The 130,529-nt window shown below is 40.0% G+C and overlaps 1 protein-coding gene across 2 annotated transcripts; it reads right to left on the bottom strand.

The window, feature by feature from the left end:
* Window positions 1-32,438: 32,438 nt before the first annotated feature.
* On the bottom strand, window positions 32,439-129,625 carry LOC121509377 (GDNF family receptor alpha-2-like). 2 transcript variants are annotated; one of them, XM_041786692.1, is made up of 8 exons: window positions 129,007-129,625; window positions 127,522-127,911; window positions 108,663-108,749; window positions 81,466-81,844; window positions 54,102-54,214; window positions 53,054-53,194; window positions 45,583-45,713; window positions 32,439-33,592 (listed from the first exon to the last, which is right to left on the bottom strand). In XM_041786692.1, exons 1-8 carry the CDS (start codon window positions 129,056-129,058, stop codon window positions 33,455-33,457), a joined length of 1,431 nt encoding a protein of 476 aa, XP_041642626.1. In that variant the 5' UTR covers window positions 129,059-129,625; the 3' UTR covers window positions 32,439-33,454. The 2 variants fall into 2 exon arrangements, with proteins under 2 accessions (XP_041642626.1, XP_041642627.1); XM_041786693.1 differs by having other exon boundaries at window positions 127,522-127,878.
* Between the last annotated feature and the right edge of the window lie 904 nt (window positions 129,626-130,529).

The raw sequence follows: 130,529 nt of genomic DNA, 5'->3' as shown, positions 1-130,529 counted from the left end.
AGTTAGCATCCTCATTTTATGACAAAAGCAACAGTTCTAACATGCAAACTCACTTCTGCACATGCAGAACGTAATCTAAATGTATTTGGTACTTGTGCATTTATCTCTCACCTGCAAACATGACAAATGGACAGTCTTGTATGAGAATCTTCATCTAGTGCTTCTTTACAGACTGTCTAATGTGATACAACTGAGCTTACTTCCTGCTAAACCGAGAGGCATCTGGCTGCAGCCCTCGGGCAAACCTCTACGCTGGGGCGTTATCTCTCCGCTGGGGCGTGACATATATTGCCCAAGCCGGCGGACCTCTACGCTGGGGCATGACGTATATTACCCGCGACGAAATTTCAGCTCTATCCGCATGCCGACAGGCTGACCCTAAACCTAACCAGTCGGATTTAAACGCCTAAACCGAACCAGTTGGGGTTTAATAGCGTAAACCTGTTATTGCTACTGCACAGTCCAGCGTCTGCATGGTCCAGCATAGACCACTACGCTGGGGTGAAGCCCCAGCGTAGGGGTCGGGGTGTGTTGCTGCACGCCCAAATATAGCCCCGTACGCTTGGGCTAACAAAAGCTAGGTCATGCTAACAACAGCTAACACACTGCACGCCCAAGCGTAGGCTTGGGCAATGACGTCACGCCTCAGCGGAGAGGTTTCGCCCCAGCGTAGAGGTCTCCAACCGAACGCCCCAGCGTAGAGGTTTGCTCGAGGGCTGCAGCCAGACCCTCTTGGCTAAACCAGGAGGGCAGCATCAGTTGATGACATGACTGTGCAACTACTGACATCTACTGGCCAAAATGAATATTGTTCTTCAGGCACTAAGGCTTAAACAGGTGTCACCTGTTTGAAGTTACACAGAATATCTAGTACTAGTAAGTATATCAAATATAACCGTAACATTATAGTGAGGGATGTGGCGTACGCTGTTCTCCATGAACATTTGTTGTTAACAGTGGTAGTAGAGGAGCAGAAGACTTCGCTGGCAAAGCCATAGTACGGTAAGTAGCTTCTGCTGCATGAGCACAATCCTGCAATCTTACTGTTGCTGTTGACAGATGCGAGTTAAGGGAGCTATGACATGATTGTTTCAGTAAAAGATGCACTTGTTTGTGTACACAGATGCAATGGTAGAGTGTATAGATTTGTTCATTCTGGGACCCATTTTCAAAAAGTAGCATTTTCAGGCTCCCAAAAAGCCTGTTCCGTATGGATGAAATGCAGATATGATTAAAAAAAAATAATAATAAAAAAAAAAAACTTTAGCGGATACTCTTAAACTGGTCTCCGGCCCCTAAATAACGTGTGTTTGGCAGGCAGCCACATTTATTATTCAATATTGTTGGAGCCAGCTGGTGAATCAAAGTCATGCTATAACTGACCTAAGAAAACACATTTTTTATCAAGTAAAGTTTCCTGTTTTTTGCTTTGCTTTCTTTTTTAAAAATACGGTCCAGTCCTGATAAAAAAGCTGCTACAGCTACATCCGAGCATTTCACTTCACCTGCAGCCATTGTTTACCAGCTCACAGTACAACTAAACCACACCTGTAGCTACCTTCTTGTCGAATGAAGCTGACTGGATCGTCCATTCTCAGACTGGGTATGAACATTTCAGACAGAAGTGTTGCAAGTTGGATCTGCCTGATGACAGACATGAAAGCTGGCCAATTCATGCAAGGTTAAAAGTGTGGTTTTATTCTAGGAACTTTAAAAGCTAAACTTGGTACATACTAAGGTGAGATGAGTGGCTACATATTTAATGAACAGATGTCAGAGTGGTATCAGTCTAATCTTCTCACTTTCTACGAGATATTTAACTGGCAAACTTTCTTTAAAAAATGGTGCAATTTCTTCAACATGGCTTTTTTAATGGGCAGCACAGCAGTGCAGTGGTTAGCACTGTTGCCTCTTAGCAAGACAGTTGCTGGTTCACTTCCCATTCAGGGCTTTTCTGTGTGGAGTTTGTATGGGTAAAGAAAATGGATGAATGGATGGGCTTTTAACAAGCAGAAACGAAGAGAGATTTCTTTGCAGGTTTCAGTGTAGAAACAGCACTAATTTGTTGATAATAGTTGCTGTAAAATAAACATTGTAGATGTAAATTTTGAGTGCCAGTTTCCTCCATAAAAAGCTGTAAACTTTGGAAAACATTACTGAGAAATAGAATACATTTCCAGATTTAAAACAACAAAAGTCAAGCAAATGAGAGCTGCACTTCTCTTTAGACTGCTGCATGTTAAATTCTGATATATATCGGGTTATATTATAGTATGCCTTTATATGCTTTATTGTGTGGTGTTATGTTAATGAATGCCATATTTTTCTATACTGTACTTAGAAGTAAAGCAGGGACAGGAGCTGGAAATTAGCTCTAAACTGTTGGTGCACCGGATTGGATTCATACTCTGTATTGACTCAATGTGAAATTGCAGTCCCTCTCTACTGACTGCAGCACTTTTATGATAAAACAGTAGTATGACTCATTATTTAGCTCCATCTTCAGAACTTTATTGCCAGTTGTAGCTACAAAGTGCAGCACTTGGTGTGTGTCTGTGCTGCATCAGTATTCATCAGGAAACTGCTGTAGTGGGAGAAAGAGAGCATTGAAAACTGATACAAAAAAAAAAAAAAACTCCAGCCAGGTTTCTGATTTCTCACTTTTTTTGTTTTTTTTTCCTCTTGGTCTTTGCTCCCCTCTTCATATCTATCTCCCCTTTACTCTTTTCTCTCCAATACTCTACTCCACACACACATCATCATTACACACATCCACAAGGTATATACAGGCCTCCCCCTTCCTCTCCCTATCTAAAAGACATCACCCCTCCCCTCCTCTCCTTTCATTTCTCTTCTGTTTCCCAACTCTCTCGTTATTTCTCACTGTCCACATCTCTTCCTGCCCCCCTCCTTTCTCTGTATTTCTCTCTGTGTGTATCTCAGCCCAGTCTGATGTGTGGTTGTAAGAGGAGGTGTGTTGACCTGACATTGGGTTTGTTCAGCACGTCGGTCCACAGCTGCTGGAGGCCGTGTGGGGTCCTCTGGGGTTGGGGTTGTTGGTTGTGGAATGTGGTTCTCCAGCCGATGCGCTCGTTCTGAATGCAAACCTGCATCTCACCTCTGAAGGGAGGGAGAAGATATAGGGACAGGGGTGAAAGGAGGGAGAGAGAGAGGGTCCAACAACATCTCCTTACCCCCTCCTCCCTCTCCTCTGCTCGCCTCTCTCCCTCCCTCTCCATGCCTCAGTGCATACATAAAGCACACGGACTCGGGGTAGTACAACGGCCCTGGGCAAAGACCTAAAAATACAAGCTTCAACACACCCTTTTGTGAGGCTTCGCACACACACAAGCACTTGCGATATCTCACTGAGAATCCCAGAGCTGCTCTCTACCTTTGCACTGAGCTTTCTATGATGTTCACCTTTACTCAGACTTTCTTTCCACTAAATAAATCTCTGTCCGCACCTTCCCTGCAGTTTTTGATCCTAGCTTAACGCTATTGCTTTTTCACCTTCACTACAAATAAGACTTTTCCCCCTCTAAGTTTATTAAAGCAGCATTTAAAAACTGCAGGTCTCCTATTGACTAACTGCTGATACTGGCAGCTCTCATTTTCATTATGTCAAGCATTCTTATTAATCCTTTCTGATTGCTGATGCCAAATAATGACCCCTCCATTCCAGCACTGAGTCAGACCTGCAGATTTTCCCTCTGTTTTTGATTTTGCAGCACATTTACTGTATATATTTACAATTCATTAATATTATTTGCAGCTGCTTTTGATAAGACCGTTAACATCAGAAATAAATAAGACCACCGCCACCGTTGCAGGAGATTTGCTGGAGCAGCGAAATACTCTGTTTTACTGTAATTGATGAAGCACTAGCGCGCTGTATTTCATAGTCTGAGTAATTTTCTAATTGGTGGACGGGGTAAGCAGGTTGATGTGCAGCCCTGCAGCACCCGACTTACTCATCAGAGAGAAAGAAAATAGTAGCGAGAGAAAAAAAATCAGAAGAATTTTGAAACTCCGTGAGATATGCAGCCAGATACGAGCCTCTGAATTTTCAATGAAAAACCTTTGTTTCCGAACACTTTTTGACAGACACATACTGCTGTACTGCTCACTCTACCTCTTTTTTTTTTCTTGCTTTATAATGGCAATGTTTTACCAAGGCTGGCCTTCAAAATCCCTCCCCTGTGGTTTGATTTCATATAGCACTCCTGCAGGAATATATACAGTTCATGTAAATATGATTACAAGTCTGGTAAGAGACAAGCATCAGGTTATATGCAGTGCCTGCATGTCCGCAGAGAATGCACATAGAAGCTCCTTTACTGGCCTACTTCAACTCAAATATATGCACTGAATATATTTGCATAACAGATTTTCACACTGTACGGTATGAATTTAGGTACACAGGTGGTTTGATCTTGGTGATTAGAAATGTGCTGGAAAATGAACCTGACACATCAGATAGACTGTTTCATATATCCATGGCATGGGATATGCATCACATCCATCTGGGCAACAGCCCATACATGGTGTTCGGGAAGAGAAGAACCTTATAAAAACATCTTCAGGAGTGTTTGGACAAAGGTTCTGTCTGCACTGTTCATTTAAGCCCAATCAGAGTGACTGAACACCAGATGTAGAAGGCATTTCACCTCTCTGGGAGATACCTCCATAATGCAACCTGTACAGGTAGCCCTTATTGTTGTTCACTATCAGTGGAGCCAGCTGGTAAATCAAACTCTCAAGCTGGTGGGAGAAGAGAAAAAAACTCTCTTCCTTCAAGAATGGATTGCTAAGTTCTGCCCTCCAACTCCACAAGCTGCACAGACATCTGGCTCCTAGACCTCCATGGAAAAGTATTAGAGATTTAGATTTTCCTGATATTTTACTGAAATGTATTACTATATTTATCATCATAATTACGCAAGTAGGATGCGGTTTATAGTGCTTTTTCATATAACACTCAAAGAAAGACAGAACCAGAGTAGACTAATAAAATTAAAGGAGTAAAGTTTCTGCTGTTCTAGATGTTCACAGTCACACTTCAGACTTTAGGATATAAAAATCTTAATGAGCTCATATTTATCAGAGGTTTTCACATTTCATTTGCTGCACATAACAACACAGAGAACCCACAGAGTCATAAATGTGAATTTTGTAGTCCATCAACGTTAAATTGTAGTTTTTACACAAATGACACACATCACGTCCGTAACACCTGCCTAGGGAAAGTGCGGTTTCCCTAATCACTGCTGTTCTCCATTCCTATCCGCTTACTCCCACCTTTCCTTGACCATGTGATGTTTTTTACCAGGGTTAAGGAAAAGTGAATATGAAAGGACTTAAGAGATCATTTTTTGGATTTTTTGAACGGACCCACAGTTTTTAAAGCAAAGTGTCGGTGCGATGGAGGGAGAGGGGGCGAGAAAGAGAGAGAAGGAAGTAGCAGACGCTGTCTTAAATCATTTGCCACCATCTAAATGACTTGGAACTGCTCTGAAACAAAAAATGGCGGACCAAAGTTTCAGCATCAGTGTGTAAGCAGAATTAAACAACATGAGATCAACTTTATTTCTTAACGTGCGAAAAATTCAGACAAAACATTTTGGACTCAGTGGCCAAAGGCCTTAGAACTGCACAGTCAGCTCAACCAGGATGTCCACATTTGTTCGAAGGTAAGGCAGCATAGTATTAGCAAAGTTTGTGCAAATTGATAAGTATAGCCTTTCTAACCTCATGCGTTACTCTATGTCAGTAACATCATGTAGAACATCACCTTGCAGTAAACTGGGCTACGTTCTGGGGTATGTTTTCAAGGGATTTCTAAATTTGGAAATTAAGAGGGAATTTAGGGGATTTAATGTTTCTCTCATCTCTTATTTTGAAGGATATCTTCTTGTGGTCCATCATCAGAAAAAGAACTACTAACTATTCTCAATACAGAGTAATACAGAACAAAGTTTACTCATTATAGAGCTGTTTTCTACTCTACAGTGTCGTACATAATCCTTTCAGAGCTGTTTTTCATTCCTTATAGAAATGTTTCCTACTCATTACAGAAATAGGTAACACTTGATGTAGAGCTGTGTCTTACTCGAAACAGATTCATGTTCCAAGAGCAAAAGCACGAGACAAGGTAGCAAGGTTAAAGAAGTTTATTTTACAATAACAATAGTGCAAACAGTGAGTGTACTGGCCAGTGGTTGGCAAAGGCACTGGCAGAGAGATGGAGACACTGCAAAAAAGGAGGAAAAAAAAAAATCATTAGATTCAAAGGTAGAAGAGGAGACAGGTTACCTGACTAGAAGCTGTAGCATACATGGTATCTGAAAGTTCAAGATCAGGTGACTGAGGAGATCTTGATTACCAATAATTAGCTAACGAGCTGCAGCCGTGACGGTCCATGAGTGATGGCAGCTGAATCAAAACTGAAGTGGGCGTGGTTTAAGGTTAACCCCAGCAGAATTTCATCTGTGGTTTTATTCCAACTCCGGGGTTGGCCGGTAATAAATACGTTAAAAAAAGAGTAAATTTTACTTTTTTTTTTAATAAAATATTTGTAACTCAGAAAGAATTACTCCCCAGATTTTCCTGTGTACTTCCTGTTCAAAAACAAGGATTAGGTTTTATACTAATCAGCTCCTACTTTTCCCAAATAAGAGGGAGAAATTAAAAATACATTCCAAACAAAAGCTCATGTCTCAGGAGGTAAAATAAATCCAACAGATTCCAACATAAGAGAAATGTTTTATTTTCATAGTTGTCACGGGATGTGTCTTGTATAGAGGGCAGAGCTGCCGTCTTTATCAGTGCAATGGAACAGATGTGGATGTCAAAGGCTGCCACTGCAACCAGAAGCTGACATAATGGACCCCACTTATGATCTGCCATAGGTTTAGAGATCAGTCACCTCGCCCAGGCTCAACTCCGTAGCACGGAACTTGGCAACTTGACAAAACACTACTTGTTTGTCCCTGTAAGATAAGGAGTCGGGGGTTAGAAATAGGTCCGTTGCTTTCAGTGCAGTTCTTTGCTCTTCTTTTAAAAAGGAAATGTCCAGTTATAGCTAGGTCCATGTTAATCTCTTCTCCTGCCGCCATTATTTACAAGCTTGTAGCACAACTGAACCACGTTCACAACTATTGCCTCTTTCTTCTAAAGTGATGGACCCTGACCAACCCATTGCCTAGTGTTGTAGTACTCGAGAACGGGCTTGGTCCTGAGACTGGTCGTATGACCACACTTTGAATGTCTTGGTCTTGTCTCGGTCTTGGACTGGCCAGACTTGAGATTTTCCATCAAGACCGGTCAAGACCAGCACTGATCTGCTATTCTTCGACTTCATGAATGTGATAATAAGAAAACAACAAATAGCTACACCTGCAAAAACTCGGACATCAGTCCATCTTATTCCTAGTCATAAAAAACCTCTGAACACTTATTTAAGGCCTCATTCACCTGACAAATCTAGATAAACATCTCATTTTCAGATATTTGAAATAATTACGGCTTGTCAGTGGCTTTTAAATAAAAACAAGGATGAATTTTTTTTACAAAAAGTTAGTTAAACAAATTTGTTAAGATTTGAGATTTTTGCATGTTGTGCTTTGAAAGAGTTCCAGACACCTTGTTTTTATCTGTCAAATTTATCAAAAAGAAAACTAAAATTAAAGAGAGAATGCTCTTTCACTTTTCAACCTTGTTATTGTTTTTTAAAATGGGTTTTTATGGTCTTGGTCTTGACTCGGTCTTGAGCCCCAAAAGTCTTGGGCTTGTCTTGGTCTCGGTGAACTCTAGTCTCAGACAAGTCTTGGTCCCTGATAATTGGTGGTGTCTTGAGTGGTTTGACAAGTGGTCTTGAGTGAAACTCTAGCTGCGTTTCCATCACCCTTAGAAATGCAAAAAATCTAAACAGAAATAAAAAACTGGTTATGGAAACACCTGAATTTCGAAAAACCTCTCAAATATCCCAAAACAAGTTTTTATGCTCTCATGGGGAGGTTTTTCAGATGTTTCGATATAGCAGTATATCCTAAAAGTGTAATGGAAATACTTTTTCTGCATTTACAAGTCACAGGACTTGACGTACGGTGTCACATGACCAGTCATTTTCGAGACAACATGGCGCAGTATGTGTGGATAGAAGAGAAGAGACCTTTCCTAACATCACACTTATACCAATATACGTGGCTTTTGCCGTACATACGGACTTTGCTTCTGAGCTATCATCTGTTGCCTCCATCTTTTGTTCAAATTATCAAGGCAGCCACCCTAGATGGAACCAAAACATACCAACACGCAACAGGTTTTGAGCTGCTTCCTGCAGCGGATTCGCACAAGATGAGACTTTTTGAGAATTGCAAGGCTCATTCCCAAAACTCCCTTTAATGGAAACGCTTTCAAAGCACAATTGTTCTTAGTTGAAATTTAAGAAATATCGCTTTTGTTTTGCGAAAAACTGTAATGGAAAGTTCGGAAGACCTTTTCAAAAAGCAATCAAAAGAAAAGTAAAAAGGGGAAAATGCAATAAAAAAGGCTCCAAAAGGCTCCAATCAAACATTTTTTCCTCCCCACCTCATGTAGGAGAAGACTGTAATCATGTAATCAAAATCACACCAGAAAGATTCAAAACCTCAAACAAAAAGAAAGAATTGCTCGCATAATCCATCTGTTTTGTTTTTATCTGCAGGTGTCTTGGCGGGTCATCTGCCCTAAATTCAAATCTTCTAGTGGTGAGAAAAAGCAGGGCTTATGTTTTTTTTTTTAAAGCTCTCCTGTAATCCGAAAATCCACCCGTAGCATTTTAAATCACCACAGGCAGCAGGAATAATGAATCTTTCACTATGTGTACGTCATAAACATGTAAACGCGCTGGGCCGGGAGGTGCAAGAGTAATGAGAGGCAGTCTAAACAGTCTGTCATCATCTCTGCCTTTAGAGTGCCTCCTTTACTCGGGCCTCTGCAAAGTATATTGGTAGCATTATAGCATAGCGGCCCTCAATTTATCAATAAAAGAACCAATGTGTCACTCCGGCAAACACACAGCCGGCATTTGCATCCCAGATAACGAGACCTGTCATGTGAATTTTATACTCTGTCTCCTCGCTCTGTTTATGCCGTCCCTCTTTTCTTGCTCTCTCGTTTTTCCACCCTTTGGAAATTCGGATGAAAGCTTCTCCCGTGGCCCTGCGCCTCTTCATGGACCGGAGTCCACTGTAATATTTAGATTCCATTCTAGTGCAACGCTGATAAATTATTCATAATTTTGCTTTGCATTGTATCACTTCCTTTAGTCTATTCTGTTCAAATCTATTCTTGATTTTTCCTTTCCCTGAATGCCACTTGCACAACTCTCCCAACCATACCGCCCATTCTTTTAGGCAGCCTGCAGCAACTGCTGATACTAACTCAGCTTCTAGCTTCCTCCCCTTGTTTTCTTTGGAGCTGTGTCCATTATGTTTGCTGTCTGCCTTCTCCTTTTGCAGGAATAATACATTTTCTGAAAGCGCAAACTAAATTTAACTCCTGATTGAATTGCTGACATTCTTCTGAGAAAGAAAAAACAGTATTAAAATACAGACAAAACACAGAGCAATCCACAGAGGTAAACAATAGCCACAGTAGTGAGCAGCTATGTAATCCCTCCGTGCAGGACTCCATACAGGTCTGTGTATTGTGTGTTTACAGTAAATATGTGTGCCTGCTGCTGCACAATAAAGGACAGACTACAGCTGTGAGAGAGACAGAGATCCCATCGCCAAATCCAATAAGAGCAGTAGAATTTCATTACAGATGTTCAGCCTGGATATGACGGCTCCATCAATAACAACCCCACATGTGAGAGGCAGAGGGATGAGCATGACGCAGTCAAAGTCGCACAGCCATGGCACAATCCATATCGGATTGTTTCACAGTTCCACAAGCCCGACTCCTCCTTTCCCTTCTTCATGCTCTCTCTCTCTCTGACGCCTCTCTGCTCTTGCTGATGCCTCTCTTTCATTCCCTCTGTCCCCACTCTCTTACTTTCACCTTCACTTTTTTTTTTCTTGACAATAGAAATGTCCAGTCTTTCTTCAATGGAGCAAGGAATTACATCTCAAGTGGTGTGGTTCAATACTGCTGTCCACTTCTCTCCTTGCCAGACGGCGAAGATGTTTGCTTAAAAAGATATATGGCCCTTGTTTTGATTTCCAATTACAGCCTCTCTCTCCGTCTCTGTTTCTCTCATCTGCCCTGAAACAATTTTCACTCGTCAGACGGGATGTCATAAGTAACACCATTTCCTTGGCAATAACAAAGACAGTTTAACAATCAAATTAAAAGAACGGCATCATTAAAAGGAAAAAGAAAGTCTTTTTTTCTTCTTGTAAATGGATACATAAAAGTAGACACCATAATTGGCTCCTGTCCAATAGCATAAGAATTTATAAAGGAAGAGGTGTCTTATACAACGTCAGTTTCAATTTTACTGACAAATATGAGTCAGATTTACAATCTTACATAAATACACTAACTCTGCAGCCATTTGGAGCTCCTCAAACTCAAGTGCATGAAGGTCCTGTGAAGGTCAAACTAACTCTGTTGGACTCTGAACAGATAGGGAGGACAAGAGTGTCTGGCTGAGCTGTCATCCTTTGACAAAGTTTTCTTTCAGCACTCACAAAGAGTAATAAAAACGTCTGTAAAACTCTTAATATTTTTTAAAACCTTTCACTTTTTCAAAGAATCAGACATTGGCAGATTTAAAATGTCAGAAGAATTCCAGCCTATCCTTCTAGTATAAAGTCTTGCATCAATCAGTGGACCAGCAGCCTGTTGCCCCAGCTACTGTGCGTCTTAAATTATGAGGTGAAATTCACATTAAGTCCGATGTTGATTGTTGACTTGTATCTTATACTGCTTATTGTTTGGACACGTAACTAGAGCATACTGTCCAGACTAACCAAAATACAGCTGCAGATGTGATGTTTCCACTTAATTTCACTGGTCAGTCATAAGCAAAGTCATAAAGGCATCTACTTTATTGTTATATGTGGGTCTTTGTATAATATTGTACTGTTTATGTTGTTTGGTCTCTGGGTATTGTCTGATTTTATATATATTTTTTATTATGTACATGCTTTATGTACACTTTTATATGTATACCATCAACCTGCCGGAGGCTACGGATGGAAATTAGCCTGTGGCTACAATCTGGCACATTTACATGTCCATGTTCAGTAATGTGCACAAATGAATAAATAAATAATCAAATAAATTTGTCCAGTAAGTGAAAAGCATTTCAGTCAGGAACACTTTTGTCACACGTTGAACCATTTTATTGCAAAATGGATATACAGTTTTACTTGGTGAAGAAGGCTCTGCTCAAAAGATGATCCCTGGGTTAGTCAAGCAGCATGCTTTGACTTTCCAGGAGTGCATGGTTAGAAACCCCCATATGGATACATGCATTTATGAAAATGCATATTGAATGAAAATACAATTAATTCAAAAGCTTTTAATCCATAGCAGAATGAATCTAAATGATGGTGCAACAAGCTTTATGCTATAAAGGAGGTGGTCGGGGTGGAGGAGGCTAAGCTTTGCCAGCAGCAGGGTGGTGCATCAGCATTTTATTCATTTATTTATTTTTATTTAACCAGGAAAACCCTCATTGTTCACGGAGTTACAGACATAAAACATTAAACTTTAAAAGCCCTAAAAACACAGATCAATCAACTTTTGAGTCACAGAGCAGTCAAAAAATCTACAACCTGGTGTATCTTCCTCCAGTGCCTTCAATTTACTTTTGAATCAATTTAAAGAGACAGGCTCCCCAAGACATAAATCTTCCTGCAGGAGATTCCAGGCTGTAGAAGCACCATATCCAAAACCCCTTTAACTCATCTCAAGATGGACTTTAGGCTCAGGTAGCAAAAGTAAATCTTGTGACTGAGTCACAGAGTGAAGACTGTAACTTCCAGAACTTTTCACATGAATGAAATCACGCATGTATGATGGAAGCAGATTAAGAACAGCCTTATAAATGAGGATATACCAATAGAAGAAGAAGTCATCTATACCTTTTTAATATTCTCTAATCTTCTGTGGGTAAGTTCATGTTAAAATCTGCGATCTACCAATAAAAGCAGGTCTGTATCCAAACAGGAGGTCAGTACCCTTAATGTAAGACAGTAGACAGGATGTGAGCAATTGTGATAACAGAAATTCTACAACTAATTGCTAGTAAAAATTTGAATCTTTTGACAACACAAAGTACTTTAACCATTTGGTAACTGATGTTACTATTTGATATGTGAAATAAGGCGTTTAACTGCCTAATTGTACCCTTATAGCATTATTTACAAGCTTAAACATGATTCATTTTCAGGTTTTGAAAAATGCTGGACTGGGTCTTTATGGAACAGGGTGCAGTTCTCTGTCCCTTCAACACAAACAGCTTAACTTTGAATTATTAAGAAAACTAACAACAATCACAACTCATCTGCTCTGGCTTTCAAATAGGAAAGCTTTAATGTCTAATGAACAAGTCTTCCTGGCCAATTAGTGTGACAACCAGATAGAAATTGATCCAAACAAAATCAGAGAGGTTAAGGGCTGAGACTGATTCAGCTTTTTCTAACAACAGAGATCACTGGTTGAATTCTTGAGATTATGTGAATGCATGTACAGTCATACATACAATCATGTATGGTTCAAAAGTTTGAACAACATCAATCTCAGAATGTCTGTAGTTAATTGAAATGAAACCCCCCTGTATTTGGAAGTTTAAACTGTTTTTGTTTCATTGTAGATTTTCATTCTTCTTCTCAAAGTAAGTTTAATTTACTTCCTACTTCCTTTGGATACAGGCCTGCTTGTATTTTGAAAGAAAGTAAGGAACCTTCAGTTTAGCAAAGATTATGGCATAAACTTAGGCAGGAAAAGGAACTTCAGTAAAACAGGTCAATGTTTGATAACACAACATGCAGATGACTTTTGACCTGTCCTCTGAGCTTTCTGTGAGTTTTTAAAAGTGAAATGAGACATATGGGTTCTATTAGGGCTTAAAATATGGATCCCAAGTGGGTTTGATCACAGATTCCATGGTGGTCCCACATGTGATTGCCCATGTGGATTTCTATCTTTATGGGCCCCATCTCTAGAGGTCCCAGATAGATCCCACTTGATGTCCTCATGGGCAATCACAGGTGGGGCCACCACAGACAAACCCTCTCGAGGTGCATGTTTGAATCTCTCATATAACCCATATGAGGACATGCTGGTTGGGGAGGAGAAGTGCACTGATTTTACATTATTGTGCTTGCAGGGAGCTGTTCAGCGGCTTAACCAAAGTTTTGATGAATTAAAGCATGCAACTGAGAAAAATGACTGCACCTATTCTGGACCTTAATAGTATTTTGATTAATGCATTAATGCTGACATCTCTAAATACACCACAATTAAATATGATAGGATAAAATAAGAGGCATTACATCAGGTAAAATCTGATTTAAGTAAGATATACCGCATACTTTAGTGTATGCTTGACTCCAGGTTGCAGACACCCCCATCAGAAGAACAGTAAATACCAAATAGACCTTTTCCTCTCAATTGGGCAGAAAATCCACTGGAGAGGCAGAAATATTTGACATCATCTGAGTTGCATGAATGCAGGGTTTGAAGTTCACATTTTTCAATTACCCCTTGCTGCCATGTGGAACTGCCACCACTTGGACAATGCTTTGGCCAGCCTTTGTTTTATTTAACAGTGTTTGCAAAAATACATTCAATCATTTGTAGCACCTACTGGGATACCAGAATGCTACTCAAATGATCTAAAAGCAAGATTATTTTAATAAGACTTAAATGATTCAGACTGTGTATTTGCTTAATTTTAAGCGCTGCTGTCATCCCTTTTTCTAGACTCAAAATTAACAAACTAAAAAGCTGGTGGAATTACCAACAACACATTCTTGTGATGTGCTAGGTTTAAACCCACATAATCTGCTTCCTCATTTATCTTTCTGCTTCCATCTGCATCTTCTCTGATTCACAAAAAAGCAAAAGTCTCCACGATAGCAACCCTTAAGTCCATGCAGAGAAGGTGAGCTTGCTGTCTTCTTCCTTCCTCTTTACTATTGCTGTTAATATCATCTTGCAAACAGATGAGCCAGAAGGATTTCTAACATTAAAACTGCACATTAGCCCCTTAAGTCAAACAAATGAAAGCACAAAGAAAACAAGCAGGCTTACTGCTCACACGGATTTATACTACACACAACAATATGAGTAATACATTCCTTTGAATTTATTTGTCTGCTGCTTTTTCTTCTCTCATCTTTTTTTCTCCTCTGTGATTTATCTTCACAGAGTATTACAGCGCTCAGGAAACATGCTGTGGCTGGGATTTTTCTGCTCCGGCATTGACAGAACTATCATTCTCAGCTCATATCGCCGCGATTTTGAGAGCCATTAGTGGATGCCATACATATTTATCAAGAATCAACACATCCAGGCTGCATATCTAACTTGATAAACAGGAGTTTGTATCTTACATCCAGCTCTGTCAGGCGTGAAAGTGATGTATTTTCAAGCACATCTTTAACTATTAGCAAATACTTTACTTGCGGATCTTCTTTGGCTGTCAGCACCCTGCTCGCTACACTTTTCTCCTGCATGAAGCCACTTTTACAACTCATTACAAGCATTTACATCACTTCCTTGTGGTAATCTCATAACAAAGACCATGATACACACTGTGAACTCGGCAGTAGCAGATGCATCTCAGACAAAACTTATTGGCACCTAACTTAACACAGGCTAAAGAGTTGTTATTGCATCAGCCTCAAAGTGCTGCAGAAAAGAGAAGAAGACGAGTCCCCCCCCTCTCTGCACAAAAACAGGTGGGTGAGCACAGAAAGGAATGATGGGACGGCAACAGGAGCCGTCTGTGATTGGAGCATTCCTAGCCCCAGTAAACCTTTCTTCTCCCTCGCCATGTGCAGAGTGTTGATAAGAGACATCATCCCACTGACTCATTAATCAACTGTGAAATGTACAGCTACCTGCCGCTTTCTTATTCCCCGTGCCCCCGAAACCCCTCTGCTTCTCCTCTCCTACCCGTCTGAGAAGAGAGGAAAACAAACTGGACTCCACTAGGATTCCTTTTGAAGGAAAAAAAATGCTCTCATAGCAAATTTTCTGTTTCAAGATTGTTGTTTTTTTCCTATTCCATCCTAATCATAACAACATGCACACATCCTTGTGAACACAAGCTTTCACTCACAGAGACAAGCATGAAAACAAAGTCAGTGTTTCAAACACAGGAAGGCAAGGACACAGAGGCAGAAAAGCACAAAAGCCTCCCAAGTTGCTTTAAGTTGTGCAGCTGAGCGATTTGTTCGACACTAAATCTAATGCACTTCTGTCTCTGTAGCTTAAATTATGATCATGCACACAGATAACCGTGTCATTTTGACTTTGCATCAAACATCCAAACCCAGCTGCTACTGTTCACTTTGTTCTACCTCTTCTCAAGCTCTGCCATCACTCCTGCACCAGTAATATCAGCCATAAAATCCCTGAAATATTTCTACAATGTGCTGTTTGTTTGTAACTCTCATGCATGTGTATTTACTCCAGTAGTAAGAGAAGTGTAAAGAAGTGCTGATCTTTTCTACTAAAAAACTCAAAGGAGCCACTCCAGGGAGGGTAAACTGGAGGGAAGGTTTGAATTTTGATGAGTTTATTTGCATTTGCTACATGTCAAAACCCTTAATTTATCTGCCAGTTTTGATTGCCTTTATGGGAAGCTGACTATATAATCACTCAGTGTGAGTCATCAATTTTTCTGAAAAGTAAGCAACAAACTGACCAAATCAAATCTTGATTAATAGGCAGGGTGGTTTACATAGACGGCATTGTTCTGTTGACAGCTGCACGAACTGGAGGCTTGGAGAGCTTTCAGCTGTAACATTTCTCACTGAGCAGACTGTACAGTGCTGGGAAAAGTATTTTCCTTTCCTGATATTAGACGAAGATGACCTGAGTAAACCAGTGCTGGACTGGGAAGTCAATTTGGCCCTGGTATCTTTTGGTGTGAACTGGCCCTCTGCCCTGGTTGAACAAGTCATAACAACACCACCATTACTTCATGCCCTTTAACCCTCTAAGGCCAATAGGTATTTCCTTGTTCTAACCTTTTTAAGGTACTTGCAAATAACACAATACCCAAGTGTTTTATATCAATGTTTTCAGGACAATCTCAGTTTGATGGTTATTGGCCTAGAAGACTGTGCAATGAGATATTTTAACCCAAATGCTGAATTTAGAAATCTGATCATTGAAAATGCTTAACTCTATTGTGAAAAAGAAAACACACCTTCAGTTGAATATATGAACAAAAGAATAGATAAGTGTAGAAAACATGTCTAAAAGGAAATATCGTAATTTTTTTTTAGCTTAAATGTTGTCTGTCCTTCTATTTTCACCCAAATGAAGTTGTGTCATGCTTCCCAGTATTTGTTCCAAGGCTTCTGCAACATTCAAATACTTCGCCAATATTGGAGATCAACAGGTCTAATTCTCTCCTCTCGCTCTTGTCTCGTGCCTTACCTCTCCCGTGAAAACTGTGATAGGGCAGGCCTCAGGGATTTCAGAGTGTCAATTGGTTGGGAAAGGGTGACAGAGAAAGGATTCCTGGAAGTGTCTGAACCACATTTCTACAATGTAAAAAGACATGAATATGAATAAAAAACAGCGAAAATGTACTGGGAAGTGCTTAGACCTTAATAGGTCTTACTAGGTTGATCAACGCCCCAAACTACCAGAAAGCTGAATAATAAATGACATAGATAAATAGAATGATGTGTTTTGTCTTTTTCATTGATTCTCTTGTTGCCAGAGGTGAACATAGTGGAATATAAAAAAAATCAAAAATAAAATAAGATCAAATCAGACAGGCTCCAAAGTGCATCAGCCCACCTGAAAAATGACTTGTATGTCAGATTGCCAGTCCAGCACTGGAGTAAACACAGAATGTAGTTTTTAAAAAACATTTGATTTATTAAAAGAGAGAAAAACCTACCTGGCCCTATGTGAAAAGGCAATATCCCCCTAAACCTAAAACTGGTTGTGCCACCCGTGGTGGCAAAAACTGCAAACAAGTATTTGTCATAACTCGCAATCAGTCTTTAAAATCTCTGTGGAGGCATTTTGGCCTACTCTTCTGATGATTGGCAGCATGTGTGTCTGTCTGTCTGTGTTGATTTGCACTCCACACTGTTGCTCCAATTGTTCTTGATACCTCTCAGAAGACTTCGTGGAAGTACTGGTGTAAAACTGGTGCCATTAAAATCATAAAAAGATTTTTATTAAAATCCTAAAATGTCATAATTCAGGGACTTCCCCTGTGTTATAAGGTGACTGTGGTATGTTATTGCATCTTAGTGCCAACAGAGGGCACCCGAGCAACATGCAAAGTGTGGGTGATTATGTGGCAGAACTGAGAAAGCTGGCGCAGGACTGTTGTGATTGGCTGGCAATGATGCTGAGAGATTGTTTGATCTGTGGCATAAATGAAGACAGGATACAGCAGGTGCTGCTGTTGAAGGACAGACTGACTTTTCAAAAGTACTCTAGTTTGCACAAGTAATGGAGGCAGCAAACAGACATTTTTTATTAACATGGCATGAAAGAACCTGGTAAACAGAACAGAGCCTCCGGGTCAAAGAACAAAGTCAGCAACACATGACCGGATCCCCAGCCAGACAGAAAATGCTACAGATGCAGTGGAGAAAACCACCTGGCCAAGGACTGCAGATTTGCCGATGAAAAATGTCCAAACTGTGGAATTGCTAACCTTGCAAAACAGATGGATACGCCCGTTTCCTTGTTTTTCACTGGCAAATCCATCTTGCAAAGCTCCCATCTGAACCGTTTGGGCCCGTTTTGAAAGTGACAGGACCAATCAGCATCGAAGGGCAGTACTTTCAGGCGCAGCAAAGTCGTGACGTAAACAAGCAGCAGCAAGAGCTGGTGCACTTATGGAGGAAGAAATTAGCGTGGATGCTGCTAAAGCGCCAGTTTTATCAGAACTTGACAAAATTTCTTCATTAAAAGAAGAACAAAGAACAGCAGTGAGTTGTTTTCTTTTCAAAAACGACAAAAGTCGAGTACTTACATGTCTGTAGTTGCCATGTTTTGCGTTATTCCTCACTAGCTGTGCACGCGCAGCTTTATAGCAGCTACGTCATGTGTTTTGTTGCTCTTATTGGCCCGTAGAGATGTGACGGACAGAACATTCATCCTATCACACTCCGAGTTTTTTTCAAATCCTCTGCCTTTTCTAAAATGTTTCATAATGGAAGCTTTCCAAGATGGACGTGTGAAACAAATCCATCTGGTGTGTCAGGTTATGGTAAAGCAGGACACATAAAAGGGCCTGCAGAAACAAAATAATGGGTTGATGAAATACTACACAGTTTAAGGGGGAGAAAAAGAAGTATGAAAGAGAGCTAGTTATTTTAATTCAGCAATAGAGCCGTTAATGCATCTGAGTCAGATTTAAATCCAGACTTGACTAGGACACTCCAAAACCTTCATTTTCAATTTTTTAAACCTTAGAAGTCCATAATCATGCTGGTGGGATGTCATCATGCGCTATCTTTGTCACATGATAGCACCTAAATAAAGCCACATTTTGCATTTCAGTTCATTGATGTCAATACACCAAGTAAAACAGGAAATATGATCATTTGAATTTGATAAATGAGTAAAATGTGTCAAATTAATTTTACACATGCGGTACAGTCTTCCATACTGTCCAGGGCTTGCACTGATAATTTTTTCATAATGTTGACATTTAATGTCTTTTTTTAAAGGAAATACTTCTGCATCTGCTCATCATTAATTCTGCAGTCGATGTAGCCTAATTTAATTTTCCGTGTATTTGTGTTTATACAGTATTCTACAGTAGGACAGTAAAAATAGAAAAAAGCCTATGTAAATGTATTTTTTGGCATTTAACTTGATTTTGCCTCACACATCTTTTTTTTGTATAATTTGCACTGCTTAGGAATCTCTCACAGTCTTTGAATGCAAAGAATGCCATATTGTTGTCTGTAAACTTAAGTACAAAAATTATTTTTAACTTGCTCATTGTTTAGTGGATGGAAAAAAAATATTTAGTATTCTGTGTGGAAAAAAATGGAAGCATTGCCTGATGTGAACCATGCCTGGCACAAAAGAGCTCTCAGAAGACCTACAATCAAGAATTGTTGACTTGCATGAAGCTGAAAAGGTTACAAAAGTATCTCTAAACCCTTGATGTTCATGGGTCCACGGTAAGACAGACTGTCTACAAATGGAGAAAGTTCAGCGCTGTTGCTACTCTCCCTAGGCGTGGTCGTCCTGTAAAGATGACTGCAAGAGCACAGCACAGAATGCTCAATGAGGTGAAGAAGAATCCTAGAGTGTCGGCTAAGGACTTACAGAAATCTCTGGCACATGCTAACATTTGTGTTGACAAATCTACAATAAGTAAAACATTAAACAAGAATGGAGTTCATGGGAGGACACCACGGAGGAAGCCACTGCTGTCCAAAAAACACATTGCTGCACATCTGAAGTTTACAAAAGAGCACCTGGATGTTCCACAGCACTACTGGCAAAATATTCTGTCCATAGATTAAACCAAAATTGAGTTGTTTGGAAGGAACACACATTAGCTATGTGTGAAGAAAAAAAGGCACAGCACACCAACATCAAAACCTCATCCCAACTGTGAAATATTGTGGAGGGGCTATCATGGTTTGGGGCTGCTTTGCTGCCTCAGGGCCTGGATGGATTGCTGTCATTGATGGAAAAATTAATTCCCAATTTTATCAGTACATTTTACAGGAAAACTTAAGACCATCCGTCCGCCAACTGAAGCTCAACAAAGGATGGATGATGCAACAGGACAACGACCCAAAGCATAGACGTAAATCAACAACAGAATGGCTTCAACAGAAGAAAATACGCCTTCTGGAGTGGCCCAGTCTGAGTCCTGACCTCAACTAAATTGAGATGCTGTGGCATGACCTCATGAGAGCGATGCACACCAGACATCCGAATGATATTGTTGAACTGAAACAGTTTTGTAAAGAGGAATGGTCCAAAATTCCTCCTGACCGTTGTGCAGGTCTGATCTGCAACTACAGGAAACGTTTGGTTGAGGTTATTGCTGCTGACGGAGGATCAACCAGTCATTAGCCTAGGGGTTCACATACTTTTTCCACCCTGCGCTGTAAATGTTTACATGTTTTGTTCAATAAAAACATGAAAACGTATCATTTTTTGTGCCGTATTAGTTTAAGCAGACTGTGTTTGTCTGTTGTTGTGAATTAGATGAAGATCGGAACACATTTGATGACCAATTTGTGCAGAAATCCAAGAAATCTCAAAGGGTTCACATACTTTTTCTAGCGACTGTATTTTATACAGCAATTTTTATTTTCATATATATTTTTCTTGTATATTTTAAGGTCCAATATCTGATACAGTTAGTTAAACATAGAATATAGTTGTCATTTCATAAAGTTGAGGTTGTGCTAAAAAATAATACCAAACTTGAGCACAGTAAACATTTTCTCATTGGTTTCTATTGTTAAAAGAAAAGTATTAACAAAACAGAAAAATTGGCCTGTGGCCCTCTGAGTTAAGGTCATTCAGAGGTGGACTTGCTGGTGTGTTTAGGACCATTGTATTCTGATGTGTACTTTGTGGTTCAGGTCTCAGGTTACTTTATTTGTACCCATAGGTAGCAAGGCATGCAGGGCTTACTTCAGCAATGTGTGGGGGGCCTTGGGGTCCTTCCCAGAATATTTGGGCTTCAAAGACTTTATTACCTTTGGGGGCTCTACACCAGTTTTCTCTAAACATGAAGTTAACTAAATTAATTGTGTTTTGAGGCAAAATACTCAAGTGAACTGTTCCCTATATTGGACTCAATAAGGTCAGACTAAATTAGCCTAAAACAAAATCAGACCCTCTTCAAGAGTCTACCAGTGAGCCACATAAAAGTTTTTTTTCTGCAAAAGATCCCAGATAAATGAGAAACCAAATCCAGTCTGACTTTCATAATAGCCAATATTTTAAAGAGTGATAAGGTAGTGTTTTTTTAATTTAAAGAGATCATGAACTACTCCAGAACATAATAATGAGACTGACCAGACTAAATCGTGTAGAAGTTTAATCTCCTCTCATGAATTTGTTCCAAATGACAATCGACTTATCTTTGCTGTTGTTTAACATCTCTGCAATGCACAGCGAGTGTGTGACAGTGTCACAGGGTCAGCAGCATCACTTGGCTGCATCTCACTTTCCGTTAGATGCGGCTTGACTTTTTAGTCTGGCTGTGTGTTATCTCTGTCATTGATTTTACAATTCTTTTATTTTATTAGTTTATAAAACTGGCCTTGCACCAGACTTCCTATCAGAGATAGTTTTAGTTTGTGAACCAGGACAGCCCCTTTAGATCCTCTGGTTCTTCTCTCTTGGCTGTTCCACAGAGCAGAACAAAGACTTTCAGTGATGGTGCTTTCAGCTGCTACGCTCCGCGACAGTGGAACAGCCATCCAGAGGGTCTGAGGATGGCTGAGAATATCAAGATTTTAAATACATTCTAAAAACTCATTCAGTCTGGCTAGAAAGTAGTATGTTCTACATTTATGGTTATATCAATAGCAACATTGTTTTCTGTTCTGCTTTTAAACTAACATTTTAAAATGAAATATACAGTATAAATATTTTCTTGTTGTGACCACATATGTTCTTTATCTCCCTTTTTATAAACTCCTAATCATATATAAACTTTTATTGTTTTTTTAATGATCATATTTCTTGATTTCGTAGTTCATAATTTTATCTATTTGCTTTTTAATCCTTGTCTCTTATTAGAACAATCATTTGTCTTCTGTTTTATCGTTATCTTAATAAATTTATATTATATGCAGGGTTAAGGGGGTTTCCAAAAGTTAAAAGTCAAAAACCTAATTACAACACATTTGATAAAGCTGAGTGAACAGTCTGCTTACAGTAAAACCACTTGTCCTCCATTAAAACACTCTAGCTAAATCTAAAGCTAACAAAGCTATGTAAGCTACCTAGATAACATAGCTATGCAGCGTAGGAGGCTAAATCTAATGGTAACAAAGCTATGTTAGCTCCGTTACCTTATGCTACGTTTGCTTTAGCTACTTTAGCTATGTTAGCTACATAGCTATTTTACATATATTAGCTTAAGCTACGTTTGCTAAAGCCCACAATGCTAAAACTAACGTTGCTACTTTGGCTTATGGAATGTCATTAAATTCATGGCGTGTGTATCTTATGTTGCTAAATCTAAAGCTAATGAAGCAATGTAAGCTTCAGCTAAATTTGCTAGCTTACTTAGCTAAATCTAAAGCTCATGAAGCTATGTTAACTATGTTAGCTTATGCTATGTTTTCTTTAGCTATGTTAGCTATGTAGCTGTTACCTAAATTCTTCTAATACCTAAATTAACTTTAGCTACAATTGCTCATGTTGCTAAAACATAGTTACATTTGATTAGGCAGTAACATTAACTTTGTAGCTGGCATAGCTTTGTTAGTTTTAGCTATAGCTAATCAAGCTAAAGCAAGCCAACCATTGTTTGCTTAATTAATTCTAAAACTGTTCCATTGATTTTCTAATGCGTGACCTTTGACCTCTTCTATTTTGTTTTTAACATGTGGCTTAGTCTGTAATGTTTGCAATGTGTTTATTTCATGGATGTAACAAATTTGTTTACAAATTAAGCTGAATGTAGTCTAAAGCTGCTGCTAATTCCAGGACACAATTCCTCCACCAAGTTTTCATGTTTCTCTGTGAATTTTCCTTGAATATAGAAAATAAAAAGTACTTAGAGCTATTAACAAACAACAGAAGTAGAAGTCACTCTGGAGCCTTGTAACAATAAGCACAAAGAAAGGCGCTCTGAAACTGAAAAAAAAAAAAACTTTTACATTTTTCCTATTATACCTTACTTTTACACATATATTTGGGTGTCTAGACTGTCCATAGACCCCCATGATATGGAATACGGTAAGATCATCCTTTTTGTCTGAACACATGAAATCTGATGGGCTCAACCTCCCCTGGTGCTTGAGCCCTATAATATTGTGACCACAGCACATCACAGATGTTTTGTTTAGACCACAGGGGACTGTGTTAAAAGATGATAAAGGGAATGATGTCACCTTTAATAGTACTGAGAGTGGCTAATGAGTAAAAGTCTGCATTTGTGGCTGCAGAGACATGAAGAAGTTCTGCCACACAAACAGTGAACACCAAAAAACATTTCAAGTTGTCAGAAGGGTTAAAATGAAGTGTCTGTCATTGACTCCTCTAAGTACACAACCCAGAAACATCACCAAAGTCTTGTTATCACGCAAGCACAAATGCTGCAGTCAGTTTGCATTTTACCTTCTCCCAGTAATAATCCTGCTCTAGACTCTACTGAGCCTTAAATTATTCAGACACCATGTAAAATACATAGAGGTGTTAGTAACTGCAGGTAAAGGAGAGCCACAGCAATGAACTGGACCGGGCCGTTATACACTATATTTCTTATTACATATGGAATAGAACAGCAGTTTTCATGTCTGTGTGGAGGACTTGAGCTCTGGCTTGTGTCTGTGATAGGCTCTGCACTATGTTACTGCTGTATTGCATTATGGACTGCTGAGCCTGTTCTTTGCCGGTGAATTGGCAGCTCTGCATCATCTTTGATGGATTTCTGCCTCTGAAATTGTTTAATGTTGATGTAAGTTGCTGTTTGATTCTCAAACGCAGACTCTGACTTTCAGCATCTATGTTGCAGACGTGTTTGGATGGATGATGATTTGTCTGATTGCACATCACACCCCTTTCCTGTTTGTCCTTAGCCAACTTAATCTCAGAATTATTTAGCCTTTCCTTTGAGATTAATTTAAAGCAGCTTTTACTTGTTCTTGCAGTGCTGCGTTATAATTCAAAAGGACTGCAGCATAGCCAGGAAAGATATCTGCTTAAAAAAAAATAAAACAAATGTTTGCGTGTGTTCAACACGGCGAGCACACATTGCTGATATATTCCTTTTATCTTTAAAAATACTTTGGTGCCTTGAAATGATGAGTGATGTTACAAATGTCTGATCATTTGTTTGCAGACTTGTGGAAATTTCCCCAAATGACATCTGTCTGTATTTACCTCATTGAGTCGCCATATCTTTTGACATAGAGAATGATAGCAAGACTGGAGTCAGAACATCAGACACTGTGTCACTGTTTGACTATTTGACTCACATCAAATTTCCCACACTACAAGTGTTTGACATTGTGTATCCTCAGAGGTAATAAGCTGTGAACTCACCAGCTTAGAAAAATGTCATTTCTAGCAGACCTGACCACAACCCCAGCTAACAGGACTATGGTGAGTAGAGTTTGATTTGACATCTGTTCCTGTGAAGGACTGTAAACCGTCTCTAAATCTGACTCTAACAAAAAGCTGTTTGCTTCAGTAGCATGCAGTTATGAGGCAAAACTCTATATTTGATCTGCTGCCTGAGGACAAACATTTTGGTGGGCGCCCAGATCATCAGTGAGAAAAGGAATGTGAGGGGAAAATCTGTATGTATAGACACAGACCTTTCATTTTCAAACATGTGCAGGAAGTTTGAAGATTCTCTGATGGTGCATGCTTTAGAGGGAAACAAGTACCATGGTGAAAATGATCATTCCTTTTGTTTTCAGATGGGAAAATGAGACAAAAAGCCTAATGTATGGAAGCCTTAAGCAGACATACAGTGCATAACAAATTTATTAGACCACCCTAACCCTAACCAAAGTAAGGTTTATGCCACAGCTGCCCTAAATTAACGGTGTTGGTAATTACCAAAATCATTTGTTATGTTTCTTCAATGGTTAATACACCAATATGTAGAAGCTCTTTAACCCAAATGATATTTTTAATGCTAAAAGATAATTATTATTGTTATCCATGAATTTTCAAATTTACTGATTTACAAAAAAACTGAAAAAAATAGTAAAGCACATTAATATTTCTTGATGAATATGTCAAATTATAGTTATTTACTTGCATTCCTGAACAGAAAAATTAGTTTTAGTGGTTAATTGTTATGCTTGATTAATTTCTGACTTCTCAGAGAAGCCCAGTGAGCTGGCTCAAAGTTGGGTGAATTCAGTTTGAAATTCCTCATTCCTGTTCAAAATGGTAAAACATGGAGAGCTCACTGAAAATGAAAGAGTCCACATTAAAGCATTTCATGATGCTGGATGGTCTTTGAGTTTCTTTAAAGCTTGCATCTTGATGTAAACGTGAAAGGTGGCGCTCACACAGGTAAGCTAGCAGTGCAAGATTTGCAACACAAAACACAACAGTTAACATGCAAACCACCGTTCAAGTCTAGGAAGGAATTCAGTGAATTGTGTGGTGTTATGCAGCCTAACATACAGCCTATAACTAGGGATAAGCTCTATGAAAATAGTTGCAATGCTACAGCTAGAACTAAATGTGAAACATGCCAAGAATCCCACCCCCCCACCCCCACCCCAGCATCTGCAGCCCTAAAAAGCCTCTGAGCTCTATGCATTAGTTTAGCCATTGTGTCTCACCTGGACTTTTTGTCTTACAAATGTTGTAAAACATCGACCGTGTGGTGCAAAGTCAAGCTCTGAATATGATTTTCCTCAGGACAACCTGGGCTTTAAGAATATGTGTGCTGCAGCAATGTCACTTGAATTTAAAAAAAAGTTATGGGACTATAAAGATTAAAAAAAAAACTAAATGGAAATCAAAACTCAAAGATTTTCATGTATTAAATAGTAAACAATAATGACTAAGACTTTTTTTGCCCAAATGTTATCTTCCATCTCTTAGGGGCCAAAAATAAAAAAAAAATCATTCTGGGACAAAAAATCTTACAATTTTCACGTTTACAAAAAAGTCTTTTAGCTTATTTCAAGCCATTATTCAAAGCATTTCCTGTCTGCAGTGACACAGAGGGACACGTTACAGCCTCTCTGTGTCTCTTTCTCTTCATTACGAGTTATTCAGGCTCTTTATTCAGGCTCTGGATACACTCTTGATAACAGATACATTTTTGATTGTTTTCTTAAGATCTTCATTTATTTATCTCGTTATTTTTGGATAACAAAGCTGGTTTTCCCATGAGACTGTCGGACTTTTGTGGATCTGTGGAAAAAAATATAAATTTACAAGTTATGTCAGGAAGAGTAAAATAAAACTTAGGCACACATGTCCACCCAGAGCTGCAGTAATGAAAGACTGTCTAAAGCTACAAAATGTAGAACTTTTGCACTTAAATGTCCATACAGATTAAAAAGGACTACTCCTGGGCACTGGTTAAGCTCAGTGGGCAGGGCAGGTGCCCGTATGCAGAGGCTGTAGTCCTTGTAGTGGTCGTGGGATGGATACCTGGTCTCTGCACTGTTTGGTGCATGAACCCCCAACCCCCACCCCTTCATGTTTCCAGTCTCTCTTCAGCTTTCCTATCCAAATAAAGGCAAAAAGCACCACTAATATGTTAATGTTTTTGTTGAGGTCTTACATTACCTCAGATATTTCTAACAGTTTTCAAAGCCAGAGAAATTCTTCATTGTCATAATTATAACAGGAGTTTTCTTGTTATGTTGACCTATCAGGATGGAGCCACAGTGGCAGATCTGTGACTAGGTTGTGCTGCTTACTTGTGATTAACACAATTATTCCCTGCTGTCAGTTCATTAACCCATGCTTACCCAGTAACATGGAACCTGTATAGTGCTGTTTTTATGAAATCATTCCTTGATTTAAAACAAAAAGTGCAGATCAGAGCTGGTCTCGATTGAATTTACATACTGTGCTGTTAAACGAGCTTACTTTTCCCCGTCTTTGTGTCCAGTCATATTTTTGTTCCATCTAAGGTCCAGCCCGTAGCATCTTTTATTAGATAAACTTTAGTGGTTTAAAATAGGTGCAGCCACTGGTATAGATGGAGTGGTTTTTAATCACACGTTGACATCATTTTCATTCAATTCACAATACTCACTTTTCATGCTGTCACATCTAATATAAGTAAAATAAATGTAAAACATATTTAAAGCATGTAAGACATTAATTATTGATTAATAATAAAGAAAACTGCCCACTGGAACCTCTCCTCACTCATCCTTTGAGTTTTAATGCTGCCAGTGAGCCCATGAGTAATGATTTCCAGTCAGAGGGTTAGATGATTTCAATGATGGGTTAAGATTTTAAATATTAAACTCTCATGTGTCTTTGCTTTTGTTCGGTGTCCATACAGAGGTCTGTTTTAGCATAATGACAACATAGGCGATAGAATCCTGCAAAAAATTTACCGGGTAACCTCAACTCCTTTAGTATCTTTAACTCTGCATTAACCAGCTGTCTAACAATCTAGATCAAGTAAAAGAGCTCTAAGTCTTTTCATGTTTACTGCCATTTTTCCATCATACTATCCATCATACTATAAAGGCAATTATTAACACCAGCTTCACACAGCTTTGCAGTTACATGTATGCCAAAGTGAAACGTAGCACGTTAATCTCCTCTGTCACTGCTGACAACACTCATACATATCAAAATGACATTATGGATACTCCACCTTCTTCCTTATGGACTTGTTTGACTTTGTACCTCCTACACTGTAAACATGAACATACAAACCCAACAAGTTTCACTGCTTTTTTTGAGTTGAGGGGCCCAACTTAAACTACGCGTTGCCATTCAGTTGACTTCCACCCAAAAGAGCACCCAATAATTCATAATTTGTCCACTCAACATTTATCAAGTTGGATTTATTCAATGAATTTTGTACTGAGGTTAAATGAGGTCTAGTACTTGTCAAAGTAAGTGTATTAGCCACAGGAGAGCCATCATGGCCCTGCCATGCAGACAGTCACAGCCAGGAGCCTGCACAACAGAGACCGCTGCAGGAGGAAGAACAGGTGAGAGCTGCTTTAGTCAGGGCCATTTTTAGCTTTGTGTGGGCCCTATGCAAGATGCTGTTTAGGGCCCCCTAGTTTACTAAACTAATGGAGGTATTCCTAATCCATTAGATGATCCATGAACACACCACAATCTATAAGACTTCATAAGCAAAACAGGCCACAGTCAGGATAACCTCTCATATTAAATTATTTATGGTCTGAACCTGTATCTTTTTCTGTGGGCGGAGCTAACAGTCATATAGAGAAGATTACTCTTACTTCAGTTTTGTGATATTATGCTTCTTTTGAATAAAACAAAATACTACATGAAAAACTTAACTCGGCTGTAGGAATGGAGGCAGGATTGTTCTAATTAGCAGACTGTATTTTCACAATAGATATTCTAAAAAATGTGCCAACTGAGACAACAGCATACTCAGAATTAGCAATCATCCACACAAAGCAACAATCCACTGTCACAATAGTCCAAAATAATCAAATAATCAATTCATAAAACAGTAGCACACTTTTAATCAGAGGCCTAAAAAATACACACGAAACTTAATAAATCGATCATAACTAATCCTAAAGTAATGTTAAATGGCAAATCTTAGAAACAACTTCCTCTGGACGATGACACCAGACATCTGCACAACCACAACAATGAAGCTTATTTTATATGTCCTACATTTATTTTTTAAGCATAATAGGCTGGCACTCAACCATATTCTACCAAAGAGCTGCATTGTCTTAAATATACTCTAGTGAGAACCACAATCCAAAACAGGGATGTACTGGTCACCCTTTACATCTATCAGTGGGTTTTAACCAATTTTAAAGCAACAAAACATGTTAAAAAATGTGTTTTTTATTCCCTGTAAAATGATGTGAGCTCATGAATTATGTTCAGCCCTGCCTCATTCTGTAGTTTTGGTTTTATATTTCTGCACTTTTGACAGTATTTATTATCTGTAGTACATTAAAAATCAAATAAAACACCCATGTTTGGACAACTTTCACTTGATATTACGTTATCTCTACTGTGATCCATGTGGGTAAAGCTCATTAATGAGGACGTGCATCAGCAAAATCATCATAAAATATGGGCGTGAGAGAGCATCGGCAGGAAGTTACTGGAGGAAAAAGTTGAAATGAGGGCATAGGAATTTTCCATTTGAACACAAGACAGCACACCTCAATGAATGAACTCACTGCAGAGACACAGCATCAGTGGGCTTCCTCTCTTCTCTTTAACACGCTCCCCTGTCGCTCCTCTGTTGAACGTACCCGATGGTAATAATATACAGATTTTAAAAACATGAAAGTTTATATTTGGTAGTGAAAGCCCATCTTTTTTGCATGGGTAACAGATTTATTGATGTGACCTGTAATTAATCTTTACCCATGACAGTGTTTACCATAAGGTTTTTGGGAGATTTTTTTCAAGGAAAACTTAAAAGAGCCACAACTGGACACTAAAGGGCCACATGCTGCTCGATAGCCACGGGATGAGTGTCACTGATATAAGGATTAAAGACAGGTAATTTTAATTTTTCTCAGAAGCGACTGAACATTCAGCTTTGGGGCCCCTACTGACTTGTGGGGCCTCGTTTGCATAGTCCGCTTATTGCAAGAAACAGCTCTGGCTTTAGTGGACTAATGCTGGTTGCTAATGGAAAAGACAAGAGTTGAGAATGTTCTCTATAAAGTCCAAATTTAATCTGCCATCTCTTCTTTGGGTTGTTATTTTTCTCTTAAAATTAACTAAATTATGTGGTACAATTAGACCCATCTGCCCCCGAGTACAGCCCAACTTCTGTGCTTCCACACTGGCCGGTCTCTCCTTTATGGGGCAGATCTGAACAACTACTGTGGCTAATGTCTCCCCTGGATTTCAAGTACCTTATACAACCTAAGGTTGCTAACTGTCCCATACTAACTGAGACGTCCCTTATCCACACCAAAATGATCTCCTGTACACCCAAAAGCTGCTTTTTTAAATTTCTGACCTGCACATAAGAAAGGTTCCCAAGCAGCAAGCTTGTATTTGACATATTGTATTATAAAAGGCCAAATAAATAAGATTTTCCTAAATCAGTGCTGTGGAGCTGCCATCAGCCCAGACACTGATGTGTAAAGAAAATGTTTAGGGACCAGGAGACATTACTGTTTCAAACAAACAAAACCCTGAATCTTCCTTAATGTGTGTGCAGAGGTGTAAGTGTGTTTTTAACTTCTTTAGAGGGCAACCACTGTCAAACAATCAGAAAATAACACATTCTCTCAAAAACTACTTTTGTAGATAGTAAATATTATCCAATCAAATAATTTAAATTTAACTCAAAGAAAGTAAGTAAGCATGATAGCTTTTTTTTATAGTGGGTACATTTGATCAACATTATTGTTTTTTACAGTACCATTGCAACACAAATAGACTTAGAAGATCTGACCCCAAAACACTGTATACAGCAACAAGTACATGCATCATTGCATGGCTGTTGTTGGATTAATTGGTGGGAAACACTGCTCTAAATCAAACACTTTGGTAACCTTGCAAAGCAGATGGATACGCCCGTTTCCTTGTTTTTCATTGGCAAATCCATCTTGCAAAGCTCCCATCTGAACCGTTAGGGCCGGTGAGAAAGTGACAGGACCAATCAGCGATGAGGGGCAGTACTTCCAGGCGCAGCAGAGTCCTGACGTAAACAAGCAGCAGCAAGAGCTGGTGCAGTTATGGAGAAAGAAATTAGTGTGGACGCTGCTAAAGCACCAGTTTTATAGAACTTGACAACATTTCTTCATTTAAAGAAGAACAAAGAAAAGCAGTGAGTTGTTTTCCTGTCAAAAACGACAAAAGTCGAGTACTTACATGTCTATAGTTGCCATGTTTCGCGTTATTCCTCACTAGCTGCGCATGCGCAGCTTGATAGCAGCTACGCCACATGTTTTGTTGCTCTGATTGGCCTGTAGAGATGTGATAGACAGAACGTTCATCCAATCACACTCCAAGTTTTTTCAAATCCTCTGCCTTTTCTCAGACGTTTCCTATTGAAGCTTTCCCAGATGAATGTATGAAACAAATCCATCTGATGTGTCAGGTTAACACTTTGGTGTAATTTCCAGAAATCATAGTTGTACACTAAAAATTCTGATGCATGCAGCAGAATAATGGAGATTTTCCAAGCAATCCTTGGTATCAACAGTATCTGTGTTGGGCAAAGGGATCAGGGTTGCCAGGTCTGGATGACAAATCTAGCCCATTGGCCGATAAAACCAGCCCTACGCTGAAATTCAACATAAGCCGTAAAACCTCTGCCACACCACATATGTACAGTATACAGTATTCTGCTTTGGATATTAAATACACATACGCAAAGCATCAAAAATGGATGCGTTCAACCCGTGGACAAAAAAAAATCTCCCTGCGGCCATACGTAAAAAGTAGCCCAATTTCGAGGGAAAACTGCAGACCAGACACCTCATCTCCAGCCATGGACTGCAGATAGAAGGAACTGAAGTTCTGTGTGATGTTGGAGACACTGCATTGGCACGTGCACTGATCTGTTGCCTGGTTGTCCCCTGCTCTATCTGGGCAAAGTGGACCAGCTGTCCGTACGCCACACATTCACAATATTTTAAAGTATCTGAAGTAAAATGAACAGTTCAATCAAAGTCGCACAGACATGGCACAGTACCCCATTTTCTTAGTAGAAAATCCAGGCTTCTCAAAACTAGAATATCTACCACTGTATACAGGCACAAAAAGAAACCAGGAAACTCAAGTCCACATAAACAGTCAGTGTCTCTGTCAGAAGAGCGAACCTGCACTCCACTCCTGTACGTTTATATGACTCTTTTAAAACTGAAAGAATAATAGATAGTACAAGTTAGTTATCAGGATGGGAAGTGCTGTAAGGCATTTTTAGTTACTTTTGGACAGTGCTGTGCAAGCTGTTCTCCTCTTTATCCTGTATATTTGCTAAACTATTCACTAATTAACTTGTGGCAGTAGCCTTGGCTTGCAGATTGAAGAGGGTTATTGATCCTGATATTGAACTTTCTGATGAAATGAATAACTGATGAACTATGAATAACCTTTAAAAAAAATTAATATAGTAATTTTTATGTGTACAAATTAGGAACATTTGTGAATTCACACAGTCCTAGCTCCTTAAAATATTGAATTTAAAGAGGAGCAGTAGCATTTAAAGCCTGGGTCACAACAAGCCCTCTGAAATAGCCTGCAGTTAATTACACCATGCATCATAACCTCTGCTCTCTGAGGGGGCACAATCAACTCCCACTCTTGCAATTTCAGCCGCTCCTTATTAGCTACTTTTCTCCTGTATGTAAACAACGACCCACAGACATCATAACAAGTGACCACACACAGTATATGATACACACAGGCACAGGTTATGGCTTTCCAAGCAGTTTGAGCTCGTTTAATCTCATCCCTGTATACATTCTTTGTGATCAAACCTTTATAGACAAATAGAAACGCAGATAATGAAGGCCTTCCATTAGTACCGATACAGAGCCGTCTTAGCATACAGTAAAGTCCATTAAAGGTACTGATGATATTGTTTGGTTTAAATGAAAGAAAAGTGAGGTTTATATACATAGAGACAGAAATATACACATGTGCAGGTGGACGTTGATCCACAGATGTCAACAACAACATCTCAAATGACCAAAGAACTTCTTTTTCTCTGCCTGCTAACAAGAGCTTACTATAGTACCCAAATGAAAGCTGCACGCTAGTTTGATTATGGTCACTGATACTATACCAACACTTAGAACACTGAGTAGGCTTTACAGTTTAGAGTTTACACTTGTGTTGAACAGACAGAATGTAATCATCCCCCCCTCCCAGCTTGGTCCCCTAAATTTGTGGTCTGCTCATCCGAGAGAAGATTAAGTGGAGAACCAATTCAAGACAAAAAAAGTGACTGATAGCAGAAATATGTCTCTTTTCGCTCTCTCTTTCTCTCTTCCACACTCAATCCTTTTCTCTCAGCGACAATTTCATTCTTGTCAGCCCCTGTCTTCATTTAATTGTGTCGTTCATTCCCTCTCTCCCTCTGTCGGTGAGAAAAGTGCAGTAGTCTCTGACATGATCGGCTTTATTCCTCCATGTTTTTGGTTCTCAGTCCAACGGAAAGTCGCTCCTGGCCTCTCGTGTCCTCTTTAAAGCCATGTGGTTCATAACAATTGAGGTCCCTTCTAACAATACACCAAATGAACAATAAATTCACAATTGTAAGATTTGAATATTCCCTCCATTGTCCTTTATGTTGTTTTTTTTCTTCCTTCACAAATGCCTTTAATGTCAACTGCCCAGAGAGTCAGCCGTCTTAATATCAGTCTCAGAAATAACACCTTCTGCTTTTGGGATCAGCTTGTGGGTGGATGACCTCTTTTTCCCCCTCCTGGCGCTTCTATAAGGCATGCTGGGCCAGGACCAGAGCCAAAGTCAGGCCGGGAAGCAGAGCCCAGACGTTGGCACACAGACAAGTGGAGTGATCCTCTGTCAGGCCCCGGGTTTCGCCAAGGCCACCGTCTCTTGGTTCAGGATACTGGGCAGAGAGAGAGAGAGAGAGAGAGATGTGTAAAGGTTAGACATGACTCAGTCACTCATGCTGCTTTCTTCTGCTGGCATTTGATGAGGGGAGGGAGAAGAAGCAGGGGAGGGAGATGAGGCAAGACAGGATCAGAGCTGAGGAGAACAAGAGAAATTGGGAGTCAAAAAGTCAGACTAGGAGTGAAAAAATTACATGTATCTGTGGCAGCGGCACTTTGGCACTAACATTAAGTGTTTGATCCACCAAATGTTTTGATATGTGAAGTATAATTCAAGCCCCCGCTGCTCAGTATGCTCTTTGCTTCTTAAACAAGTTGGCAACAAAGGAAAGCTTTTTGTGAGGACTTTTTCCTTTTTTCTAAAACTCTTTAAGGTTGTGCCAGCAAGTCTCTAAACAGTTTTTAAAGCTATCATTACAGACTTTATTTACAAGAAAAGCACGTTACCAAGCCAAATGCATACTACAGAAGCCAGCAACAGCTGTGGTTTACTCTCAATATTTTATAAGGAATAAATTACAGCAAGGCGAGGGCAAACTAAATACTCACAAGACCTTTTGTATGCAGTTTAACACATTTCATTGTTTATGCTTACACACAATAAAGGCATCTTTTATCTTGATACACACATTACAGCAGAAATCAGTGGGAAAACAGTCACAAAAATAACCTGGCATCTTTAGCCAGATTAATGTGTTTTAATAAAACCACACATTTCCATCCAATTCAGGTCAGTATTTCTAACTCAAACCAATAAATACCCCTTATGTAATGAAAACTGAAATAGACTATGAGAATGTCAGTAATTATAGCTCACAGAACCTAATTTATTTAAAATCAAGCATCTAGCATTAGTTTATGCCAGCCAGAGTCAAGACCTGATCAGCTGATCTCTTGCAAGCCCTCATCAGCTGATTTGCTCACACGCTATTGGTTAATCACACTCATGCTGCATTATTTAAACTATTCTACCCTGGTTATGCTCTGCTGCGCTCTCTGCAAGCTGCTCTTGCAACCCTCCTCCACCCCAGCTCCTCCTTCATTCTGCTTCTGAATTAATCAATGTCATTCTGTTGTCACTGTTCTGCTCTGGGCTGCTTCTCTCCCTGCCTTAGGCTTTCCCTATCAGCATAGGAATGTGTGCTGTTTCTGCATAATGCTCTCACATAGGCTCGTTGAAAGGCAGGGGGGTGCCAGAACAGCCTCACTGCCAAACATACATAACAGCAATAAGTGCTCATTATTAATTGCTAATAAAGAAATACTTATAGCTGCAAATCATGTGTGCTTCTTGACGAAGTGGTCCTGACTGAATTGGGTTTATGTAATGAACTTGAGCTTGTATAGTGGTTTTCTAGTTGTGCTTTTACACCAGGTCACACCTATTAGTTCACATGTTGAATTGAAAATCAGTATTAACTATTCTCATTCATATGTATCTGTGAACATTAACACTATTTCACTTAAGGCAGGGTTTGACCCTTGTGGGCCTTGTGTGATGAAGCGACTCACTCTACCTACTGAGCAACATTCAGTAGGGCTGAGTGGTGGTGGGAAGTAAACTGGTATTGCTACCGTCACTGTTAACGTTTCTGTCAAGGACTAGATTTGTGCCAACCTGACAAGCTAGATCGTCTGTTTAAAATATCCATTGCATAGGTATATTTCACATTCTTCTGGGAAAACTCCCATAGAAAGCGTTTGGGAGGGGAAAAGCCTTTTCAAGATATCCTTGGAAGGTGACTGGAGGAACGTTCTGTTGTCACATTCTTGACCCGCCATTCAGAGCGTCTAGACAAAATAACGTACACGTCCTTCTTGAGCTGACAGGTTACTGCTGCCGTAGATCAGTGTTAATTTTGTAGACTAAAACTATGACTAAAAATGTTTGTCGACAGCCTTTTTTTCAAAAGCTAGACTAAGACTAACAAAAATAGATCTGTAATGACTAAAACTGACATAAACTAAGTTTAGTGATCGTCAGGATGACTAAAACTAAACTAAAATGTTATGTGGTTTTCGTCAGACATTCAAAATTTGTGATGTTTCTCCACTGCGGGTAAATCTGTCAAAAAACAATGCAGCTGTAGCTTTTCTACCTTTCAGCTGTAGACAGCAGGGACCCCAGGTTTGGCAGGGTGCATAGAACACACTACCATGATTTGGTACCAGATCTAGGCAAGAAAATAAATGCTTGGACTAAAAGTAAAGACTAAAATGTGAGGGCTGTTTATGGACTTAAAGGGATACTTCAACATTTTGGCAAATTTGCCCATTGCCATCATTCTTATAGTCTTAGTAATAGGTTCGTTACCTTGAGTTGTCGGTGCAAGCTATTTTTAGATCGGCAGGGCAGAGATGCGAGGTGCTCTGCCAGCGCTAAAGAGACATATGATATTTCCAGCTTTCCCTCATCAAACTCATCAAATACACAATCCAACAACTCCAAAACACTCTCGTGTACAAGTTGTGACCTGCACATTCAACAAGCTATGAAATAATAACCTCAGCGTGGTGAATGTGCGGGTAACAACTTGTACACGAGAGTGTTTTGGAGTCGTTGGATTGTGTATTTGATGAGTTTGATGAGGGAAAGCTGGAAATATCATATGTCTCCGTAGCGTTGGCAGAGCACTTCACATCTCAGCCCCGCTGATCTAAAAATGGCTTGCACTGACAACTAAAGGTAATGAACCTATGCCAGCACAGCTCCTCTGTGATTGAATTGATAGCATGCTGGTCACGTGACATGCAAAAAACATCTTCTCAGCCTAAACAAGCTTTCAGTGTGGCTCTTGGCTCTTGTTTTAAAAAGAATTGTTGCCCAGTTCCAATTAAATTGCTGCTTTCCTACAGCTACATCTGACCCAATACTTACCATGGCAGCAGTCATTGGATACATGGGCAAACCCCACCCATAATGGTAACAAACCCATGCCAAAGCACATCGGGAGAAGAGCGAAAACATCTCTCCCTTCATGAAAAGCTTTTCATGAAGGATGTGATGTATTATATTCTTTATTTCATGCAGAAATGTGGCCAAGTTCTGATAAAATTGATGCTATACTAGAGCTATATCTGAGCTAATCACCACACCGTAGGCAGCCATTGCAAATTTCTTTGAGTACAAGTTAACCTCACCCTTAGCTACCGATTCGTTCTCCTCAAATGACACTGACTGGTTGGAACGGTGCTTGGTTCAGCACAAACGTTGTGGATTAGAGCTTTTTCAAGATGGTTTTGCATGCTGACAGAGATGGAGTCTGGCAAATCTATCTGCTTTGCAAAGTTAGATTTTTGCAGCAACTTCATCACCAGTTTAAATTCAAGTGTTGTGTTGTAGTGCACTCAGGGCGCATAAGTGATACCACTGTTGGTGTAGCAGAGTGATATGTGACAGACAACAGCTCAGTCTTAGTCCAGTCATCAGTACATTTTGCTCTAGAATTATGAGCAGCTAGGCAACCAATTAGTATCACTCACTCATGCTGTTGTAATTAAGCACAGTAAATAACTAAAAATGTGTTCCTTCCTCTCGAAGTTTAATGTCTGTAATAACAGCAACATACAGCGAGTGTGCTCAGTTTATCTTGAGCCCAGCACTGCACATTTGTCTTCTGATGTTTTAGACAACTGTTTCAAGTCCACGATGAGTCAAAGAACAAGGCTTTGGCTTTAAATAAGGTCAGAGAGAGGGGTGAAGTGCAGAAGTGGCACATTTGAGTGCAACATTATGCCATTTAGAGGAAACTTTTGTCCAAATCTACATACTGTACATCTGACAGATAGACTGGTCAAATCCTTGTACTGAAGTCAGCAATGCAAACCACGGAGCTACCCGGCAACACCAATGCTTTTCTTCCTTTGATATACCTGCTGACCACAAAAGAAATATGCCAAACCTACCGACTCAGGCTGTATGAAATTCCATTTATTCTATATTGGAACAGATCACATTAATTTTCTTAACTTATTACAAAGAAAGGTTGAAAATATGTGTAACTGGGTAAAATTAAGTAAATTTGTCCTTACAGAACTAATGGCAATCAAGAATCCTATTTTGACTGCATCAGTCCTGATATTGAACTCTTTGGCCTGCAGACTTCCTGTGTTATATTTGAACCACAATGCCCTTATTACGTGCTTTTCTGTAAAATTGTTAGCATTCAGAATACTTTTTCAATTTCCCTCTGATTCTTGTAACACAAAGCAGAACCATTTGCCTCCAAGTTAAAGTAGTCTCGCTCAATTTGCAGAGGCACCATTTTCAGTCCCGCACAGAAGCACATCATAAGGAACATGAAACATTTTCATCTCCTCCTCTTTCTTTTTTTCCCCACTACCACCATCATTCCCTCAACTCATCTTCACCAATGTAACCTTGCAGAGATTGCACTTTGGTCAATTTCCCTGTACACAGAAAGAAAAAAAACATATACTCAGATGTTATCTACCTGCACCTCATCTTCCAACAGAACAAGGCAACATATAAATGAGAAAATAAATAATGAAACACTGAAATGGTGTGAATTATAGTAACAGGAAAGCCGTGTTTTCTCCTTGTAAAAGGAAAGAAATGTGGGAGAGGAGAAGAGGGGAACTAAAATAGCTGCAGTTATCTTGGTACCTGGGAGTGAGCATTCACGCTCTAAAAGCTACAAGGAAACGGTTAAACGACAGTTGCCAAAAAAGGAGAAAAAAAGCAATGGGTAGCTTGACAATGCACCAAACACACCCGCGACTAAAAGCCAATTAATTAGCAAGGGCAGTGATGTGTGGTAGCAGCCTGTTGACATGAGTCCAGATCTCTGGTTGCAGCCAATATCCACACATACACTCAGGCTGGAGAGACACGTACACACGCAGGCAGACACACACGGGACTAACACATGCTTACACTTGCCTGCACTGTGACAGAAAACAGACAATGTCAAAACACATTACTTTACGACATGCACAGAGGAGGTAAAAGGACATTTATTTACACTGCTAATTAAAGTGTGCAGCATTTGCCGTTTAACATGTTGCTAACTACACATGAGGAAAGTGGCTATTTTCATTATCAATCAGCTTATTGTCAAATTTACAGCGTTGCAGAGCTGTATTTCCCCAGGCTATACTTATCGAATAACCCTGAGTTACGTAGTTTCTGTCCACAATCAATTCAGCCCAGTTGAGCTGAAAATCAACACACGACAGTGTTACATGGGAACACAGGCAGCACCAGTTTCCCAATGATTCCGAGCATGGAGGAAGGGCTTTTCATACACTGTTTGTTTTATAATGCTATGGAAATGAAACTCAATATGCAATAAAAATAAACAGTCGAACTTTTGCACAAGAAACCTATTGTGTGAGGACATTAAAATTCATATCAGGATTACAATAGTAAGACACACAAAATCCATCTTATCAGTAGGCCTTACAACAACCATGGGAACATAGTAAACATAACCCTGTGAAAACTGAAGCCTAAATGCACCAATAACTAACAGCGAAGCTTGATCGATTGCACAGGGCAGGGCCAGGAGGTGCAACCTCTAAAGACGGTGAATAAATGCAACTTACAGTTTAATACTGAGGCCTTAGAATTACAATTTTCAGCCTCTGTCATCAAATCACTTCAAAATGGACAGCTTCACAACCGTGCTGAGAGCAGACGTTTGTAGGACTGATCTCTTTCTGGTTCCAGCTGAGAACCAACTTTCAGGTTCCAAACTAGGTTTCTTTTTTCTTTTTTTTTTTTTTGTCGGTTTGAATGCGCCAGCTGGTTAAAAATTATGTTCGGGAACCGGTACTGAGCTCTGACAGTCTGAAGGGCCTGTATGAGTGACCCTGAACTTCAACTGGATCCCTCTCTGGTGCTTAATGGCTGCGCTGCAGTTCGACTGCATGCACAGCCGTCTGTCAACACCCACTGACTGCCTTTTCAGGGCACAGCACTGTGCCGCACTGCTTGACACACGAGACCAACGAGTTCACGTGTAATTGCACAATCAAGCCCGGCCATTTGAGAGATTCCACTGAAGTGCTATAAAAACACACCTTAAACTACTGTTCCAAACTCAAGGAGCTGGAGAATGTGGACTTGTTTCCTTTTTTAAGTCCTTTCATTTTGTGCTTCTACCATCGTTTGGTGACAGTGTGGCGTTCCCGGTGTCTCAGCATAAGGACAAAAGTCAGTCTTTAGGTCCTTGGTCTTTCCAGTCTTGCTCTGCTCTTGTGAGGCCTTGACATTGACTGAAGGCTGGAGGCAACAGCTAGACTCCACTGTGACAACTTCTTTTTGGCGCATTTTTGGGTATCAATGGCAAAACCGTGTGTCTAATGCTGGCGTGCTCAGGAGAGCGAGGATGGGAAGGGTTAGCTGTCTGATGTGGGAATGGGGGCGACTGCATGTGCTGTGGAGGGCTCAGCTGGAAGGATACCTTGAGAGATGGGACATGGGCCTGGCTCAAGCCTGGGGGATGGCCATCAAGAGGATGTACAGAGCAGTACAGGACCAGGGTTGATGTGGTAAAGTGTCGAACTGGCACACGCTTCAAAACCTGACCTGACTACCGAGTAACCTATTTATAAATAAATGCTCCTCTTCTTGTCCCTCTGACCTGCTGACTACAGCAGGGGTTCTCAAACTTTTTGATGCTTGGGACCCCTTACAGGGCAGAACATTTTCCAAGGGCCCCCACATAAACCTCACGCTGATTAAACATATGTTAACTGCCATTTGTACTCCTAGATGCTGTAAAACTCTTCCAACTAAATACAAGCTCTTGTCCATTTGAGTTTGGCGTCTTACTTTTTGTGATCCTTTGAGCAGCCAAATAAGAAGCCCTCAGTGCTTTTTCTGAGGTTGTGGTCAGGTTCACATTCTTGTGTTTTGTTGTGGATGTATTCTGAAACTCTTTCGTTAGAAAAAATATTTTGTTTTGTCCTTGAACTCTGCATGCTTTGTTATCAGATGATGCTTTAGCTTGGCGGGCTTCATAGCTTCACATGAAGACACCCAACACATTTTGGTCTTCTGTCGCCATTCTTGATAAAGCCAAACTCCAGTCAGCTGTCAGCATATTTTCTCAGTGTAGCTAGTTTGGGCCAGGCATCACTTGACGAAGTGGACATGCTTAAATATTTATCCATTGTTGCTAGCTTGACCTACACACCTCGGCAAAGTGACTGATGCATGATGAGTGATAGATTTATGTGATATCTCACAATCATATCTGAGTTTTTACTGCCCCAAAGCTGACTTATGTGGGGGTCATTAGTTAAGTATGGTTGTTTTATGGCACTGTGGTCCCTATATGTATTCATTTGATTTTAAATGACATGTCATTTCTTTGTTAATTTATTTAAATTATTTTGCGGACCCCCAAGCTGTGGCTCGCAGACTCCCAGGGGTCCCCGGACCCCAGTTTGAGAACCAATGGACTACAGGCTCAGCCACAGCATTATGGTTTGTAAAGTAAGTAAACTGATCTGGCATTCGTCTGGGATCAACACAGAGTATTTGATTCTGAAATTCAGCTAAATGTCTTGCCTCGCTCAATCTTTTTTGGGTTAAATTGATGTGCAGAGGTCTGGCATCTGGTAAAAATAGAAGTCCTGCGTTTCTGCTGCAGATGGCTTCTGCCTGCTAGAGCCACGATGGAGCAGAGATGCAACACAGAGGAGCTGGTGGAAGAATTCTCACTGACTAAAGCTGAAACCTATCAGCTCTGCTGAGATAGACCAAAAACGCATTATCTGGTGGAATTTAAGTTTGAGGTCCTGTGATCACCATGTGACCACAGACCTACAGCACAGGGTCAGCAAGTAAATTTGGGGTTGGGGCATTTTCCAGTTAAAGCCATAACATAAGGGGGCAGAAAATTATCAAGGGTTAATCTATTATGTTGACTTTAACAAGTAACAGCATGAATTTGTGAGAGCTGTTCTGGGTATTTTTTGTTAAAATTTATGATGCATCACTCTGTGGTTACGCTGGGTTGGAGAGTTAGAAACAAAAGCCATAAGTGGGACATGTCTTGGTAATGCATTGCATGCATATCCAAGACCAAGACCTTGAAGGCAATAAAGCTAAGAACAGTAGAAGCTACTATTGATACTACCTGGCACTAAGTATTTTATTCTCCACCTTTAAAAATAATGCATGTTTTCATCACCTGACAAATGTTGAAAAATGATGATGTTATTTTACAGTGTAAGTTTTTGTGACTTTGGCTCTTTAAACAGCACTGAGCCACTGTTTAAATAGCTAAAACCAGAAAACTCTGAGTCTTAACTTAGCTTCAGTGATGTTTACGCACTGTTATATCTACAGAAAAGTTGAATCCTTCTGCTTACACCATGACCAGCATAAAAGACTACAAAAATATGGACAGTTTATGCCTTTTCAATGTGTTTTGGTCAATAATTCTTAAGCATAGTGCACAGCAGTAGGAGGCAGTTCTTACTCTTCAGGGGGCATTTTCATGAGTGATGCCATGTGAAATCTATGGACAGGCTACATGTGTATATTGAGAATGACTGTGTCTTCAAATGCACCTTAGCCTAGTCTAACCGAATACTTTTGGCAAACTTTTATTAACATACTTGCTGCTTCGCATCAGCGACTGACCCTCTTTACTTACTGACAGCCCTTTCTAATTCTAGCCATAAATTTTTATTTGGATTGAGGTCAGGGCTTTGACTCAGTGACTCCAGAACATTTACCCTGTTGTTTTTAAACAATTTCTCTGTAGTTTTGGATCATTGTCTTGCTGGAAAATAAAACTGTAGCTCTCTTGCAGACTGAATAAGATTGCCCTTCAGGATTTTCCTATATTTTACTGCCTTCATTTTACCCTCTGCCTTTACAAGCCTTACAGGGCCGGCTGCTGAGAAACATCCCCACAGCATGATGCTGCCACCACTGTGCTTCACAGTGAGGATGGTTTGTTTGTGGTGATGTGCAGTGTGTGCACATTCCAAAGAATTTTCTTCCACTGTCCATGGAGTCTCTTACATGCCTTTAGGTGAATTCTGGTAATTTGATGAGTTTTCTTCAACAGCAGCTTTCTCTTTGCCACTCTCCCATAAAGCTTTGACTGGTGAAGAACCCAGGCAACAGCTGTTGTATGCAGAGTCTCTCCCATCTCAGCTGCTGAAGCTTGTAATTCCTTCAGAGTAGTCATAGTTGTCTAGTCCCCTCTAACACTGTCACTCAGTTTGTGAGGTTGTCCTGATCTAGGCAGATTTACACATGTACCATCTTATTTTCATTTCTTGATTATGGAGTTAACTGAACTCTGGGGATGTTCAGTGCTTTGGAAATTCTTTAACCTTTCCCTGACTTTTACTTTTCAATACGCTTTTCTCTGAGTTGCTTGGAGTGTTCTTTTGTCTTCATGGTGTAATGGTAGCCATGAATACTGATTAGCTAGTGGCTGGACCTTCCAGACTCAAGTGTCTTTATACTACAATCACTTGAGGAACATTTGCTGCACTTAGGTGATCCCCATTTAAGTAACTGTGAGACTACTGGCTGGACCTCTGTTGAATTAGGTCAGTCACTTTAAAGGGAGTGAATATTTATGCAGCCACATATTTTCCCTTGCATTTTTTTATGTCATTAACATTACTTGGTGGAGGTCTGCTTTCACTTTGGCACTAAAGTGAAATTATATTGGCCATGATTGATTCTTCTTTTCCCTATGTGGTGGCAGGGCAAGCAATTGAACAGAGAGGAAGGTATTGTTTAAAATACCATACATTATACCTTTAACCAGGAAGTTTCTTGAGATTAAATTGTTTTGATGAAAACAGCACATATGTAGCCTTAGAATTAACTAGTACTGCAGGAATGTTTCTTGACAGATTATTCCATAAATCATTAAGTAGTCATTTGCTGACCAAAGACAGCATTATTAGGTATGCAGTCTTAATTATGATTTACACTTTTCTACTCTAGTCTCAATGGAATATTGTTATTATATGGGGAAATCTATTGTCTTTCTTTGTATAAACAGAGTCCGACTTGTGATGGCTACCCGTCTGACTGCAGGGCTCAGAGGACCAAGCTTCAGCCCACATGTTTACACACTGAATATGGGATAAAACCCACAACTGCTCGCAGTGACATTTCAAATAATTAATCATTTAAATGAGCTGAATATGTCTATATAGCACTGCATATAAGAGCAGCATGACCAACATGAGCAGGCTTAGACCCAGCTTGGCTTTAAAGAGGCACCACGGTCGTGTCATGTCCATTCATCGCCCATTTACCCATCATTCTTTGTTCACAATCTGCTCTGAATCATGCACACATGTGTGGATGTATTCTGCAGGGCCCGAACTGACCGTCATGAGACTTGGACACTCTTTTGCCAAGAGGACTCCTACCAAAACAACACTCCCCCAATTTATCTGCCAGGGAAGTTTGACAAGTTTTAATTGCCAGGCATAGTTGTCTGAGAATTCAGGGCCACCCAAAATGTCCCTACCAGCTCCCTCTCTAATTATAAACTTCCTGCTTGAGTAATCACACGTCTTATTGTTTCCTAATTACCATTTTTACAATAAATTAAACACCATGCTGCAGTGAGACAGGCGCAGAGCGGTGCATCAATACTGACGTACACACACTGAAGCAATTCCAGCATCTATTCCCTCCCTCACCCTTTCTCTCTCCCACACCTTTCCAAAACATATACACTGTTATTGTTATCAGTGCTGCTCGTCCATTAATTCTCCTCTTTGCAACATTTTTTAAGGTTTTAATTTGCTTCCCCCCAACAATGAAGCGTTCTGCATAAAAGGACAATGCTGCATGATTCGGCTGCAGCGTGACCATTTAATGGCCGTGAAAGCCCCTGGAATTACTCAAAATAGACGTCTTAATGGGAGTCATTCATTCAGCACGCAAATTTGCATTCATAAACATTGCACGCAGCTGTGTATAGCTGTAAAAGTCACCGAAAAATGGCATCAATAACAGCATTGACCTAGACAATGAAGCTTAACAAAGTACAGTGTTAAACTACAGTGTCCAATACAGAAAAGCTTGGTAAGGTCTGCTGCAGAGGGGAAAAACGTCATTATTCTTACTACAGAAGGCTGCACAGCACATCTAAAATACATCTAAAAAAAGCATGACCGTATTTCTTAGAGAAAACTAATCAAACTCAATTGCTTGAAAAAAAACATTCCTCCTGGCCTAAAGTGCAGGGAAATATTTCAAACATGTTCAAAAGAGACAGAGAGAGGGGGGAATGTTTGGCTGACAATAGGCTTCTGTCATTTTCACATTTAATTTGAAGAGGAAATGAAGTACAGTCCCATTAAAAGACAAACGCGCATGCAGCACAGCAGAGAGGGGTGTATTTCTGCTCCAGTCAGACGGTGAACTCGGTTAGAGCCGAGTTGACTGCAGACTTCAGAGTCGACTGCATTCAGCAGAGAACAGGCCCTGGGCCAGTATTTTAGAACCTCTAATCCAGATTAAACCCCCCCCACCTCCCGCTTCTTTCACTATTTCATTGTAGGGGAGAGAAATATAATATTTCAACCAAATGTCATCATCTTGGGTGTAGCATAAACTGTGTTATCATAAAGCGTCTGCTCTGATGTGCCAATTGCTTTAACAGGCGTAAAGATTGAATGTGATGCGACTGTGAATTGTGCAGCGTGTTTGGCTTCGTGATTTCGCCTCTGTGCAAAATCCTCCTTTCACACAAGCGTATAGTGGGGGAGTGGTTTTGTGCGCTTTTCTTGTAATAGGTCCATTTTGACAAATTTATGCAAAGAAGTTGCTGGAAACTGCTGAACATATATGGATACATTTAGGCCACATTGACATGGAAATAATCGTTTTACTGGCCTATGTAAGATAGATTTAGGGATTAATACCTTTAATTCAGACAGCCCATCTGATAAACAAAAAGACACTGTCTTATTGTTTTGCATGTAAATCTGTAAGTGGAACATTAATACAATATATTACCTTTGGGATGGTGACAAAGGGAGCTTCCGACCAATTCAACTCTGTCTTCGTCTCTGCCGAGGGGACCGGGACAGACACATTTTTGTTCTGCATGTTGTCTATCCCATAACCGAAGGCCTGGATGGCATTTCCTGCAGGAACAGAGATATAAAGTCATTTGTTTTTGACTGCCGTCCCAGCAAGAAGCCAGCTCACAGACAGACAGCTCTAAGTCAACTTCTTGGTCCCCTGCCCAATCTTTGGCAACCGAGGGAGCGAGGAGCAGTGGAGGGGGGATTGAGGGAAGGAAGGAGTAAAAAGAGCACACAGGGCCAGTCTTTTTGCTTCGTCAGGAAGCTTGAGAGTTGAACTAATCAAAGACCGAGGTTTGATTGTGAATTCTTTCAAAAAGGCAGATATTACAAAAATATTACAACTAAAAACTGTGTTTAATATTTAAAGCACTGCCTTATTTTCAAATGCCTGACATGTTTATTTTTTTAATTTATCCAGCAATTTTCCTTCAATAAGGAATCCAGCTGAGACACAATGAACACATTTATCAAACACAAACAACTCCAGCTCATGTTCTCAGCTTGTTTCGAGTTGCAACAGTGGCTCTCAAATTGCAAAGAGCTGACCAAATAGTGGCATAATGTCTGCACTCAAGATGATGAATGCCAATTTGTTTGCCGGCAGTTCTACACTCTGGAAAAGGAATCATTTAAAAGTGGCAAATCCATCAACTCCAACAGAAGACAGCAGCCTGTGCATGCATATGAGTGCCTGTGTGTAACCGCCTGCATGTGCCCTGTATACAGGCCTGCCCACAGAATAGGCTGGGTCTCTGAAAGACCCAGAAAATGGGCCTTCTGCACTTAGGATTACTTAACAATATTAACCCATTTTCACCACATATCCTGCTAAATTTTCACCCTTGTTGCCACTTTTTGCTATTCTTAAACCCTTCTCATTAATTTTCCTGCCAGTTTTTGCCCATTTTTACCCCAAAATTTTTAACCAATTTTTGCCACTCTTAAATTCTTTTTTGCCACTTTTAACACAGTTTTGGTAACTATTATCGCTTTTTGTTTCTTGTAACCCATTTTAATCACTCTTTAATCCCTTTTCGCCTCTTTTACTGCCCGTTTTTACCACTTTTACCCATTTTTGCCACTCTTTAACTTTTTCACCCTTTTATCCAGCTATGTTATATGCTGTATAATTTTTTATATTATTTTTTTGCATTTATTTTTTTTCTCTGCACATTGAAATAAACTATCCCACCCAAAACCAAACCAAACCCTTATTTTAATGTTTCTGCCAGTCTTTACCATTACAAATATTTTTGCCTCTTTTAAACCGGGTTTGCCACTTAAACCCCTTTCCACAACTTTATCTGGCTATATTGCAACATTTTTACCTCCACCAAGGAGGTTATGTGATCGGGTGGGTTTGTTCGTTTGTTAATTTGTTTTTTAGCAACATAACCCAAAAAGTTGTGGACGGATTTGGATGAAATTTTCAAGAAATGTCAGAAATGGCATAAAGAAGAACTGATTAGATTTTGGGACTGATCCGGATCACTGTCTGGATTCAGGAATTTTTTAAAGGATTCTGTACTATTGGGAGATAGGGTTATTGGCGGAGGTCTGCGCTGTTACCACTTTACACCAGGAGATGGCAGACATAAGTAACTTCAAGCAGCATTTCTGGATGTGTTTCTATACAAAGTTTTGGAGTTTAAAGAGTTTGAAAGACGGTCCCCGGTCGAGGAGACGAGTTAGAGCGTAACAGAGAGAAAGACAGGGAATTGTAGCGAGAATACTCACAAAGCTGGGAGGAATAGAGGAGTATTCACCCTCTGCCATAACTTCCAGTTGTCCAGTGAGACCATGGGTGAGACTATCAGTGCATCTGTTGGCACCAGCAGGCAATGCTTCTGCCATGACAGTCCACCCATAGCAAAGCCAATGCTCTGCCTCACTGTGTTTCCACCCCGCCGGGGAGGGAGTAATTGACGAATGCTGTGTGGGGGGACACATGGGGATGGATCCAGGATTTTTTTTTAAAGGATTTTTCACTATTGGGAGTTAGGGCTAATGGCGGAGGTCTGCACTCTCAGAGTGTTTTTCTAGTTTGTCTCTTTTATCTGATTTTTGCCACCTTCCCGCCATTTAGCCCATTGTTTAACACCTTTTCATCTACGTTCCCACAAATTTTAGCTCTGTTTTTGGACCTTTGCCATTCTTGACCACCTTTTCATTATTTTCCTACAAATTTTTGCCCATGTTTTCACTTTTTAACCCATTTTTGACAATCTTTATTACATTTTGCCACTTTAAACCCAATTTTGGTATTTGTTGACCCTTTTTGCCTCTATTTGGCTGTTTTTGTCACTCTTTAACCCATTTCCTCCTCTTTTCCTGCCAATTTTTCACTTCTACCCATTTCACTTTTAAGTATTTACTATATTTTAGCTATTTTATATGCTAAATTAATATTATTTTTTTCCTTTAATTTTTTTCTTTGGATGTTCAAAATAAACTATCAAACTCCAAACCAAACCAAACCAATTTTTTTCTTGATTTCTGCCAGCCTTTACCATTTTCATCTTTTATATATATTTTTTGCCCCTTTTAACCCATCTTTTTGCCACTTGTAACCATGCTTTTTTTGTTTGTTTTTGTTGAAATGTGGTTTAGAGAGTCAGTGTGCCCATTAACATTGTTAACATTACAAAAAAAGATAAATCTTTTTAAAGAAAAGGGGTGTTCATTTTTAAACAGTGCTATATTGTACCACAGCATAAATAACTAAAATTCATTTTTTGTTGCTATGATAAGTGTTACTATTCCAGTTATATGTAAAATATGGTTATCACAGATTAACTTTACAATGGACCATGATTTTGCTGACCTCCTCATGGGCCCTCCCTTTGGCTGGGCCCTAGAAAGCCTCTCCCTTTATCCCCCCTTATGAGCGGCCTTGCCTGTATATATGTGGTATGTGCGAGTCTCTGCTAAACTGTGATAAATCCCTGCTCAGTCAGCTTTCCAGCCAGATATGGTAAAATCAGGCCTGAGTACCTTTTTGGCTGCTCAACCATTTAAAACACTGGGCCTTTTTCCCTTTGTGCAGTCGGAGAGAAGGCAAGGCATGTAATTGCTTGGCAACCACCTCCATTATAAGGTCAGCATGCAGAGATGACTTTGAATAGATTTGTGTGACTGATCAAATTCAAAACATTCCCAAACAAAGGAGGAATGGCATTTCCCCCACCAACACTCAAAGGACAACTTATGGAGCACACATGAATAATGGCAGCATGGTCTTCCTGATGTATGGCCCCGTAGATTTGTCTGTCACATCCTCTGTCCACCTACACAGAGCTGCTCACGCCCACACCAGTACACATACTGTACAGCCAAAGCGCACATACACCTGCGCACTTAACACACACAAAAGCAGGCTTCATGTTCCTCTCTCTGTTCAACACTGGCAATTTGGGCTGCTGCCGGAAAATAAAAGCACAGAAAGGAACAGAGCTCTCCAGTGAAGCCTAACAACTCTAACGCTAGTAGTGAAGAGCCATTGAAGTACTGCTGAGACATGTAATGTTACGCATCTGTTTGTCAGGGTCGGCTATCGCTAGCTCTGCCCCTGCAGATGCTCTAAGACGGGGGAATAGTCATAAATCAAAGCAGTTGGCTTGAAGGCCTCCATGCTGGATGTTTTACTGCACCCAAATGTTCCACTGAGTGATTAAGCTCATTGCCAATAGCAATTCAATTTTTTAATGACTCTGGATAAGTTTTCCTATAACCTCTGGCCATAGCTTACCTGCAGGGACAGATGGAGCAGAGATAAGGGAGGAGAGAACAAGAGGGGCAGCCACCGAGGGAGGAAAGGAACCAGGGTTCAGAATATCTTTGAACTATAATTATACTATCCTCTGGGCTGGAATGTCGTCTGTTGGCCCTGACACATATTTGAATAAATGTTGGAACAACTCTTCTGTTTCTTTCTTGTTATAAACGTTTGACTGGTTTCAGACTGTTTTTGGTTGTCAATCAGTGTTGGAAAGGATTAAGCATGCAGGGACAGAAAAGAGCATAAAAGATAGGGATGAATGTGGGATTCATTGGTGTCATGGGGATCATTTGTTTACATGTATAAATATACATTCTGTACAGTGGGTGTGCATTTGTGTGTATTCTCAGCTCTAGTGTGTGGAAGTTTATCGCCGGTTCCCCTTGACTGCAGAGCGGAGATGCTGCATTTTGTGTTATTTTTCAAGACGCCTCCTCAGCTCCGAGCTTCATCCCTCATCCTGCACACTCAGCTAAAACGGTACCCTGGCAATCTATTGAAATGGTCTGAAAGCATTATCCACACAATGGAACATGTTAAAGGCAATGGTGTCTTGTAGCACTGATGACACTGCTCGCTCCGCCACAGCAAAGAAGCCTCACACTGTATTTCACTCCTCAGTGGGAAAAGGAAAAATCCTGGGGATGTTTGAGGTAACCACTCTGTCATGCTGCACCTTGTGTGTTATGCATGAGATGTACAGATGATGTGTATTTTAGCGTCTCCTATTATTTCATTTATGCTAGATCTCTTCCTCCATGACATTTTCCCCCCACAAGGGATAAGCCCTTTAACTTTTTGGGATTGAATGTGGAAATGACATGCAAATGGTTTCCTTTGTATTAAAGTCTGGGCAGATCTTGCCCTAAGGAGGGATGAGAAGTGATAAGAAATGACTAGTTCCTGAGAAACTAAGATGATTTAATTCCAACTTAATCAGTGGGTGGAGGAGTTTACACGGATAAGTCCTGTCAGACCATGTAGCAGACAAGTTTTCATTTGGACTTTAAAGAACTTTCATCAATTCATTGATTTGGCCATCCATTTATGGATACAAACCCAAATTCCAAAAAAAGTTGGGACTTTATGTAAAATGTAAAGAAAAACAGACTACAGTGATTTGCACATACTTTTCAACCAATTAAAACAGCACAAAGACAAGATATTTAAGGTTCAGACTCATAAGCATCACAGCTTTTTTGAAATATACATACAGTCTGAATTTGAAGCCTGCCTTACATTCCAAAAATGTTGGTACACAAGCATTATTACTACTGTGTTACATCACATTTTTCTTCCAACAACACTGTAGGTGTCTGGGGACTGGATACACTTGTTGTAGTACTGACAGTGGACTACTTCCCCATTCTTGCTTGATGTACACCTTCAGCTGCTTGACAGTGTGGGGTTTCTGTTGACATATTCATAATGCACTACACAGTTTCAGTGGGTAGCAGGCCTCCCTTAAATAGGTGTAAAGGCATGAATAGCTTTTTCAGCGCTGGCAGCGCTTAGTTTCAATTCAAAGCCAAAGTAGTCCAGACTCCAACTCAACGCCCTGGATAAAAATAACACCCTTCACATTGCATTTTTTTTTTTTTTTTTTTTTTTTGTCATCGCACTTAAAGTGCTCTCAGTTGAACAGCACTGCACTCATCAATGTTGCCTCTCCCTCACTTGCCAATCAAAATCAAAAAGGGGCGGGACGTCTGACAACAGCGGTCGGGAACTTTTTAGTAGTGTAAAGTTTTCCACTGAAGCTGCTGCCTGTGACAGGACAGAATTCCTGAACATTGTCCTCATGCTATCCATACCTTCATTTTACAGAACGTTTTCCAGCGAGTCTGGAACTTTGGTGACTTTCCGGCGTCTTTAGAGATTAAATCCAAATGAGAAACTCAAATACTGAACATCTTTCATCATTTTTTTTTTTTTTTTATCAATTTATAAATCATCCCTGCCACTAGCTGCTAATGCCATCACCATATTGGCTGTTTGCATCCCACAATGCATTGTGACTGGGCTGTGAAAATCAAAGGCAGGCTGTTCCGTCATCCCCTCATGCTTTGCAGAGCCTGTGCAAACACTTGGAAACTGGAGAAGAGAGCCTGAATGACTCATAATGGAGAGAAAGAGACACAGAGAGGCTGTGATGTGTGCCTCTGTGTCGCTGCAGACAGGAACTGCTTTGAATTATGACTCAGATTCCCAAAAGCATAAGTAGTTTTTTAAGGGAAAAAATGTGAATATTTTAAAGGCTTTTTGTCACTGAATGATTTTTTGTTTACTTTTTAGTCCCAAAGAGATGGAACAAGAACAAGCTTGTGCAAGTCTGATTTTTTTAATTTAACCTTTAAATATTCAGCCCCCACATACCATTCAGCCAAGGCTTATAAGTTTTGGTCTGCTAATGCGTCTTCACAAGGCCTACAAAAAAGCCTCCTGGACCCATGCCCAAATCCCAACAGGAAGTCCACCAGCTTCATCTCAACTTTAAAATCAGGCATTTTTGAAGGTGCCAAATGACTTTGACCTAATATAACTTTAGTATACAATATTCTGTGAAATTCTGCTCTTTCTCGCAAGACAACAGTATCACACTAAACACACCCACATGCAAACATCTCATAACAGTCCCCCTTAGTGGCAGCTGGAATTGAAACAACAGAGCCCTTTCTTTACTGGCAAGCAATTCGTTATTCATTTCACAGGAGGTCACTGTAACTTTTACATGAAACTTTTGATTTACATCAAATCTCACATGTATGATTAGGGTCTTCCCCTCTACATGTTTTGCTTTGCTTATCTACAATAAGAAAGCAGAAGCATTTCTAACAAATAATCTCCAGTTTTCTCTCATTTCTTATGATAGATACCACATGTTCTCTGCGCTCTGCTGCAGCATACAGCACAGGCTGCTTATTCCCCCACTCGTGCAGTTACGACACACCCTGAAATGTGCCAGGGTGCGAGGGCCCTACAGTGCTGCTTGCAGCCCTACTAACTATTCCTCCTGTCCCAATTTTTTGGGAATTTTTTACATGTATCAAATCCAGAATGTGTGTATATTAAAAAAAATTGGATCTGTCTGATCTTAAATATCTCATCTTTGTGCTGTATTAAAATGAATATACATTAAAGAGGATTTGCAAAACTCTGTTTTCAATTCTTGTACACATTTTTACGCAGCATCCCAACTTTTTTTTGAAATTGAGGTTTGCATACATCTACAATTTTCATTTGTTCTTGCTTTATTCATATCCATGTTTGGTAAATGCTTCCCTCTTTGCATTTAAATGAATTAAGTTCCCTGTACCTTAGACTCTCCACAGTTATCTCTGACCACTATCATCCACTTCTCAACAGCTGAACATCCACAGTCATCACACTAGAGAGCCGCAGGACATCAGTGAACGGAAACTGACATGACACCATTAAAGTTGCATTCGATCAAAGTTCATGGCTCACTCTTCTCTAACATGGCAGCAGTAAGAGTAACTGCATCACACGCTTGTGCGCTTATCAATATTACATGACTGTTGGAGCCCTATCAGTTTCAGAAGCATGCAGAGAATCTGTGTATGCGTGTGTGCCTCCATGTGTGTGTTGGGATGCTCACTTAGGCATGTGTTTTCAGTAAAGAGGTTCAGGAAGTTCAGGCATTCCTCCTCTTGGTTTCCGCTTCCCTTACAGGTGCACCATGGAGAGATGGTCCAGTTGGAGACGCTGCTGTCCACATAGTTAGGAGTCATTTCTGTCCCTGTGAGGGCATTCAAAGACAAACACAGACACAAACACACATTAGGACGAACAGTTATGGGTCACTAATGGACAATAATGGAGCACATTTATAGCAGATAGTATATAAGCAAGATGTTAGTCATAGGAATGGGTTTGCACTGTTTGAGTTTATGGCAAGGTGAAGCGTTCTGTAATGCTTTATTTTAGATGTAAAGAGGCTATTATGTTATGAATATTTCGCAAAGTAGGTGCTTTCGGAAGTGTGTGTGTGTGTGCTGGGTGAAAATAGCACAGCTCTACAAAAACATTTTACTTCTCAAAATGTCTCTGTGTGGCGATGCTTTCAGCCGGAGTCAGGGGCGTTAGATGCACTTTGTGCAGCATTTTCCAGAGAAATCCCGGAAGCGCCGTGGCATATTATCACTTCATACTGCTCGATTTATGACACACGGTGGGGAAGCAGTGACTGATACTGAAATATGGACACTTCAGTAACCACTATGCTGGAATAAAAAAAGTTATTTTGTGAAAATTTGCATTTGAGTTGAAGTTCTGTGATGCTCTGGGATTGAGAAATCTGCCTCTGCTAGTCCTTGCACATTGTTTGAACAACATTTATATGAGCAAACAGATGGCCATAAGGTGTTTTAATTAAGTAAACGCTCCCCTGCTCTGTACTCCCTAATTACTTCTAGTCGTGAACTAATGTCCAGTGGGCACAGGGAGATATGAGGCCAGGAGGGAGAAGGTCTCGCTCCACTGCCTGCTCCAGGTGATAAACTGCATGGTAGAGTAGCCTGCTGTCACACTGTCTATAACTGTCACTCTTTATCTCAACATGTCTGAAATTTGAGGGAGATTATGTGGAATACAGAGCTAAGCGTGCTACCTTTTCCCCTCCATACACAAGCCTGAGCTGTACTGACCGATTAGCCTTGCGTAGGAGGCCAGGCAGGCCTGATGATTGTCTTGGTTGGGACAGGTGCTCACTGTGTGTGGAGTCATCCAGCAGTTCACCATGTAGTCGGCCAGCCTCGACCTGCACAGCACAAAAAAGAGACAGAGTCGGTCACAAGCACATGACAGATGACCATACATACACATCCACAAACTCAAAGCACATGGCATAACTTCTGGCACCAGTAGTCCCCTACAGCAGCTGCCAGTAGTGACCAACATCAAACCGGAGGACTATATTCAACATCTGTTCCCAGACCACTACAACAGGTGGCCCTGAATAGCAACCAAGTCTCACTCGCCCCTCTGTGCCAACAAGCTATTTACTACAGTCACTGCATGCAAAGCGGAGCCAGTGGCTGTGCATTTATGTAACCATGAGAAAGATATGATATGACTCTTTTGGCTGTTAAGTCCATATTTAAAGTGGACATCTCCTTTGTCTCCCAAAGTTGCTCTCCCTACAAACCAAGGGGACCTTATAAAAATAGTATGTTTTGTTTCGGTGTGTGTTTGTGATAAGAGCTTTAAGTCTGTGAAGGCCCCCAGGGTGGCATTGCTAATCCACTTAAGTAGGTTTATTGGGAGTAGCGTGTGCAAAGTTGCTCTGTCTGTACTGTTCACATCACAGCTGCCCACTAAGTGAATCACAATCCACTGCACATTTCTCTCTCTCTCTCTCTCTCTCTCTCTCTCTCTCTCTCTCTCTGCCATGACTCATTTACTCGACCTGGTGTGACCATTTTTTGCAGCCTTAAGTTCAAAGGTACTGTAATGTCCCTTGGGCTGTTTTGTCCTTAGTCCCACACACAAGCATACACTCACAAACAGAGTTGACTGGATGTGTTTTCTAGCTGGTCTGCGGTTGGTTTATCATATTTGGGAAACTTAGTGGCTGACAAACAACAGTTGATTTGGCTCATTGGTAATAGCTGCTTTGATAAGCTCCTCTTCTTTTCTCAGTCTGTTATAAGCAGTACAGTCATTTGTTTGTTTTTAAGGGTGAAATGATGAATGAGCATTTGAGAGCAAAGTACATCATGGTCTGATAGTGACACATTTTAATTACCATAAACAAATGATGCCAGCTAATGTGCTTGCCTTATCTCAAGCCACAAGTGTTGGTAAAGTTTACCATAATTACAGTAAAGACAGTTCAGAAAATGTATGCTTTCACTCTCTGGGAAAAAAAAGATTGATACAAGTCTCTTATTTGAATGATATTTTGCTGGAAGCAGGAATGGGTAAACTTAACTTAAATAAGAATAAGGACTACAAACATGAGAATAAATGGTATTGCTCCTGGACACTACTCTTGGTATGTGTGCTTTTGTTTGAATGCTTGTTATTGTCTGTTACAATTTTGAATGCAGTATCTGTGCAGCACTGGAGCCCAAGACAAATCTTTTCAAAGGAGTCAATAAAGTGTACCATATAGCATCGAATCACGTCATCTCGTATCATTTATTGTATCCTGTTGCATTGCATCACATCGTTTTGCATTGCATCTAATCATACTGCATCGCAAGGTATTGCATCATATCAGACTGTATTGCATCTTATCATACTGCATTGCATTGTATCGTAATGCATCATATCACATCATGTCACACTGTATCACATCGCACTGCATGATATCGTATCGCATGGTATTGCATGGTATTGTATTGGATCGCATGGTACTGTATCACATTGTATCGATTGCATCATATTGCATTGTATCGTATCATTGCTTTGAATGTATCACATTGCATCGATTGCATAATATAGTGTCGCACTGCAACGCATCCCAGAATATCTCATCACATCGCACAACATCATATAGTACTGTATGATATATTATTGAAGTGTATATATAGAATTGTATTACTTCCTATCTTGCCTTGGAATCAAATATCGTCAAGTGATCAAATAGTATCCTTTCATTTTATCGTATCCTTTTGTCCTATCATGTCATATCATATACAACTGTATTGTATCGTACTATATTCCAATGCATCATATTGCATTGTATTGAATCATATACTATTGTAGGGTATCATTTTGTATTATTTTGTTTTGTAACACTGGATCACATTGTATTGTATTGTATTGTATCTGACTGTTCTGAACCTTGTGGTATCATTTCTAATTGAAGATCTTTCTACTGTTTTAAGTTGCTGTCATATCATGTTATACAGCATTATTTTGTAATATAATGTTGAATATAGTATTCTATCGTAGTGTTTACTATCGCACCATATTGTGGTGTCATTTTTAATCATGTCGTATTCCATTCTATCATGTTCTATTGTATCCTATCATAGCAATCACACTGTCTTGCCTCTTATTGGATTTTTTAAATTGTAACCTACTGCTTTATTATTATTTTAATTTTTTGATCATTTTTGGGGCTTTTTGCTTTTATTCATAGGCCAGCTGAAGAGAGACAGGAAACATGGGACGAGAGAGTGAGGGGAGGCATGCACCAAACATGTGTCCAGACTGGGAATCTTGCTACCAGTGCACTGAGGACTATAGCCTCTGCTTATGGGTACCCATAGTAAGGTATTATTATCCTATAGCATGGCATGGCATGGCATGGCATGGAATGGCATGGTATGGTATGGTATGGTATGGCATGGCATGGCATGGAATGCCATGGTATGGTATGGCATGGCATGGCATGGCATGGTAAGGTATGGTATGATGATGTGGTATGTATGAGGTTTTTTGCTCCAAATCTGGATTTTAATGTGCTGCTGTTACAGACATCACAGTCAGACATTGTCAGGCTAGCAGTTTACCATTTCCAGTCTTTGTGCTTAGTCCTGCTAAACTGAGCTAAGCTAAAACAACTATCGCTGGGCTTGCTCCTTCTTATCTCTCAGACCTTTTAAAACCCAACATTTTACCACGACACCCAGATCCACTGATCAGTTCTGACTGTCCCACAGTCAAAGTTGGAGCTCAGTGTTGACCAGGCCTCCTCAGTATCTCTGATGAAGCTCTGTAATACCCTCCCTCTACGGGTTCAGCTGTCCCTGTCACTGCCTGTTTTTCAATCAAACTTCAACTTCACTTGTTGTTTTTAATTTCTATTGTACAGCTCTTTGGTCAACTTTCTGTTGTTTAAATAAATTGGGATTGGATTTTGGATTGGATAACCTTTCTTGGTGATAAGGCGTTTCAGTAAGTCTTCTCTTTTTTGACGAGTTGTGCTTTTAACATTCAATTTTCTGAAGTACATCTGAATGTGTAACAATTCCCTCAAAGGTCAACATTTATTACACAGGTTTTTCAGCTGACATTCTTGTATTATTTGCTCAGTTTAAATTCATTCTTTTGCTGTGCAGCCTAAGTAGACAGGTTGCAAGAAATGTAGGTTATTAACTCTATTATTAGCTGCTCTTTAAATCTACATTTTCACACAGAATAACTGTAGTGAATGAAGTACGAGTTATGTCTTTGCATTTATATTCACATGTCACTGATAAATAAAGGTGTTGAGGATTAATTTACTCATTGCCTATTTATACAGCTGCTGAACTATATCTTAGTTAATGAGAAACTCACAGATGCACCTGCAGCATTGATGCACTGATCAAGAGATCCATATTAAAAAAACAACAAAGTGCTGATGTTGCACACCGCTGTATGCCACAGCAGCCTGAACTGGTAGAATATTAATGCCAAACACATTTACATACTGCCTTGTCTTTAAATATGCATGGCAGCTATATCACTTATCATACGTTCTACAGTGGTGACACTTGATCACTTATTCATCATTCTGTGCCTTTTTCCTGAGATTGGGGAATAATTGGATTCATCGAGATGCATTGTAATGAAATGGAGCTTCTACCTGCATGTTTATTAGCAAACAGTGGATCTGTTCCCTTCAACAGGAGGGACAGTGACATTCAGGACACTGAGCCGTGGGTTTGTGCAGCCCTAGCACAGTGTACCAGACACAGAGGCTTCCTTTTGTTGCTGTGAGTTGTGCTTACTGTTGTGCTCCATCTCAACTCTGAGAATAAGGAGAGTGCAGACAAGCAGATTTGGCTGAGGGGGGATATGGGGTGATGAGGTTACAATCCCTCTGTCTGTCTCCCTGCCTGTCTGTCTTTGTGTGTCTCTCACCACAGCAGAGATGCAGCCAGTGTTGTGTGATGGGCTCAGGCCTCCAGCTGCAAACCCCACTCAGACTCACTTCATTACTCCATCTCCATCCGCCCTCCTATCAAATCACCCGGAGAGCCTCTCGATGTGACATGCTGCTAACATCACAGCCACGCTTCAGAAAACTGGACGTATGGGCGCTCTAGCAATTTCTGCAAAGACCCGTGTGGATGCACACAAACACAAACAGCTAAACACATTACATAATGTGAAATCACAGAGGAAACATACACAAATCTATCCCTCTCTGCACCTGTCCTCCCTACTCAAAGCCCCCTCTCACCTGGTCCTGTTGCCTCTTGAAAGAAGCCACTTGTACACACAATCACAGCACGGATGATAAAAAAAGACACAACAAACAGCGGGGAGAGAGAACAACTCCATTGTGCTCATACAAAGCAACCTGTGGAACTACATTTTCCATTTCTCTTATCCTCATGAGCAAAGGTTCTTCTGCTAACAAAGAAATGTGAATGTGGGATTCAGGAGAAGAGGCAAAGAGCGCTAAAGATTAAAGAACGTGAACGAGCTGTGTGTTTCTTTTAGATGCAGAGCTCTTTCAGACAATGATGGCTTAAAAACAGTAATTTAAAGTTTAGAGAGGTGTCCTGAGTGTTCAGACAATGGTCTTCCAACACCGGGATGCGGCAAATTTCATGGCTTCCACAGGCTTTCCATTATACCTCGGCAAAGCGCCACTCGCTGCTGAAATTACAGGCTGTCTAGCTCAACAGAGTTTTATGGTCATTTCAGCCACTCAGCCCCCAGGGAAGTGGCAGAGGAGCCCCCACTGAGGTAGACTTCTTTCAACCAACCTGACACTTTAAACACAGTTATTCAGCTGAGCGCTGAGTGCCTGTCCATCCAGTTTGGCAGTAATAGAAAACTAATGGCTTTTTATATGGATTCTTATTCCTATCACTTGATACCCATGACAAACAATGTGACTCAAATCAGATGAGTGTCAGTCTAAGAAACCATTTCCTCATGAAGGAGGAGGGACGGGAAGAAAAACAGCTATCAGACTACACAGTCCTCTAATACAGCTTCCTCTCCACATTAAAAAACAACAGTCTATTGAGAGTCCTATCTGCTTTAGAGACTCCCTCTTCCCGCTGTCTGCAAATATGAGTTCTTCCATGGATGATAATTTCTGTTAAATGTGAAATTACAGCTCTTCACTCTTATCACTTATCACTCCCTCAGTCTTCAGCCTGGAGAGGCTTTAGAAACCATATCTCAGAAAGCAACAATAACCATGACACAATAGCTGCCAACATAATGGAAATTACAAGAAGCAAATGAGAGAAACAAAAGATGTTTCTCTCGGCTTTTCCTCTCCTCTGACCTTATCTTTCCCTTCCTCTCCTCTCATTAAACTCCTGTTTTCATTGTCATACAAGCCCATCGCCACTGCAGCCTGCAGTGTGCAAACTCACAGCAAGGTAACTTGACCCTGACTCAATCAATAGGACTCCACGGTCAAGTGTCCTTTTTGTCATTTTATGTAGCATGCAAATAGGAACAAATCTAAGATTCCACTTTTCTGAAAGTTTTCTGCATGCTGCAGCAGAGCTCATTACGTCACATTAATTATTATAAAAGCCGAAGAAAAGAGCGCTGACCTTGTGGGTGGAGTGCTTTGAATGCATTTTGATTTAAGGTGCATAGCATTTGTCAAAGTTATTCTTTTCTTTCCACTAAAAGCACATTTTAGGATTTGGTTGGCTTCATTGGACGCCTGCTGCTGCATGCTTTCCCTCCTAAATCTCAGCCTCTGATCCTCAGACAATCTCTTTGTTGCTCTGGTCAGAGGTGAGTGTCCATTTCAGCCACTGCTATTTTCATTATTTCCCCTTAAATGTGCCTTGACAGAGCCCTGCCTTTTTGCTCCTGCAGCACTGTACTCACTGGGATTCCCGGTCAATACTCTAAAAGGGCAATGTGGACAGATGGCATTCAGTCAAAACACAAGGCAGTTTAGCTTAGCTGTCGCATGACACAACCTTTCGCCCTCTTACTCAGCAGAGGATTGAAACAAGCCAGAAGTGTCTAGTGGCGTAACCGCCCCTGCATGAATAAGCAGAAAAAGTTGAAAAATGAAAAGAAGTGAGCTTGCATCTTAATTTCATTATCCAACTTTCTGTTTAATTTCAAAACTCTTACTCATGCTTGATTGCTTTGTTGCTCATTTGGTGACCAGAAAACATTTGGGATTTGGTGATTCTTCTATTTTCTCTCTTTTTTCTCTCCCTGATCTTTCCACACCACCCTCTGCAGATGTCGAACAACGCCCCCCCCCCCCAACCCCCCCAAATGTTATGTCACTGGAATGAATGCTAAATCAAGCGTGCCACACACAAAACCTGGAACCATCTATTTGGTGAGGGGTGAGTAGATTATTCAAGGTTATCTGAACTCCCTAAATACCCTCCGAGCTCAGCAAACAGCCATCCCGCAGACAGAGTGTACACACCAAACAAATGGATGAACTGTGCCTGAAAAAGTGACAGAGTTAGCAGAACACTGCAGAACAGATATTTCCACTTACAGAGCCTATAGAAGTATTCAATGCTTTAGATGTTTTACCCTTCAATCGATTTTATAAATCAGTCATTGTCCATATATCTGACTTTTTTGACCAAAATAAATAATTAAAAAAACCCTCTTTAATTTCAACAAAGTATTGTCAATAAATATACACCCCTTTTAAAATGGATACTAAGCAGTGAATGTGTCTCAAGTGATTGTCATAAAGAAACCTGTGTCTGGAAGGTCCAGTCACTGGTTGATCAGTATTCCTGGCTACCATTACACCACAAAGACAAAAGAACACTCCAAGCAACTCAGAGAAAAGGGTATTGAAAAGTATAAGTCAGGGAATGGAGACAGGAAAAAAAATTCCAAGGAATTCCAAGCTTCGTCAGCTGAGATGGGAGAGACTGCATCCAACAACTATTGCCCTGGTTCCTCAGCAAATCTTAACAGAAGAGTGGCAAAGAGGTCAAATGGCAGATCAGGCCATCAGACAATCACATCACCACAAACACACCATTCCCACTGTGAAGCACAGCATTCAGCGAAAATTACACAGAAATGGCTTAAAGACAAAAAGGTGAATGTTCTGGAGTGGTGAGTTAAGGCCGAGACCTCAATCCAATAAAGAATTTATTGCTGGACTTGAAAAGGGCTGTTCACACCTGATCCTAGATCAATCTGACAGAGCTTGAGCAGTTTTGCAAAGAAGAATGGAGTAAAATTACAGTGTCCAGATGTGCAAGTCTGATTGAGACTTATCCACACAGACTCAGTGCTGTAGCTGCAGCCAAAGGTGCATCTACTAAATACTCACCTGAAGGGAGTGAATATTTATGCAACCACTTATTTAACTTGACATATTTTAATTCAACTGCTGTCTTTGTAGAAATCTGTTTTCAATTTGACATTAGTTTTTACTTTTTTTGAATTTTTTAAAATAATAAAAAAAAGTTATATTGACCTTGATTAATTTACCGAATCATTAAAAGTGTAAAACATCCACAAGGTTGATTACTTTTTATAGGCTCTGTATTCATCTGTTTTAAATGACTGTGCTGAAGAAAGGAAGAGCACATGGTACAGTAATCAGAGAGACTCCTTAAGTACAGGAGGAAGTTCAGAGTTTGACTGATTAAAGTAAAAGAGAGGGTCCTAACTAACACATTGAAAACCACAGGTTGACCATAGTGTAGATAAGGCTGAAGTCTTATTGATAACGTTTGCATTAATAATAAATACGGTGTGGTTCAAACAGGGGCTGTGACGGGAGGATGAGGCCTATAGTCAGTAATGACTGCAGTTTTCCGCTATACCATGTTCCCTCAGAGATTACGGTTTGCAAAGTAAATGGGCATAGACTAATCCATGTATTGGAATTAAATGCACAACTCTTTCTTTCCAGCTCTTGCCCCATTGCTCTCATTACTTCTCTCCCTCTCCCTTTTCTGCTTTCTTCTCACCCTGTTTTTCCGCTCTCATGTGTAGCAGGAAAGCTGAGCACGTCTCCGCTGAAGCTAAGGCCTGATTAAAGCTGCACACTGCAGCAAACTGTACTATGTATGAGGAAAAGGTCACCAATTGACACATGCTTCGCTTGCAAAAACCAGGGCTTAAAAATTTTAGAAAAGACACTTCTCCTTTATTGCATGTATTGAAACCAGGGAGATAGAGACAGTGCAGGTATTACTTTGAGTACCAACTCTTAAAGTTAAGTAAGAGGATATATGTCACTGCAGTGTTTGCTTTTAAACCTCTATCCTTGTGAGGACCCTGCAGAGTGAAGACATCTGTGTAGATGAGGACAGTTTGGTCAGTTCTACTGGGGATGGGAGTACTAAAGTGCTGGTTATGGCTGTCATTATTTAAGTAACGTTTCATTATTATTTAGCAGATACATCCTGTTTAAGACTTCAATATTTCAACTGATTTAGTGTTACATGTGTACTCTAAATTTATGGATTTGTCTGACTTAATACTTGTTAAGAAAGAGGAAGTAAGTAAATAATAAATGGTGTGCAGAGTTATGACTTCTCCAACCAGAGTTATATGCACAGTTGGTCACATTACAGTAACTTTCAAGGGTCATAACTCAATAGTGGGGTTGATGAATGATTAATTTTTTTAATCTTTTTTCTCCCATTTGAAATTCCACTGTTTTCTATTTCAAACTGTTTGTACTTTTATATATATAAAAAAAAAACTTCAGGTAAATGTTGACTGTTAAACCAGTAAAAGAAACTTGTAATGGGTTGAAAGGGAAAATAAGGGAACGGTAAAACACTGAAATGTTTGGTATCAGTTTGAGTGAAGATAAACTGAAAAGATTCATTAAGATGCAGGGATATACTTATGTTACATCACTGTGGCTGCAGGGAGATGCTGCTGTGGTTTAACCAAAGAGTGCCAAAAGGGATAAAACAGCATGTGACTAAAAATAAAAAGTTGTATGTCTCTTAATCACATTGCAATAAATGCATCAATGCTGACAGCCCTTCTCAGGCAGAGTAACATTATTCCTGTTAGCACCAGTTCACACATATTGCTTGTGATGATACTGGATCAAAGAAGATTAGCCTGCTAATAAAAAAATGTTCACTGGAGATGTGATCACAATAAATTTTGTGGAAGGAGAACGCTACTGTGGCTGCTCACTCCTAACCCCTAACCCTGAAAATTATTCAGGAAGGACTCACTTTAATTTATTGGGTCAACATTAAGAAATTACCTGGGAATTATCAAGCATCTCATATAAAAATAATCATCTTATTTCTAAGACATTACTTGGTAAAATACTACCAATTAACAGAGAATTACCAAAATACTAGAAAGAATTACTTTTAAAAAAACAAATTATTACAAAATAAATACTTCCTTAATATTACTGCGTTATTCCCTGGTAAAATCCCAGCTTATTACTGGGTGACTACCTTATTCTTGAGAAATTACTGGATAATTACCACTTTTTACAATAAAATTACTAGGTAATTTGGGCCTGCTAGAATAAAGTGCTGTCAGTTAAACCCTCAGTTAGTTACATCTCTTGTAATTTCATAGAGAACTGGGATTTAAAGCAGCACACCACAATAATGGCCACTAACAGGTTTGAGTGTGACCTTTTTCTTTACAACTTTTATATCTAACAAGTACTCAATCAGAAGGTTGTGCAAGAAGAACTGAAACTACATCAAAACCCCATCCCTACCTGATACAATAGAAAATGTTCCCACATTTAATGTCTATTGCAAGTACCCATTTCAACATGCAAAACATCCTGATATACTACACATGGCAAAGCAGACTGGGCTGGTGGTGTCCCTTTTTATCAGCTTTTCACCCTCAGTAGATCAAAATCATGCTTTTATAGAAAAAGATGGTATGCTGTTCAGTAAATTACAAAGTGCTGGATTGACTGAAAGGACTCAACTGAATGAATTCAAGTGAAAAGTAGAAGCCAGAAGCACAGGCTGGAAGTATGTACTTCATGTTTGCCACCATTCACCTACCCATCATTACTGAGAGCTCAGCTACTGTGCCAATAATTGGAAAATTCCCATGGCAAAAACAGATGACAGAAAAAAAATGCGTACAGAAATTTCCCATTGTGAACTGTGCCACATGCAATGAAAATCATCAAGAAAACAGTTCTAATGGGAGACCCTTAAAACAGGCAGTGTCTTTTTGCATAGTGTGATTCACATTATTCACACTATCTAAACCTGTTCTGATACCTATCAATAGACTATTTTTTTTTTTAATCAACAATAGATCACAAAACATGTAAACGGGTGTGTCTACATATCTCAGTAGCATTTCTTATAGCATTCTCATGTGTCTTCATGTAAATGTTTCAGTGGCGTTCAGTACAGCAGATACAAGCTCCAGTTTCATATGAACTATGAGCCTCTAAAAACAAAACAGAGCATATTTTCCTCTTTATCTTCCATTTTATGTCAAACTCTACCAAAATCAGACAACCCACACTTAATTCTGTTCATATCCTGACCTCTGTGGACAATAAAAAAGGTGGGAAGCTAAGCTGCTTACATTCTGTTTTCACTACGCAGGCCATTTAATGTGAAACGAGCTGTTAAAGGTGACAGACCAACAGTAAATGTTCAACTCTGCAGCACTTCCTCATACATCTACAGTGTCTTTTAGTGCCTGACAGCTCAGCTTTACATAACAGTTTCAGTGAAACGGTAAAAAAAAAAAAAAAAAAAAATGAGAAGAAGAAGAAGAAAAGAAAAACACTGTTTGTTTTTTTTGTCCCTCACTGAGGAGCAGTAAGCAATAAGCTCTGAACATGGAATATGAAGCTGGTCAAGACTAAACCAGACTAAACCAGACTAAACCAGAGTAAACCAGAGCAAAAAGAAGAATGAAAATAGCACTTATATCCAGTAGCAGCTGGTGAAATATTCTCCAGGGGGATGCAGTTTCTCACAGATCACACAGCTCAGTGTGTTTTCACATTAGACATGATTATTATTTCATATACAGTATAACCCAAGCACCACTGCTTCCCTCTGCCCTCTCCCCTGCTGCTCTGCTTTCACATTAGTAACATTGCTCTGTGCCTGGTCACACCTGTGTACACAGTCTAGTACAATAGTTGGTGGTATGCATGTAGTCTGTTTGCAGTTCAGCCAAGAAGAGGAAAGAAGTGGCAGCTATGTCAACTACCCATGTCATAAACTGGGAAACATTTGTTTACTTCCATAAAGACAATCAAGTCAATCCTGCTATCCTGCAATCCTTTACTTTTATACTGTATGCTATCTACAGTGAAGCTGAGAGGATGAAATGGGTCTGTGCTGCACAGATAAGATGTTTTTTGAAGAGACAGAAGAAGATTTTTTTAATTGCATTTACAACTCTAACCTGGTGTGAGTGTAAGCGTGCCTGGTTGTCTGTCTCTACATGTCAGCCCTGCTATTGACTGCCGACCAGTCCAGGGTGTACCCCGCCTCTCACCCAATGACAGTTAGGATAGGCTCCAGCCCCCCGCGACCCCGAACAGGATATAAAAAAATGGATGGATGGATGGAACTCTAACCTCGACCTTCTTTCACATCTCCAATGGAACATGTTTGAGTACACATGAACCGCGCTCCAGACCACCTGTTAGAACGGAGTTGGTACCGGACTCTGGCCCATATGTGTTCACACCAGGGTTGGAAATGAACTTTTTCGCCTATCTGCCACTGTGGCTGGTGGATTCAGATATCTACCAGACACTCGCTTTGTTTTAACCCAGCAACTTTATTCTAGAATAAGAATTTACAAAGTCGAGTCTGAGTGGTCAGATTTTGTTCATAGTCAATTGATGGTCAAATGTCTTTCATTTCTTGTTGAACCAAATTCATGTTTGAAACATAAGAGATAAATCAATACTCTTTTTGTCATCTAAACATTAAATAATTTAGCTATGAAAACATTTGATCCACCCTGTCTGCTTAACTCTAAATGATGACATCAAAATGACATTACACCAGGGGTGGAAAGTACATTTACCCAAGACACTGTCATTGAGGGGTTTTGTGGGGATACTTTTACTTTTTGAGTACATTTTGAAATCAGTATTTTTACTTCTGCTTAGGTAAGTTTTAACCAGAGTGTCTGTACTTTTAAGCGTGTATAATACTATATGTACTATGTATGTACTATACTAGTACTATTTCCACTTCTGTTCACTACTTCAGCATATAGTGAAAGAATGATTACATGTGTTTCCCATCATGCCTGTGGGCAGAGTATTTAGTTGTGGTTTATATGTGTTTAGTTGTGTTTGTTTTTTAAAGTGAGACAAATTGGCACCATGATTGAAGTTATCAACTGACTTAGAGAGAACCCTAGGCTGCATAGTGCATGTCAACATACAAGCAGCCAAGTTCAAGCTTGACGGCAGTGGAAGTTGCTGTTCTGTTGCTGGATCTCATTCATGTTTGTGCTGCTGCAAGTTCTATTACCCCAGCTCACCCTTACACCATGGAGCTCCATCTCTAACTTCAACCCCCCCTCAGCCCCTGTAACAAATGTGTGGCCCAGCTCTGCATTTCCAGGTCACAGAGAGACAAAATGCACTGCTCAGCTCAGTCCACCTCCACTGCTTCTTCTTACTTTCTACTGAGGACTCTTCATCGAAAGAGACACTCTGTGTTTTGAACAGTGCTGAACAGTAACCTGACATTGTGCTTTCATTGATACATTTCACATTATGAGGGCGTAAAGCTACAAAAGCTACAAAAAGTAAATTAGTGAATCAATTTTAAAGGTAAGAGGTAAACATTTCATACAGTTGTGATGTTAAAAGCAGTTTACACATACATATTTTATGCCTGACTGTTGGCCTGGTGAATCCTCTGGGCCGTATTTGTGTAGAGCTTATCCTAAAATGCACACACTCAGCTCTGATATTGCTCTCATATCTCTGTTGCAACTTTAACCCCATGCAAAGAATCAGTTAATTCCATGGGAAATCTTCCGCACAGCCTTGGTCTGCTCATTAAAGTCCATCACAGGGAACTGACCATATGTGTGTGTGAGAGAGGTAAAAGAGGGGTTAGTGAACAGGGAATATTTGGGGTGTCCTCATGAGTACAAAAGCAGAGTGTATTTTTGCATGTAAAGAAGTGTGAGACAGAAAGTGAGAAAAAGCAAAGATAAAAGTGTAACAACAATCTGATTTCTTTCAGCTCCGCGTCTGATGCTACACGGTAATGCCATCTGGGCTAGTCCCTCTCCCTGCACGCCTCTTCCTCAGCGGAGGTTTGAGTTGTCAGATACTGCAGAGCGGACTGTTGATTTAGGCCAGTGCGTGAGTGTGTGTTAGAAGAGAAAGTGAGTTCTCTGCAAGCAAAGGAGGCCTAGTAAAGTACGTCTCCAAAAATGGGTCAGGTTACCTGTACAGTGATCGATCGTCTCACAACTTCCCACTTTGATAACCAGCGGCCAAAGAACTCAATCAAAGAGCGCCCAGAGAGCTCAGAGACCAGGGGATATAAATCAAAGATAGAAGTGTTGCATTGATTCTTAAGGACAATCAATACTGTACACATATACGACTCAATGCTCTCCGGGTTAGGCTTGGGCTGTGTGTTGCGTGAACTGACATGGAAATGGATAGGGAGTTTCTCTGCCTGCACACATGCACATCCACACGCTAACACTACCCCGCCCAAAACAGCACATCCAAATATAGCCCATTGTCACTCTGTGGACTTAAGGGTCCCATATGAATAGATGTTGGATCCATTGGAAGGGTGGTGAGAACACAAGGTGGGGAAGCTGAGAGGAGAGGAAAAGCAGCAACAAACACAGGAGAGTCTGTTTGTGTCAGTGGTTGCAGAAATATGGAAGGAACTAACCCAATAACTGCAGCAAAAGAACAACCAGGCGTAAAAAAATAAGAGCTGCTCCATTAAGTGCTTGTTCTCCGTCCATCTACAGTCCCTACATCTCCGGAGTATGTCAACAATTTCCTCCACAGAGACCACGAGGAGAATGAAATCTTTCTGTGCAATATGGCACCTCAAGCACAAGCCAAAATCATACATTTGAAAGTCTTTCAAATAATTATTTTTCGTTTGATTGAGCTCTGAGCTCCACCTGGAACAATCTGAACGCTCTCCAAAGGTGCTCTGACGGCCAAGCTGGCATCTGACGCTCAAGGTAAAGATAAAAAGAGAGAGAGAGCTGGAAGGCTTTGTCCATGCTGTAAAGCAAGGAGCTGCAGGTCTTTCCAAGCCTGAAATAAATAATAAAATAGCAGAGCATGCATTTTTAAAGCTATTTTGACTTCGGAGTGTTTTGCTCCATGTCGTTCTCTTCATCAGAGTGTGTTGCAAGGTTGTGTTTGCGATAGCCTACAGGGGTCCGCTGCAGAGATCCATAGCTGTGTGACCAATCCACTGACCTCCAGCCCGCTGTAGTAGCTTTACAGCCCACATCAATTCTGCGACCCTCCCTTGATCCCTCTCCTCTCTCTCATTATCTCTCCCTCACTCCCTTCCTCCTCCTGTTGTGTTCTCCTCTCCTAATCCAGCCCTTGTGGTAAGTGAAACAGGCTTGGATTCTTGCGCTTCCCCTGTGTTTGCAGTCAGACAGGGTGACCCCATTGAAGGCTCTTCCTCTGCTTTGATAAACACATCTATTGGAGGGGGAGAACGATCCCAGAAAAAGTTTTTCTACACTCTGTAGAGTGCTAGGACTTCTGTGTATGGAAAGTTTTTCAAAAGCTTTTCTTGTGCTGTTGGGTTGTCTTTGTTGTGAACAATAAAGCAAAATCTGTGCACCTTTCCTACATTTTGTCCAAAAAGCCTTATTAAATTAGTTCTTGTAATGTACTGAAAATACAGAAAAATCACACTTCATTTTTGGATTTTAGCTGCTCTGCCAGCGACTGGACTTTTGCCTTAAAAGATAAATACATTATAACTATAAATGATCCAGTTATGGCTGTGATACTTAGCTTTAAAACATGATGGAGCCATGTCCACATGCCTACACAACTTCAAGTTTAAATTGGATGACCAAAAGTAACTGTTTAGCGATGTTTATGTATATAAATATCCAGGTGGATTTCAACGTTTCATTACAGTTGGTCATGTTGGATTTTTACCTCTGCCAATGAGATTATGTGATCGGCAGGGTTTGTTAGTTTGTTAGTTAGTTAGTTTGTTTGTTAGCAACGTAACTCAAAAAGTCATGGACGGATTTTGATGAAATTTTCAGGAAATGTCAGAAATGGCATAAAGAAGAACTGACTAGATTTTGGGAGTGATCCGGATCACCACCTGGATCCAGGAATTTTTTAAAGGATTCTTTACTATTGGGAGATAGGGCTAATGGTGGAGGTCTGCGCTCTCTGAGTGCTTTTCTAGTTATTCATGTTTTACCGACTAAAACCTCTCATAAGTAGCCATTTGTACTTAAAAATCCACTCCCACCTCAAAAGTGTTGGAACAGTAAGGCCAATTCTTTTTTTTTTCCTGTTGACTGAAAACATTTGGGTTTGACATTACCAACATTTGAGCTTTTATTTATGGGAATTAACATCTGGATCTAATTCACAACTTAGACAATTTGTAAGGGAACATCATGTTTTAGGTGAGCAAAAGTACTGGAACAGATTGACTTAAATAGATTAAAGTGAATAAGACTTAATAGTTAGTTGCAAATCCTTTGCTTGCAATTTCTGCATCAAGCCTGTGACCCACTTGGCATCACCAAACATTTGCTTTCTTTTTTTTCTGATGCTTCCAGGCATTCACCACAGCCTTTCGGTTTTTTTTGTTTGTTTGTTTGTTTTGTTTTTAGTGGTTCACTCTCCTCTCAAGCAGGTAAAATTCATGCTCTATAGGGTTTAAGTCTGGAGATAGACTTGGCCAGTCTAAAACTTTCCACTTCTTGCCCCGTCCCAGAAGAAGCCATACCTCCACTGTGTTTCGCATATGTTGAGGATCATGAGCAGATCCTTTTTTTCTCCAAACTTTAGCCTTTCAATCACTTTGGTAAAGGTTAATCAGTCCATAAAACTTTGTCCCAGAATTTCTTAGGCTTTTCCTCGTACTTTTCAGTAAATTCCAGCCTGGCCTTCCGTTTTTCCTACAACAAATTAAGACCCTTACACACCTGTCTGAGGAGAATTAGGAATCTTCATGAAAACTGCTGCAGTTTCAATTTTATTGTAGAATAAACCATTCATTAACAGTTAGTGTTTATTGTTAATATAAAATTACAACCATTAAAGACTTATATCTAACAGAAAAAACATTTAATCTCCAGTGACACTGTCTATCAGTGAAGTTTGACACATGTCTCTGTAGAGTTTCATATTTACACAGAGGAGAGCTTTATTAAGAGGAGAGGCAGAGAGAGAGAGAGGACAGCATGTAGCTATGTACATTTAAGAAGCCACAATAAATTTGGCTCACAAAAAATAACAATAATGACAAAATCATTCTGCCAGTCAGGCATTTCAACAGGCATCCCAGATAGTAGCGGTCAGCCATATACTAGGTTTTTACCTAGTCTCGTTTTCTGTTTTCCTCAAACCAAAGGGCAACTTTCTGTTTTTGTGTATCTGTGAGCTGTTACTGCCAGACTTTGCTAGAATCTTGAGAAACTCTTCTTTCTAAAAGTGTATAACATGACAAAGTTTACTCAATGCTTCATGCTTTAATGCATGTGTTAACCACTTCAATTCCAAACAGCCTGAATGCAGGCAATGCAGGAGAGAGGGCCAAGTTAATTGTGGCTTCATAGGGCTCTTCTTAGTCCGGGCCCCAGGCAATCACCTACCTTTGTCTAAAGGTAAAGTCTGCCCCTTTTTGAGAGTGGAGGCTGACAGGGAAAGTGACGTAATGGGGGATGGAGATAGGAAGCGAAACCCTCCACAATTTTGGATTTTATTAAAAATCTGTACATATTTATAAAGTCTTTATGGCACCAGTTACAAACCAGTACACCAAAACAGTCTTTTGCGAGATATCAAGGGCAATTGGAGTAATGGTGTGGTGTGCAAATTGAGACAGACACACCACACAGACATGCCTCTAATTATGGTGGTAAGATTTGTTCTTAAGAGGATCTAAAAAAAAGTTGTAGTGGGATTCATGAAGCTCTTCTAAAACTCCTGAATTGTTTGCACCTCTGCTCTTAAAGTGATGAATGCCATGTCCTCACAAGCTGAAAGCTAGGGAATGTTTTCTCTTTTTAGCATAGTAAAAGCCCTTCAATACCTATAAAATGCCATGATGCTGCAGGGCTGTGTGCAAATAGAGAAATCACAAAGGACTGAAAGAAAAGAACGAAGACACTGGAAGTGAGTGAATTATAATATAACAAAGGTGAGGCAGTTGTTGGCCAGGTAGGCACACACCCCATACACAGAGGCTGTAGCCCTCAAAACATCAACTACAGACGCATGTTAGATGACATCACTGGTTTAGAGAACTCAGAAAAGGGCAAACAGAGAAATCAAATAAAGTGGTTTCATATCAAATATTAGGGGGGAAATAACCAGAGACAGAAGCAAAACATTGACCAGATCTCATATCATATAACATACAATGTGTGTGTACATTTCTGCTAAAAGCGTCTGCTTTGAAACAATGATGTCATTTAAACACAGAATGTACAGGCAAGTTATTATTGGCATTATTTGATTTCTTTTCATTTATTACTTAGCTGCTTGGGTCCAGTACTTAGTTTAGGTTAGATTTACAAACTGCACTTTAGACTAAACATTGTATGACCATAAATTAAATGTCAAAGTTGGAGAGGGTTCTGATTTTCTGATAACCTGGCAACAGCAAGTTTTCTGTCTTTTAACGTGTTTTCTAGCATTTTTGTTATTTCATGTTACCATGTTACCAACTAATGCTTCCACATCTGTTGTTTTTTAATATACCATCTTCTTATTTGTTGTATTTCCCATGATATAGTACATATGGATGTTCTTTCTACTCCTGGCAGCCAGGAGTTGTTAGAATTGCCAAATCTCATGCAAAAAGATCCAATACACTCAGGACTTTCTCCTTGGATTTTAATCACACAGTCTTCCAGTGGATAAACTTTTTTGACTTATTCACATGCACTAGTGAATGTGATGTTTTTATTTGCAGCTTTTTACACAGTTTTTCAAAGAACTGTTGGCAGGAAACAGAAAAGAAGGAGAAAGAGTTGTGTGCAGCTATGGTTGAGACAGTTAGCCAACAATAAACATCTTCCCTTACTTTCAGTTGTCTTGGGAAATATCCAGTCTTTGAAAAACAAGACTGGTGAACTGCAAGTTCACATTAGTGTATGCACAAGTTCAGAGATATGCATTTGCAGGTTCAGATTCTTTCTTTAAAACTTTGATGGTTGTGAAGTCCCCATCCACTGGGACCGTGACCCACTCATGATTAGTGTCAGGGGTCTGTTTCCAGGAAAAAAAAAAAAAAAAGAATCCTAGCCTTTTTACTTTGTATGTAATGTAACAAGTTACTTTTCTTATTTCATAACATGGAAAGACATCTTTTTCAGTATGAAATGCAGTAATCTAACAAGTTACTTTTTTCAGTTTGTAACAAAGACATGTAACAAGTTATGTTCCTCAGTATATAACACAGAAATGTATCAAGTTACTTTTCAGTATATAAAACAGTAATGTTACTTATTTAGTATGTAACACAGAAATGTAACAAGTTTCCATTTCAGTATGTAACAGTTATGTCACAAGTTACTTTTTTAGTTCGTATACAACTTGTTTCAGTGTGTTACAGTCTGTAACAAGTTACTTGTCAGTATGTACCACAGTAATGTTATTTTTTTTAGAGTGGTACATAGCAGTGTTACTTTTTTGAGAATGCAGGAGTGTGATGTATTAAGTTACTTTGCAGTATGTAACACAGTAATATTAATTGTTTCAGTATGTAACACAGTAATATTAATTGTTTCAGTATGTAACACAGTAATATTAATTGTTTCAGTATGTAACACAGTATTGTAACAAGTTACGTTTTCAGTATGTAACAAAGTAATGTTAATTTTTCAGTAACACAGTAATGTTAATTTTTTCCAATATGTTACACAGCAGTGTTAATTTTTTTCAGCATGTAACACAGTAATGTTAATTTTTTCCAGTATGTTACACAGCAGTGTTAATTTTTTTCAGCATGTAACACAGTAATGTTAATTTTTTCCCGTATGTTACACAGCAGTGTTGTTTTTTTTACAGCATGTAACACAGTAATGTTAATTTTTTCCAGTATGTTACACAGCAGTGTTGTTTTTTTTCAGCATGTAACACAGTAATGTTATTTTTTTTCAGTATGTAACACAGCAGTGATACTTGTTGAGGATGTAACAGTGTGATGTATTAAGTTATGTTTTTCAGTATATAATACAGTCATATAATAACTTACTTTTCTCAGTTTATAACACAGTAATGTAACAAGTAACTATTTCAGAATGTAAAAATATTGTAACAAGTTACTTTTTCATTATATAATATATAATTTAACAAGTTAATATAAAATGTAATGCAGCTCTTGATGTAGTAGTGTAACTGTATGTGAATAGATCTACCAGTCTTCTATCTGCAATGATAATTTTCCAGGCTTTCTTCACAGTGGTATAAATTCCTCCAAGATCAACCCTAAATCTATTTAATGATGTCATCCTCTCGGAACTGGAGCAACTTCAGTCTGTCTCATCTTTTGCCCAGTGTTTCTTTCTGGGCGATTTAAACTTATGCCAGTTGCTAAGCAGTTTTAAGTCATACTTGTCCCACTTGGGGTAACCATATCATGGTGAATCTGCTCCCCCCATACATGACTGTGACATAAAAGGATGAGGTTCAGACATGTGAAGTCTAGATGTAAAGAGAGCAAAGCACTCTGGTCCCACAGGGCTGCTCAGACTATACAGACTGTACATCTAACAACAAGGCTAAACTGACAGATGCAGTGTGCAGCTAAATTTCGTTCTGTGTTGATAGTGTGATCCAAAAATACACTTGTTTTATATTCTAACAAGCTGTGGAACATGGAGGAACTGGAGAGTCTGCTAAGGGAGAAAAAGTCTGCTTTTAGAAGTGGGGATAACTGCTATTGAAATTGGAAAAGCAGTTTGGTCTAAAATAGCACAGGCTAAACCCAAATACAAAGACAGAAATGAATCCAAATTCCACAATGGTGACCTCAAGTCTACCTGGGATGGCATAAAATTGATTACAGGTCTACTTTAGCATAATTTCATGTCACCAAATGGTTTTACTTCAGGTGTGTGGTTTTTATTTGAGATTTAACAGAGATTTCTTGCTGCCATCAAGGATAGATCTGCCCTTAACATCGATGTACCAATAGTTGGTCAGCTTTATAAACAAAGGCCAGAAAGAGCCCTGGTTCTTCCAATCATCTCCAAACCTAGGATGTTTTGGACCAGTAGCAGATCTCTAAGAAACTGTTAAAGCAAGAAATATTAAGGCAGTTTGAAGGCCAGTTGGTCTCACTTTAGATTCCTTTAGGGCAGGAGGAACTCTAACTCTCTGACATTTTTAGTTCAACAGCTCTAGGCCTCTAAAACTCAGACTTGGCTCATTTCTAATACTGTTCAGTCTTAGTTGCAAAGAAACTCTTTTTTCATTTTAACCTCAATGTGAATCTTGTTGGCTGGATGGTGGGTTGGTTGTCAAAACAGGTCACAGTGTGTCAGGGTTAATCCATTCTCCTCCCCTGGTCTGGCACAGGGTTGTATTCTTTCTCAGTTCTATATTCTTAAACGACTGTAGACAGTAGTGCAGTGGTGCAGAAGTAGGTACACTGTATTATCTTAATTTATCTACTCTTTATTGGGTACATTCTGTATACCTACATAGAGCCTGCACTACACCACAGTCTGTAGCATTACTTATAAAAATTGGCATTTAGTGAAATTTGAGGATGCTATGGTCATTTGACGATGTCTTCTAAAGAATTTTCCTGGATTTGTTCTTAAGAAAGTTCCAAAGAAAACTCTAAATCATGACATGTTCTTAAACTGCTGAACTGTTCCGGTCCGTGTTGTTATTCTGATGAACTGCATGACCTCAGAGGCTAAAAGCTTGTCTGAGTGTTTCCTGATAAGCATAGAGATATGCCCCTTTTATACCTATATAATAGCATCGGATTGCAGGGCCATGTGAACTCACAAATCATGCAGGATTGAAAAGAGAAGAAAAAAGTCATCAGAAGAGATGTCAAATTAAAATATTCAAACAATTACTCACTAGAAACCTAGTTAGAAATACTGATGCAGTTCAGAAGTGGACATAGCTCTGTCCTAAATAAAACCCAGACAGACAACTTTAATGACATTATATTCAGTAAAGATAGAAGTGGATTTAAAATAAACACAGCAAACAGATACATCTGATTATATCAGTCATTCAGACAGGACTATCATCAGAATTGATGTACTGCATGTCACGCTGCAATCAGGAAAGGATGAAGTCAAAAATAGCTACATCTGGGAGGAAAAACGACTGGAAACAGACACTGATCATTTCTCATATTTTTTCAATATGAATTAGATTTTATGGAAGCCTACATTTATTCTAAAGGCAACTGTTGTCAAATGATTATCATCATTTAAAAAAAATAGGCTATTTAAATATCTCTGTTTTAGTAGTTTAAAATAGGTCTTTCACTGAAAACAAGTACTAAGTTTATATTCATTTTTAGCACTTTTAATGGTCATATTAAAATCATGTCTTTGAACACATTATTTTCAGGTACTATTGATTTTCACACTAAAAAGACAACATCAAAAATATTAAGAAGAGAAGAAGAATCTTAGGCCCTGTCCACATGAAGATGAATTCAGGAGTATATGCAAAAGTTTTTTTGTCCTATTGGCATTTCATCCATATGGAAACGACGTTTTGGGTAGGGATGGGGATCATTCATTTTTATTGATATTGATACCCCTATCAATACTCCTTATTGATCCAAGTTCTTATTGATACCACTATCGACACTCTTCTATAGTTTGGTGGAAAGACCTAATGAAGGCGAATATTTAAACTACGAGTGGTCTAAGCTGTGTAGTGCTTGAGTTAAAATGCTATGATTCAGTCTGTCACATCTATTGTATATCGCTCAAATACAAACACATTCTTCATATTCACAACTGTATTTATTGAATCTTGTCAAAAACTAAATTTTCCCATGTTTATATGACATTTGAACACGTCATAACATACAGTATACAGTCGTCATATTTACTGAGGTTACCTGCACACATCATATTTTCCGTCCTTCAGCTCGTTAAGTTTGCTAATTGACTTCAATTTTGCTGATTCTACCACAGATTTCTATACTGGATTAATATTTTTAACAAAAAGGACTTGCGTTTCCCAGGCAGTAAGGCTCTGAAACTGACACTTTGATGAAAGACAGCTTCCAAGGGAGATAAACACCTTAAAATCGGAATCTTTCCATTGGTCGACCCAAATGGTGAACCCTCTCAGACTAAATCCTGTCTTCCTGAATGCTGTAAAAGCTCTGCACCATGTCTCAAAAAATCTAAGGACACTGTCTTCCTGCAGACGTTTAGAGAGGGGCTGATACAAACCAGGCAAGAGTCGTAAAAGCCCTCTAAGGCTGCAAGACTTGAAAGTGTCAAAACTGCCTTCAAAATCAGGTTTTTTAACCAGAAGTGTTCATATTCGTTTGAGTCTGCTTGCAAGGAACAGAATGACATGTCGCATTAATGTTTGAGACCTTCCATTCCTGATTTACAGCTTCAGAATCAAATCTGGATGCACATCTTTCATGGAACCACAGTGACACCTCCTGGTCATTTCAGTTATTACAGCTTATAAGAGATAGAGTTGTAATTATAAATGAAATGTTTGGTTTTAACATTGTGCATAACCATTTCACCATGTTGTGTCATGTTTATTGTGTGATAGTTTATTGATATTATTCTAGAGTTTTATAACCATGTATGTTATCTCTGCATTATCTCATTCAGTTAATAACTTGGTGAAGGGCAGGTGATCCCTAAGATGACTTAGTATACAGACCCCTCCTCTTTCCTTCTTAAAAGAGAAGCCATGTCTGAATTCTGGGGAGTTCAACAAAGCAGTTCGGTCTGGGCAGTTCAAGATGCTGTTCAACTGAGGAGCTCTGTGTTTGGCCTCCTAGGCCCATCCTTGATCCAAGTTTTGCACCAGATTCAATATAACAATTGGATCTTGTTACTCTATTTAATTTTTCTTATCCAGCATGAGATTCTTTAATCTTTTTATAGTTTTTGCGCTAACTTTTTCTGTAAAGCAAAGTTAGTTTTTGTTTCTTTTTATCGCACGACTGACGTCACTGGGAGCCAACAGTCACGTGATGTCGCTGTTTTGAGATATTCATTTGGCATCAACTGGACGAATTAAGTTGTTTCTTTTTGGACGAGAGACGATCCCAGAGTCTGTGGATGAGAGGAACCTCCTGCTGCTCTCTCGGGAGCGACCCATGTGGCACCGTTACAAAACCACCGGCCAACCCAGCACAACGACCGACCCAGAACTCGGTTTGGTTCGGCCACGAGCCCGGATCTATGGCAGCCAGGGCGCTTTCCCCTCTCCAGACAGGCCCTCTCCTCACCGTCCCTCTCAATTGGCAGGCAAAGTATGATCCACTCTACTCTTCACTGGTGATGATGTCCCCAAAATCAAAAGAATCAGAACTTAATTCAGACCTTAGTTGTCCTTTCCAAATTTACACTCCAATTTTTTTGTTTACATTTGACATTAATGTCAAATCTAGTGGGAAACACTGAAATATATAGTTTTTGTCTCTGTGTGGACAAGGCCTTCATTTTTATAGTTTTATGAGACAAGTCTTGTCATGGCCCACTATGTTTATCATTGTTGTAGAAATACTGGATGTTACAGCAAAAAGTATTGGATTTGGATGTAGTACAAACTAGAAATGACTGTTTATTAATGTTTTTTTATAGAAATACCCAAGCAGATTTTATGTTGTCTATTTGGAGACTCTAAATGGACATCTGGTAACCAGATGACATATGAACTTTATGAAAACTAAGTGTGCATGTTTATCCAATGAAAAGGTGACAGTCTACTCAGGTAAAAAAAACATGTTTCTTCCGTGTTCGACACTTTTTTGTTTTTGGATGTTTTACCAACAAAACCCTTTCAAAAAGGGCCCAACATTACTCAGCCAAAACACGCCACAGGATCACTTGGGTGCACTCGTTTTGTTCCGTAGAGTCTCTGAGACACAGAGAGGGTAAAGTTTCTTAAATACCCCGCCCCTGTCAGACATGACAAAAAGCCAAACACACAATATTACACATCGGAGATAAGCAGTATTTTTGTAGTGCCTTTTATTGATTTTTCAAGTAAGCCTCTGTTTGGGACTAAGTAAAGTTGCTAGTTTTGTTTTTTGGACCCTTACTTTCAAACGGATACAAGGATTAAAGGATTGAACTGATTTTCAGACTACAATATGACAGAGAAAGCAACAGCACACACTGTGAGTTTGATTTTTTTTGTATTTTCCTCACACTTAAGGCGTGGTTTCTGTTGCTGTGTATCTGTGATCTTTAACTGCAGGACTCTGCAAAGGCATTTGCACACTGCATTTTTTTGTAAATTAAAAAATAAAATCAAGCTCATGTTCAAACTTTTGTAAGTCATTGTTTCTCAGAACATGTTTGATTGATATGAACTTTTGCATCAGACCAAGTCATTTTAAAGGGTGATTGATTATTCAGATCAGCACCTGCTGCTTCCTTCTAGCTCGCTCGTCCCTGTCCACCCACTCTTTCTCTCTCTCTCTCAGTGAAACCTCAATTTAACTTCGTGATTATGCATCATGTGGATATCAACCATGGAAATATAACAGATAAAGGCATATGTTTGTAGCCTACAGGTCATAACAGAGATTGAATTAAAAAGTTGTTTTCCATCTCCTCAACTGGGCACAGCATGAGCAGGTGCAACAACAGACTCAGTGTGCAAGGTTCAAGTGTGTGATGTGTTTTTCAAATTACTGATTTTTTTTAAACGTATCCAAAAATAACAGACCCAGTGAGTAAAGATTGTTCTCTTTCATGTATAAAGCAAGTTTATTTTATATTTTGCACTATAAATGAGTGTGTCAGGCCTTGAATATCTAAATGGCCAGAATACCGGCTGAAGAAAAGGAGAAAAGGTTGAGTTTATTATGTCTTCCTGGGCCCCTAGTCGTGCTTAGCCCCAGGCGATGGCCTACCTTTACCTAATGGTAAAGTCCGCCTCTGATGAATGGTTGGTGAATGAGCCCCAGGTAGACAGTAAAGGACACATGCACTGCTGTGACTGTGGATACCTTCAGGCAGGATAAAATCACCAATCAGAGACTATTGTCAAACCTCCATTGACCAGTGACACCTCTCTTTAATTGAATCGTTTGGAAATTCTCTTGCATGGCAGCACTTCATCACTGCTGGAGAATGCAGCACCTAAACCCGAGATGAGAGTCACGTTCAAACACAGAGAGGCTGTGCGAGCCTCGGCCCCTGCAGGCCCAGCATGTGTCCGTATTCCACGAGTGTGTTTGTGCGCTCATCGAGCTGTTGACCTCAGCGGGGCATTACGTGGTCACATATAATGAGCTTTAACATTCTATTTCATTTTTCTCAATGAGGAGGTGCACGGCAGACACCTGCAGGCCCAAAGGTCACTGAAAGCTGCTCAGCCTGAAAACAGATTACACAATGCAGGCGAGCAGGTAATTATTAAGACAATCATAAATCGGAGAGGAGGAGATAGGGTTTCCCTACTTAGCAGCGTGGCGGTTAGATTTAATGTCAGTGGTGAGGAATTGGGTTTTTGCCATTAACGCTCAGCCTCCGAGGCTCTATGGAAAGAGGATAAATGTGACGCAGCATCGATAAACTTCTCACAAGGAATCCTTGTGCATGGCTGGAAAGACTAATTTGAATTTCATACGACTGTAAATCCTTCTTATTTCTCACAGAAACAATTGATTCTGGCTGGTTATCTAAAAGAGAGCAAAACAACAATCAGCAGAGAAAATCACACTCAGACGACTACTGTTTTCATTATTATTTGTACTGAGAAACATTTATCGGATTGTATACGAATCAAGTGATTTTCTGTGATGTGTCTGTTGTTGTGTCCACAGCCAGAACATATTAAATGTATCCTAAAATTATCCTGCTAAAGCAATCACTGACAATAATTAAAAGTGCTTTGCAGCTGAATGGGCTGCTGTCTTATTTACTTGCAATTAACTGTGAGTAAAAAAACAGTTGAGATGGTATCGTCTTCCATGACTATTGAAGTTCAACAGCCACTTGCAGAATTAAACCCCCACGTTCTGATGAGCTGCTGTTTGTCAATGAATTATAAGAGCTCCCTAATAATCTGTCACACTAAGGTTTCTGTTTCTGATAACTCCTAAACATGAATATTTGTTTTAGAAGCAAGGCCAAACTCAGTTGCACTTTTAAATTGGCTTTTAAATGCAGCAGATTATTCCAATGTCCTTCATTTCTCATGCTACAGACTTATGAACACATATCTCAGTGATAGTGGAGCGAAGCACTTAGGGGTTGAAAAGACCCTGACTGTTGTGCTGTGTTTCACCTGCTCTCAGCAGCTCTAACACAGGGAACATGTCACGGCTGGGTAGGTGTGAATTGAATCCGGCCGCTTGAATCCAATAGAGGCCCCATACTGGCAACGTGATCCACTAATGTTTTGTTCAGCTTAATTGAGCGTTGTCCCTTCAACTTAGCCTCACATCTTCATCCTGCGTCTATTAGCTGCAGCTTCCCTGGAAGTCTAATTACTTCGCTGGCAAACTTACAGAATGGAAATATACAACTTCAGGATGTCACAGGGACTTTGCTGTCAAACATGAGCTCTCTCTTGTGCATGAATTCAATTTTCTTTTTTCATGTTTTCCATGAATATAGGAAGGTGGTAATGACTCTTTAGATATGCTTGGAAGTAGCTTGTCTCATTCACGCAGCACTTAAAACTCTACGTCAAGGAAGAAAACAGGGATGCACATGAAAAGAATGTCTGCCCTACAACCCACCTACCAGAAAACATCACATTCCTCTTTCATTTACCTGCACAGAGAGTCCTGGCGGCAGACCCTCCGTAGCTCCAGACAGTTGGGTTTCTCCTTGTCTTTATACGAGCAGTCAGGGACAATGGTCTGCCTGCGGCGTTCGGCGCAGCCTTCGCTCTGACACGGGCAGAAGAGCAGCCGGTGGCTGAACTCCGCAGGCACGCGGTCCAGGAACAACCTCAGCGCTTTGTGGCAGCGCTTCTTGCTGCAGCTCTCACCCTTGTTGGGGTCCTCCTTGCTGCAGGTGGCAATGTAGGCGGAGCGTTGTCTTTTGCAGCTGCCGTTCAGGTTGCACGCTTTGGCTGCATCAAGGCAGGGGTTGCAGTTTCTCTCTGGATCAAGACACTGGAAACCTTTGGGGGCCACAGTGTGCATTCCTGACAAAAGATTCAAAGAAGAGAGAAAAAAATGACATTAACAAAGCTGTAAAATGTTCAAGAAAGTCCTTAGGTAAGGGAGGTAGAGGTAAAGAAGATCAGTCTTCTGGAATCAAGTGTTTACAGAAAGCATTTTGTAGTTTGACAAGGTATTAGTGTTATGATGTAAACGCAAATACCTCTCTCTCCAACTCAGATCATTTGCATTAATGTTTAATGACAGCAGATGTACATCAATTGTACATGAATTTCATGTTAGACATTTGGATGTTGATAAGGGGTCCACAGTGTAAGAAATTATATCAAAATGATTCTCTGAAAATGTTCCCTCAGAAATACCTTCCATATCTCCAGATCCTAGGAATGCATTAGTATATCAATAACTTAGGTATCTGGATGACTGAATCTGCTTAAATGGTCTGCAATTAAGGAGAAAGTGAGTACTCTGGGATTTTTCCCACAATAATATATACACAGGAGACTAAAAACCTATTAATAAGAAACATTAGTGTGAGGGGGCTGTCAGCAGCACAGGGCTTAGCGCTGTTGTCTCGCAGCAAGAAGGTTCCTGGTTGCTTCCTGGTCAAGTGTGGGCTTTGCATGTTTTCCCCGTGCATGCATGGGTTCTCTCTGACCACTAAAGACACGTTTGCTAGGTTAAAGGATGACTCGAAATCGGTCATACACATAAGTGTGAGTGTGAACATGCCGAGTTGTTTGTCTCTATATGCCAGCCCTGTGACTGACTGGCGACCTGTCCAGAGTGTATCCCACCTATGTCCAGTGACAGCTATAAGTGACCAACAAGATTTGTAGTAGTAATAATAATACACACTTTTATCATACATTTAACCATTTTATCGCAAAATGAATAAACAGTTTTCCTTGATGAAGAAGGCTTGGCTCTAAAGATTCTCTCTGGGTTAGTCAAGCAGCATACTTTGACTTTCAGGGGAGTGCATAGCTAGAAACCCCCATATGGATAGATACATTAATGACAATGCACATTGAATACAACAAAATTAGTGAAAAAGCAATTAATCCATAGTAGCATGAATCTGAATATGAGGGTGCAACAAGCTTTATGCGATAAAGGAGGAGGCTGGGGTGGAGGAGGTTAAGCTTTGCCAGCAGCAGCAGTGTGGTGCCTCAGCATTAATGCAAGCTGGGATTAGTCATATTGAAATACACCACTGTGTTGAGAGAAAGGGCTGTGATTGGCTGTGGAAGCTGGGAGGTGATCATTGGGATCAGCTGGCTGTCAGCTGATCATTGCCGAGCGTATGACAACCGTGTCCTGTTTGAACAAACACTAGTCTTCATCTGTAAGGTAAATTTGAAAATAAACATTTTAGATTTTCATGATAAATTAAGTGTTCAGAGCTCTTTTTTATCATAACTGAAAAACTCAAATGTTTTGTGAAATCTTAAAAAACAATACTCTGTTGCAGACTTATGCCCCCCCCCTCCTCTAGGGCACCAAAATGGCTAGGGCCGGCTCTGAGAGATGGTCTTAAAATGAAGATGGATAAAAACTGCTCTATTGGTTCTCTGATGAAACAACATCAACATTGTCTGATGTACTTGCAGAAGGCTCTGCTTTGATCAATAAATAAAACAATAATCTCAAATCCTTCACCCGTTAAAAACTGAAGTTTTTTTTTTGTGTGTGTGTGTGTGTGTGCAAATATCAGACTTGAAAGCAAAAAGAGACCCTTTTTTTATGCAACCTTATTTTACCAGAAATATTCCCATTAAGAATCAAAATATCATTCACAATGAAGTCATGACCACAGCTGCAGCATAAAAGTTTCACTTAAAAGAAAAACAACAAAGACTACATTTCATTAAACAAAAAATCAGCACAGTTACTTTTAGGTGACTCCGACATTAACATTAAACATTTAAAGCACTGTAACCAAAGACAGAGCAAGTCTGTGCAAACTGTGCAAAGTGACTGAGGGTTTAAGGAGTCAGAGGAGAACATAGAAGGAGCTGGTTCACGTAGTTTGGCCTTCTAAAGAAAAATCTATGATGATGATCCGCTCGTCTGTGTTTTCACCGACCAACAGTCGCCCACTGCAGGGACCTGTAGCTCACATCTACTCTGACTGAATTATTGATTCAGTCTGTTTCAAAGCTTGAGTGAATGAATTAAGCCAGGATTCCCAGTTGGACGATCATACATTATTCATTCCCAGGTATACCATGATGATTATTAGCAGAAAATCTAGATTCCATGTTTGAACACAAATGATACTGGCTTTATATTTTATTGAGTAGCTTTAAGAAATAATTTAAACCAAAGAGAAATCAACAACAAGCTCATTATTGTGAATTCTGGCCACAAGGAAACAGCAGTAAATACTCAGTATGTCTACATAATATGAAAAGAATGAATTATTTTGTTTGTTTGGCCTAAATTGGACCTCAAAATAACATGTAGACTTGTCTGACTGAAGCTACATTTCTCTATTTTGGACGTTAACACCAGGATAGTGCTCCATTTATATGTAAACCCTTTAAACTGGCCTGTAGGCTTTCTATGACTAAACGATTGCTTCATAGCTCCTGCATTGGGCTTTGACTCAAAAACTAAAAACATGGGAGGAAAAACAACAGAGGCATCAATGTGCAGAAAAAAATCTCAAATCTTGGCGAGTATAATTGTCCAATTTTCAGTTAATAAATCCCATTACACTCAATATAAGCCTTGTTCAACAAATTCGTGCAAACACCTTATTCCAAGATACAACAAGAAAAAAAAATGCCTGATTGCCTTTAATGACTGAAAATGGTTGCCAGTGCAGAAAGCAATATTAAGTTTTTTATAAAACTAGTTGTTCTCTCTAATTTCAAGAAACAGCCAGTTTCATTTATCATCTCTGCTTTTTTGTACCTTAAAAGTTTATCAGAACTTTTCATGTAACAGTGGCTTATATTAACTATTCAAACGTATTTTAATAAGGAATTAGAAAAACATATATGCTAGGATGTGAGTTTATGCAGCATGGTGAGAGCTAGAGTGAGAACTGTACATTTCTGGACAGATTCATTTTAAGGATTCATGCTAATGTTTTGCATTTATTTGCAAAGGACAGCTGAAGAAAGACAAATAGTGGAAGAGAGAGTGCAGGGACGACATGAACTAAACAGCGCCAAGACCGGGACTACAGCCAAAAAGTTGACAACTACAGCCTCTAAATATGGCTGCCTGCTCAACTCACCGAGCTAAAGCAGCACCCAGAGGTTACACTTTCTATCAATGTCCTTCTTATAGTACATATTTCAAAGTTAGGAAGCCACTAAGACCTTATAAAATGCTAAGAGACATCAATAAGTCTTTGTAAGTCTTTTAAAATATATGCTCAAAACCTTTAATACATTTTATTGGCTTGTAAGGCACTTGTAGGCACTAGCTCTATTAGCTCTCCTTCAAGAACTTAGTAGAAAATTGTTAGAAGTGTGTATTATGAACTTTAATGTAATGTTTATTAACATTAGTAGGATGTAGTGAGTGTTAGTAATAGTAAAAACCATATTTATGATTAGGTTGTACTACATATATTTATATGAGTTCTTATTAGAAACTTGTTTTCAGTTAATAGTAACTTGCAAAGCTGATTGGCCAGATTCCATGTCTGTCATCAGGCAAATTAAACTTGCAAAGTCTGATTGTACCAGGTCTGAGAACAGACCTGACCAATCAGCGTCATCTGAGTAGAGCGAGGCAGTAGCTACAGTGGAGGTTTTGTTGTACTGGAAGGTGACGGCAATGGCTGCTGCTGGTGAAGCATTTGGCTCAAATGTAGCTGTAGTGTAGCAGCAGTTTTATATCAGAACTGCTCCACATTTCAGCAGCACTGAAAGCTTTTCTTATCGGAAAACATGGTTTTGCTCTTCATCCAACCTGCTTCAGCATGAGTTTGCAATAGCTTCAGCTGGGATTTAGTTAAACTGTTAGCCGTATTTTTGCAACGGCTACCACCAGTGTAGCGATTAGCTTGGATGTAACTAGGCTGTCAATTTAATGAGAACGGGGCCATATTACTTTATTAAAAAAGAGCAAAGAGCCACAATGAAAGCGCCAAAAAGTTTAAAGACATCTGTGTCTGGAAGGTTCAGTTACTGGTTAATCAGTATTTCTGTCTACCATTACACCATGAAAACAAAAGAAGAAATGAATATGGCACATGTGTAGCTTCAGAAGCTGAGATGGGAAAGACTCTGCATACAATAACTGTTGTCCAGGTTCTTCACCAGTCAAAGCTTTATGGGAGAGAGAAAGCCACTGTTGAAGAAAACTAATTAAAACTCAACTGGAGTTCACCAAAAGGCATTTGGAAAACACCACGATCGGGTGGAAGAAAGTTCTTTGGTCTGTTGAGACCAAAATTATGCTTTTTGGCTCTCAAACAAGACACTATGTTTGGCGGACACCAAGCACATCGCCGCAAACACACCATCCCCACTGTAAAGCACAGTGGTGGCAGCATCATGCTGTTGGGATGCTTCTTAGCAGCCTGCCCTGGAAGGATTGTAAAGGTAGAGGGTAAAATATGAATGTAGCAAAATATAGGAAAATCCTGAAGGACAATCTTATTCTGCTTGGGAAAAGATTTATTTTATAGTGACTGCGGGGGGCTTGGGATAAAGAGTGACACGTGAACATCATGATGTTTATTATGATGTTTATTATGATGTTATCATGATGTTTACTAAAGGACAGTAAGTGGGGGTAGGACTCGAAAAGCTTCTGCTTCTTCCTACTCCTGTTTCAGACTCATGAAAAACTTTGTGGAATGGACTATGAATTGTTTTATCAGTGGTTCACTTTTTTATTGTTTGTTGTCCGAAATAAATAAATAAATAAATTAATTGGCCATGATTGATTTATAAAATCAGGCAGTGTACTGACTGTATTGGTGGCTCAAACATTCTAAGCTGAAGGGCATGAAAAAGTCTGCATGTATTGTTGTATAGGAAAGTTTAAGTAAAAGTTAGTTTTCTCTTTTTTTTTTCTCCATAATCAAAAACAGAAACATTGCAATTACCCCTGAAGCTGTGCTTTATATTTGTGGGAAACAGATGATGTCATTAGATTTTCTGAGATACTGCACATACCACAGTGGTGGTACAAAAAAATGACTATTCCAGAGATAGTGCGCTAATAAAGCCGGATGGTGTTCACTTGTGGCCCCCCTCTCTTGTATTCAGGCTATATTAGAGACGTTAACCTCCCTCCCCTGTAGATAATGATATTTCAGAGGTCGTAGCAGCATGGTGACACCCAGAGAGATTCATCTCTTATTCAACAGAACCAATCTCACTCTGTGTCTATCAGACAGCCCCGAGCAGGAAGAGGAGCATTTATTTTAAAGGGGCGGGGGGCTGGAGATGTTTTTTTCAAGCGATGCATTGCATGTTATCAATCCCAGAAATGCAGAGATATAGAACAGAACACATCTAGAAATGAGTTGGACAAATGAGAATATTAAAGATTTTAGATCATGTCAGATAGACACTGCTGCTGAAAAAAAGCACTATCAGGAGTTCATCATGGAAAGAAGAAGGCCCTCTTTATTTAAGCTGCACTCTCATTTAGATGTATCAAGGTTAAATGTTTCAGGCGCTTTGATAAACATGCTGGGTGTTGAGAGACGTGTCCTGCGTCCAACACATGTAAGTGTTGAAAACCGTGCTGTCTTTTTCCGTGTTTGTCACAGGGCCAGCAGGGATAACCCTGCCTTCTTTGTTCAAATGATAAGACCATTAACTTTTATGACTCTTATTAAAATAAGATTCCATTGTAGGATCAAATGCAGTGTGTTTATCCTTGCTGTCTCTGAGGGGAGAGGATAAAAACCGACCAACAGATGCCTGGCAGCATCAAAAACTCTTGTTAGTGTAGGAGACTGAAGAGGCAGACGATTTGTGTACTACTCTTTCACTTATTTGGCAGTTATAGTCTTTAAATCCAACAGACAGAAAGTGAGATAATTAGCTATGCTCAGAGTTCTTAGGTTGATCTGTAATTACAATGAGAACCCAACAGAGAGCTGACTTTTTGAACTGGGCAGGAAGAGGCCAAAGCAGGGCCAAAGTTTTACTTAAGTGGGCCAAGCTGGGCTGAGGCAAGCCAGAAGGGGGGGTGGTACAGTCCAGCTGGAAGGAGAGGTTAGCGGAGCAGGCTGTCCAGTGGTTCAGGAAACATCACATTGATGGATTGCAGCTCCTAAATCTCCCCTGGCCATCTGCAGGCTCTAATGTGGGCCACTGAGGGGGTCCGGGATGAAAAGAGAATAGGGGAAGGATGAGCAACTAAGATTTATCTGACCAAGCACAGCTGAATCTGCTTCTGAGGCTGCTGCAGCGATTGACGAGATTTTAGTACCTCTGATTGGGAAGCTGAGATTGAATCTGCTGCTCAACCCCAAAAAGATGCCCTGGGGCCAACATAAGACACAAAGTCCATCTGATGGCTCGTGACGTGCTTACACACAAACAGGACGATGTGGAAAGAGCAGCAGGAGGAGGTGGAGGAGGCAGGAAGTTAAGAAAAGGAGCTGGGAGTGGAAATGAGCCGTATTGTGTTACAGAGTTATAATTGATTTTCCAAGTGCATTACAACGAAGGTTTTCAGCAAACATATTGTGCTATAATGCAAAGAGAGAGGGGTTGATAAGCTAATGACACGAGACATATAAAAATGGAAAAAGCTTTAAGAGGGGAGAGGAGCGCTTGATTACAGTGGCCGATCATGACAGAGAGAGAGATGAAAATTAGAGGACGCAGACTAACAGATTGGACAGACACTTACAGAGACAAGCTGGAGAGCTTTCAATTAATCTAGCCTATAATTCAGGAAAGATGTGCAACTCAGGCTCAGAATAATTAACCCAGTCCATCAGCGGTGCACTCAACAGCTCTCAGCATCACAATAGCTGCACGTGTCTATTAGTGTACCTTTCCTGATGTTGTACTATACATTAATGAGTGAAGGACTCCATGAATGGAGAGATAGATGGGTGGGTGGGTGAATTGATTGACTAATGGATGTAATAAACACAGAACAATCAGTGTCACTGAGTGCATGAGAAGTTGTAAGTAATGATTTTTGCATTATCTTTGTACCTGTCGGCTGCAGAGCATGAATGCAGAAAGGTTTTACATGTGCATGTGTCTGTCTGTCCGTCTGTCTCGATTTGCACACCACACTGTTGCTTCTATTGTCCTTGATTCGTCTAAGAAGACATCTTGAGTGTAATTGTTTGAAACTGGTCCCGTAACAAAATCATAAATATGTACAGATTTTCCAGAAAATCCAAAATTGTTGTGCCTTTCACTTAGTTTGTCCCCCTCCCTGTCCCTGTCCTTCATTATGTCATTTCCCCTGTACAAAACATATGCTCACTCTGACACAATGCCAAAGAGGACATGGCCTCTGGAAGACAGAGACTACACCAGGTTCATGAGTCTGGTTTTTCTTTACAACTGAGAGAGAAAGTGGCAGGGCTGTAAAATAAATGGACTTAGTTGAAACACGCCCACAAGGAAACGTATTTGGCACTCCTGGATTAGACGACATCTGCTCCATGATCCCTGATTAAAGTAGGCTTCCTTTGAAGCACTTCTCTATGCTCTTATTAAACAAGATAATAAAGGAGATGTGTCACACTTTGGTGTTAGAAAACACCATTTATTTGCTGCTTTTTTCCAGCTGTAGTTGTCGGTGCTGTGTAAACATGTTTGAATTTGTGTCTGTCTCTGTGCAACCAAACAGTGTGATGCTTTGTTCAAGCTCCACAATAAATTATGACTAAAACTTTGTAAGCAAGTCGACAGATACAGCTCTAATGCTCCCTTTATTGGTGAGTAGGTCAATCACTGCTAATACGCACCAGTGCGTGCAGATGCTGAGCCATTATACAGTTATTTTAGGGAAAAACACCCTTTCCATCAAATCAGTCTTAATGCATTTTTATTTTTATTTTTTTTTAGCGTTTTTCTTCATTCAGGTAGCAGACATCAAGCTGGTGCTTAAATGAACACATTAATGTTGCCATTCCTTCAGTTAAATGCATTGTCTTTTATTATGAATTTGTAACGTGGATTTGCGGGTGCAGGAGTGGATGGCAGGCACTTTAAGAGTGGGCGGTAATGGTCAAAAATCCAGCGGGAGTAGGATCAGGAAAAGAGTCCTGCAAGGGGCTTTAGTTAGATTAATTTAGGGAGTTTAATATTGTCTTTTGTTGTTTACCTACAACTGCTTCAGCCTCTTAAGTTTATTTGTAGTCACCTACACTTAAAGCACAGTCATTGCTTTCCGAGATCCTGCCGTTTGACTGTAAATAGGGCTTTAATAGGGCGCACTCCACTCTATGGGCGTCATAAATTAGAACCCACTGATGGTAATGTAGTGGAAATAACCATCTATTCTTTCCACACATAGAGTACAGCACAAAGAGGGCAAGAGAGAGAAAGAGAGGAGTGAAAGGAAAGACATGAGGAGGAAACAGAGGGGTAAATGTGTGATAGGGGACACCTATAGGGAGACAGACGGAGAGAAACAGAAAATTACCTTAGACCTGTGCTCCAGTGAGAAATAAAAAACAGAGGATAATAAAGAGAAGGAGGTGAAGAAGGTGGCTAGAGTATATATGAATGAGAAGGAGCAGATAAAACATTCACGTCCGCTGTATCTGGATTTGTATGCTTTCTTCCCAAAGAGTAAGGGATCTTCCTTCCACAGTAATTGCTCTCCGTCAGCCTAATTTGAATTCTGCATTTCATATATCATCCCATACTCAAGGGACGCTGCTCTGCAGAGGGGAGTTCAGTCCAGGTTAGGAAGAGGTTCTTGGCTCTGGGTTTGTTCTCAGTAATTAGGAAAGGTGCCAAAGTTTGGATTTAATACGACCCTGGGTGAGCGTGCAAGAGCTTGTTAGGGAAGTCTTTAGTCCGGACCCCGAGGAGCATGTCAAGCATTTCCGTGTCAAAGGCCTCCTCAGTCATTAGCTCAGTACTGTGTTTGCAGCGGGGTCTCCGTAGGGGAGTAAGGGGGGGGGGGGGGGGGGCACTGGATCTACAACATCATCTCCCTAAGCCTTACTGAGCAACTTGGAAGCAAAGACGTCATCAGAGCGAGAGAGCAGAAGAGTTCATGAAATCTTCTGTTCTCAGGGATCAACTGCATTTTTACCTCTGAGCAAGAAATTATTGCTGCAAAGAGAAGCGGCGTGCAGATGAGAGCGGGAGTGAGGGGAGATGGAAATGATGAGAGAGGAAGACTAAATATTTGTGTGTGAGGATAAATGTGTGCACGGAGGTGGGGAAAGCATGTCCAAAGGAATTTTAAATTATTGTAAACACACTTTTAAATACTTGAGCTGTTTATGAGACTCTGCCTTCCAGTTCCTCTGGTAAAATTCAAAGCTTGAGCATCCTCAGCAGCCCCCTCAGTCTTAATATGCATGCTGCTAGTGCCTTCAAACATCATGGGAAATAATGCATTTTATATTGAAGTAATTCAACAAAGAGATATGTTATAAATGCAGCTATTGTGTCAATAATCTGCTTCATTGTTCTTTACCAGCATGCAGGTAGGGGATCACTAAACATGCACACTTTTCTGTTGTATTATTCAAACTTGTTAAAATGCTGACTATTATAAAGACTCTCTGATAAGCGAGCTTGGTGGAGCAGCTCTCATTACTGACCCACAGAGAGACATGCTAATTCTGGGCGAAGGGTAAACTGATTAGAAAATTCACAGAGAATAATGAAGCATAGAAACAAAAGTGAAACAAACACACACATAAAAAACAAAGCCAATCTTGAACGACAAACACTCACGCAGATACACTTAGACCCCTGCAGAAAAAGATCTAAGTGTTTGCCTAAGTAACAGTTATTGTTTTGTGGACAATGTGAAAATGTCAAACATTTCAGCAGCATGCTGAGCACGGCTGTTGCATCCCTCCACCCCCGGCAGCAGAAACAGCTTTCTGTGTTTAATTGGATAGTGGGCACACTGAGCGGAGAGGTGAGAGGCTTACAGCTCAGAGTTAGAAGGTCTAAAGTAAAGGATGTTAAACTTAATTCCTGGAGGGAATGCAGGATTCAACGCTGCCCTGTGCCCCTAATAAGTTAATTAGCTCAGCGCTGGGTCAAGAGGACAGAATACATTTCATATGGAGCATATTAACAAATGCAGTCAATGATAGCTTTGCATGCTGGGTGTAATATGGCACCCATTTGAGCTTTGATAAGGGTCCTGCATGGTGCACTGTAGAAGGAGGACGCTCTACAACATCCTTCATACATGATGTCTCATTGATCTGAGCAGAGGGCTATTGACTCTTCTGGCAACTCTGCCTTTTTACAAAGAACACATGAGTTATGCATTATAAATTTTCCTGCAGAGACTGCATGCAGGCAAAAGCAAACACTCTGTTCCAAGGTTATCCTTTCTGTTTTACTTATTTTCTATGATAGATAACTAAATATGGGAACTTGGAACTGCAAGTCTGACAGAAATAAACAATTTAAAAGTACTAACTTGCATTTTGAACTTGTTGAAGGAGCGTTTTCTACTATTTTCTGAAATTTAAATAGTAACTAATCCCCAGAGTTTCAACTGAGGTGCATAGACCCTGGAATTATAAAAAATGCCTTTAGAACATTGAATTCGTTTTTTTCTCCCATTTATCTACAACCTCACCCAAAAAGGATTAGGTGAAAACTGAATTTTATTCATTTTTGCTAATTTATGAAAACATAAATATTGAGACTCTTTGCAACAACACTTGAAATTTAGCTCAGGTTCCTCTCATTTCTCTGGGTCATTGCGGAGATGTTTCTGCACCGTGATTGGAGTCCACCAGTGGTAAATTAAGTTGATTTGACATGATTTGGAAAGTGACACAACTCTCTATAGAAGGCCTCAAAGCTAATAATGCATATCAGAGCAAAAACCAAGTCACGAGGTCATAGGACCTGCCTGCAGAGCTCAGACAGAATTGTTGCAATGCACAGATCTGGGGAAAGCTACAGAGAAAAATTCTGCTGCACTGAAGGTTCTCAAGAGCACAGAGGCCTTCTAATTCTCAAATAAGAAGTTTAGCACAACCTGGACTAGGACAACTGGCAATCAGAGAAGAAGGGCCTTAGTAAGAGAGGTGACCAAGCTGAGCTCCAGAGATCCTCTCTGGAAATGGAACCAAGTTCCAGAAAGACAACCATCACTGCAGCCCACCACCGATCTGGGCGTTATGCCAGAGTGGCTAAGCCTCTCCTCAGTGCAGAACACATAAAAACTCCTGAAGGACTCTCAGACTGTAAGAAATAAGATTCTCTGGTCTTATGAAACCAAGGTCTAACAGTTTGGCGTAGTTTTAAATGTTATGTCTAGAAGAAACCAGACAGCCCTTATCACCTGCCCAATGCTATCCTAACTCTGAAGCATGGTGGTGGCAGCATCATGCTGTGAAAAATATGAATGGAGCAAAGTATGGAATGAAAACCAGCCAGGACAACACAGGAGTGGCTTAGGGACAACTCTGTGAATGTCCTGGAGGGGCCCAGCCAGTCCTGACTTGAACACTATTGAACATTCCTGGAGAGACCTGAAAATGACTGTCCACTGACAGTCCCTATCCAACCTGACTGAGCTTAAGAGGGTTTGCAAAGAGGAATGGCAGATAATCCCCTAATCCAGGTGTGCAGAGATAGTTGTGTCATATTACAAAAACTTGAGGCTGTAAAAGCTGCCAAAGATGCTTCAGCTAAGGACTGAGTAAGGGGTCTGATAGTTCTGTCAATGTGATATTTCAGTTTTTAAAAATAAATTTTCCAAAATTTCTGTTTTGACTTCGTCATGATAGATTAATGCCAGAAAAAAGTTTGAGGGTTCGGATTGCAACATAGCAAAATTTAACAAAAGGAGGGAGGGTTTGAATACTTTCTGAATGCACTGTATAGAAGGTTATATAGAGACACAGGCACATATCATCCCCCTTGTTTAAAAGGGGACATATTTTACCCTTTTAAGACAAGTTTATATCGTTCTCAGAGGTCCCAAAAACATGCCTGTGAAGTTCATTGCTGAAAAAACACTCCAGTATTGGATTTTTGCATGTCTAAAAACCCCTCTGTTTCAGCTCTTCTCAGTATCAGCCATTTCTGTGTATGTGGCTTTAAATGGTTATTAGTTATCTGACACCACCCCTGACTGCACCCCCTCTTAGGGGGTGGATGCAGCACTCCTGATGTTACAGACACTTTTATCCAAAGTTTAGGACTTGACTGGGATTCGAACCATCAACCCCCCAGACCCTAGTCAGCAGGGTATCCCACTGAGCTATCCAGCATCTCAGCTGGTAGCTGAGAGGATCAGTAGAGGGTCAACCAAACCTGGGGACGGGTGCTTACGCCCCATGTGAGGTCACTAGGTGTAAAATCTGAGAACGGCTTGTTTCAGCACACATTTTCTGAAAGGTGGAGAAAAAGAGGGGGAGAGGGAATGGATTTTTCTGGTATTGAGGGGATTGTGGGCAGGCCAGGGGTACATATTTGTGATAGAAAAGCCTGAAAGGTGTTTTTTGCATAATATGTCCCTTTTAAGGAAGATGTGGTTTATTTGTGATCTCAGCCAACAGCGCTACATTACCTACAGTCCTAGCGTGTCGATGGCCTTTAAAGTTAGCTGGTCATTAATCATGACACCCAGATTTTGGGCAGAGTTAGCGGGCATGAGTTTATCCAATAGTGCATACTGATCTGTGGTATGTTGGTGGGACTGGCTGGAATGACAATAAGTTCAGTCTTGGACAGGTTGAGCTGGAGGTGATGTTCCCTCACCCATTTAGACATATCAGCAAGGCAGGATGAGATCTGAGCTGAGACAGTTGTGTCATCAGGTGGAAAGGATAGGAAAAGCTGTGCATCATCTACATAGAAATGATAAGAAAAGCCACGGGAGTTGCAGCAAGGGAGGTGGTGAAAACTGAGAGAAGGAAGGGACCAAACACTGACCCTTGCAGCACGCCTCTAGATAAGCCATGTGGTTTGAACACTCCTCTCCTCCATGAGACTCTAAACGATCTCTACATTACTGGAGAATTCAAACACTTTGTGCTGATGGTTTAGTTACTCTTTAAGGAGAGAAAACAACTGATAGATTACAGAGAGAATGCCAACACCTGGATACACAAAAGGTTTCTTGAGGACACGTCTTCCACTGGCAGGTTTGGGTCTGTAATAAGATATATGCCTTCATGTAGCAACTCCATGCTTCACCTCTGCATTTGATTTTGTTAGAATCCCACTGGTGTTTAGTCCAATTTGATTATAACAGGGAAAATATGCATCAATATCACTTACTACACTCAATTCTCTCAACTAAAGAGGTTTAGGGCAGAGCACTGATTATCAATAGATTTCCTCTGGGAGAGAATCACTCAACACTCTATTATTTGATCAAGGAAATTTTTTCCTGTGACAAGAAGAGGTGCAGTTCTTGCACAACTGAATGCCTCTTCTATAAAGTAGAGTACATTGACTTTAGGAGACTAGTTTAACTAACTTTGATCATTAATATGTAATTGTGTAAAAATGTAAAACATGATTGATTTATCCCATCATTAAATACTTGATTGGGCCTGCTGCAAACCAGTGAGTCAGAAAAGTGAGGAATATTGTGCTTCAATAATTAAGTTAGACCCAATCTTGCAGTACTCTCCTGCTGAGCAGAGACACCTGTGAGGTCCATTTCTTGCCTCCTTTGAGCTGATGGGGTGCTGTTTGCTTCTTTCAGTGGAAGTGCCACAGCTAAGATTCTGATAATGAGAGCCAGAGCTTCCGAAGCTTGCTCAAAAACTCTCCGCTGTGATATCGAATCTCTTAATTTCTGCTTTATGCACTACAGCCTCTATATAGTGCTGTCTAAAGGTTCTGCAGAGCAGAGAAAGTAAAAATACAGATTTATCATCAGACAGAGGCTTAGTGTTGCTGCTTTGAGGTGATGACAATATTGTTGGTCCTTTAACTGTCGAGAGCACCCCAGACGAGGAACATTTTAATCAGTGCATGCACTCGACTGTAGCAGGGTGTTGCCTCCTCTTCCTGTCAGCTGTCTATTGTCCCCTACAAATGTTTACTACCCCGTCTGCTCTCTCTAACTACAGTCTCCCTCCTGACATGGCCTTACCCTCTAACCTCACTCTGACAGCATGATATAACAGCATGTGCACTGTCACAGGTCACAGGAATGAATGAGAAGCAGCAATAGCCGACCTGGTGAGCAGGTGTGCAACATCACACCTTGAAACAGTGGGGCAAAATATGGAAAAAAACTATCTGACACTGCACTGGCAAAAGAAAATCTTCCAGCTGGAATCAGACTGTGCAATATTTGGAGCTGTGTCCACTGAACTATGTATCTGTGGCCTGTGTCACACATACACCGTAATCCTGACCTTTTACCAGAGTTATCTGGGTAAGCATGTGCAAAAGTAAACAACCAAATTTTTCTCTCCCACTTCATGCAGAAGTTTTCTTGCCAGTACTCTAGTGAGAAATTTGGATGAGTTGATGCGTAAAGGCAGCAGAAAATAGTCCAAAAAACCTGCTACATGTGATTGGCCTGGATCGCCTGTAGCATTGATATAAAGGCAAAAAAACACAGCCACCATAGTGTCAGGCTCTCTGCCCCATCTGCCATCTTGGATATGATAAACATTCTGAAATGTTCTTTTTATGCCTTCCAAACTGTGAATATTTCCCTCTGTGATAAAGTCATACTAATCTAACCTCAAAAAATGATTTTAGGCCTTAGTAATGGTTAAGCTTGATTTTGGGGTAGAGGTTAAGTAAATTATATCAAATCAAATGTTATTTAATCATTATAGCAAAAAAATGTAAATATGCTTCATTAAAAAAAGAATAAACTAAACATTGATTTTGAGAAAAATGTAATTAAATTACATCAAATTAAATGTTATTCAATAATAATAACTTAACCCAGTGTAAACATGCTTTGCATAAACTCAGTTAAAACAATTTGAGTAAACTCTATGTGATCAGATGGGTTTGTTCTAACTTTCATTGAAAGGTGGTGGGGCACAGGTGTGATAGCACAGGTAATGTCACCACTGGGCTCATGCAATGCAATGCAGTGAAAACACTTACAGTGCCTAACAAATGTATTAGACCACCACCTAAAGTAAGGTTTATGCCACAGCTGCCCTAAATTAACAGCACTGGTAATTACCAAAATCATTTTTTATGTTTCTGCAATGGTTAATACACTAATATGTAGAAGCTCTTTAACCCAAATGATATTTTTAATGCTAAAAATTAATTATTATTGTTATCCATGAATTTTCAAATTTACAAAAAAACTGAAAAAATAGTAAAGCACATTATTATTTCTTGATTAATATGTCAAATCATAGTTGTTTACTTGCAATCCTGAACAGAAAAATAAGTTTTAGTGGTTGAATGTTATGCTTGATTAATTTCTGACCTCTCACAGAAGCCCAGTGAGCCGGCTCAAATTTGAGTATAAAAAGGTGAATTCAGTTTGAAATCCCTCATTCTTGTTCAAAATGGTAAAACATGGAGAGCTCACTGAAAATGAAAGAGTCAGCATTAAAGCACTTCATGATGCTGGATGCTCTCTGAGACAAATATGACAGGTGGTCTAATAAATTTGTTCAGCATTGTATATATAAAGTTTTTAAAGTCAGTGTTCATGTTTGATTGGAAAGGACAATAAAGTTTCAGTAATCATGTGGAAGAATAAGTAGAAATACATTTATTTCAAACTGAGATCCCCGTGCACAGCCCAGGCTGTCAGATGCCTGTCGGTAACAGGTCCATTAAGTCAAATACGTTTTTTATTCAACCTTTATTTAACCAGGAGAAAAATTAATTGAGATTAAAAATCTCTTTTTCTTTTCCTTGTTAGAACATAAGTTTTGGCTTTCCTCTGTAGTACCACTGAGGTTGTTTTTCAAAAGCTCCATGGGTTTATTTTTTTCCTTTTATTCAAGGAAATGTTACCAAGAATGCATGAAAACAATATAAAAGTATCACACCGTGGTATTTGCAGCAGCCATAGACCTAGAATTCATACCCCCTAGAAGTCAGGTTCTCCTCCATGACTGCTGACAACAAAGTTTGTATTATAAAATTAAGATTTTTGTGGTTCAGTGTCATAGAAATGACATGCATTTGTGGAGAGCAACTCCAAAAGTTGAACTTTTTTCGCTTGATGCTGCAGTGACAAACTGAACTAGAGGGTGCCTTTGTGCTCAGGACACTGAGCATTGCAAATGCTAAACTACACTGGTTTTCTATTGAAAATGAGAGCTGCCAACCCAAGGAACAGCTGCTTTGGACACACAGACCCTGATTCAACTTGCTAACCTTGCTGGCCTCTTCACACAAACACTTCCAAGAGTTCCTCAAATGGTCACAGCTAGTTGCACCATAATCATAGCTCTATGCTTCTTTTGTGACACTAAGGTCAGTTCACTCTGTCACAACACAATCTACACCTGCTTTCACCCTCTCTTTAGTTTGGAGAGGCCTGTCTCTTTGTGCCTCACTGCCACCACAGCAAAGAGATCAGCAGGAAGAGAGACAAGATAAAAGAGTGGGGGAGGACAGTCCAGCCCTGGATGCCACGGTACTGACCACTGAGTGAAGACATGCTGATGAAGGAGCTGGTTTCATTGCTGCAAAACCCTCCTGCCCTTACTGGAGGGGCAGACTCCACAGGGTTAAATATTTTCATTGTCTTTTTGCATGGGTTTGCAGAGTGCATGCAAATTTTCAGTTTGGAGATGTGGAAAAAGACTACACGGTCCCATTAGTAAAAGAAGCCAGTGTGAAATAGTTTTTCAGGTATCACCCGAGGCGATACAGAAACAGAGCCTCCATATGTTCTGTTTAATTTTACCTTCAGAGTGTGAGTGCATATAGTGGTATAGAATTTCATTTCTATCACAGCTACTGCCCCTTATCTTCCTCCCAGACAAAAACTTTTAAAATAGCAGAGATTATTTTTCAATTTCCCACCTTTCCTCTTTGAGAGTATACGTTCCCCTGTCCTCATCAACCAACCAGCTATCAGACGCTCCCCGGGTCTCTGTGCAGTTCAACATTTATGGACGTGATTATGAATACTTTTGTGTGGTTTAGTAATCGAAGTGAGAAGTATTGCCATAAAACAAGTCTGTAATTACTTATCTGTTTGCCTGTGGTTTTCTCTCAGCGCCACAATCAATTACTCTGTCCTCAGAAATGATAAATAATGAGGAAAGCTTGCGGCTAAACAGGTTTCATAGAGCAAATCAAATATTTCACCTCGGAGAGGAGGGAGGAAACAGCTAAAACAAACTGGATATGGTAATGTTTCCTTGTATCTTAATATGTCTATGTACTCCACTGCATTCATTGCTTCAGCTAGTGGCGGCTGGTGCCTTTTTCTTCAGGGGGGCCACAACAAAATCCCAATTTGATATGTTATGTATGTGAGGTACATCAGAAGATGTCACCACACCGAGAGTTAAGTTATATTATTATGCCTTTTTTACATCTGCATTTGTTTGGTTGGTGAACAAATATTGAAATAAGATGGCTTTAATAAGGGTCATCAACAACCACAAGTAGTTAACTCTTATCACAGTCAACTTAAATTTCTAACTTGTCACACATTATCAACTCAATACATGACAAAATTATGTAAAAAGGAGATTGAATGTTTATTTTAATTAGAAAAATTTACAAAAGGCATAAGATGCAAGTAGTCACTGCTTCAACAGTGACTGGTTGAGTAAAAATATATATATATACCAGACCTGAATGCAGCAAAAAAACTGAAACCCACAAAACTATTATTACCTCCGCCAAGGAGGTTATGTGATCAGGGGGGTTTGTTCGTTTGTTAGTTAGTTTGTTTGTTGGTTAGTTAGTTTGTTAATTTGTTTATTAGCAATATAACTCAGAAAGTTGTGGACGGATTTTGACGAAATTTTCAGGAAATGTCTGAAATGGAATAATACAAACTGATTAGATTTTGGGAGTGATCCGGATCACCGTCTGGATCCAGGAATTTTTTAAAGGATTCTGTACTATTGGGAGATAGGGCTAATGGTGGAGGTCTGCGCTCTCCGAGTGCTTTTCTACTTTATTGATTGATTTACTTACTTCTTAATATTAGTCACAGCTTTGTTGCTTCATCCTGATATCTGGCCGGTCAGGTCCAACCTCTTTAATTTTAAGTTTCTCCTCCAGTGTCCTCTCAAAACGCCTTATTCTTAAATACTCCACTGAGTTTTCTTATTGCATTTTGCTGTCTTCCTAGCATCTCTTGATGAGCGAACCAACGAACCCCAATGCAGGCGCAATACCTGGCAGAAAGCCAGTATTTACCCAGACGGTGCATGACTTCTTCCGTGTCTCAAGTTATGAAGCGTATCTCTCTGCTGCCACCTGTTGGCATCTGGCGAGTGGTTAGTGGTAATCCCTTTGGGCCGCAGTCATGTAGCGCCCACAGAGCTCCTATCTCTTGTATTGAACAGGAGCGAATGCGCAATCACAGCCTTAAAACGGCTGTCAGTGGAAGGCCCTGGGTGCAGGAGCCCAGCGTCCCAGGGAGGAAATGAGTGAACAGGAAGTAAAGGCAAGGCTTAGAACATTCATGATCTACTGATTTATTGCACATTATACATTTAAATCTCTTAATAAATCATCTTTATGCAGTGCATTATGGAGTTTATCTATATTCATAAACATTTATTGATATTCAAAGCAAATGTTAAAAAAAAAGTATTCCATGAACAAGATCTGTCCTCCCTTTGTGTAGAGTCATGGGGGGGGCGGGGCCCTAGCGCCCCCTACTGACCAGCTGCCACTGCTATGTACTCCACTGCATTCATTGTTTCAGCGCCTGAACTCATACACCATTGGGCTGAGGAGCATCTCTGTAGTATTCTTAATACTTTGGTATCAGGCATTCAAAACTACCCAACAAAAATCTTAAACTTCAGGATTTGTTTTTGCCAAGAAATGAAAGAAAATCTGATTCTGGTGCAGACTGAGAAAAACTTACATCACCTGTCTTGAGCTGGAGTATGGATTCATTAAATGTTTTATCACATTTCTACCCCCTTTTACCAAGCATGGTCCATTCTTAAAAGGGGACAAATTGTTAAAAAAAAAACACTCTTTAGTAAAAAACTCAATTTCAGTTCAAGACAGTCTGGCTGCAGCCTTTTCCTCTCTGACTGCCACTCTCACAGACCTTTCATCTGAGATGCTGTATATCTCAGAAAGGAAATACACTCTAAAATGTTCAACATAAAATCAGATTAAACTTCTGTTTGGGGTTAGGGTAAGGGTTTAGGTAAGAGTAGGATAACAAAAGTTAAAAGTCAAAAACCTGACCTGCAAAAGCAAAGCATTTAAAAAGACGAGTAAACTGTACAGAAAAAGTCTGCCCTCCGTGAAAACAATGCAACTAGGCAAATGTAGCTTACTTGGCTCTTAGCTGCATAAGTTACATAGATAATATAGTTAAGTAGTTATGTAACTAACATAGCTAAAGCTAAGCTAACAAAACTGCTACAACACCTACATAGCTATGTTATCCAAGTTAACTTTCACTACGTTTGCTAAAGCTAAGTTTGCTATAGACAATGGAGCTACAAAGCTACCACAGCTATGCAGCTATCATAGCTTGAGCTTAACTCACAAAGCAGCTACACAAGCTATGTATCTGTCTTATCTAAGTTTACTCTCACTACTTTTCCTAAAGCTCAAACTGCCAAAGCTAACTTAGCTATAGATAATGGAGCAGCATAGCTAACATAGCAATAGCTTACACAGCTAAAGATAAGCTCACAAAGCAGCTATGTAAGCTATGTAGACAGGTTATCTACATAGCTATGTTTGCTAGAGCTAACATTGCTCAGGCTAACTTAGCTACACTGGCTTATGTAGTAACGTTAATTATTTAGGTAGCTCAGCTATGTTAGGTTTAACTAAAGTTAATGAAGCTAAAGCAAGCCACTGTTCATGTAACTATTTCTAAAATGGGTCTATACATAATTTGACCCCTGATTAGACCTCTGACCCCTTTCTTTATTTTGTTTATGAAATGTTGCTTAGTCTGTAAAGTTGCGATGTGGTTATTTCATGAATGTAACTGTCAGACTTTGTTTATGGATAAAAATTCATTTCTTGTTAAATCTAAAGATGGAAATTCATTGTGCCTTTCTGAGATGTCTCAGATGAGAGAAAAAAACAAAAGAGTGATTTGCAAATCCTTTTCAAACTTACACTCAATTAAATATAGCACAAAGTCAAGATATCTAATTTTCAAACTGATTAACTTCATTTTGTTTTCTTTGTTTTTAAGTAAACACAAATTCTGAATTATATGTCTACAACATGTTTCAAAAAAAGCTGAGACTGAGCGTATTTACCAGCGTGTTGATCCCCCTTTTCTTCTCTCTCTGTAAGCGTCTGGAATCAGAACGTTCCCTTTCTTGCTAGGCTCACTTCTTAAGTTGCTCAGTGGTGTGGGGCTTTCTTTATCGTATTTTGTGCTTTATAATGCACAATAACTTTAATGGGAGACAGGTCTGGACTGCATTTAAGCCTGCCTGGTGTCCACACTCTCCTACCATGAGGCCATGCTGTTGTTACTCATGCAGAATGTGGTTTGGCTTTGTCTTTAAATAAATTCTCATCATTGTATTCTCTATGATCATGTTGATTGGCCTTCATTGGCTGCTCCTGGACAAAATTATTGGCATATCCTCATTTGTAAGGCTATACTAAACCTGCTTCCTTCATACTGGTGTGATTTTATTCATGTGAAAAGTGCTGGAAGCTACAGCCTTCGCTCTGTGACTCAGTCCCAAGACTTGCTATCTGTTCCCAAAGTCCATCTTTAAATGGATAAAAGCAGTTTCAGGTATGCTGCTCCAGCAGCCTGGAATCTTCTGCAGGATTTATGTCTGGGGGAGCTGGTCTCTTTAAATGGTTTTAAAGTTGATTAAAGGTGTTGGAGGAAGATGCATCCGTAGATGTTTTGACTGATGACTTTCTGCTCTGTGACTGTGAGTTTTTTAAGTTTAATGTTTCATGTCTGTAACTTTGTTAATGGTGCTACTGCCTGTCTTGGCCAGGACACTCTTGTGAATGAGATTCTTAATCTCGATGAGGTTTTTCTGAGTAAATAATATTAGAAAAGAAAAGTAAATAAAAGAGGGGATGTCACTAAAAAAGACATCATCTGAAGCATATGCTGCTCCAGACCTGAATGTACCATTCAGTATTAATGTTGCCTTTACAGTTGTGCTCGTTACTCCTGTCATAGACCCAAACCATCACAGATACTGGATTTTGAACTTTGTGTTGGTAACAGCTTGGATGGTCCTTTTCCTTTTTAGCCTGGAGGACTTGATGGCCATTACTTCAAACAAAAAAATTTAAGTGGACTTGTCATTTCCACTCTCATATGAGCTTTAGCCCAGAAAAGTCAGCACAGCATCTTGATGTTGTTGATATATGGCTTTTGCTTTTCATGGTAGAGTCTAAACTTAAATCTGTAGATGCAGTGATGCATTGTGTTATGCATTGTGTTCGCCAGTGAGAAACACAGAAACGGGCATATCCATCTGCTTTGCAAGTTTAGGTGGATTAGCCACTGTGGAAGAACTGGACCACATCTCATTATTAAAACAAGAGTAAGAGTCACACTTAAAGGTTTTCATGATGGGCAAGATGGATTCACTCCTCTCCTGACCTGCTCCAGCATGAGTTTGGAGGGCTTGAGTTGCACTATAAGTCGGTGTATACAGTAGCTGTAGAAAAGCATGCAGTTTGATCTAGGGCTGAACGATTTGCAAAATAATCTAATTCCTCTTTTTACTCCTAATATTATGATTGCAATTCAATATGCAATTGTTTTCAGGTTCCTCATTTATGTATTATTTGACAAACACAAGCAAATACATCATTCTATATCATAACCAGCATAATATTAGATAAATTAAACTATGGATGACAGGTTTGAAAAAATATCTAATTGCTCTTTTGGCTCCTATAGCAAATTTGATGACAATTGCTATTCTTGAGGGATGATCATTTTTTTTAATGTTATTCTGGTTTTGATTAATAAAAACATAGAAATGAAGAAGAAAATCAGTTGTTTTATAAACTATTCTAAAAAAAGACACTGGAATGAATGCATAATGCGTAGAGGATAAAATCTCTGCTGCAAGAAAATTTTATCAAACTGGTATTTTGACACATTACAGGTTAAGGAAATATTGCACTGTCTACCTTTTGAAAATTGCAATGTTGAGATTTAATCTAATTTGTGATTAATTGCCCAGCGGTTTAATCAGGCCTCGTCCACATTAGTTAACTAGAAAAGCACTCAGAGCGCATAGACCTCCACCATTGGCCCTATCTCTCAATAGTGAAGAATCATTTAAAAACATTCCTGGGTCCAGACGTTGATCTGGATCACTTCCAAAATCTAATTCGCCAATTACTCCCTCCCCGGTGGGGTGGAGACACGGTGAGGCAAAGCATTGGCTTCACTATGTGTGGACTGTCATGGCGGAAGCACCCATGGTCTCACCGGACAACTGAAAGTCATGGCAGAGGGTGAATATTCCTCTATTCCTCCCAGCATTGTGAGCATTCTCACTACAATTCACCGTCTTTCTCTCTGTTACGCTCTGACTTGTCTCCTCGACCGGGCGTGCGTCCATCAAACTCTATAAATTCCAAAACTTTGAATAGAAACATGCCAAAAACATGCTGCTGGGATTGAAGTTACTCATGTCCGCCATCTCCTGGTGTAAAGTGGTAACAGTGCAGACCTCCGCAATTAGCCCTATCTCCCAATAGTAAAGAATACTTTGAAAAATTCCTGGATCCAGACAGTGATCTGGATCAGTCCCAAAATCTAATTAGTTCTTCCTTATGCCATTTCTGACATTTCCTGAAAATTTCATGAAAATCCGTCCATGACTTTTTGAGTTATGTTGCTAACAATCTAACAAACGAACAAACCCACACAATCACATAACCTCCTTGGCGGAGGTAATTAAAACAACAGCAAAGAGCCACACCATAAGCTTCTCTTGGCAGGGAAGATCTTTTTGAACATTGCCATATTTTGGCTTAATTTTAGCCACCAACAAGCTATGATGTTCATAAACTACAGCAATGCTAGCTTGTACAGCTCAGGTTAGCACAAGAGATGTGCACGCCTGATTGGCCCGTCATGAATGTAACTGACAGAACATTCATCCAATCTCCTTCTGAGAGTATTATGAAAAGGCCTTCCCAAATACTTTCTATGGGAGGTTTTCCCAAGTAAATGTGAAATATATCAATACAATCGATCTATGAAACAGTCTATCTGCCGTGTCTGGTAACATGGTAACAATTTTCCAGGTCTTTTCTTACCCCTGTCCAAAACTTTTCAGAACATATTGCGGTTATCAATTTCAGAACGTTTCTAATACATCTATATTTAGAAGAAACAAAGTTGATCAGTTGGAACATTCTTGTCTGTGCGCTGTATTAAATTAAATGTAAATTGAACAGGATTGGCAAATCAGTGAGTTTTGTTTTTGCTTTCATTTAATGTCACAAATTTATGAGGTTAAAGGTTGAAAAAAGCCTACTCAGTCCCTGTGTTTGTTGTCTTCTTATGTCTAAAAACATGAAATCTGACCGCCTGTTTAGAGTCTGTGTGACATTACAGTGACTCATTATAATAACACCTGCCCTCATCTGGTATCTCCACCCACATATCGCTACTCAAAGGCATAGAAGCACACAGCTGCAAACATTTGGCCACACTCCAGGGAAGACAGAGATGAGGGAGAGCTCATTTAAAAGGACACACTCTAACAGAAAGCTCTAAGAAAGGCTGTTTAGAGCTGGTTTGTACAGGGTCAAAAACCTCCTCTGGTGCTTGAAAAAGGTTTCATTTAGATCACAGAGGACTGTGTTCATAGGTGGAAAGGAGGTGTGACATGGCATCACACATTGAGGAAAATTGGTTTCCCTTTTTACTTCTACTTTATACTGCACACTGTTTTTCAACACTTTATCTACTTGGGAAACTTGCACATACTGTGCAACTTTGTTGGAATTTCATCTTTATTTCAGACTGCAAAATCAGGATAAACTGAAAAGGCAATAACTCAAGTGGCACTTCTTACTCACTGGAAGTTTTTCATGATACAAAGTCTTGATGTATGAATATTAAATCAGTCTGATTGTTTGTGGTTATAAATATTTTGCTGCAGACCTCATATCCAGATGAAACTTTTGAACATTTCCAAACACTAAAATAACAAGTTTTAAGGATTGTGCAGCCTTGGCAGAGTTATGTGCTTACTGAATGCTTTCTAAATGAATATGCACTTAAATCAAGGGAGGCAAAGCCCGCACTTTTTTTTTACAGAGTCATTCTGCACTCTCCTTCTTTCAACATTTCAAACAAGCATATTTTCAAAAATAAGTGATACATTACTGATTTCAAGCTAAGGAGATTATGCAAAAAGGGTGTCTCTCTTATACCTCCTAGTTATAAAACAAAGCTGATACATCAGCTGAACCAAAAGAAGAATGTTCTGTCTCCAGTGTTTGTAAATTGCTTTTGGCATAAAAAGGGAAAAAAAAAAAGAAAAAGATTGAAAAGAACATCCTCCGGAAATTTCTGTCAGATGTGGATGAAAGGAAACGATTGAATTATCAGGAGACTGTAGCCTGCAGCTCTGGCAATGGGCAGGCATCGCCCCTGTGTTCAATCACACCTATTGTACAACACGCTTCCTCCCTCTGCTTTAAACACTGTAACCGTGTCTTATAATAAAATCTGCATTGATTGGTGAAACCATGACGGTAATAACCAGTAAATTAAACAGCAGGCTATAGCTCCCCTGCTGAGTGCTCGGCTGTTTAATTAGAAGACCAAAGAGGAAATCAAACTGAAACCAAATCAATAGCAGGGGAAAATGTGAGGGATTTCACTGACAGTATATGGTTTAACTCACAAGCACCCAACAGCCATCGTATGTCAAAAGATGGATCACCAATAAGCTAGCACCTCAATTATTTAGAGGCCAAGGACAGTGACCAGTGGGATGCCAGAGAGGATTGAAAGCAACTGACTGATTGTAATCTAACCCAAAGAAACTATCATTTCACCTTATCTACAGAAGGTTTAGCACAACAATTAAGGAAATTTGTGTTTGCTAGATTATACTGATGGAAAGCCTGTTTACTTTCCTTTTAAATGGTGCCATATTTGTAAAGAATATACATTTGTGGAATGAGCAGCAGAGCTGAGTATGTGGGTTGTGCCCATGAAAAAATTGCCAAATCTTCTCTGCCAATGCCAAACAGCTTATTTTGCTGTTGCTACTGACTCTTGTTTATGAGCTTCTGTTACCCCACCTATTAACATGGGCCCTGCTACAGTGGTCAGTAGGCGTCTGCTCTAAGAATTGACATGCCACATTCTACTGATCTGGATAGGACCGTGCAATTAGGCAATTTCTAGTTTGGGTTCGGAAAAACCAAGTTGCGGCATTGTTTGGACTGAGCCCTTTTCCATCTCCAAACTGAAGGCCAAGCTCCATTTAACAGGGAATGTCAAGAGTTAGAGACTGGCCACACCTTCTACAAATTTGTAGTCAAGGTTTGCAGGATGTTATGGCTCTCAACCCAGACAATCCAGAACAGACTGCACACAGCCAGTCTCCAGTCTCATAGGGCTGCCTGCCATGACTGCCCTTCACTGTCAGACCTGTTTGCACTGGTGTCAGGAACATGTGCTCTGTAACCTGAACCCATGTGGAGCAACATTATATTTATCAATGAGTCCAGATTCTGCCTATGGCAGTTGACGCTTAGGATCAAAATGTGGAGAAGATGCAGAGAATGCTTTGCTGCTTCCTGCATCAATAGAGTAACTTTTTTTGGTATCTCCCTCACTGGAAAAATGAGGCTTGTCATCACTGGAGGCAGTCTCAGTGCAGAGGAACATTGAGATGCCATTCTGCATCCAGTGGAAATCCCAGTCCCAGACGCTGTTCACCAAGATGACAACACTTGCCCCCACAGAGCGGGGTTTATCAGAGACTACCTCCAGAATTTGGGAGTGGATGGAATTGCCTGCCAGCAATCCTGACCTCAACCCCACTGAACACTTGTGGGATGGGTTTGGGTGTGCTGTTTGTGCCAGAGTGACCAACACAACCACATTGGCTGGCTTGCAACAAATGCTGGTTGAGGAATGGGATTCCATCCCACAGCAGTGTGTGACCAGGCTGGAGACCATTATGAGGAGGGGGTGCCAGGCTGTTGTGGCTGTGTATGGTTCTTCTACATGATACTGAGGCTCCTGTTTGTTATATTGCCAATATGTCTTGTTTCTTCAGACTTCATTGCTCCAATCCGCCAAACAAGTGTCAATGGCAGAATAAGCTGTTTGGCATTGACAAAGAAGATTTGTCAAATTTTTCATCGGCTCAACCCACATACTCAGCTTTGCAAATGCATGTTCCATACAAATGTGGCACCATTTAAAAGGGCAATAAACAGGCTTCCAACAGTTCAAGATTTATTGCCCAGAAACATTGTCACAACAAAAAATAATCTACCAAACACAAATTTCCTAACTCGTGCACTAGGTTTAGTACAAATATTTACATTACACTCAAATGATAACGTGCAGGGTGAACAGAAGGAACCAAACATGTGATACCTGAGGAAATGGAGGCCAAGCGGAACACGTCAGACTGACGGTTTGGAGCTACGGGTTCATACGGGGAGGAATCATCCATGTCTCCACCTGAAACAACAGAAAGGATGACAAAGATTCATTATAGCTCACACGGACGACCTGTGCTGCATTTTAGCATTCCAGCAGAGCATTTGAGCTTAAAACAGCAACAGACCATAACTATAAATAATCACTAGAACAGACATGAAGGAATGTATTTTATCTCCAGTAACATTAGCCCAAAAAATTGAGAAACTCTGCCTATGATTCCTCTGGAAATGCCTCAGTAAAGTCACTTTCAATTTTCCATGTGATTGACTAAATGCATGTTTTGGATTTAAATTCAACATTATACCATACTGATGTCATTTTCCAGTATCAAAATGGAAGACTGATCACTGAGGCAAGCAAGTATGAGCAGTTAGTTATTTTTTCCATGCGGAAAACAGGATGCAAATGTTGGTCAAACTATTTCTGTTTTGGAGAAACTGTTCATTCCTGCCTTGGTCCGAGCAGCTTTCCCCTACTAACAATGTGTAGCCAGAGCTGTTTATTACAAGAAAAAAAAAAAATTAAAAATCAAATTAGCACTCAACTGACTGAGTCTCTCCCATGTGCCTGCTTCTCTGTAGGCCCTAATCCCACATTTAAAATTCATAGCCATTCGGTGTGATTGAGACAAACCCTCCAGTGTGTAATAGCTTTGCATTTGGATCCCAACAGAAACACGGTGAGGGTGTTGTGAGGTCCCCACTACAACAATTGAGAAAATATAAAACCTGTTGGTACACGGCAGCGCTACCAAGACAACCAATCAGCAGATCTAATCAATAGATAGAGAACATTTTGTTTATCCTTTTGTAAAGAGGATGCAAGCTGATAAAAGTAGTCTGGTAGCTGCACTGATAATAGCCTACTGTGGGAAGTGTATCTGTTTGTATAGCACAGAAAGTACAGTGTTTTCATGTCTCTTGTGAACATAATCTTCAAATAAGAGTTAGAAATAAAAGCCATGATAGCATCTGCTGTGCGATGACTCAATAGATATTTAACTTGTTAATTTAAATTTCAGCAATGAAACTATGAAAGCACAGTGATGTATACACATACACTCCCTTCAAAAGTACTGTAACAGTGAGGCCAAGTTTGTTTTGCTGTAGACTGAAAACATTTGTTTGACATGAAAAGATGAATATGAGAAAAGAGATCAACATTTCAGCTTAACTTTCCAGATATTTACATCTGGATCTGATACACAACTTAGAAGATGCCATTTTAAGTCAGAGGTGTAACCAACATAAAAACCAAAGAGCTGTCCATGGGGGAAAAACAAGGAATAATGAAGCTGAGAGAAGATGGAAAACCAATCAGCACCACTGCACATACACAATCCATAGCCAGCACAACCATTAGTGATGTCCTGAAGAAGAAAGAAAACTCTGGTATACTCAGTAACAGTGTTGAATGGGTAGACCAAGGAACACAGCAGCAGATGATGACATTGTGAGAGCTGTCAAGAAATACCCTAAAACAACTGTTAGGGATATCAGCAAGAACCTCCAGAGGACAGGGGTGAAGGTATCGCCATCTACTGTCAGTGACATCAGCAACAGCCTCCAGAGGACAGGGGTGAAGGTATCACCATCAAGCATTCACAGAAGACTTCAGAAACAGAAAGTACAGAGGCGACACCAGAAGATTCATACAACTTATTAGCAAGACCAATAGAGGGCCAGGCTGAAATTTGCAATAGATTATTGAAAGGGGCCTTAAAAAATCTGGGAAAAAATTTTATGACTGATGAGACAAAGACTGACCTTTACCAAAGTGTTGCAAATGCTAAAGTTCGGATAATGAAAGGATCTGCTTATGATCCCAAACATACAAGCTAATCTGAAACATTTTGTCTGCCAATTTAAAGAAAGATGCAATCAAACTGTTGCATCCTTCATCAAGAATCAAGATAATGATCTAAAACACACTGCCAAAACAACAAAGGAGTTCATCAGGGGAAAGAAGTGGAAGGTTTCAGACTGGCAAAGTCAATCTCCAGACTTAAACCCTATAGAGCAGGCATTTAAGAAAAGACTGAATGAAGTTAGCCCCTTAAACAAACAATAGTCTCATATTCATCTTTTGATGTCAAACCCAAATGTTTTCAGTCTACAGCAAAAATAAAGGAATTGGCCTCACTGTTCCAATACTTTTGGAGGGGGGTATATATGCTGGCTCACACTGTACCTTAAAAATGTTTTAGACTAGGGATTTACCAAAGGGAATTTTCTCTCATAGTTTGTCTTTAGGGAAAAGAAAAGGTAACCTCTGTGTATCTTCAGCATCTTTGCTGTAGGTGTTAGTCTACATCTCAACCTTTCATCAATACCAGCAATCATAGCAAGATGTAGCAGCTCAGCCGGCTATTCTCTGAGCACATATAGCTTATTGACATCTGGCACAGCTGAGGATTGCAAGCATGTTTGAGAAAGGGGGCAGAGGAGGATGGGATCTCACTCAAAGTCATGAAAGAAAGGAGAGAAAATTGGAGAAACACAAAGAGGGAGATAATTACATAAATCCTCCAAGTTTTCCATGCACATGTCTTTATTTTATTGTGACGCCTTTGTATCAGTCAGATGTCTGTGTAGAGAGAGGGACCTGAAAGGATGTTGGACTGGAGATTTCTGGGTATATGTATGATTACAACAATTATCTTCTGAAGCTACAGTACTTTAGAAGCATTCAAGGAGTTCAAGACATCCACTTACCTAGCAAACAACCACCTTAACCCTCCCTCCATGCTGGCAGAAGGAAAAGTTACAGCGTATTTCAAAGAGAAAGGCTGATTTTTCCACATGAAGGGTGCACTGCTTCTCTCTGTGCACCAAGAACACTTTGTGCTGTGCAGAGAAACATGGACTAAAGGATGCCCCTTTCTCTTGCCAAAAGCAAAACATCTTGTAATGAGGTTTCTAACCATTTTGTTCAGGCAGCCTCTTACAGAGAAGGGAAGCTTCGCTGCACAATCAGCCAGGAATCAAACAGTGTTATGCACACTAAATGTCCTAAGAAGAAATGCACAGTGTGTACCGTGGATGGAACAACAACGCCTAAGCCCGACCTCAGCAGTTGTTAATGAATTTCAAAAGCTTATTTACATGGATGTTACAAGTGGAGCTGAAACATAAAATTGCAAAGCACATTATAATAACACACACACCCCAAGGAGGTAAAAATAAACACCACAGGAGGCCTTGTTGTACTTCATTTTTAAAAAACACACAGCTCTCTGACAGTCACCATGGACCCAATTATGCATTTATAATAGAAATTTCTTCCCAGCTGTTTAGTGATAAGATGTTTTTAGCCAGAGGGCAACAACTTATCGCTGTAATTAAGCCTCCGTTTGACTTCATTTGCTCCGACAGTATGGAGCATGACCGGCATGGCTCAGGCAGACAATCAGGCCTTTTCCTCAGACGCAGTATGAGTGGAATGCTGCTTTTAAGTGTATTCACTCCTCTTCTATGCCATGAGGGTTTATGAAGCCGTTAGGCACCATCACTCATCCTTTTCATATGCATTATCGATGAAACTAAACTCCTGAGGTGATGGAAACTGTCCTATGGATTTTTTAGTGACATTCTTGGCAAACCGTTTATGGCTGGAAGCAAAGTCAATTTTAATAACTGTCATTCACCTTGTTTTGTTTTTAAAGGTGCCCTGTACTGATTATGCTCCTGTTTAATATTGATTTTATATTGCTCCTTGTTTTTGCTGCAGGCAATGCTAGAAGAAGACAGAACACTCCTGCTATATACAGTATTTCTCCTTACTTGTATGATAGCAGTATATCAGACTCCTTCTTCATGTTCTTATATTAATACAACACAAAAAAGGCTTTGCACAGACTGAGCAGCCTGGAGCACAGCCGGAGGTCTTCTGCAGAGCCCTGCTGCTTGTTGCACGAACTCGGCTGTAACAAAAGGTGACCGTCAGAGCTCCAAAAGTTTGCATACTAGCTGTCAGTGGAGATAAGGCTGGTCAGAAGGCTTTTCCTTTTCTAAACACAACAAAAAAACACACTTGTATTCCAGAGGGTTTTATCAGAGAGAATGCGGGAATTCACAGTTTATTACGTTAAAATAAATGCTCTAATCTTTCCCATCAGCTTCCCTCTGTAATGTGCTTATTCCATCAAAGAAAAGATAAAGTAAGGAGATGGCACAAATGCATCTTTCGTGAAATTGTGCAGGACAGAACACAAGCCGAGGCATAAATCCAGTTAACAGCTCTGCTTTTGAAGTAATATTGACATTTTAAACTCAATTTAAAACCTTACAAATAGAATATTGGATTAGCTCGGAATAATATTTCAAGTCACAATTCCAATCCAGTGTGGTGTGGTGGACAAACACAGCTGAGAAAATGAGTGCTGAAATGTTCAGCCTCTCCTGCTGCTATGTGACTTTAATGTTAATTTGAGTAGTTACCCACTCAGTTACTTATATCTGCATGTTAACACCTGGTGTTGGCAGCTAAATGCTGAATGTGGTGTAAAGCCTGCAAAAGCTTGAGTAAGAATGGTTGCCATCTTTAAGGCATTATACACTGCCTGGCCAAAAAAAAAGTCGCCACCAAAAAAAGGTCACACACTCTAATAATTCCTTGGACCGCCTTTAGCTTTGATTACAGCACGCATTCGCTGTGGCATTGTTTCGATAAGCTTCTGCAATGTCACAAGATTTATTTCCATCCAGTGTTGCATTAATTTTTCACCAAGATCTTGTATTGATGATGGGAGAGTCTGACCACTGCGCAAAGCCTTCTCCAGCACAAGAAAAACTCCATTGATGGAATAACCTAGTCATTCAGTATGTTCAGGTAGTCAGCTGACCTCATTCTTTGGGCACATAATGTTGCTGAACCTAGACCTGACCAACTGCAGCAACCCCAGATCATAGCACTGCCCCCACAGGCTTGCACAGTAGGCACTAGGCATAATGGGTGCATCACTTCACCTGCCTCTCTTCTTACCCTGATGCACCCATCACTCTGGAACAGGGTAAATCTGGACTCATCAGACCACATGACCTTCTTCCATTCCTCCAGAGTCCAATCTTTATGCTCCCTAGCAAACTGAAGCCTTTTTTTTCCGGTTAGCCTTACTGATTAGTGGTTTTCTTAAGGCTACACAGCTGCTCAGTCCCAATCCTTTGAGTTCCCTTCGCATTTTGCGTGTGGAAATGCTCTTACTTTCACTATTAAACATACCCCTGAGTTCTACTGTTGTTTTTCTTCGATTTGATTTGGCCAAATGTTTAAGTGATCGCTGATCACAATCATTCAGGATTGTTTTCCAACCACATTTCTTCCTGGAAGACAATGGTTCCCCACTATCCTTCCAGTTTTTAATAATGCGTTGGACAGTTCTTAACCAAATTTAAGTAGTTTCTGCAATCTCCTTAGATGTTTTCTCTGCTTGATGCATGCCAATGATTTGACCCTTCTTAAACAGACTAACATCTTTTCCACGACCACGGGATGTGTCTTTCGACATGGTTGTTTAAGAAATGAGAAGTTACTCATTGCATCAGCTGGGGTTAAATAACTTGTTGCCAGCTGAAAGATAATCGCCCATGCAGTAGTGATCCAATAGGAGGCTCGTACCTATTTGCTTAGTTAAATCCAGGTGGCGACTTTTTTTTTGGCCAGGCAGTGTATTTGGGAGGACTATTAAAACAAGCACAAGCAGGAGGCTGAGCCTGGGATTTTGAGGGCCCTGAAAGACAACTACACCAGGTCCCCCTTCGCCAGCCAGCCAAGCAAAGAATGTTGCATCATTTAACAAATATCGATGCATTTGAATGTATTTTTGAACTATAATTTCCTTATATTAATACGCAATATTTTTACTACTGCTAAATTCCTCTGCAGTGGCCTCACTTTCTATACCTCCATCTTCTGTCTTCTCCTCCTCTTCAAAACCCTCAGAAAAACCTTCATTTTCTTCCAAACCCCTCATCGTCTTGCTCCCTGTCCCTGCTTTCTTCTCCTCCATTGTCCTCATCTTGCTCTTTATCCATGCTTTTTTCTCCACCATTGGCGTTGTTTTGCTCCCTGTCCCTGCTTTCTACTCCTTCATCGTCCTCATCTTGCTCTCTGTCCCCGCTTCCTCTCCTCCATCGTACTCATCTTGCTCCCTGTCCCTGCTTTCTCTTCCTAAATCTTTCGAGTCATACGCTGTTCCTGCTTCCTTCTCCTCCGTCCCACCCACTCATTTTAATGTCTATCCCTGCTTTCCTCTCCTCCATCATCCTCATCTTGCTTTCAATCCTTGCTTTCATTTGTACTTTACTTGAGTATTTAATTTTTGTAAACTTATGACTTTCACTCCACTACATTTCAAAGACAAATGTTGTACTTTTGACTCCCCTACATTTCTAGGAAGCTTGTCGTTACTCGTTCCTTTCAGGTTCAGCATAGCTTTGTAGTCAGATGTTGTAGTGGATGTTGTGTAGTCAGGCTTGCAATTGGCCACACGCTGTGCTCTCACAGAAGGGAACCAATCACAGTCACCGCTCACACCTGGGATGGATTTGGAAATAGGCTACGTCATCCTCGCTACATGTAGCAAGCTCTCCCGCCTTCATTCAAACAAAACTCGGCAATGGAGATGGCAGGAGAAACTCTAGCTGAAAAACCAGAGCACCCATGGCCATATCTCAGCTCCATGTTTGAGATTTCAGAAATGAGGAATGATTCATATCATTTCAAATGTCTTCTGTGTACACCGCAAACAAACTACATTTCTGCATTCACAACTCACCATCAAACCTTGTCCTTATTGTTTTTGATTGCATTTTTATGTTGAAGTTTTTACAGGTGTTTTTATAGACTTTTTGTAGCAGAGTGGTTGTACATGTAGGTCAGTACATCATTAGGTGGTTTTTCAGATTTACAAGGTTCTGTAAAAAGCACTGAGAAAACAATACAGCAATGTACTGATATTAGAAAATGTAATTTGTACTTTTGAATACTTAAGTATTTTTAAATGCATGTACCTTAGAATACTTAAGCATTTTTAAAAGTTAGTACTTTAGTACTTTAACTTGAGTAAAATTTCACCAAGTAACTTTTACTTGTACTTGAGTAAGATTTGACCACGAGTATCAATACTTTGACTCAAGCACTGGAGTTGAATACTTTGTCCAGCACTGCTGTCAACATTAACAACATCATCACCTAATTCTGTTACATTGATGCATCTCTTTAGCTCAACAACACTCAGAATACTAGGAGGGCCTAAACTGAGATTACACACAAGGGGTGGACTGTACCATTTGGACATTTTGAAGGGAGGAGCAGGAGCCCCAAGCATTTTATTTTACTCTATTTTGCACATTTCAATCTGTTGTTGACTAATTCATTTAGTCATTTTGGATTCAATATTGATAATAATTACTAAGAAAAGAAAAACAAATAAATAAAAACACATTTTTTATTCCACGCTTCACAAAATCCCCCACTACTGGGGGCCTGGGTAATCAGCACCCTTTTCCCCCATGTGCTACGCCCATGAGCACGAGCAGTCCAGCTTCTCCTTGTGCTTCTAAAAACCTTAAGAGAAACCCTTTATAGTAAAGAGTTTTATTGCTGATATTAAGCCACTTGGATTATTTTCTGTAAACAGGATTAGTCCTGCTACACTGGAGGCTGAGGGGTGATTAATCTAAGATTAATCTGACTGTAAAAATTGTGTTTGACTCAGTCATGCTTTGAGTTGCTCCGTATGTAAGAAAGAAAACTCAGCGGACTTGTTTCAACAAGCAGCTATTTCAATTAATGATGCGGAGACTGAACCAGAGTGACAGACAGAGAGAGAGAGAGAGAGGGAGAGAGGGAGAGGGAGAGAAATAACCATGCTGTGATGACAGCCGCCGGGTCTGCTAGTTGACTTCCCCGCTGCACATTCATTGAGCGGTGCTGTGAACCTTTCTGCCAGGAGTGAGTCTTAATGCCCACATCATGACAGTATTCACTGAGCAGAATGGCCCGTCACTCACTCTCCCCTCTGATAGAGAGCCTGAGAACTCACTCTGCTATAAAAGACCAATCTAAAGTCCGCTACCTGCCCCTCATTTCAGCTGAACTGTCACACTCCATACACGCCTCATAGTGAATGGGAGTCATCTCGGGCAGTTCACCTTACAGTGGAAAATCATTGGACTGATTTATGAGGACAAACAGGGCCTGTTTTGTCGTCATATTTCACTGATCCTTTTCACATTTTGGGATGAAAGATGAAAGCGGAGGGTGAGGTAAAGAAAGGACAAAAAGGGGAAAGCTCTAAAAGTCCTTATTGATCACATCCAGGAGCTATCGACAGGTCCTTTCCTCTGATGATGGAGTAGCCACCTAGTGTGTCCCGACTGGGTTCTCCGCGCATGCAGGAAGAGAGAGGACACATTCAGCATGCAGGAGCCTGCTTCCCCTCTCCCCTGACACGTGGGGCAGCAAGGAAAAATGTTCTGCTTATGACAGTGGATGGCTAAGGTAATGGCCGGTGACTGCTACCATTGCTCATAGTAATGATGGTTTCACCCAGGAATACTGTGTACCTTTGCCCCCCCACCTCCTCCTCCTCCTCCTCCTTCAGCTCTCTTTTTCCCCCCTCGTTCTTTCCTTCTCTGTTTTTGTCTGAAATTTTCTCCCCCTTCATCATCTATTCACGGCCCTGTCTTCACCTCTTGCCATCACCTTTTGTCCCCTCTCTTGCTCTTCCTATTTCTCTTCCTCCCTGCTTAAATCCATCATGAAGTGTGCAGCATTTATTCCACTGTCTGTTTCATGTAACTTCCTGCTGCATTAGCGGGCCAACTTGTGGTATTAGCATGATGTTGTGACATATTCAGAGGTTGACCTTTGCAGCACTGACATTCATGAAAATGGGGAGAATAAATCATCCTAGAAATGACTGGTATTCTCACCATTTCAAGCATAAAAAGAGTCTCTTCTCACAATGAAGTGGGGCCTTCTGGTGTGGAGAACTGGTGGATTCTTCTAATTAAAGTGGCTGTGAAAGGTCCTTATATAAAAAAAAAAGGTCTTCGATTTGAGACCAGTGCCGTGGTTTCATAGCCGGGGCTATGAAATAATGTATGTTGGAGGCTGGGAAACTTATCGTTTAAATTACTGGTTCTACTCCATACCTGCAAGGCTCTAACCACATGAGGCCTGGGGCGCAATTGAAAGAGAACCGCAGCCGCCTATACAATATCCCTTTTGTGTAGCAGCCAATGTTTCTTTCTTAGTAATTACTTCTTTTATAGATTCAAACTGCTAGACCTCATTGCCTCGCACCAACTCAGGCTCATTCTGAGCAGAAACCACCCATTATCCATCAGGGACGGCTGCATTGACACATTGAATTTAGCTGCCATTTGCCATTAGAAAGGACAATTAACAGGTCACCATTAGCACCATTACTGACGGCTCAAAGAACACCCTTAAGCAAAGGGTTATAAGCCTAACAGGGTGGAAGGAAATCTGAACCCACATCATATCTGCGGGAGCCTGTTACTCAAAATCCACACAGGTTAATATTTGAATCTATCATGCCTCAGAAAGGCATCAACCACCACCTGCTGAAATATTTCAGAACACTTTCTGCCGGCATTTTAAGAAGCAACACTTGATGATGGTGTTGAGTCATGTTGTTGTCACACTGATGAGAAGTGTGCTCTAGGTTTCATCACACGTATTGCCAAATTTTAAAACTCCTGTGGAGAGTTAGGCCTCCCACTGGACTTAAGTAAACAGAGACACCAGTTCTGCTAAGTTTCTGGACCTTGTTCCATGTAAGTCTCTCACCTGCACAGACTGCAGCCTACAGAGGGCCGACATGTCTATGATTATATAGGCTTTGACTTGGCTGAAGATTAAATGTTTCAGTCTCAATAACGGTTGAACTGATAATATTCAGCACTGTCTATGACAGATACACTATATAGACAAAAGTATTTGGCCACACCTGTTAATTATTAAATTCAGGTGTTCCAATCATATCTGGCGTATAGAGGAGTATAAAATCAAGCACCCACACAGTCTCCAAACATTTATGATACAAAATGGGTTTTCATGAAGTCGGTCTGTGAAATTACATCCCTAGTGGATATTCCACTGTTACCTCTAATTGATTTTACTCTGATTGATTATACTAGAAAGTGGAAGCATTTAGGAACAACAGCAACTCAGCCACAAAGTGGAAGACCATGTAAAATCCCAATGACTACTTAGGTTCATGGTGCCTAAAAGTCATCAGCGCTCTGCTGATTCCATAGCTGAAGAGTTCTGAACTTCTACTGGCGTTAATGTAAGCACAAAAAATGTGCAATGGGAGCCTCATGGAATGGGTTTCCATGGACAAGCAGCTGCATGCAAGCCTCACATCACTAAGTCTCGGAGTAATATATCGCACTTCTCTGTTTGGCAGTCAGATGCATGATCCCATGAGAATGTTACCTGCCTGACTACATTATGCCAACTGTGAAGTTTGGTAGAGGAGTGTTAATGGTATGTGGCTGTTTTTCAGGGTTTGGGCTAGGCGCCTTACCTCCAGTGAAGGGTAATCTTAATGCTTCAGCATACCAAGACATTTTAAACAATGCTATGCTTCCAACTTTGTGGCAACAGTTTGGGGAGGGCCTTTTTCTATTCTATATCTATTTAGGATGAAATGGAACAGTGATTAAAAGCCAGGCCTTCTCGTCCAGCATAAGCGCTTGACCTCAGAAATGCTGAATGGAATGAAGCTGTATAAAAGAGGGGCCAGCTCCACATTAAAATGCATGACACTTGAATACAGTGTCATTACAGTCCTTGTTGGTGTAATGGTCAGGTGGCCGAATACTTTTGTCCATATAGTGTATGTGTTTGCTCTCTTCTACACAGTGGGTCCAAACCATAAATGTGCATAAATGATTCCTACAATACAAATGCAGAAACAACATTGAGTTGATTTAAAAATCTGAGAGCAATGGAAAGTTTTTATACAACCTCAATTTTGATTCAAATTTAAGTCTGTTTGTTTTTCGCCATGTAACTGATTAGACTTATTTACAGCTACACTTATCTGAAAAGTCCAAATAATCATTCTTTAAAGATTTAAACCACAAAAAAAATCCTGAATTGCCTCTGAAAGGAAAAAAAAATCTGCAAATAGGACTAAAAAAAAATCACTGTGGTGTCTTGAGATCAGGCATACCATCTAATTTAGATACAGAATTTTCATTTCAAGACAATCAGCAAATAAAATGTTCTTGCATTTTACAAGCAGTGCAGCAAACAATCTTCAGATAAAGATTTTATCTGGTCTTGTCAGGTAGAATTTGTCTTATTTAGTTTTATTTTACAAGAAACCAGCTGATCAGACTTGGATTTGAGTATTTGCTGGTTACTACTGTTGCTTATCTTAACGGCTGCTAGTGCAAGCATTTTGTCACTGAATGGCATGAAATCATGGTGGACAAAAAGACGAAGCTGCACAGTAAAGAACTAGCACAAGAAATCTGTCCAAGGTTGTCCCAAGCCTGCCAATGAATGATATTCTGCATCACTTAAAGTATGGCCACTGGACTCATTCACATGGTGAGCACTTTGAGTCGGCAGGGCCATTTCCATCTCGAAAAAAGCTCTTCTTGGCAAACTAAAGAGTGATGTAAAATCCAATAATCTCTAAGGAAAGTAAAAGATAAATACCCAGGCTTGAATATTGATTAGTTAAGCTTTGAGTTGTTCTTCGATATTCAGTGCAGAACATGACATATAAGGAGCATAAACTCATTCATTATAAATATACCTCTATTGTGAACACTTAGGAAAAAAAGTGTGGAAACAATCAGTGCTGGGTGCAGATTATAAGAGTTCAATGTTGCTTTTGTTGAGAGTAAAACTATAACATCATCTGCATATAGGAGAAACTGTTGGTAATACATGTCTGAGATTTGCAAGAGCTTACTTATAAAGCCTGAAAAGTAAATCGAGTAAATTTTCTCTCCTAAACAAAATAAAGACCCATGCCTTGAAAGTTATTGAACTGAAAGGCTTTTTCCTGCCTACTGCATCCATCCACTCTTGGCCTGTGTTGTTATTCAAACTCACAGACTCAATTTTCTATTGACACATTTATTTTCTTGGTTCTGTTTTTGAAATATACAATATTTTGTCACTGACTAAATAAGATGGCGTGATAACCTTACCCAGGGTGGTGGCGTAGCTGCATAGTGTTTGTGTAGAAATCCAACCTAGGAGCACAGTATTGTTTCATTCCCAGTTTATCCCTGGCTGACATCAGTTTTCTCTTCACAGACACATTGGTTTAGCCCTCCAGCCTGCAGTCAGGATCCCCGCCTCTGGTCAGCATGGGTTATAAGATTCTCCACAACTTATAGCTGAAGCTTGAATTCTGTATGGCTTTTTACACTTTATGATGGCCTTAGGCTTTAAAAAGGCAGCTATATGTGCAAAGTGGCTAACTACGTTTCCTAGAGCTACCACACTCTATTCTTCATATAAATCTTATCTTATCATCTGCCCTTTTCTGTCTGTCAGTTTCTCATCCTGTTCCTTCCACTATCTCTAGCAGAGGTTGGTCTGGACTTTCTTGCTGTCTGTCATTTTAATTTTAATTTTTCTAATGAGGCTGTCAAAGGATCAGACTCCAGACACAACAATATCACATCCCTTGTTACGCCCCCTGTCTGTATTGTTAAAATCACACCGAACATTGTTCAAGAACTGACTGAGCAACAAAAACCCACAGCACTTGTCACTGTGGAGCTAAAGCAAAAGGCCCTGGGTGATTTTAGAGCTGGCAGCACCCACAACCTCAGTTTCAGAGCGCTTATCATCAGTGTTTATGGAAGTTGGCGTCTGCCTTCCTTATGATTGTTATGGTAGCTGAAGAGCTGTTGTGACTGGATCAGGAGTCAGCTGTGGTGGGAACTATTAACACTAGATAAAACACATTGTTCAGTCTGAGATGGGGGTCTTTTGCTGCACAGTTCAGAGACCACAATAAACCTTTGCATATAGAAAGATCATTTGTTTGAGTATTATTTCAAAATGAGTAACAGCACATCATTGCTATCCATCGTTTTTTTTTTTAAACACCTCTGTGTGCTTCATGTCTCCTTTTTTTTAAGCTAGTAGGCTATCACCAAGAAAAACCATGAAGAAAATGTAAGGGAATCCTGTCCTTACATAGGAAACTATACCCTGAGAAAGATGAGTCAGATTGGTTTCCTCTCAGCCATTATCAAAGGTCTCACCTGTTGATTTTGATTGGCCAGTGAAACAGGTACACTGATGAGTGCAGCTCTGTTCCAAAGTTGAACATTTAACTAACCTGACTCGTCAGATAGACTGTTTCATTTGTTGCATGGATGTATGGAAAAGCTCCCATAGAAAGCATTTGGGAAGGGCAGGACTTTTCAAAAAAATCTCTGAAGGTGATTGGAGGAACACTCTGTCTGTCACATTCATGACGGGCCAATCAGAGTGACAAGACAAAATGAGGTTGTACGCCTGAGCTGTCAGGCTACCGCTGCCGTAGTTGTGAATGGTGGAGCTCTTTGGTGAATAAATTCATGCCATGGCCAGTCAGGAGGCGTGCCAAAACATCTTCTCTGCCAAGACAAGCTTTCAGTGTGATTCTTAACTTGTTTTAAGAGAAAATGTGGTCCTATTCCATTCAAACTGCCACTTTGCTACAGCTCCATTCAAGCTAATAGCTTCTGCAACAAAAGCCATTGGAATTACCAACAGACCCCCACCTGTAACAACTGCAAACTCATGAGAATGGTGAAAAACATCTTTTCCATCATGAAAAGCTTTAAGTGTTGCTTTTACTCTTTATTTCATACAGAAACGTGGTCCAGCTCTGATAAAACTGCTGCTATGCTGTAGATACATCCGAGCTAATAGCTGCACTGGTGGCAGTCATTGCGAACTGCTAAACCCCGCCCATAGCTACCGCCTCGTTCTCTTTAAATGACGCTGATTGGTTCAAACTGTGTTCAGTTCAGCAGAAACTGTGTGGATTGAGCTTTTCAAGATGGACATGGAGTCTGGCAAATCCATCTGCTTTGCAAGGTTAGTTTTCAGCTGGAATGTCGTTGGCATGGTGACAAAAAACAGCTGACATCACAGGCTTTTTTTTTTCCAGCCCAGGGTGCTGAACACTGAAAATGCTGGACTACTTTGGCTTTGTATAGTAAATAAGTGATGATGGTGGTTAACCCTTATTACAAAACTAAATAAAGTCAAGGCATAATGTTTAGCCCTGCCAAAAAAAGCACGGAAAATCTAGAGAGGTCTTACCAATGCAAAGTAGGGCAAATGATGAATCTACAACGGACATCATGTTAACAAAACCAAAGACAAGAAAATGTGACACACCTGTAAAATACTATATGATGAAGAGAGCCAGGTTCTTCCTTTTGTCACAAAGACAGGTTGTTTTGTTGTTGGTGTCTAAATCAGGCAAATTATTACAGATTAAAGATGTACACTGATAATTAGCTAAAGTCTCGAGTTAAAAGTTTCATGTTGCTGATGCTATTCTTTATTTTTGCTGTGATTTAATCTATAATAATCCAATCCATATATTCTGGATTCATCTCGTAGAAAGTGAAATATTTAAAGACCTTTTATATTTTAATGTTGATGATTTCGGCTTACAGCTCACAAAAATAAAAAGTCCACCATCACCATCAGTCCAAACAAAGACTCCATAACACAGATGTTTACCTTTAGGAAAATGGTGCTCATTTATGCACTCAGTAATTGGTTGGAACTTCTTTTGCACAAACCGCTGCATCTATGTGACGTGGCACGGAGATTTCCATGCAAATTCCTGAAAATTTTTTAGCAAACCCTCCTATTTCAAGCGAATTACTTAACTTTAATTGCTATTCCAGATAATTTTCTGAAAAATTCCAAAAGCAGAAATAATAACTATGTTGTAAGAAAGCTTTAATTGAATGTCCTCTTATGTTCATGCAGGGTTTTAGGAGGTCAATTCACCAAAGGTGGGGTATATCAAAGAGGTAGTCGTCCTTTTTATTTATCTATATTTGGTCATCACTGACAAATGTTTAGACACCTCTTCTCTAATGATGGACAGTCATCAGAGTTTGCCGTAAAAATTATTTTAAATTCTGTGTCAACGCAATCTCTTTTTTCTTTTTTTCTTTGATTCTCACCTTTTTTCACATTTCCATGAACGAACTAAAACTTCTAAAGCTCGCTGACATAATTAAACACAACACCTACATCAAACCTGAAACTCTCTCATCCATAAATGAATTTTTGGTGAAGTGGGTTTAGCGCCGTTTCGAGCAGGTCTGCTGGGATTGGGGCTCCTCGTGTTTGCTTCCAGAGATGGATGTTGTACATAGATTGTTTCCAGTTAACAAAAGCCTGCTTGACTGCACAATGGATCGTGATTAGATTAAAGCTGCACTGTAAGAGCTTTTCGTTTGTGTTAAAGCAGGTTTTATCTCCGTGGGGTGACGGGAGGCCAAAACGGGACACTGCTGAGAGGCATTTATTCAAAGAAGAAACACAAGACCTGTGAAGGGCAATACTGCAGACACACGAGGTCTCTCTCTATCTATGACAGGCAGACAGACCGGCATGATGCTTTTCAACACAAACACTTTGACTAGAGCTCATATTTGTTTGGGAGAGGAGAAAGAGAAGTAAGAGGAGATGAGAAAGATCACTGCTAGAGAGATAGAGAAGGAGAGGGTGGGAGACAGAAGGCCTGGGGAGCATCCATGTCATTATATTTCCCTTGAACTCATGTCAGGGACCCTCTGCTGCCATCAGTCTGATGAAGTGTAGCTGGTGCTATGAGCAGTCAGCCCAGCAAATCAGTTCATGGATCACAACACAAAAGCCCAGAACGCTCAAAGCTCTGAGACTTTTCTACCATTAGCCCACGTGTCAAAACAGCCAAGCACATAATGTCCTCCGTGTTTACGTGGCACGACACTTGACATCAGATGGCTCATGTATGAGCATGGAGAAATGTCACCCTCGTGTTAGGGCCACCCTTGAGCCTGATCCTCGGGGCATGGCATCTCCAGCAGCTCTGATTCACTCAGTCTTGTCTTAATACGAGAGACTGTGTTCATGTGACCCTCAGGGCGGACTGAGAGTCATGTCAGTCCAAGAGGCTGCTCTCTAAATGTTAAAACAAAAAGGTTTCTCGGTTACAAAAGCAGCTCTTCTTTATTTGATGTCCAGCGTAAGTAGACACATACAGGGCCACTGAGCTATACCACTGCAACCTAATTACACAGTAATATGGAACACTTTAGGTGGAAACCAATAAGCCTGCCATAACAGGTCTACGTAATGTAATCCCATTATAGATCCATTACCTTTGAGAGGGCGAGGAAAGTAGGAAAGCATATATTTTTCATCAAGGGCTTCTGGGTATCACTGTAAGAGGGCATCAGGGAATTGGGCATCAACAAAGGGTGTGGTGCACATCCTTCTTGTGTTTGCCCGGAAAATACACAAGTGCTCTATGATGGAGGATTAATTTTGACTCTGAAATAATGCTGAGGAATCTGCAAAGTCATACACATTGATATCAGCAGAGGTGAGCAGCAATTCTGCAAACACAGAGTTGTTTCTACTGTAGCACTTCACATGAATCTACTCATATGCACTTTAGATATTCAAACAGCAGAGCCATTGAACATGTTGGAGCTGAATTCACAATAAAAGAGGAAAGACAGAAGAGTAGATGAAGCAAAGTATAGAAAAGGTCGCTGAAACATTTGTGGTTTTGCCAGGCCTAACCACACAGAACTGACCAAGCCCCTGAAAAACCCAGAGAATGACCCCCCAACCTCAGATGTGATTTATTACTGCATGTGTGTTGTATCAGGAGCAGTGGTGCTAGCACCCTGGCTGTTATCTCATTTTGGAGCTGAAAAATGTGTCAAACTATGATTGGTTTCTAAGCATGAAATTGTTCAATCGTGTTACTTTTTACAGTTTCCGCCCATTTTTTTCCACATTTACCCATCTTTAACTCTTTTAACCAAACCAATTTTTGCAACATTTTAACCCCAATTTCATTGCTGTAACCCTCTTTAGCCTCTGTAACCCATTGTTGCCACTTTTCAGCCCATTTTTGACACCACAAATTCATGTTTGCCATTTTTAACCACTTTTTGACATTTTTCTGCACATTTTCAACCCTTTTTTCATTGCCTTTCTTTAACAAATTTTGCCCCTTGATCCTATTTTTTCTTCTTTTGAACAGGTTTGGGCAACTTTAATACCATTGTTGTTTATTTGAACCAATTGTGTCACTTTTTGCTATTTTTGACACACTTAACCACTTTTTACCCCAATGTATCTACCCTTTTTTGATACTTTTAACCTCCTTTACCCCCTTTCTACTACTTAACCCATTAAAACCAATTGTACAAAATTTGAGAAATGAGTTTGTGGAACCTTTATAGTATCAACATGATCAGTTCTTTCCTTTAAACTGTTTGTATACAATCTTATAAATGCTCTGGAACTCCATGCACAAAGAAATCAGATTGGCTGAATCAGTGACTTCTTTTAAATCTCTTCTTAAGACATAATTTTATCAAAGAGCCTTTCTGATTTTTCTCGAGTCTTAACTGCTCTTATTTACCTGATTTTATTTGAGGTTGACATGTTTTGATCTTTTTACCTATACCCAATTTGCTGCCTGATTTAACTGGTGTTTTATTTGAGTTGTAATTTCTGTTGCTTGTGGAGCACTTTCTAACTTTGTTTTGAAAAGTCCCCCTAAATAAAGATCGTTATTATTATTATTATTATTATTATTATTATTATTATTATTATTATTATGACAAATTATAAAAATGCCCTCCAGTGGATTTTCAGTTGCCAAAAACACCTCATGTTTCACATGTGATACAGAAAAAATGGATGTGTTGTGTCATGGCAATTTCAAAATTAAGCCACCCATTGTGTTTGCCACTTTTTAACCACTTTTCCCCATTATCCTGCCCATTTTACATTTCTTGACTCAATTTTATCCAATTTTTACTGGCTTGTTCCCATTTTTGCCATTCTTCAACCACTTTAAACCACTTTTTGCCATTTTATCACCCATTTTTGACCCTTTTTGACTTTTCTTATGCATTTTGGTTTATTTCAGCCCATTTTGCCACACTGTTATCATTTTTTAACCAATTTTTGCCACTCTTAACCCATATTTGTCCATTTTTATCTCTTTTTGTCTCTTTTTTGAGTTGCTTAATGATTTTTTTCCTTTAAAGTTGTCTCAGTTTCTTCTACTTCATTCACTGGCATCCTGATGTTTGTGCACATTTTGGCTTAGCTATGAAGTCTAACAATATTTTCCTAATGGTTTTTATTTAGATTACCAATAAATGTGTATTCTGTTTTAAGAAAAGGGGTTAACATTATGAAAAAGACTATCATACAACAGGAGAAATAAATAAAACTATTTTTTGTTGCTCTAATAAGAGTGGCTATTATTCAGGGTTGAAATTAAATGAGGTTAACACAGACTAACTTTACCATGGGTCATGATTTTGCTGACTTCCACAGGCCCCACATTTGGCTGGGCCCCAGAAAGCTCTCACCTTTATCCCCCTTATGGGCAGCCTTGGGTTTTGAACAGAAAGCGCATCATTCAGACAGGTGTTGTTCCATTAAATGCTCTGAAATCACCACACTTATTAGAATGAAATGAGTTTAGTGAGACAGGGATATTAAACCATCTGCTTCTTACCTTCTGTGAGTCCCATGTGGATGGTCCAATAGTTCTGCAGACACTGCAGCTCCTTCTTCATGCCCCTCTTACAGCGACAGTCATACAGAGGACTAACCAGCAGCACTTCCAAAGCGGCCTGGCACTCCCTGTTGTTGTCCAGCATGGCTTCCTTCTCTTTACCCACAAGGCACTGGCGCATCACCCGGTACCGAGAGCTGCAGTACGGGTTCTGGTTGCACATGTCACTCGCCTGGATGCAGTCCACCCACTCTGGCTGTGCTCCGGGGCCGGACCCGGCACCTGGAGATCCTGGAGAACCGTTGGCCAAGGACACGGACAGAGCAGAGGGACCACCCCAGGAACTGGCTGCCTCATCTGTAGGTGGGGATTGGGAGACACAGGTTGGGGCTGTGACAAAAGAAAGTGGGCTCAGAATTGTAATGAATGTGTGAGGGTTTCTTATGTTAGGAATTCAGGTTCAAGCACATTTTATCCATCTGATTACCATCTTCTTATAAACTGGTTTGATGGCCTGTTACAAGCCTTTACATGCAGAGGCATTTTTAGCCAGACAGTCACATTCTTCACGGTTCACATGAGTCTTGTCCTGTTCTACCCTTCAATATCCTAAAGCCTCAGAGAAAATAGACTAAGCTTTCAGTTTACTATTAAACCTAATCAAGAGGAGGCTTGATCACTGAAGATTATCGAATGATCTCATATCAAAGTAGCACGTAAAAGGACATGAATCAAGCTTCAGTCACATCCAGATTAGCAGAAAATGAGTTTGAAATGAGTCAACAGTGATCCAAAGATCAGAGGCTTAGGTGCTGCAGTTTGACACGAGTCAAGATCCAAAACCAAAACCCAAACAGAGAAATGACAAGAGAGACACCTTGTGGTGATATGGAGCTTTGCTCCCAGAGAGGAGGACACTGCATCAGTGAGAGTGAGGGAGAGTCTGCAGAAGTTAAGTGAGAGAAAATGTGGGTTTGTCAGAGGAATTTAACTGAAGTACTGGTCTCTGTGATGACACTTGTAGCAGTGATTGCCTTCATCATGATAATTGTGAAAATGATCAATGAACTCATTTTCAACCAAACACAGGTGGATGAAAGGTCTCCAGGATATTTCCTATTATGGGTAAAATATGGATTTTGATGCTACAGTTATGATAATTGCACCAATAAAAACATTATTTTTTTATCTACAGAAGACGTGGTTAGGCTATGTGATAGATTCAAAGAGATTCATGCATCCTCCAAGTTCGGGTAGCACCTCTGGGTGACACTTAAACATAATCAAATCAAAGCATAAGGCATGACGCCCTCAATCATTTTGCATCAAATGAAGATGAAGCGAAATAATCTTGTCCTCTTTGAAAACTCCTCCACAGTAAAAGTGTAAATTCACACAGAATGCATTCAATAAATCATTTATACAAGTTGAAAAGGTCAGAAATTGTCCACAATTACGCATGATGTTCCACATATCACCTCTCACCTAGGAGCAGAAGGAAGCTGTAGACGCACATCCACACGGTGACAGACCTCATGTTGGAGTCAGCACAGATGAGTTAGGGTCCGAGGAGAATGCTGACAATATTTCCACCTGGTAAAAGGTTAATTCCCTCTCCTAAGATCCGTGACCCAGGCGCAGGCTAACTGTAAAAAAAATCAATATCCTCATTAAAGACGCACCTTCCAAAAGAAATCCTCCCAAAAATAATCCACGCTTTTCTTTAAATTAAAGATTAATCACGAGCTGGAAAAAATCCTCCGGTGTTGCAAAATAAAAAACAAATGCCAATCAATCAATCAGACAGTCTATCCATGAAAGCAGAGTCTCAGGGTCCGTCTGCGCTGCGTTCATTCCGACAAACTACTGAGACTTGATCCCTCCGCATTATAAGGGCTCCGGCTGCGCGCTCCAAATGCCCTTTGGAGACAATTTGTCTCTACAACATCCCTCAAACTGGCGTGTAAATGATCTGAAATACTTCTGCCGAGGTAGGATAAGTCATCAGAAAGTGCTACAGAACGCTGCCTGCTGGATTCGTGCTTTTCCCACCACGGGCTTCTTCAAAAATCTGTGCGCTCCTGTGGAGGGAGTGAACGCTTCTTTTGCACTGGCTGCATGTGTGTGTGTCGAGGCATCACAGCACTTTATAAAGAGGAGTTTGTGTGCGCCAGCAGAGGGCGCTGTAAACGGTGGGTGCTGAAAACGTGGGACTGGCTCTCATCTAGGGCCCAATAATAAATGTTACCCTATAGAAGAATCAGCAGTACATTCCTGTAATTTCCCTGCAGGGAGCTGAGGAAAAATGCACCTTTGGTGCTCAGCAGTGAAATTATAGTGACCTTACCTGGCCTGAGAGGTATTTCTTTGATCTCCTTGGGTATTGCAATAGGATTTCCAGAGAAAACCTATACATTAAGGGAAACAATTTCACTGATTCTTGGGTAATATCCATCATGCATGATTGCTATCTTTTCCCAGGGGAGCCTTTACAGACATGCTCAGAGCTGGAACAAATCTAGGAGGAAATTGGGAGGTAATAATAAAGAGTGTTGGCAGTTTGCACTCTTTACAAGGAAATTCAGCAAATAGAGAGTCCTTTATTCAAGTGTTTAGCAAGGCCATCAGCCCATTTAGTGGTGGCTGACACTAGCTTTTATTCCCCAACTCTGACTGATATCTGGAAATGATTTTAGGGACAGAGTTCAACCCTGGTGACTCAACCCTCATGCTGAAAATGCCATCCTTCATTTATCCATACCCCAACACTCCACATCACAGCTGCGTCTCCTCTGATAGAAATTAAGATAAAAAAAAATGAGCACAATGCTTCACATTGTAAGTGTGCTCAGAGGAAATAAGCCCACAGCCCGCAGAATCTCGCCATTTTTCAAAGTAGCTTCACATTAAACAAAATGACTTTGTTGCGCATCACCGCTTAAATAGTGCCTGGAATGTCATAAATCTCTGCAAATCTTGAAAACAAAGTCTCTATTTAGAGGGTGTGA

This window comes from Cheilinus undulatus, linkage group 5 (genome assembly GCF_018320785.1).
Source record: "Cheilinus undulatus linkage group 5, ASM1832078v1, whole genome shotgun sequence".
In the NCBI taxonomy this organism is placed as follows: Eukaryota; Metazoa; Chordata; class Actinopteri; order Labriformes; family Labridae; genus Cheilinus; species Cheilinus undulatus.
The sequence above is the reverse complement of the archived record's forward strand: the minus strand, read 5'-3'. Positions and strand labels throughout refer to the sequence as shown.

What these genes read in the sequence shown, in the direction of transcription:
- LOC121509377 (XM_041786692.1), bottom strand. Translation starts at nt 129,058, where the DNA reads ATGAGGTCTGTCACCGTGTGGATGTGCGTCTACAGCTTCCTTCTGCTC. An exon ending in CCACATGGGACTCACAGAAG is followed by an intron (nt 108,750 to 127,521) that starts GTAAGAAGCAGA and finishes CTGTTGTTTCAG; the next exon opens with GTGGAGACATGGATGATTCC. An exon ending in CTTGGCCTCCATTTCCTCAG is followed by an intron (nt 81,845 to 108,662) that starts GTATCACATGTT and finishes ATCTTTTGTCAG; the next exon opens with GAATGCACACTGTGGCCCCC.